This window comes from Ambystoma mexicanum, chromosome 4q (assembly GCF_040938575.1).
Source record: "Ambystoma mexicanum isolate Mex_15411 chromosome 4q, UKY_AmexF1_1, whole genome shotgun sequence".
In the NCBI taxonomy this organism is placed as follows: domain Eukaryota; kingdom Metazoa; phylum Chordata; class Amphibia; order Caudata; family Ambystomatidae; genus Ambystoma; species Ambystoma mexicanum.
The window spans coordinates 436806184-436950362 of record NC_090928.1 but is presented as its reverse complement, the minus strand read 5'-3'; the positions used below and the strand labels follow the sequence as shown (position 1 = coordinate 436950362).

The 144179-nt window shown below is 38.6% G+C and overlaps 26 non-coding genes across 26 annotated transcripts; all 26 read left to right on the top strand.

The window, feature by feature from the left end:
• The first annotated feature begins 36245 nt into the window (after positions 1-36245).
• On the top strand, positions 36246-36317 carry TRNAC-GCA (transfer RNA cysteine (anticodon GCA)). Its single transcript has one exon. It is a non-coding gene; the product is annotated as a tRNA-Cys (tRNA).
• Positions 36318-40049: 3732 nt separating this feature from the next.
• TRNAF-GAA (transfer RNA phenylalanine (anticodon GAA)) lies at positions 40050-40121 on the top strand. The gene has a single exon. It is a non-coding gene; the product is annotated as a tRNA-Phe (tRNA).
• Positions 40122-41001: 880 nt separating this feature from the next.
• On the top strand, positions 41002-41073 carry TRNAC-GCA (transfer RNA cysteine (anticodon GCA)). The gene has a single exon. It is a non-coding gene; the product is annotated as a tRNA-Cys (tRNA).
• Positions 41074-43455: 2382 nt separating this feature from the next.
• TRNAC-ACA (transfer RNA cysteine (anticodon ACA)) lies at positions 43456-43527 on the top strand. Its single transcript has one exon. It is a non-coding gene; the product is annotated as a tRNA-Cys (tRNA).
• Positions 43528-55344: 11817 nt separating this feature from the next.
• On the top strand, positions 55345-55416 carry TRNAW-CCA (transfer RNA tryptophan (anticodon CCA)). The gene has a single exon. It is a non-coding gene; the product is annotated as a tRNA-Trp (tRNA).
• A 9342-nt stretch (positions 55417-64758) lies between these two features.
• TRNAW-CCA (transfer RNA tryptophan (anticodon CCA)) lies at positions 64759-64830 on the top strand. Its single transcript has one exon. It is a non-coding gene; the product is annotated as a tRNA-Trp (tRNA).
• Positions 64831-74227: 9397 nt separating this feature from the next.
• On the top strand, positions 74228-74299 carry TRNAC-GCA (transfer RNA cysteine (anticodon GCA)). The gene has a single exon. It is a non-coding gene; the product is annotated as a tRNA-Cys (tRNA).
• Positions 74300-75176: 877 nt separating this feature from the next.
• TRNAC-GCA (transfer RNA cysteine (anticodon GCA)) lies at positions 75177-75248 on the top strand. Its single transcript has one exon. It is a non-coding gene; the product is annotated as a tRNA-Cys (tRNA).
• A 1828-nt stretch (positions 75249-77076) lies between these two features.
• TRNAC-GCA (transfer RNA cysteine (anticodon GCA)) lies at positions 77077-77148 on the top strand. The gene has a single exon. It is a non-coding gene; the product is annotated as a tRNA-Cys (tRNA).
• An 879-nt stretch (positions 77149-78027) lies between these two features.
• On the top strand, positions 78028-78099 carry TRNAF-GAA (transfer RNA phenylalanine (anticodon GAA)). Its single transcript has one exon. It is a non-coding gene; the product is annotated as a tRNA-Phe (tRNA).
• Positions 78100-78979: 880 nt separating this feature from the next.
• Positions 78980-79051, top strand: TRNAC-GCA (transfer RNA cysteine (anticodon GCA)). The gene has a single exon. It is a non-coding gene; the product is annotated as a tRNA-Cys (tRNA).
• A 2381-nt stretch (positions 79052-81432) lies between these two features.
• On the top strand, positions 81433-81504 carry TRNAC-ACA (transfer RNA cysteine (anticodon ACA)). Its single transcript has one exon. It is a non-coding gene; the product is annotated as a tRNA-Cys (tRNA).
• A 6158-nt stretch (positions 81505-87662) lies between these two features.
• Positions 87663-87734, top strand: TRNAC-GCA (transfer RNA cysteine (anticodon GCA)). The gene has a single exon. It is a non-coding gene; the product is annotated as a tRNA-Cys (tRNA).
• Positions 87735-95757: 8023 nt separating this feature from the next.
• TRNAC-GCA (transfer RNA cysteine (anticodon GCA)) lies at positions 95758-95829 on the top strand. The gene has a single exon. It is a non-coding gene; the product is annotated as a tRNA-Cys (tRNA).
• An 8023-nt stretch (positions 95830-103852) lies between these two features.
• On the top strand, positions 103853-103924 carry TRNAC-GCA (transfer RNA cysteine (anticodon GCA)). Its single transcript has one exon. It is a non-coding gene; the product is annotated as a tRNA-Cys (tRNA).
• Positions 103925-113324: 9400 nt separating this feature from the next.
• TRNAC-GCA (transfer RNA cysteine (anticodon GCA)) lies at positions 113325-113396 on the top strand. The gene has a single exon. It is a non-coding gene; the product is annotated as a tRNA-Cys (tRNA).
• Positions 113397-115225: 1829 nt separating this feature from the next.
• TRNAC-GCA (transfer RNA cysteine (anticodon GCA)) lies at positions 115226-115297 on the top strand. The gene has a single exon. It is a non-coding gene; the product is annotated as a tRNA-Cys (tRNA).
• Positions 115298-116174: 877 nt separating this feature from the next.
• Positions 116175-116246, top strand: TRNAC-GCA (transfer RNA cysteine (anticodon GCA)). The gene has a single exon. It is a non-coding gene; the product is annotated as a tRNA-Cys (tRNA).
• Positions 116247-117123: 877 nt separating this feature from the next.
• On the top strand, positions 117124-117195 carry TRNAC-GCA (transfer RNA cysteine (anticodon GCA)). Its single transcript has one exon. It is a non-coding gene; the product is annotated as a tRNA-Cys (tRNA).
• A 4672-nt stretch (positions 117196-121867) lies between these two features.
• Positions 121868-121939, top strand: TRNAC-GCA (transfer RNA cysteine (anticodon GCA)). Its single transcript has one exon. It is a non-coding gene; the product is annotated as a tRNA-Cys (tRNA).
• Positions 121940-129471: 7532 nt separating this feature from the next.
• On the top strand, positions 129472-129543 carry TRNAC-GCA (transfer RNA cysteine (anticodon GCA)). Its single transcript has one exon. It is a non-coding gene; the product is annotated as a tRNA-Cys (tRNA).
• Positions 129544-131372: 1829 nt separating this feature from the next.
• Positions 131373-131444, top strand: TRNAC-GCA (transfer RNA cysteine (anticodon GCA)). The gene has a single exon. It is a non-coding gene; the product is annotated as a tRNA-Cys (tRNA).
• An 877-nt stretch (positions 131445-132321) lies between these two features.
• On the top strand, positions 132322-132393 carry TRNAC-GCA (transfer RNA cysteine (anticodon GCA)). Its single transcript has one exon. It is a non-coding gene; the product is annotated as a tRNA-Cys (tRNA).
• Positions 132394-133270: 877 nt separating this feature from the next.
• Positions 133271-133342, top strand: TRNAC-GCA (transfer RNA cysteine (anticodon GCA)). Its single transcript has one exon. It is a non-coding gene; the product is annotated as a tRNA-Cys (tRNA).
• A 4672-nt stretch (positions 133343-138014) lies between these two features.
• On the top strand, positions 138015-138086 carry TRNAC-GCA (transfer RNA cysteine (anticodon GCA)). Its single transcript has one exon. It is a non-coding gene; the product is annotated as a tRNA-Cys (tRNA).
• Positions 138087-143714: 5628 nt separating this feature from the next.
• On the top strand, positions 143715-143786 carry TRNAC-GCA (transfer RNA cysteine (anticodon GCA)). The gene has a single exon. It is a non-coding gene; the product is annotated as a tRNA-Cys (tRNA).
• The last annotated feature ends 393 nt before the right edge of the window (positions 143787-144179 follow it).

The window sequence follows — 144179 nt, the reverse complement described above, 5'->3', positions numbered from 1 at the left end:
CGAATGAACCGAATAACATCGCTGGTCGGGACATACCAAAAGAGACAAAACAGAAGTTCCGGCATATGAAGTTTCACGTATTTATTATTTTAATTATTTATTTTAATTTGTTATATTAATTATTTGTTTTAGTTAGTTGTTTTATTTCGTTGTTTTTAATTGACTTGGAAAATTTAAACTTAAAGTAATGCCACTTCCACTGAGAAGACAAATGTGGAACATTTTATGAACTGATGAACTCAGATGAAATGTTGATTGCAAATTTTCATTGATGCACATGAATATTCATTTTGTTGGATTGCTATATTGTAAAAAAAAAAAAAAAGAACAAGTTGTTTTTAGGAATTGGCTTGGATTATAGCCAAGTTCTAAAAACAAAAGGAGGGTATATGTAAGAATATTTAGCAAACAGTACAGAGTACAGTACTACTGCACAAGTAGCACATTTTTTTTGCAGCACCACCACCACAAGGGTGCGGTGCATTGCTATATGGGTTACCAGATTAACAAGGAAAGACAGGCTATTCAGTCAAAAACGATTTTAACATATAAGATGCAAATCTATTTTTACAGTTAAAAGCACACGTGCTCATTTAAAAATGCACACTATTTTCACCTGAAATGCCTATGGTGCGAGAGACACATTTGAAAATTAACAGCTAACCTATTAACCATTAACCTGACTAATAAAACCTTATTTAACATAACCCACTAATAAAATGTGTTCTCCACTGCAGAATTAGGCATACTCTGAAAACCATTTAAATGTGTGTGCAGATTTTTTTTTCTTCTCTTCTCTGCCTGATTCTCCGTGTTTTTGTGCACAGTAACTGCAGGAAGAAGGAAGTCAGATTTGCAACAATTGCAAATGTATAAGCGAAGCTATTGTTGAGAGTAGGAGGATGAGAGATGATGGATTTCATTGGGACAGGTCATACAGAGGGCTGAGATGAAAGTTTTAGTGGGCAGTATCGGGGAAAAAGAGGGGAGACATTTTCTGCACTACTGGGGAGAAGACCTGGCTGTGGGGCTCCTGACTGAATGCAGATTCCTGTGTCCTGCTGCAGTCGAGATTGGGGAGAGCTGAAAGAAGGACCTTTCCACTGGCTGAGGCATTCCTATCTGCAAAAGCTGAGAATTCCAGGCAATGACCCCGGTTTGAGAAGGCAAGCGTTCCTTTTTGCTGGAGTTAATCCAAGGGAGCCACATTCACAAAGAGAACAGCCAAAGAGAACAACTAAAAAGATAAGGTAATGAGAAGTGTGGGAGCTGAGTGTGTACGGTAATATGCAGTCAGTGTAGGATTCCTGTGCGTGTTTTAATCAAGTGCTAATGTTGCAATTTGAGTTCTGTTCTCCGCCACTCTCTTTGCAGTGTGTCACAGACAATGCTTTGACTGTACCATTTTATTTCTGTAAAGAATGAGATCGTGTTTAAATACAACTTTTATAATACAGAAAAATATTTGAAAACAGACGGGTGATGTTTATTGTTTACCATTACAATGCTGATGATGTGGGGAGATTTTTAAACAGTGCAATGGTCATTTTAAGACAGATGTGTGCATGTCAGAATCAGTATGAATAATTGTGAGTGACTGTAGCATAGCTTGTTGGAGGTACATGAGCCAATGGGAAGAGAGACTCTCTGAACATAGCTCCCTACCGTATATAAGGTAGTGGAAATTACCACAAGACTACCACATATAGCTCTCTGTCGTAAATAAGTCAGTGAGTTCGCCCATGGTGGCACACCAACACTATCACTGGAAAATGTGGTATTCCTAGAATGCAGGTCTGAGGTCTCTCTAGTGATCACACGAAAAATCTAAGCAAAGATAAGGGATTCTGGACATTGGGGCCACAAATAAAACAAGGGAATTATGCTCACCAAAATACCACCAACCACGTATACCAAATATGCAGGTCTGGGTGCTGAAATAATGCATGTCCATTGTATTATTGTTGCACATGGCCAAATCTGAATACAAAGAGTGATTATTGCTAAGTTATTTTTCGGCGGTAATAAAATACCGTCAGGCCCCAAATCTCCACAAAATACCCTACAGTTCCTCGAGTGGTAGGGTTAGTATAGCATACGTATAAAGAACGCTGTTAGTGGTTAAGGGTTAGTCAGGTGTTATACTTGGGTTGTCCCTTCTATTGGATACTTGAAAATTGTTACACGAAGACCCCTAATGATTGGCTAATGTTAGTGGCGTCAGTGATGAGTGCCCCATGTTCTGATTAGTCCACTCGCGAGCCCCCCAGCCTGGGGCCATCGTTGTTCCCAGCTTGCGGTGTACCTGTCATTTGCAACAATATGTAACTATGTGTTCGTGCAGACAATGCGTGGATTTGCTCATATGCCTGAGAGCAGACCATTCCCATCGCTGTAGGTGTCCATTGGGTCATTTCATTGTTGCAACCTGTGTCCCAGACGTGGGACCCAGGCGACTTCTCCCTCGTGGGTCTGGCACCCTGTCAGGTTTGGCTTGGTCACGTGAGGAGAGACCGTGGCTGAGGCAGAATTCTGCACATTTAAAGTTGTATTTGCCTCTGCGTGTCTGGCTTTGCTTACAGGTGCGACCTTGGCGTCGGCTGGTAGCATACGAGTTGCAACATCGCTCCCTTGGCTATCAGTTCTCGCTGGGCTCGTTCTGCAGGGTCAGCAATTGTACTCTTGCTCACCCAGTGTTCATGGAGGCTCTTGCTTGCGGCCTACTAGGGCCTGGCGCATAGGTGGGAATGTTTAATGCACGGCACTTAAGTTGCGGTGTCACATTGCTTCACAGGCAGTATCATGTCTTCGTTGTATTTTCATTACAATGCAAGGGTCGGGAGAAGCGTCAGCAAGCATGTAAACGAGTGCTTTGTGCGTCTTGCGTTTCTGCATTTCGGAGAACCTATGTGAAAACTAATAAAGATGCGCGTCAGTGGGTGTGTCCGTCACCTACGTCATAGCACTGAGTATGTTCTTCATGTGGATTGGTGTGGGGGTGTCCAGTGTGCACGGTTGTACGGGTGGTCTTGACAGTTGGCTAGGTCATCATGGCATCTCTAACGATGTATTTCCTTATTGTTGAAGGGCTTAGTCGAGTTCATCCATGCCGCAGGTGTCGGCTTGAGCAGGGCAGGCTGGCAGGCAGGCTGGTGGGCACATCCGTATGTTCCTGTACCAAGGTATTTGGTCATCTGGTAGATAGGCAAATTCATCTTGTGGCAGGTGTCTGGGTCTCGATCCTCTAGGCCAGGGGCGCGAGGAGATTGGGGGGAGTTTTTTCTCCCATTCTCCCACTTCAGTCCCTTGAACATAAAAAGGTGAAGTGACTATGTCTAGTCAGGAGGCAGTGACAGAGAAGTTAAAAAAAAAAGATGGTTGAAATGGTACATTAACACTGGACATATTAACATATGTAAATATATATAAAGTATAATTAATATAAAAAGTAAATAAATAAAAACAAAATATATAATGGAAGCTCATGGTCGGTGTGCAGAATGAAAATGCATTAAATATTGAATTTTCTTTTATGTATGCTTGTTCTCTATAACCTGTGTTTAATTTCAGAAGGCGAAAGAAAAAAGGCGAAATATTTTAGAAGGCGTGTTTTATTTTGGCAAAAGGGTGAAATTGGTATTGTGCTATATACTTAATCTGTTTCTTTTCTATTTGATTTAGAATATTAACATATTTGTACCGGAGGTCACGGGAGACGTGGAGTCCTGGAGTCCCATGGATGAAGACCAAAAGATGCCTGCCTCCGGGTGGAGGTGAAGACAAAATAACTGGAATGCCAAAGAAAAGATGACTTCTATAGAAAAGGATCCAAGAGTACCAAGATGAAAGAGTACCCGCATGAACAAAAAGAGGCAGACAAGTGTCCTGGCATATGGATTTCCACGTATTTATTATTTTAATTAATTGTTTTAATCTGTTATGTTAATTATTTGTTTTAGTTAGTTGTTTTATTTTATTATTTTCAATTAACTTCAAGTATAAAATTGAAACATTGGACTATGGACACTTCCATTGGGAAGGCAAATGTAGAACATTTTATAAGAATTGATGAATTCAGATGAATTTTAATATTATGTTGATTGAACAGTGATTTTTCAATTTCATCTTCACAACAAGAATGTTAATTGTATTGGATTGTTACATTTTGAAAAGAAGAAAAGAAGCAGGTTGTTTTTTTAAAATTGGCTTGGATCATAGCCAAGTTCTAAAAAAAAAGGAGGGTATATGTAGGATTGTTTAGCGTGTTTTGGGAGCACAGAGCGCAGCACCACTGCACAGGATCAATGTATAGCATGTTTTTTGAAGTGCAGCGCCACTGCATGGGTTTGATGCATTGATATAATGTGGTACAGCAAGACATGTGTTATTGAGCATTTTTTTTATGCAGCACCACTGCATGGGTTTAATGCGATTGCTTCAAGCTATGTGTTGCCAGTGCAACATATGGATATGTAAATGAAGACAGGCTACACAGGTTAAAAACAAACCATTTTCTCATTTAAAAGCGCATTTTATTTTTCATATTCAAAATGCACACAATTTCTTTTTCTTTGCATCTGAAATGCCTATGTTGCAAGAGACACATTTGAAGATTAATGAACTAATATAATTAGCCGTACTAACATGATTCTAACTTCTTAATAATATAATGTGTTCTACACTGCAAAATGAGGCAGGCTGAAACTCATTTCAGACTGTGTGCAGATTTTTTTTTTTCTTCTGGTTTTTCTGTCCATAGTATTTGCAGGAAGCAAGGATTCGAATAGCAGGAAATCAGTTTTGTTACAGTTGCTTACTGTAAAAGATTTCTATTGTGTGCAGAGGGTGGGTAGTACATGATAGAATTTTATTGGTTAGGATCCTTTGGTAGGAGGTAACCAGAGTTTTCTTGTATAATCTCGGGGAAGAAGCTAGGGAGAGAACATCTTGACACAGCTCGGAGAAGGACTGGGTCGATAGCTGGGGATGCCTGATTCCTAAAGCAGATTCAATACTGCTACAGAGACTGGGATTTCCTGTCAACAAGCCCCAGTTTGAGCGACAGCAAATGCTTGTCCTTGCTGGGTGAACCCCTCCAGAAGGCAACCAGCCAAAGAAGTTACATGCTGAATAAGCCTGGTAATTATCTTGCTGAAGTGTGGGAGCTGTGCGTATGTGTGCGAAAATATTCAGTCAGAGTAGGAGAGGAGATTCCTGTGTTTTAACCACATGTTAATGTTGCAAATTGAATTCTTGTTCCTCGCCACTCTCCTTTCATTGGCCCTCATTACAACTGAGGTGCTAAGTGCACCAACTTTACCACCATGGTGTAAACTACGTTTACACCATGGTGGATGGCGGATTTACCGTCCCATTACAAGGTGAGTGGGGCGGTAAATCCCCATTTCCCATTTTCCCTTGCCCATTCCCATTTTTGCCCCATAGGGCATAATGGGAGTGGGGAAGGCGCTAATTACGGCACCGTAAATTACGGTGCCGTAATTAGCACCAAGGTGCCTTAGCACCATGGAACTTAACGCCTGCAAAAAGCAGGCGTTAAGGTGGGAATCAGGCGTTAAGGGTTAACGGTGGCGTTAACCCTTAACGCCTGAGTTGTAATGAGGGCCATTGTGTTACATATAATGTTGTTACTGTGAGCTTTCCATTTATTTCTGTAAAAAAAAGAGTAAGCCCGTGTTCAAATGCAAGTTTTATAACACAAAGAAATTATCTGAAAGCAGGCGGGAAGTGTGTTTCATTTTATCTTGTGCTTTGTGCATCTATCATTATAACACTGGTAATATGGGAAGATCTTTGCACAGTGCAATTGTCATTTTTAAAAGTTGCTATTAGAGAAGACATGGCAGTAGCTGTGTGCATGAATCCATTCAGTATATGAGTGTGTGTGTGTTTTCGGAATGGAACATAATAATGACAAGATGAAATAGCTGGCTGCCGAAGGTCTATGAGTCGGCAGGAAGAGAGGCCCTGGACATAGCTCACCAAACGTAAATAAGTTGGTGATAAATACCACATATAGCTTGCTGTCGTAGATAAGTCAGTGAGAACAGCCCATGGTGGCACTCCAATTGGAAATGTGGTGTTTCTGAAATGCAAGCCTGAGGTCTCTCTAGTGATCACACGAACAAACTAAACAAAAATAAGGGGTTCTGGATATTGTGGTCACATATATAAAACAAAGGATTTATGCTCACCCATAAATACTACCAATAACGCATACCAACATAATGTATACCACTAAATGTATAAGTGTACTGAAATAATGTATGTATACTATAGTACTATATACCAAATCTAATCTGAATGCAAAGAGTGATTATTACTGAATTATTTTCATTTTGGCGGAAAGAAAATACCGCTAGGCCCCAGATCTATACAAAATACCCTACAGGACGGTGTACATAGGCAGACGACATGGCCCCTTCCCAATAATGTGTCTGGGAATGTAGAAAGTGATACCCCACCAGGAGAACGTGAAAGCGCATCCACTTTACCATGAGTGAGAGCTGGCCTATGCTTCACAACAAAATCAAATGCAGCGAAGAATAAATGCCAACGCACCTGCCTGCCGTTCACACATTTCAGAGAGGCAAGATCCTGCAGGTTTTTATGATCCGTGTACACCACCGTTTGATGCTTTGCCCCCATGAGATGGTGACACCAGGTTTGAAGTGCATCCTTAATGGCTAATAGTTCCTTTTCTGTTACGGTAAAATGGGACTCGGCTGCCGAGAATTTCCGTGAATGATAAGCAATAGGATGCAAGAGCCCAGTAGCAGAACAAGGTTGAGAAAGTATAGCACCTAGCGCGAAAGAGGAGGCATCCACCTCTAAAACAAACAGGATTTCCGGGTCAGCGTGTTGTAGCACAGGGGCAGAAACAAACCTGGACTTGAGTGCCTTGAACGCCCTTTGATTTTCAGGCGTCCGGATGAAGGGGACATGAGGACTGGTGAGGGCGGTCAGGGGGGAAACGATGGCAGAAAAACCGGCGATGAATCGCCTGTAAAAGTTGGCAAAGCCGAGAAACGATTGGAGCTGTTTGAGGTTGACGGGGGTAGGCCACTCTGTGATTGCACGTACTTTCGTCTGATTCATGGACAACCCACCGGGTTTAATGTGAAAACCCAGGAACTCTACTTCTTGGGAATGAAACAAACACTTTTCGGGTTTGGCGAACAAGGCGTTTCTTTTGAGGCGAGAGAGGACTTCTCTTACATGCCCGATATGGTCTTCCAGAGAGGATGAGAAGATCAGGATGTCGTCTAAATAGACCATCACGAATACATCAAGGATGTCAGAGAATACATCATTGAAGCGTTTGAATGTTGCAGGAGCGTTACAGAGCCCAAAGGGCATAACAGTGTACTCAAATAACCCCTGTCGAGAACAAAAGGCCGTTTTCCACTCGTACCCACGCCGCATGCAGATCAGATTGTACGCCCCTCTCTGGTCCAACTTGGTGAAGATAGAGGCGCTTGATAACTTATCTAACAGCGTAGAGATGAGTGGAATAGGATACCTGTTCTTAATGGTGATGGCATTCAACCGTCTATAGTCCACTGTTCTGACTTGAGAGTCGTGTAGACCGATGAGACCTCCGTCCCCAAGTGACGCACAGGGGAACTAATAGAAACCCGCTGTGCGACCTTTGAGGCCACAGGTGAGAGATGTCTTCCCAGATCCAAGGAACCTCTGGAACACCGATGCTGCTGTCAAAAGGGAACGAGGTTAAGTACCAGGCAATTACAATACAATCAGGTAGACAATAGGATCTAAAGAGTCTTACCTATCTGGTGTTGGGGAAACCCAGGTAACCTAGTAGAGAGGTTTGAGACTCAGATGATGCGGCGGTCCCTGGAATAGTAGAACCGCAGGTGAGCGTGGATGTAGGGTTAGCCACCTGTAGGAGAGAGGGCTTGACTTGAATCCCAAGAAGGGAAATGGCGTAAAAGTTCAGCAAGGTATCAAGGGATGATCCAAAGACAAGTCGAGGTGAAGTCCAAAAATCCGGCAACAGGTAAACAGTTCCAAGCAAAGGTACAAAGGGGTGTCCGAAGGAGTCCGAGGTAGAGTTCCGTGATCAAAGTAACAAGGAGCAATTCGTAACGCCAAACAGGGTCTGAAGACAGCTGAGAAGCAATGATCATTCTGTCTCTCAGACCTTTATACTGTGTGTCTCTGGGTCATGTGACGTCCAGCAAGGTCACGTGAGGAACGCCAAACTGGATCACGTGAACGACGTGAAGACGTAACGCCGCCCCTTCTGCTATACGTTCTCCAAGGCAATTGCCAATGCAGAAATGGTTGCAATCGAGCCCGTACACCAAAGCTGGTACGGTGTTTTCGGTCCTTTGGGTTCACCGAATCACTTGAGCCTCGAACCGTGGGAGGAGATGTTGGGGGAATGTGCACAGTGTACTGATGTGGAGTGGACTGGTGTGCAGAGGATCACCTAACATAGCCCCCCCCCAACGGCCCACGACCCCATGGGCAGGACGGATGATCCTTATGGAAGCGGGCCACCAACCGAGGGGCGTTCAGATCCAAGGCGGAAACCCATGAACGCTCCTCCGGGCCGTAACCCTTCCAATCCACCAGATATTGGAGCCTACCCCTAAACCATCTGGACCCTAAAATGGCCGACACCTCAAAGACATCAGGAGAGGTCAGGGACACCGGCGCAACAGGGGCTCGAAGACGGATGGAATCAGGACAAGGTTTGAGGAGGGAGACATGGAACACAGGATGGATACGCCAAGAACTAGGAAGCACTAGACGAAAAGCCACCGGATTCACAACCTGAGAGATCACATACGGGCCGACAAAACGAGGTAGCAATTTCCGGCAACCCACTAGGCGAAGATGACGTGAAGACAACCAGACCCTAGAACCCACCACCAGAGGGGGAGCAGCTCGACGTTTGCCATCCACACGGGCCTTCATAGAAGCCTTTGCTTCAGTGAGATGAACCACAGTACTAGCATGTACAGCAGCTAGATCCCTAAGACATGTCGTGGCCGCAGGATTCGAAGAACTAGAAGCATCAGGGACTGGCAAGACCTTGGGATGTTGGCCGTAGAGGCCGTAAAAGGGGAATAACCAATAGCTGAATGAGCTGCATTATTGTACGCGAACTCAGCAAGCCGTAAAACGGCCAACCAGGAGGTCTGATGTTGCAATATAAGGCAGCGAAGGTACTGCTCCATAGATTGATTCGTCCTTTCGGTCTGCCCATCGGTCTCAGGATGATAGGCCGAAGAATACCTGGTATCAATGCCCAGTAATTTCGTCAACGACCTCCAGAACCGAGAGGTGAACTGTGATCCTCGATCGGATATAATGACCGAAGGAAGGCCGAATAACATGAACACATGTTCAAAAAACAAGTCCGCCAAGACCGGGGCCGAAGGAATGCCTTTACAAGGAACAAAACGAGCCATTTTTGTGAACGTATCCACCACTACCCAGATGGAATCAAAGCCTTTCAACTTGGGGAGATCAGTAACGAAATCCATAGTCAACGTATGCCAGGGCCTGGGAGGTACCGGAAGCGGAAGTAACAACCCAACCGGTCGACCCCTTCGATGTTTAGCCTGAGCACATACTGCGCACGAATTGACATAACATTCTACATCGCGCTTCACAGAGGGCCACCAACACCAGCGCTTGAGAAGATCTAAAGTGCGCTCTTGACCGGGATGGGCATTAAAGGGAGCATCATGAGACCACTCAAGGGGCAGATTACGAGTGTCAGGTGTGGGAAGGAACAGACGTTCATGTACGAAAGGTAATCCATCAGAATACACTGGGTCCCATTCTCGCAACTGATCGGAATGATTGCTAGTCCAGGATCGGACCGAGTCTAATAATGACAATGAGGGTGTACAAAGACAAATCACATGACTCTTTCCGAGAACAGTGTCAGGGAAGGTTGGCAACTCGACTCCCCCCGGGGAACGTGACAAGGCATCTGCTTTTCCATGGGAAGTGCCAGGACGATTCATAATATGAAAATCAAAAGAGGAAAAGAAAAGATGCCATCGGACCTGTCTGCTATTAATGCACTTCAATGAAGCCAGATCCTGTAAATTCCGATGATCTGAGTATACCGTGATGGGATGTTTGGCCCCCAGAAGATGATGGCGCCAAACACGAAAGGCATCCATGACAGCCAAGAGTTCCTTCTCCGTAACGGTGTAATGAGTCTCAGTACTGGAAAACTTACGGGAATATTATGCCACTGGGTGTAACTTGCCTGTTGTAGGACATGTTTGAGACAGTACCGCACCGAGAGCAAAAGAAGAGGCATCTGCCTCAACTATGAACGGAAGATCAGGATTGGGGTGCTGGAGTACCGGTGCGGTAGTAAAGGCGGTTTTCAAAGCCTCAAAAGCCTCCTGATGTTCTCTCTGCCACAGATAGGGTACCTGAGGACTGGTCAGAGCCGTGAGTGGGGCAACAATTGTGGAAAAGGAAGAAATGAAACGTCTATAAAAGTTGGCGAATCCCAAAAAGGCCTGCAAGGACTTGAGTGTTTGAGGTACTGGCCAATCTAATACTGCTTTGACCTTAGATTTGTTCATGGATAACGCCCCAGGGGTAATGTGGAAACCCAGAAACTCAACAGACGTTTTATGGAACTGACATTTCTCAGGTTTGGCGAATAAGGAATGTACTCTCAGACGGGATAGTACTTCTCGGACATGCTTTACATGGTCATCAAGACTACGAGAAAAGATTAAGATGTCGTCCAAGTACACAACCATGTATACATCCAGAATATCCCTGAATATGTCATTCATGAATCGTTGGAACGTGGCCGGGGCATTACATAGGCCGAAGGGCATGACTAGATATTCATACAAGCCGTAACGAGTACAGAAAGCAGTTTTCCACTCATCTCCCTCGCGAACGCGCACTAAATTGTATGCGCCGCGTAGGTCAAGCTTGGTGAAAATCAAAGCATGTGATAAGTGATCTAGAAGTGGTGTGATTAACGGGATTGGATATCTGTCCTTTTTTGTGATAGCGTTAAGACGCCGATAATCCACACAAGGACGTAAATCCCCCTCCTTCTTGGGTACAAAGAATATAGGGCTTGCCGCTGGTGAAGTAGAGGGGCGGATATGTCCTAAACGAAGGCCGTTCTGTACATACTCTTTCAACGCTTGTTCTTCCGAAGGGGACAAGGAATAGATCCTGCCCGAAGGAATAGTGGAATCAGGGAGTAGTTCGATTGGGCAGTCATATGGTCTATGTGGAGGAAGTACCTCGGAAGAGCCACGATCGAAAACTGATTCGAATGCTTTGTACTCAGGTGGAATCCCAGACACCAAGCCCCCAACAGTATGAGAATGCACAATCTCTGGATCATCAACAGTCAGCGTGAGTTGAGCTAAGGCTCCCAAGGCCCGAGAAGGTGTGTCAGTGGTTTGATGGACCGGGAGACAATAATTCTGACAGACCTCGGACTCAAAGAGCACAGTGCCTGACTGCCAATTGATCAGCGGATTGTGTTCACGTAACCATGGAATCCCTAATATGATACCGAATTGAGGTGTGGTAATCAAATCAAAACTTAAGGTCTCTGTGTGAATTTCTTGTATGTTCAACAAAAGAGGTGCAGTTTGGTGTCTAACAGGACCAGAAACTAACGCAGAGCCGTCTACGGCTTGGACATGTTCAGGTCGTGTTTTTACCACTAGAGGTAGGTTGAGGGAATGGGCCAAATCAATGTCTATGTAATTACCAGTAGCACCTGAATCAATGATGATATTGACTGCATGAAGAAGGCCTGTAGAGGGACATAGAGTAGCCTTTACAGAGATGGGTTGAACACGAGCAAAGGCAAGAGGGGTACCCGGAGATGATGACGGAACACTCGACCTGTTCTCCGGATCTAAGGTCGAGCTGTCCGAAAAACCTGGCTCTTCTTGGGACGTCGAGGACACTCTTTCACAAAATGTCCAGTGGTGCCACAATAAAAGCATGCATTATCCACCCTCCTACGTTCCCTCTCAGATGTTGTAAAGGGACTACGTAAACCTCCCACTTGCATAGGTTCTTCTGTACTGGGAGCAGGAGTACTAGCAAGAGTAGGATGGGAAGAGACCCCCAATTCGGCTCTACGCTCCGATCGCCGTGCATCTATCTGAAGGGCGAGATCAACCAATTCCTGATACTGAGTGGGCACAGAAGGGATCACTGCTAAAGCATCTTTCATGGTGTTACTCAACCCCCTATAAAAGACCACCGCCCGCTTGTTTTCTGGCCATGATGTTTCAGCAACTAGTTGATTGAACCGGGTGATGTAGTCTATCAAAGTCCTTCTACCCTGAGTTAATTCTAACAACTCCAAATCCCGAGACTGTGCCTTGTGTCGGGTATCGAATACTCGAGACATTTCCAGAACCAACAGATCAAAGTCATAAAGGACTGGGCTATTATTCTCCAGCAAGGGATTAGCCCAAGCGGCAGCTGTCCCGGCTAAATGGGAAAGGGCGAAAGCGGCTTTAGCAGTGGAAGTAGGAAAGGCCAAAGGTCTGCATAAGAAATGTAACTTGCACTGATTAACAAAGGTTCTGAATTTCTTGGGGTCACCTTGATAGCGTTCAGGAGCAGCCAGGGGGGAAGGGGTTGGGAGGACCACCGGAGTTGGGACTGTAGTAGTAGCCAAGGGAGGGGGTGTAGTTGAGGGGCTAGCATCTCCAAACTCAGGGTCTGCGGGAAGAGAATGCTGAACACTCTGTATGGAATCTAACCTTTGGTGGATCACCGTGTTCGTGGTGGCCATATCTGCCCTTAATATTGTAATTGCCTGGACTAAGGCAGCTATGGGTTCTTCCGTGGATCCCTGCATCGTCAAAACACGACTAAACGGCTTCTCAGTCTGTTCTGACTTGAGAGTCGTGTAGACCGATGAGACCTCCGTCCCCAAGTGACGCACAGGGGAACTAATAGAAACCCACTGTGCGACCTTTGAGGCCACAGGTGAGAGATGTCTTCCCAGATCCACGGAACCTCTGGAACACCGATGCTGCTGTCAAAAGGGAACGAGGTTAAGTACCAGGCAATTACAATACAATCAGGTAAACAATAGGATCTAAAGAGTCTTACCTATCTGGTGTTGGGGAAACCCAGGTAACCTAGTAGAGAGGTTCGAGACTCAGATGATGCGGCGGTCCCTGGAATAGTAGAACCGCAGGTGAGCGTGGATGTAGGGTTAGCCACCTGTAGGAGAGAGGGCTTGACTTGAATCCCAAGAAGGGAAATGGCGTAGAAGTTCAGCAAGGTATCAAGGGATGATCCAAAGACAAGTCGAGGTGAAGTCCAAAAATCCGGCAACAGGTAAACAGTTCCAAGCAAAGGTACAAAGGGGTGTCCGAAGGAGTCCGAGGTAGAGTTCCGTGATCAAAGTAACAAGGAGCAATTCGTAACGCCAAACAGGGTCTGAAGACAGCTGAGAAGCAATGATCATTCTGTCTCTCAGACCTTTATACTGTGTGTCACTGGGTCATGTGACGTCCACCAAGGTCACGTGAGGAACGCCAAACTGGATCACGTGACCGACGTGAAGACGTAACGCCGCCCCTTCTGCTATACGTTCTCCAAGGCAATTGCCAATGCAGAAAGGGTTGCAATCGAGCCCGTACATCAAAGCTGGTACGGTGTTTTCGGTCCTTTGGGTTCACCGAATCACTTGAGCCTCGAACCGTGGGAGGAGATGTTGGGGGAATGTGCGCAGTGTTCTGATGTGGAGTGGACTGGTGTGCAGAGGATCGCCTAACATCCACGCACGGGCGCAGATCGCCTTCCTTCTTTGGCACAAAGAATATAGGGCTAGCAGCCGGGGAACAGGAGGGACGGATATGACCTAGACGCAGAGCCTGCTGTATGTAATCCTTCAGGGCTTGTTCCTCGGAATGTGACAACGAGTAGATCCTACCCTTTGGTATGGGGGCATCCGGAATGAGATCAATAGGGCAATCGTAGGCCCTATGCGGAGGCAAACCCTCCGCGGATGCCTTATCGAAAACCATGTGGAAATCTTGGTACTCCACAGGGATGCTAACCGTGATGGCCCCTACGGTATATAGCGTGGCAGCCTCTGCTGTGTCATCAATGAGTCGAGAGGAGGCCATGGCGCCAAGAATTGTGGCAGGAGAGACAAGGGAGTCTGATTCTATCAGGCAATAATGTTGACATACCTCTGACTCAAACGATACTTGTCCTGTTCCCCAATTGATCAAAGGGTTATGTTGTCTCAACCAGGGAATACCCAGAATGATACCGAACTGCGGTGTGGTGATGAGATCGAATGACAGATCTCCTTATGTGTGCCTTGTATCACAACCTCAAGAGGGGCAGTTTGATGTTTGATCGGGCCAGAAGTCAGGGACGTGCCATCGACTGCTTGGACGGGCTCAGGATGTTCCTTTTTGATTAGCGGCAAGTTAAGACTATGGGCTAAAGCAATGTCCATGAAGCAGCCAGTGGCCCCTGAATCGATCACAGGATAGACAGTGTGTGTGATCTCCCTGGTTGGTTTTAATAAGGCCTGCACTACTATGGGTCTGATTGGACCAAAGGCGGGTTCAGCGGGGGTGAATGAAGGGCTCGCCGGTGCCCCCTCTCTCATGGGCGAGCCTTCTGAAAAAACAGAGTCTTGTTTCTGGGTTGTCGAGGGCATTCTTCTACGTAGTGCCCGTTGAGTCCGCAATAAAAGCAGGCGTTATCAGTCCTCCGATGTTCCCGTTCAGTCGGTGTTATTGGACTGCGGATCCCGCCTATTTGCATGGGTTCGGAACTGGTAGATGGAGGTGCCGGGGAAGAGTGACTAGTGAATGTCGTTTCTGCCTTCCGCTCGGATCTGCGGGCGTCCAACTGTAGTGTGAGATCAACTAGATCCGAAAAAACAGAAGGCAGAGCAGGAACCACCGACAGAGCGTCTTTCATGGCATTACACAAGCCTCGCTAGAAAACGATCGCCTTTTTCTCCTCTGGCCAGGAGGTTCTGCGGCCAATTGGTTGAAGCGGGTAATATATTCTATCAGTGTTTGCCTACCCTGTGCGAGGTCAAGTAATTCCAGGTCCCGTGACTGGGCTTTGTAACGGGTATTTAATACTTTTGCCATTTCTGCGACCAGCAGATCGAAATCATATAAGGCAAGGTGGTCGTTCTCCAATAATGGATTCGCCCAAGTGGCAGCTACCCCGGACAAATGAGACAGAAGGAAGGCGGCCTTAGTGACAGAGTCGGGAAAAGCCTGGGGTTTGCATAAAAAATGTAGTTTACACTGATTTATAAAGGTGCGATATTTCCGGGGTTCCCCCTGGAAGCGTTCTGGGGCAGCAAGAGGGGGAGTCATCGGGAGCAGTACCGGAGTAGGAATGGGGGCTGAAGTCGTGGCAGGCTGGGCTGGAGAGGCAGGACCGGTTTCGTCATCATCACTGGGCAAGGGAAAACATGTACTCTGGAGGGCATCAAGACGGTGGTGAATGGCGGTCGTGGCAGTGGCCATGTCGGTCCTAAGGGCCTCTAGGGCCTGCATTAACGCGGTCACTGGGTCCCCGGTGGAGGGATTCATAGTCTGGACGAACCGGGAAGGCTTCACAGTCTGTTACAAAGTTGCCGGTCGTGCAGATATGAATACCTCCGTCCCCAAGTACCACAGAGGCAATTTAGGAACACTGCCTGTGCAGTCCTTGAGGCCACAGGTGGGATAGTTCGTCGAGTCTGGAGTCAGGAACTGCCGGAAGGACCCTTTGAGAGCTGTAAGGCAAGGAGGGATTAAGTACAGGGCGAAATGCAATATTACAGGGTATACTAGGAATAGTAACTAAACGTTCTTACCTATGTCTACTGTAGGCCCACCCAGAAAGGAAGGAGAGTGGCTGGACCTGAGCCTGGGTTCAGATGGGCTTCCCACAAACTCTGGTATGGTGATGGTAAGCACTGGTGTTTAGAGTGCTTGACCAGGCGAACGCCTAGCAAGAGGTCGTGGGCCCAGGTGACAAGGAAAAAATCATGGTTCGTGGAGCAATCCATTAGTCAGGCCGTGGTCGAGTGACCAAATCCTGGTAAGTACAAAGCGTTGCAATGTCCGAGAGAAAAACCAGCTGTGAAGCAACGTTTCTGTGTTTCCGGATGCATTTGAACCCATGGAAAGTCACGTGATGTTCAACAGGGAAACGTTGAGGCATGGGGTCGTCACGTGATACCGATTGCGTTTGGTCTCCTCACGTGACGATCAGGTCCACACGAGCAACGGTGACTCCGGCCAAATGAGAACCTCCAATTACATTGCCAACGGAGAAAAGGGCGATAGACACCAAGCCTGCCATGGCACCCCCTGACATGACGGGCGCAATAGTGCCGCCTCGTCTGCATGCCCGGAGGTAAGCATCGGGAGCTACGTAATGTGGGAGTTGTAGGCGTGCGGAAACTTGCGCCTGTGGGAATCATAGTAGTTCGTAAGGTAGGGGACGTGGAAGATGTAACAGGGTATAGCTCAGTGGTAGAGCATTCATGAGGCCCCTAGTGCAAATCTGGGTGCCCCCTTGTCCAACTCTTTTACCTGTAGAAATATTTTTTAAATAAATACATTTAAGAAAACATTTACAATCTCAGCATTTCATGTAATAAGCAACACAATTCTACATTTGAAATGCTCCTGATCATCACCTGAAACATAGGGTAAACACAGTTAAGCTGTTTATGATTTCTTCGTATGATACACGCTGTGTTTTATATTCACCCGAGTTCTACTGGTGATATTATCAGTTTGAAATAGTCCATTGGAAGCTCATATGAATGTTATAAAACTTTGGCGGAAACCAATAATATGCCCTTAATGAAATGTATTAATTTGTTCAGCTGACCAGAAGTGTACTGATGTCATTAGTTCTACAAGTTCCATTCAGTCACCCACTCTATTACCCTTTTAAAAAAGGACAGTTTTCAGCATTCAAGGGTTTAACTCAGTGGCAGAGTGTTGGAGTGCAGTTCAAGAAGTCCCTGTTTCATATCCATATACCCTCTTGAATAGATCCTGTTAAATTGTTTTTGAATCCAATTCACTGTAAGAAACAATGGGATATATCATCATTTCATATACAAAACAATGAACCATTGGGTTTAACTATGCTCTTAGCACAAACACAACAAACTGCAGTAGAGAAGCAGTTACGTTCTGTAGGATTTGTGCATATCACAATTTTTTATTTCCATGTTCCAAGATCTACATGTGATACGAAATATATGAATTCTTGCAATGGAAACCTCACTGTGTGTTTTACCAAAGGCAGATAAAGGACATCTTTTGCACCCCATACAGTTATAAGGAGGGTTTGGTGGCTGAAAATGTATTGCTTTGATGGTGATTGCATGTTGCTTCCACTTTGTACATATTACTGAATTAATATGAGTGAATGTTTCTGAAATGGGGGTATAGCTCAGTGTAGAGCATTTAACTGCAGATCAAGAGGTTCCTAGTTCAAGTTTGGGTGCCCCCTTGTCCAACTGTTTTACCTGGAGAAATATTTGTTTAATTAAATAAATTAAAGAAAACATTTACAATCTCAGCATTTTATGTAACAAGCAACACGTTTCTACATTTGAAATGCTCATGACATCACCTGAAACATACGGTAAGCACCATTAAGCTGTTTAGGATTTCTTCGTATGATACAAGCCGTGTTTTACATTCACCCAAGTTCTACTGGTGATATTATCAGCTTGAAATAGTTCATTGGAAGCTCATATGAATGTTATAAAACTGTGGCAGAAACCGAAAATATGCCCTTAATGAAATGTATTAATTTGTTCAGCTGACCAGAAGTGCACTGATGCCATTAGTTCTACAAGATCCATGCAGTCACCCACTCTATCACCTTTTACAAAAAGGGTCGATTCAGCATTCAAGGGTTTAACTCAGTGGTAGTGTGTAGGAGTGCAGTTCAAGAAGTACCTGTTTCATATCGATGTACCCACTTCAATAGATCCTGTTAAAATGTTTTTGAACCCAATGCACTGTGAGAAACAATAGGATATATAATCATTTCATACACAAAAAAATGAACAATTGGGTTTAACTATGCTCTTAGCACAAAAACATCAAACTGCAGTAGAGAAGGAGTTACGTTTTGTAGGATTTTTGCATTTGACAAAAGTTGTTTTTCCATGTTCCAAGATATACATGTGATACGAAATGGATGAATTCTTGCAATGGAAACCTCACTGTATTTTACCAAGGCTGATAAAGGACATCTTTTGCACCCCATATAGTTATAAGGAGGGTTTGGTGGCTGAAAATGCATTGCTTTGATGGTGATTGCATGTTGCTTCCACTATGTACATATTACTGAATTAATATACGTGAACATTTCAGAACTGAGGGTATAGCTCAGTGGTAGAGCATTTGACTGCAGATCAATAGATCCCTAGTTCAAATCTGGGTGCCCCCCTTGTCCAACTGTTTTACCTGTTGAAATATTTTTCTAATTATATACATTGAAGAAAACCTCTACAATCTCAGCATTTTATGCAATAAGCACCACAGTTCTACATTTGAAATGCTCTTGATAATCACCAGAAACATAGGGTAAACACCATTAAACTGTTTACGATTTCTTCGTATGATACACGCTGAGTTTTACATTCACCCAAGTTCTACTGGTGATATTATCAGTTTGAAATAGTCCACTGGACGCTCATACGAATGTTATAAAACTGTGGTGGAAACCAATAATATGATCTTAATGAAATGTATTAATTTGTACAGCTGACCAGAAGTGCACTGATGTCATTAGTTCTACAAGTTCTATGCAGTCACCCACTCTATCACCTTTTTAAAAAAGGGCAGTTTTCAGCATTCAAGGTTTTAACTCAGTGGTAGAGCGTAGGAGTGCAGTTCAAGAAGTCCCTGTTTCATAACCATGTTTTAAAAATGTATTTTATCAGTTTTGTGGTAAGAATGCGACAATACAAGCTTACGAACAAAAACAAGAAAGAAAAAAAACAACAACAGTCTTCGTATAGTGTTACATGTAGGGTCCGAGATGGCTTGTTAAAACAGAGAACTGGTTTCTCAGGAAGTGAGGGAGAACAGTTTCAGGGAACGTCTTCTCCTTGTAGGTGCTAGGAAACTGTTACTACTGAGCATTATGGGTTCTCAGGGAGGCTTATGGTCTGCGTTGAAACTCATATCTCTCAAGGGGGCCTTCCAGGAGTCCAGAGTGCCGCTTGTGACATCCCCGCTGGACATGGTTCCGTCCTGCCAGACTCTGGTTTCGGCCACCGTCCATCTCGCCATTTCGTTTAACCATCGTTCATGCCTGGTTCCTGCAGGTGTCTTCCAGGCCATTGCTACGGTTCTTTTAAATAGTATGCATGAAATGTCCATCAACTTCACAATGTGTTTGAGTTTGCTTGGTCTGGGGTAAGTTCCTATTAGGCATTCTCCGGGTGTCCAGTCATACCTTTCCATTCCGGCGTCTGCGCAGGACTGTTTAGCTTTGGACCAGAGTGACATCACCTTAGCGCAGGTCCAAAACATGTGGAGCATGTCCGCTTTATCGTTCCCGCACCATGGGTACGCCGGTGAGACGTTCTCGTTGAATGAAGCAACCCTTTGGGGAGTCATATATGTCTGGTAAAGGACGTTCAACTGTATTTGACCAAATCTAGAGTTTCTCAACACTTTCATGGAGTATATTAATACCGACATTCCTTGTCGGTAAGTGGGGTTTCAAGATCTGCTTCCCATCTTGCCTTCAGCACCATTCCCTTGGGATTGGGTTTGTCGATTAGCTTGTTGTAGAGCCTGGAGACCGGTCGCCACCCATCCGAGGGGTCATGCATTTCCTGTAGTAGCGGGTCCGGGGTGGGTTCCTCTGGCCAGCTGTTCCATTGCTTCTTGGCGGTCTGTTTGAGCCTATGGTACCAGAGAAACTGGCCCTTGGGTAGTCCTTCATTGTGTTGCAGCGACTCGAAGTCCCTAAATTCCCCTTCTTCGAACAGGTCTCCCCACGTGTATATGCCTGCTTCCTCCCAACTCCTTGCAATGGGGAGCTCTGCCTTTGATTTACACACGTCCACCATTATAGGGTTATCAGGGGAGTACGGGTGTTTCACCTTCCGTATGTGGCAGGTCCTGGCCAATATCTGCCTGCCAAGCTCGACGACTAGAGGGGTGACCAGGGGCTGCCGGAGAGGGTACCATAGAGTTTCTTTGGGAATTAATGTGACATGAAATTGCTTCAGTAGCCCCAATTCGGCCGAAGGTTCATCTGACAACCACTTCGTGACGTGACTGAGTTGGGCAGCCAGGTAGTAGAGCTGGAGATCTGGGAGTTTTATTCCACCCTCTTTATGTGGCAGGGCTAACGTGGTCAGTGCTAGTTTGTGCCTATGGGGACCCCACAAAAAGTCCTTGATGATAGCTTCTAATTGCTTGAAGAAGGGCGGCCGAACGTAGTGGCAAATGTTCACAAAGAAGTAGAGGAATCGGGGGAGAATTATCATCTTAGCAATCGCCGCTCTTCCCACTATTGCCAGTGGGAGTTTGGACCAGAATTTTATGGATCGCCGAAGGTTGGTAACTGCAACTTCAGTGTTATGCTCATGTGTGAGCTGCGGAGTGTGGCCCACATTGATTCCTAAGTACCGGAACTTTTCGGGTTGCCACTTTATCCCAATAGGCGGGAGATCGTTTGCTGGAATGCCTCGCAGTCTGGCCAGGGGGAGTGCAGAAGATTTGTGTCTGCTAAATTGTCTTCCAGAGTATTTAGCATAGTTATCAAGCACCCCCAGTGCTGTCGGTGCATTGACCTCGGGGTTTTTCAAATAGAGAAGGACGCTGTCTGCATATAATGCTATTATATTATAGACATTGCCCACCTTGATACCAGCATCGAAGAGCTGATGACGAAAGTATATGGCAATCGGTTCTAGGCCCAGAATATACAACATGGGCATCCCTGTCTCGTGCCCCTCTGCATTTTCCAGGATTCCGAGACTATTCTGCCTGTCTTAACCCTAGCCATTGGAGAATTGTAGAGTACCTGGATCCATCTAATGAAGCCCTTTCCAAAGCCAAAACACCTCAATACCTCCACGAGCCACTCCCAATAGATGGAGTCGAAGGCCTTGATGGCGTCAAGTGACAATATCGCTAGGTCTTCCTCGGATTCGTAGGTTTCGGCCATGATGTGCTGAAGCCTCCTCAGGTTAACTGTGGTGTTGCGTCCTGGGACAAATCCGTTCTGGTCTTCATGAATTATGGACCTCATCACTCTGGCAAGTCTGCTGGCCAATATTGAGGTGAGAATCTTGCTGTCGTAATTTAGCATGGCCAGAGGTCGATAGGAGTCGCAGTCAGTGGGTGGTTTGCACGGTTTTAGCATGGGGATGATTACAGTCTCTTTCATAGTGTTGGGCAAAATTCCATTTGCGTAGGCCTCCTGGTAGACTTCGTGCAGAATGGGGGTGAGAATGGATTCATATGTTTTATAGAATTCCGGCAGGTGGGCGTCACTACCAGGGGCCTTGTTGGTGGCGAGCGACCTGATTGCCCCTCTCACATCTTCGGGAGTGATCTCCAACTCCAATTCGTCTCTCTGCTCGCTGGATATTTGGGGTAGGCCTATCTCCTCCAGGGTTTCTATTAATTCTGCAGTGGGAATCTGGGCTTCGTGGGCGTACAATTTAGAGTAGAATTTAGCGAATGCCTCGTTGATCCCCATTTCAGTCTTGTGGGCTACGCCTTCTTCGTCCCTTAACTCCGTTGGTAGGTGCTAGGGGTGTTCTCGCCTGCACAGCCAGGCCAGCAATCTTCCCGGCTTGTCTGACTCTTTGTGGGATCTAGTGATGTATGTTGAAAAGTCAAATTTCTCCAATCTGTCCCAAGACGACTGGCATCTTTCACGTACTGACTTCAGTTTCCTCTTGACCTCTGGAGAGATATCAGGGGTGGAATCCCGCCGTGTGATCTCTGATTCTTGATCCTCAAGTGTCGCCTTTAATTGTCTGCAGGTGCCGCCAGCTCTTGATTTGATTTCTCCTCTGGTGACCGCCTTCATGGCTTCCCAGAGTGTGTTCCAGGTGGACACCGATCCTTTGTTGATTTCGACGTATTCTTCTAGTCTCTCGGCGAGGCCCTCTCTGAACTCAGGGTCTTCTAGTTTTGCGGTGGGCATCCTCCACATGGGGATTGGGGGTTTGGGACCCCTTAGCTGCCATTGCATGCTCAGCGGTGAATGGTCAGAGATAGATCTTCCCAAGTACTCTGTGTCTACTGCCAGCGGAACCTGTTCCCTGACAATGAACAAGTAATCGATTCTTGTGTGGACGCTGTGTGGGGCTGAATAATGTGAGTAAATCCTGTCAGCTGGGTGTTGCACCCTCCAGATGTCCACCAGGTTAAGTTGGTCGAGTGTTTCCTTCAGGGTGCGAGTTACGGGATTGCTTGAATGGGGAGGAGAGAGTGATCTGTCCATAGCAGTGTCCATCACGCAGTTAAGGTCTCCCCCCCATATAAAAGTTCGTCCTCGATGTTGTGCCAGCTTGGCACTCAGAGCTCTGAGATGAGCTGGGATACCGTGCTGTGGAAAGTATGTGTTAGCCAGGCAAATGGGGGTCTGTTCTATGGTGCCCCAGATTGTTACGAATCTTCCTTCCTTGTCAGATTCGCACCCCTGTAACTGTAAGGGCACGTTCGGGTTTACCCATATTAGCACGCCTCTCGCATATTTGGAGTATGGGGATTCTCTCACAGTCCCTTCCCATCGGTCTGCTAGTTTGGACATGGCGTCCTCCGTGAGATGGGTCTCTTGTAGCATTGCAATCGAGACTTTCTTCCTCCTGAGATATGATTGTATGCGATTCCTTCTGAGGTACGAGCCCATTCCCCTCACGTTCCACGTCATCACGGTGAGTTGTGACGCCATTGGTTCAATGTTCCAGATTTGGCATGAGGTGCAATCCCTCTGGCCTGGTGTGACGTCAAGCCGAAGAAGGTGGGCTGTGGGCGGGAAGCCTCTGGTTCACGTTCTCCTGGGTCATTTCCTGCGTCCATCTCATATTTTTCCAGCATTAGTGAAACGAAGACTGTGAAACTAACGGAACTAACAACATAACTCAAACTGGTGCGCCCAGCGACTACAACACTGTCGCGGTACTCAGGCGCTCTCGAGCCGCCTGAACCCATCCGGGAATCAGGCGCGAGTTGGGTCAGGCAAAAACTGGCCCGCTTGGGTTTTTTTTCGCTGGGGGTAGGGCTAGTGTGAGGCGGCGAGGCCGAACGAGGGCCGTTTCCTTACGACAAACTGTTGATTGGATTACCTTCTTGAGTCCGGCAGTGTGCTTTACTTGTGCACTTTATGGCCACGTGGAGGCGGTGTGACAGGTCTCTGGGGATCAGTCATCCTTCCGTGGGGCGCCCTTGCCGTCAGCGAGGTTGTTATCTTCGAGCCACATGTTGGCTGCCTCCGGGTTGTCAAGGAATATCGCTCGCCCATTATGAATGACTCTTAGGCGGGACGGGTAAAGCAACCTGTATTTGAAGTTAAGTTGGCGAAGCCTTGCTTTAATCGGGACGAATGAATTCCTTCCCCTCTGCACTTTCTGGGTATAGTCAGGGTATATAGAAATCTTAGAGTCTCCCTGTTCGATAGGACCTGTTTCCCTGAAGTGTCTTAATATAGTTTCTCTGTCTTGAAAGTTTAGTATCTTAGCTATTATTGGCTGTGGGTACGAACCGGGGGGGTCGTCTCTGGAGGGACCTATGAGCCCTTTCGACCACTAACCCCTGTGATAGCTTACCGGCCCCAATCTCCTGTAGCAGTAGGGTTTCGACATAGGATGTGGTATTCGAGCCCTCGTTTCCCTCTGGGATTCCCAGGATCCTGATATTCCCCCATCTAGCCCGGCCTTCAGCCTCCTCAGCCCTTTCCTCAAGGAATGCGACCTTCCTCTTGAAGTCCGAGACTACGGACTGTAGGGCTGCGGTGGCCCCGGACGTTTCCTCTGTTGAGTTCTCTATAGTCGAGACCCTCTCCGCTAAGTTGCGAGCGTCCTGGCGAATAAGTTGAATGTCTATTTTGAACTCATCTATCTTGGAGTCTATGTGAGTTTTCAATGAGGCGATAGCGTCCAGTATTTGAGATAAATTGTCGTTGGCCTCCGCCTCATTCGGCCGGGTGTTTTCGGAGGGGCTAGTTCTGGCTTGGGTGGGGGTCTTTGCCCTAGTTGAAACAAAGGAGTTCATGGTGGCAGCTTTATTTTTGTTCTTGGCGGCGCTATTGGAAGAACAGTATCAATTGCGCTGGGGCTCGGGAGCTGGGTTACCGTTGGGGTAAAAGTTGCTTATATGGCGCAGGGTGGGGATCCCTAGTTGACTGTGCCCAGAGAGTTCGGTGACAGTAGTTGGGAGTAATCCGGGGTGCTGGACGATAGTGTTGTGTGTTCTCCGGGGCCTCCAAAAGATTCAGTCTCTCGCTGCAGCGCCTGCGCCCCGGCCTCAGGCACGCTAGTATTGGGACGCCCGAGTCCTAGCAATGGATTATGGGTGGGGGATGGAAGTCGTCGCCCCTTATCATGTGGGTTCAATAAGGTGCCCAAGGTGGTCCGGCCAAGGAGGTGATTGCGGGCGGTGACGAGGGGGTGCAGTAACAGGGGCCCCGCTTGCGGGTGTCTAGTGATCTCACGCACCTTGTCTGCCAGGCTCCTGCCGTCGGAGCGTTCTGTGTCTCCTCCGACCGTCTCGGCCAGGAACCGGTCCTTTGGGTGGGCCGGCGGATCAAAGTGTTCCGGCCGCTGCTCCTCCGCAGTCCCCGTTTTCAGAGGGCGGCTGCGTTGAAGTCAGACGTGGCACCTAGGATCCAAGGGCTGGTGATGTCGGCGTGTACTCTTAAGTGCACCCGCGTCCGCGGGATACGTGCTGTGTAGCCGTGGTGCGGGGCTTCGGAGATGCGGCGGCTCCCGCGTGTTGTATGTAGTGCCGGCGCATAGTACCAGCTGGAGCGATCCTTACGCTATGAAGGGTGAGTAGGGCGGGAGCCTGGTGCCGGGTACAGTCTGGAGTCGCATGGAGGTCCGCTCCGGTTCATAAAGCCTCCCCACCAAATCTCACTACTGCCAAGTCTCGGGGCTCACTGGCTTGGGTGCTTCGCACGGAGGCCCCGCTAATCTGTGCAGGGCGCCATCTTTGATCCAAGCTCGGCGGGGGAGGGAGTACGTTCCGGGGCCGCCGCTGCCCTCCAGGGGATCCGATGATCCGGCCCCTCGAGCGATTACTGAGCGGGACCGCTTCTCCCACCGCTGCGTGCTTCTCAGCGAGCTGCTTCTTCAAGTCTGCCGGAGAAAAAGGATCAGGAAACGGCATCTCGGCCGGAGCTCGGCGGATCAGCTTCTGCACGCCATCCGCTCCAGGCCCCAGGCCACGCCCCCCCTGTTTCATAACCATATACCCTCTTCAATAGGCTATATCATCATTTCATATACAAAACAATGAACAATTGGGTTTAACTATGCTGTTAGCACAAAATCAACAAAATGCAGTAGAGAAGCAGTTACGTTTTGCAGAATATGTGCATGTGATAAAGTTTATTTTCCATGGTCCAAGATCTACATGTGATACGAAATGTATGAATTCTTGCAATGGAAACCTCATTGTATTTTACCAAGGCAGATAAAGGACATCCTTCGCACCCCATATAGTTATAAGGAGGGTTTGGTGGCTGAAAATGCATTGCTTTGATGGTGATTGCATGTTGCTTCCACTTTGTACATATTACTGAATTAATATAGGTGAACTTTTTAGAACTGGGGGTATAACTCGGTGGTAGAGCATTTGACTGCACAGCTCCCTAGTTCAAATCTGGGTGACCCCTTGTCCAACTGTTTTACCTGTAGAAATATTTTTTTAATTAAATAAATTGAAGAAAACATTTACAATCTCAGCATTTTATGTAGTAAGCAACACAGTTCGACATTTGAAATGTTCCTGATAATCACCTGAAACATAGGGTGAACACCATTACACTGTTTAGGATTTCTTCGTATGATAGAAGCTGTGTTTTATATTCACCCAAGTTCTACTGGTGATATTATCAGTTTGAAATAGTCCATTGGAAACTCATATGAATGTTATAAAACTTTGGCGGAAACCAATAATATGCCCTTAATGAAATTTATAAATTTGTACAGCTGACCAGAACTGCACTGATGTCTTTAGTTCTACAAGTTCCATGAAGTCACCCACTCTATCACCTTTTTAAAAAAGGGCAGTTTTCAGCATTCAAGGTTTTAACTCAGTGGTAGAGCGTAGGAGTGCAGTTCAAGAAGTCCCTGTTTCATAACCATGTACCCTCTTCAATAGATCCTTTTAAAATGTTTTTGAACCCAATGCACTGTAAGAAACAATAGGATGTATCATCATTTCATATACAAAACAATGAACAATTTGGTTTAACTATGCTGTTAGCACAAAATCGACAAAATGCAGTAGAGAAGCAGTTACGTTTTGCAGAATATGTGGATGTGACAACGTTTTTTTTCCCATGTTCCAAGATCTACATGTGATACGAAATGTATGAATTCTTGCAATGGAAACCTCACTGTATTTTACCAAGGCAGATAAAGGACATCTTTTGCACCCCATATAGTTATAAGGAGGGTTTGGTGGCTGAAAATGCATTGCTTTGATGGTGATTGCATGTTGCTGCCACTTTGTACATATTACTGAATTAATATAGGTGAACATTTTAGAATTGGGGTATAGCTCAATGGTAGAGCATTTGACTGCAGATCAAGAGGTCACTAGTTCAAATCTGGGTGCCCCCGTGTCCAACTGTGTCACCTGTAGAAATCTTCTTTTAATTAAATAAATTGAAGACATAATTTACAATCTTAGCATTTTATGTAAAGAGCAACACATTTCTACATTTGAAATACTCCTGATCATCTCCTGAAACATAGGGTAAACACCATGAAGCTGTTTTGGATTTCTTCGTATGATACAAGGTGTGTTTTACATTCACCCAAGCTCTACTGGTGATATTATCAGTTTGAAATAGTCCATTGGAAGCTGATATAAATGTTATAAAACTGTGGTGGAAACCAATAATATGCCCTCAATGAAATGTATTAATTTGTACAGCTGACCAGAAGTGCACTGATGTCATTAGTTCTACAAGTTCCATAAAGTCACCCACTCTATCACCTTTTTAAAAAAGGGCAGTTTTCAGCATTCAAGGGTTTATGTCAGTGGTAGAGCGTAGGAGTGCAGTTCAAAAAGTCCCTGTTTCATAACCATATACCCTCTTCAATAGATCCTGTTAAAATGTTTTTCAACCCAATGCACTGTAAGAAACAATAAGATATATCATCATTTCATATACAAAACAATGAACAATTGGTTTTAACTATGCTCTTAGCACAAAATCAACAAACTGCAGTAGAGAAGCAGTTACATTGTGCAGAATTTGTGCATTTGACAAAAGTTTTTTTTCCGTGTTCCAAGATCTACATGTGATACGAAATTTATGAATTCTTGCAATTGAAACCTCACTGTGTTTTACCAAGGCAGATAAAGGACATCTTGTGTACCCCTTATAGTTATAAGGAGGGTTTGGTGGCTGAAAATGCATTGCTTTGATGGTGATTGCATGTTGCTGCCACTTTGTACATATTACTGAATTAATATAGGTGAACATTTTAGAATTGGGGTATAGCTCAATGGTAGAGCATTTGACTGCAGATCAAGCGGTTCCTAGTTCAAATCTGGGTGCCCCCTTGTTTACTGGTAGAAATATTGTTTTAAATAAATTGAAGAAAACATTTACAATCTTAGCATTTTATGTAATGAGCAGCACATTTCTACATTTGAAATACTCCTGATCATCTCCTGAAACATAGGGTAAACACCATGAAGCTGTTTAGGATTTCTTTGTATGATACAAGCTGTGTTTTACATTCACCCAAGTTCTACTGGTGATATTATCAGTTTGAAATAGTCCATTGGAAGCGCATATGAATGTTATAAAACTGTGGTGGAAACCAATAGTATGCCCTTAATGAAATGTATTAATTTGTACAGCTGACCAGAAGTGCACTGATGTCATTAGTTCTACAAGTTCCATACAGTCACCCACTCTATCACCTTTTTAAAAAAGGGCAGTTTTCAGCATTCAAGGGTTTATGTCAGTGGTAGAGCGTAGGAGTGCAGTTCAAAAAGTCCATGTTTCATAACCATATACCCTCTTCAATAGATCCTGTTAAAATGTTTTTCAACCCAATGCACTCTAAGAAACAATAAGATATATCATCATTTCATATACAAAACAATGAACAATTGGGTTTAACTATGCTCTTAGCACAAAATCAACAAACTGCAGTAGAGAAGCAGTTACATTTTGCAGAATTTGTGCATTTGACAAAAGTTTTTTTTCCATGTTCCAAGATCTACATGTGATACGAAATTTATGAAGTCTTGCAATTGAAACCTCTCTGTGTTTTACCAAGGCAGATAAAGGACATCTTGTGTACCCCTTATAGTTATAAGGAGGGTTTGGTGGCTGAAAATGCATTGCTTTGATGGTGATTGCATGTTGCTGCCACTTTGTACATATTACTGAATAAATATAGGTGAACATTTTAGAATTGGGGGTATAGCTCAATGGTAGAGCATTTGACTGCAGATCAGGAGGTCACTAGTTCAAATCTGGGTGCCCCCGTGTCCATCTGTTTTACCTGTAGAAATCTTTTTTTAATTAAATAAATTGAAGAAACATTTACAATCTTAGCATTTTATGTAAAGAGCAACACATTTCTACATTTGAAATACTCCTGATCATCTCCTGAAACATAGGATAAACACCATGAAGCTGTTTTGGATTTCTTCGTATGATACAAGGTGTGTTTTACATTCACCCAAGCTCTACTGGTGATATTATCAGTTTGAAATAGTCCATTGGAAGCTGATATGAATGTTGTAAAACTGTGGTGGAAACCAATAATATACCCTCAATGAAATGTATTAATTTGTACAGCTGACCAGAAGTGCACTGATGTCATTAGTTCTACAAGTTCCATACAGTCACCCACTCTATCACCTTTTTAAAAAAGGGCAGTTTTCAGTATTCAAGGGTTTATGTCAGTGGTAGAGCGTAGGAGTGCAGTTCAAGAAGTCCCTGTTTCCTAACGATATACCCTTTTCAATAGATCCTGTTAAAATGTTTTTCAACCCAATGCACTGTAAGAAACAATAAGATATATCATCATTTCATATACAAAACAATGAACAATTGGGTTTAACCATGCTCTTAGCACAAAATAAACAAACTGCAGTAGAGAAACAGTTACATTTTGCAGAATTTGTGCATTTGACAAAGGTTTTTTTTCCATGTTCCAAGATCTACATGTGATACGAAATTTATGAATTATTGCAATGGAAACCTCACTGTATTTTACCAAGGCAGATAACGGACATCTTGTGTACCCCTTATAGTTATAAGGAGGGTTTGGTGGCTGAAAATGCATTGCTTTGATGGTGATTGCATGTTGCTTCCACTTTGTACATATTACTGAATTTGTATAGGTGAACATTTCAGAATTGGGGGTATAGCTCAGTGGTAGAGCATTTGACTGCAGTTTAAGAGGTTCCTAGTTCAAATCTGGATGCCCCCTTTTTTTAAATAAATTGAATAAAACATTTACAATCTTAGCATTTTATGTAATGAGTAACACATTTCTACATTTGAAATACTCCTGATCATCTCCTGAAACATAGGGTAAACACCATGAAGCTGTTTAGGATTTCTTTGTATGATACAAGCTGTGTTTTACATTCACCCAAGTTCTACTGGTGATATTATTAGTTTGAAATAGTCCATTGGAAGCTCATATGAATGTTATAAAACTGTGGTGGAAACCAATAACATGCCCTTAATGAAATGGATTAATTTGTACAGCTGACCAGAAGTGCACTGATGTCATTAGTTCTACAAGTTCCATAAAGTCACCCACTCTATCACCTTTTTAAAAAAGGGCAGTTTTCAGCAGTCAAGGGTTTATGTCAGTGGTAGAGCGTAGGAGTGCAGTTCAAAAAGTCCCTGTTTCATAACCATATACCCTCTTCAATAGATCCTGTTAAAATGTTTTTCAACCCAATGCACTGTAAGAAACAATAAGATATATCATCATTTCATATACAAAACAATGAACAATTGGGTTTAACTATGCTCTTAGCACAAAATCAACAAACTGCAGTAGAGAAGCAGTTACATTGTGCAGAATTTGTGCATTTGACAAAAGTTTTTTTTCCGTGTTCCAAGATCTACATGTGATACGAAATGTATGAATTCTTGCAATTGAAACCTCACTGTGTTTTACCAAGGCAGATAAAGGACATCTTGTGTTCCCCTTATAGTTATAAGGAGGGTTTGGTGGCGGAAAATGCATTGCTTTGATGGTGATTGCATGTTGCTGCCACTTTGTACATATTACTGAATTAATATAGGTGAACATTTTAGAATTGGGGTATAGCTCAATGGTAGAGCATTTGACTGCAGATCAAGAGGTCACTAGTTCAAATCTGGCTGCCCCCGTGTCCAACTGTTTTACCTGTAGAAATCTTTTTTTAATTAAATAAATTGAAGACATAATTTACAATCTTAGCATTTTATGTAAAGAGAAACACATTTCTACATTTGAAATACTCCTGATCATCTCCTGAAACATAGGGTAAACACCATGAAGCTGTTTTGGATTTCTTCGTATGATACAAGGTGTGTTTTACATTCACCCAAGCTCTACTGGTGATATTATCAGTTTGAAATAGTCCATTGGAAGCTGATATGAATGTTATAAAACTGTGGTGGAAACCAATAATATGCCCTCAATGAAATGTATTAATTTGTACAGCTGACCAGAAGTGCACTGATGTCATTAGTTCTACAAGTTCCATAAAGTCACCCACTCTATCACCGTTTTAGAAAAGGGCAGTTTTCAGCATTCAAGGGTTTATGTCAGTGGTAGAGCGTAGGAGTGCAGTTCAAAAAGTCCCTGTTTCATAACCATATACCCTCTTCAATAGATCCTGTTAAAATGATTTTCAACCCAATGCACTGTAAGAAACAATAAGATATATCATCATTTCATATACAAAACAATGAACAATTGGTTTTACCTATGCTCTTAGCACAAAATCAACAAACTGCAGTAGAGAAGCAGTTACATTGTGCAGAATTTGTGCATTTGACAAGTTTTTTTTTTTTTTCGTGTTCCAAGATCTACATGTGATACGAAATTTATGAATTCTTGCAATTGAAACCTCACTGTGTTTTACCAAGGCAGATAAAGGACATCTTGTGTACCCCTTATAGTTATAAGGAGGGTTTGGTGGCTGAAAATGCATTGCTTTGATGGTGATTGCATGTTGCTGCCACTTTGTACATATTACTGAATTAATATAGGTGAACATTTTAGAATTGGCGTATAGCTCAATGGTAGAGCATTTGACTGCAGATCAAGAGGTCACTAGTTCAAATCTGGGTGCCCCCGTGTCCAACTGTTTTACCTGTAGAAATCTTTTTTTAATTAAATAAATTGAAGAAATAATTTACAATCTTAGCATTTTATGTAAAGAGCAACACATTTCTACATTTGAAATACTCCTGATCATCTCCTGAAACATAGGGTAAACACCATGAAGCTGTTTAGGATTTTGTCGTATGATACAAGCTGTGTTTTACATTCACCCAAGTTCTACTGGTGATATTATCAGTTTGAAATAGTCCATTGGAAGCTGATATGAATGTTATAAAACTGTGGTGGAAACCAATAATATGCCCTCAATGAAATGTATTAATTTGTACAGCTGACCAGAAGTGCACTGATGTCATTAGTTCTACAAGTTCCATACAGTCACCCACTCTATCACCTTTTTAAAAAAGGGCAGTTTTCAGTATTCAATGGTTTATGTCAGTGGTAGAGCGTAGGAGTGCAGTTCAAGAAGTCCCTGTTTCCAAACCATATACCCTTTTCAATAGGTCCTGTTAAAATGTTTTTCAACCCAATGCACTGTAAGAAACAATAAGATATATCATCATTTCATATACAAAACACTGAACAATTGGATTTAAACATGCTCTTAGCACAAAATGCACAAACTGCAGTAGAGAAACAGTTACATTTTGCAGAATTTGTGCATTTGACAAAGGTTTTTTTTCCATGTTCCAAGATCTACATGTGATACGAAATTTATGAATTATTGCAATGGAAACCTCACTGTATTTTACCAAGGCAGATAACGGGCATCTTGTGTACCCCTTATAGTTATAAGGAGGGTTTGGTGGCTGAAAATACATTGCTTTGATGGTGATTGCATGTTGCTTCCACTTTGTACATATTACTGAATTAGTATAGGTGAACATTTCAGAATTGGGGGTATAGCTCAGTGGTAGAGCATTTGACAGCAGATCAAGACGTCCCGAGTTCAAATCTGGGTGCCCCCTTGTCCGACTGTTTTACCTGTAGAAATATTTTTTTAATTAAATTGAAGAAGACATTTACAATCTTATCATTTTATGTAATGAGCAACACATTTCTACATTTGAAATACTCCTGATCATCACCTGAAAGCTGTTTAGGATTTCTTCGTATGATACAAGCTGTGTTTTACATTCACCCAAGTTCTACTGGTGATATTATCAGTTTGAAATAGTCCATTGGAAGCTCATATGAATGTTATAAAACTGTGGTGGAAACCAATAATATGCCCTTAATGAAATGTATTAATTTGTACAGCTGACCAGAAGTGCACTGATGTCATTAGTTCTACAAGTTCCATGCAGTCACCCACTCTATCACCTTTTCAAAAAAAGGGCAGATTGCAGCATTCAAGGGTTAACTCAGTGGTAGAGCGTAGGAGTGCAGTTCAAGAAGTCCCTGTTTCATAACCATATACCCTCTTCAATAGATCCTGTTAAAATGTTTTTCAACCCAATGCACTATAAGAAACAATAAGATATATCATCATTTCATATGAAAAACAATGAACAATTGGGTTTAACTATGTTCTTAGCACAAAATCAACAAACTGCTGTAGAGAAGCAGTTACGTTTTGCAGAATTTATGCATTTGACAAAAGTTTTTTTTCCATGTTCCAAGAGCTACATGTGATACGAAATTTATGAATTCTTGCAATGGAAACCTCACTGTGTTTTACCAAGGCAGATAAAGCACATCTTGTGTACCCCTTATAGTTATAAGGAGGGTTTGGTGGCTGAAAATGCATTGCTTTGATGGTGATTGCATGTTGCTTCCACTTTGTACATATTACTGAATTAATATAGGTGAACATTTTTGAATTGTGGGTATAGCTCAGTGGTAGAGCATTTGATTGCACATCAAGAGGTCCCTAGTTCAAATCTGGGTGCCCCCGTGTCCAACTGTTTTACCTCTAGAAATATTTTTTAAAATAAATTGAAGAAAACATTTACAATCTTAGCATTTTATGTAATGAGCAACACATTTCTACATTTGAAATACTCCTGATCATCTCCTGAAACATAGGGTAAACACCATGAAGCTGTTTTGGATTTCTTTGTATGATACAAGCTGTGTTTTACATTCACCCAAGTTCTACTGCTGATATTATCAGTTTGAAATAGTCCATTGGAAGCTGATATGAATGTTATAAAACTGTGGAGGAAACCAATAATATGCCCTCAATGAAATGTATTAATTTGTACAGCTGACCAGAAGTGCACTGATGTCATTAGTTCTACAAGTTCCATACAGTCACCCACTCTATCACCTTTTTAAAAAAGGGCAGTTTTCAGCATTCAAGGGTTTATGTCAGTGGTAGAGCGTAGGAGTGCAGTTCAAGAAGTCCCTGTTTCATAACCATATACCCTTTTCAATAGATCATGTTAAAATGTTTTTCAACCCAATGCACTGTAAGAAACAATAAGATATATCATCATTTCATATACAAAACAATGAACAATTGGTTTTAACTATGCTCTTAGCACAAAATCAACAAACTGCAGTAGAGAAGCAGTTACATTTTGCAGAATTTGTGCATTTGACAAAGGTTTTTTTTCCATGTTCCAAGATCTACATGTGATACGAAATTTATGAATTATTGCAATGGAAACCTCACTGTATTTTACCAGGGCAGATAAAGGACATCTTGTGTAACCCTTATAGTTATAAGGAGGGTTTGGTGGCTCAAAATGCATTGCTTTGATGGTGATTGCATGTTGCTTCCACTTTGTACATATTACTGAATTAATATAGGTGAACATTTTAGAATTGGGGGTATAGCTCAGTGGTAGAGCATTTGACTGCAGATCAAGAGGTTCCTACTTCAGATCTGGGTGCCCCCTTGTCCAACTTTTTTACCTGTAGAAATCTTTTTTTAATTAAATAAATTGAAGTAAACATTTACAATCTTAGCATTTTATGTAATGAGCAACACATTTCTACATTTGAAATACTCCTGATCATCACCTGAAACATAGGGTAAACACCATTAAGCTGTTTTTGATTTCTTCGTAGGATACAAGCTGTGTTTTACATTCACCCAAGTTCTACTGGTGATATTATCAGTTTGAAATAGTCCATTGGAAGCTCATATGAATGTTATAAAACTGTGGTGGAAACCAATATTATGCCCTTAATGAAATGTATTAATTTTTACAGCTGACCAGAAGTGCACTGATGTCATTAGTTCTACAAGTTCCATACAGTCACCCACTCTATCACCTTTTTAAAAAAGGGCAGTTTTCAGCATTCAAGGGTTCATGTCAGTGGTAGAGCGTAGGAGTGCAGTTCAAGAAGTCCCTGTTTCATAACCATATACCCTTTTCAATAGATCCTGTTAAAATGTTTTTCAACCCAATGCACTGTAACAAACAATAAGATATATCATCATTTCATATACAAAACAATGAACATTTGGGTTTAACTATGCTCTTAGCACAACATCAACAAACTGCTGTAGAGAAGCAGTTACGTTTTGCAGAATTTGTGCATTTGACAAAAGTTTTTTTCCATGTTCCAATATCTACATGTGATACGAAATGTATGAATTCTTGCAATGGAAACCTCACTTTATTTTACCAAGGCAGATAAAGGACATCTTGTGTACCCCTTATAGTTATAAGGAGGGTTTGGTGGCTGAAAATGCATTGCTTTGATGGTGATTGCATGTTGCTTCCACTTTGTACATATTACTGCATTAATTTAGGTGAACATTTCAGAATTGGGTGTATAGCTCAGTGGTAGAGCATTTGACTGCAGATCAAGAAGTCCCTAGTTCAAATCTGGGTGCCCCCTTGTCCAACTGTTTTACCTGTAGAAATATTTTTTTAAATAAATTGAAGAAAACATTTACAATCTTAGCATTTTATGTAATGAGCAACACATTTCTACATTTGAAATACTCCTGATCATCACCTGAAACATAGGGTAAACACCATTAAGCTGTTTAGGATTTTGTCGTATGATACAAGCTGTGTTTTACATTCACCCAAGTTCTACTGGTGATATTATCAGTTTGAAATAGTCCATTGGAAGCTGATATGAATGTTATAAAACTGTGGTGGAAACCAATAATATGCCCTCAATGAAATGTATTAATTTGTACAGCTGACCAGAAGTGCACTGATGTCATTAGTTCCACAAGTTCCATACAGTCACCCACTCTATCACCTTTTTAAAAAAGGGCAGTTTTCAGCATTCAAGGGTTTATACCATTGGTAGAGCGTAGGAGTGCAGTTCAAAAAGTCCCTGTTTCATAACCATATACCCCTTTCAATAGATCCTGTTAAAATGTTTTTCAACCCAATGCACTGTAAGAAACAATAAGATATATCATCATTTCATATACAAAACAATGAACATTTGGGTTTAACTATGCTCTTAGCACAACATCAACAAACTGCTGTAGAGAAGCAGTTACGTTTTGCAGAATTTGTGCATTTGACAAAAGTTTTTTTTCCATGTTCCAATATCTACATGTGATACGAAATGTATGAATTCTTGCAATGGAAACCTCACTGTATTTTACCAAGGCAGATAAAGGACATCTTGTGTACCCCTAATAGTTATAAGGAGGGTTTGGTGGCTGAAAATGCATTGCTTTGATGGTGATTGCATGTTGCTTCCACTTTGTACATATTACTGCATTAATTTAGGTGAACGTTTCAGGATTGGGGGTATAGCTCAGTGGTAGAGCATTTGACTGCAGATCAAGAAGTCCCTAGTTCAAATCTGGGTGCCCCCTTGTCCAACGGTTTTACCTGTAGAAATATTTTTTTAAATAAATTGAAGAAAACATTTACAATCTTAGCATTTTATGTAATGAGCAACACATTTCTACATTTGAAATACTCCTGATCATCACCTGAAACATAGGGTAAACACCATTAAGCTGTTTAGGATTTTGTCGTATGATACAAGCTGTGTTTTACATTCACCCAAGTTCTACTGGTGATATTATCAGTTTGAAATAGTCCATTGGAAGCTGATATGAATGTTATAAAACTGTGGTGGAAACCAATAATATGCCCTCAATGAAATGTATTAATTTGTACAGCTGACCAGAAGTGCACTGATGTCATTAGTTCTACAAGTTGCATACAGTCACCCACTCTATCACCTTTTTAAAAAAGGGCAGTTTTCAGCATTCAAGGGTTTATGTCAGTGGTAGAGCGTAGGAGTGCAGTTCAAGAAGTCCCTGTTTCATAACCATATACCATCTTCAATAGATCCTGTTAAAATGTTTTTCAACCCAATGCACTGTAAGAAACAATAAGATATATTATCATTTCATATACAAAACAATGAACAATTGGGTTTAACTAGGCTCTTAGCACAAAATCAACAAAATGCAGTAGAAAAGTAGTTACATTTTGCAGAATTTGTGCATTTGACAAAGGTTTTTTTTCAATGTTCCAAGATCTACATGTGATACGAAATGTATGAATTCTTGCAATGGAAACCTCACTGTATTTTACCAGGGCAGATAAAGGACATCTTGTGTAACCCTTATAGTTATAAGGAGGGTTTGGTGGCTCAAAATGCATTGCTTTGATGGTGATTGCATGTTGCTTCCACTTTGTACATATTACTGAATTAATATAGGTGAACATTTTAGAATTGGGGGTATGGCTCAGTGGTAGAGCATTTGACTGCAGATCAAGAGGTTCCTACTTCAGATCTGGGTGCCCCCTTGTCCAACTTTTTTACCTGTAGAAATCTTTTTTTAATTAAATAAATTGAAGTAAACCTTTACAATCTTAGCATTTTATGTAATGAGCAACACATTTCTACATTTGAAATACTCCTGATCATCACCTGAAACATAGGGTAAACACCATTAAGCTGTTTAGGATTTTGTCGTATGATACAAGCTGTGTTTTACATTCACCCAAGTTCTACTGGTGATATTATCAGTTTGAAATAGTCCATTGGAAGCTGATATGAATGTTATAAAACTGTGGTGGAAACCAATAATATGCCCTCAATGAAATGTATTAATTTGTACAGCTGACCAGAAGTGCACTGATGTCATTAGTTCTACAAGTTGCATACAGTCACCCACTCTATCACCTTTTTAAAAAAGGGCAGTTTTCAGCATTCAAGGGTTTATGTCAGTGGTAGAGCGTAGGAGTGCAGTTCAAGAAGTCCATGTTTCATAACCATATACCCTCTTCAATAGATCCTGTTAAAATGTTTTTCAACCCAATGCACTGTAAGAAACAATAAGATATATTATCATTTCATATACAAAACAATGAACAATTGGGTTTAACTATGCTCTTAGCACAACATCAACAAACTGCTGTAGAGAAGCAGTTACGTTTTTCAGAATTTGTGCATTTGACAAAGGTTTTTTCCATGTTCCAAGATCTACATGTGATATGAAATGTATGAATTCTTGCAATGGAAACCTCACTGTATTTTACCAAGGCAGATAAAGGACATCTTGTGTACCCCTTATAGTTATAAGGAGGGTTTGGTGGCTGAAAATGCATTGCTTTGATGGTGATTGCATGTTGCTTCCACTTTGTACATATTACTGAATTAATATAGATGAGCATTGCAGAATTGGGGGTGTTGCTCAGTGGTAGAGCATTTGACTGCAGATCAAGGGGTCCCTAGTTCAAATCTGGGTACCCCCGTGTCCAACTGTTTTACCTGTAGAAATATTGTTTTAAATAAATTGAAGAAAACATTTACAATCTTAGCATTTTATGTAATGAGCAACACATTTCTACATTTGAAATACTCCTGATCATCACCTGAAACATAGGGTAAACACCATTAAGCTGTTTAGGATTTTGTCGTATGATACAAGCTGTGTTTTACATTCACCCAAGTTCTACTGGTGATATTATCAGTTTGAAATAGTCCATTGGAAGCTGATATGAATGTTATAAAACTGTGGTGGAAACCAATAATATGCCCCCAATGAAATGTATTAATTTGTACAGCTGACCAGAAGTGCACCGATGTCATTAGTTCTACAAGTTCCATACAGTCACCCACTCTATCACCTTTTTAAAAAAGGGCAGTTTTCAGCATTCAAGGGTTTATGTCAGTGGTAGAGCATAGGAGTGCAGTTCAAGAAGTCCCTGTTTCATAACCATATACCCACTTCAATAGATCCTGTTAAAATGTTTTTCAAACCAATGCACTGTAAGAAACAATAAGATATATCATCATTTCATATACAAAACAATGAACAATTGGGTTTAACTATGCTCTTAGCACAAAATCAACAAACTGCAGTAGAGAAGCAGTTACATTTTGCAGAATTTGTGCATTTGAGAAAGGTTTTTTTTTTCATGTTCCGAGATCTACATGTGATACGAAATTTATGAATTCTTGCAATGGAAACCTCACTGTATTTTACCAAGGCAGATAAAGGACGTCTTGTGTACACCTTATAGTTATAAGGAGGGTTTGGTGGCTGAAAATGCATTGCTTTGATGGTGATTGCATGTTGTTTCCACTTTGTACATATTACTGAATTAATATTGGTAAACATTTTAGAATTGGGGGTATAGCTCGGTGGTAGAGCATTTGACTGCAGATCAAGAGGTGCCTAGTTCAAATATGTGTGCCCCCTTCTCCAACTGTTTTACCTGTAGAAATCTTTTTTTTTATTAAATAAATTGAAGTAAACATTTACAATCTTAGCATTTTATGTAATGAGCAACACATTTCTGCATTTGAAATACTCCTGATCATCACCTGAAACATAGGGTAAACACCATTAAGCTGTTTAGGATTTTGTCGTATGATACAAGCTGTGTTTTACATTCACCCAAGTTCTACTGGTGATATTATCAGTTTGAAATAGTCCATTGGAAGCTGATATGAATGTTATAAAACTGTGGTGGAAACCAATAATATGCCCTTAATGAAATGTATTAATTTGTATAGCTGATCAGAAGTGCACTGATGTCATTAGTTCTACAAGTTCTATACAGTCACCCACTCTATCACCTTTTTAAAAAAGGGCAGTTTTCAGCATTCAAGGGTTTATACCATTGGTAGAGCGTAGGAGTGCAGTTCAAAAAGTCCCTGTTTCATAACCATATACCCTCTTCAATAGATCCTGTTTAAATGTTTTTCAACCCAATGCACTGTAAGAAACAATAAGATATATCATCATTTCATATACAAAACAATGAATAATTGGGTTTAACTATGCTCTTAGCACAAAATCAACAAACTGCAGTAGAGAAGTAGTTACATTTTGCAGAATTTGTGCATTTGACAAAGGTTTTTTTTCCATGTTCCAAGATCTACATGTGATACGAAATTTATGAATTCTTGCAATGGAAACCTCACTGTGTTTTACCAAGGCAGATAAAGGACATCTCGTGTACCCCTTATAGTTATAAGGAGGGTTTGGTGGCTGAAAATGCATTGCTTTGATGGTGATTGCATGTTGCTTCCACTTTGTACATATTACAGAATTCATATAGGTGAATATTTTAGAATTGGGGGTATACCTCAGTGGTAGAGCATTCGACTGAAGATCAATAGGTCCCTAGTTCGAATCTGGGTGCCCCCTTGTCCAGCTGTTTTACCGGTAGAAATCTTTTTTTAATTAAATAAATTGAAGTAAACATTGACAATCTTAGCATTTTATGTAATGAGCAACACATTTCAACATTTGAAATACTCCTGATCATCACCTGAAACATAGGGTAAACACCATTAAGCTGTTTAGGATTTTGTCGTATGATACAAGCTGTGTTTTACATTCACCCAAGTTCTACTGGTGATATTATCAGTTTGAAATAGTCCATTGGAAGCTCATATGAATGTTATAAAACTGTGGTGGAAACCAATAATATGCCCTTAATGAAATGTATTAATTTGTACAGCTGACCAGAAGTGCACTGATGTCATTAGTTCTACAAGTTCCATACAGTCACCCACTCTATCACCTTTTTAAAAAAGGGCAGTTTTCAGCATTCAAGGGTTTATGTCAGTGGTAGAGCGTAGGAGTGCAGTTCAAGAAGTCCCTGTTTCATAACCATATACCCCTTCCAATAGATCCTGTTAAAAAGTGTTTCAACCCAATGCACTGTAAGAAACAATAAGATATATCATCATCTCATATACAAAACAATGAACAATTGGGTTTAACTATGCTCTTAGCACAACATCAACAAACTGCTGTAGAGAAGCAGTTACGTTTTGCAGAATTTGTGCATTTGACAAAAGTTTTTTTCCATGTTCCAATATCTACATGTGATACGAAATGTATGAATTCTTGCAATGGAAACCTCACTGTATTTTACCAAGGCAGATAAAGGATATCTTGTGTACACATTATAGTTATAAGGAGGGTTTGGTGGCTGAAAATGCATTGCTTTGATGGTGATTGCATGTTGCTTCCACTTTGTACATATTACTGAATTAATATAGATGAGCATTGAAGAATTGGGGGTGTAGCTCAGTGGTAGAGCATTTGACTGCAGATCAAGAGGTCCCTAGTTCAAATCTGGGTGCCCCCTTGTCCAACTGTTTTACCTGTAGAAATATTGTTTTAAATAAATTGAAGAAAACATTTACAATCTTAGCATTTTATGTAATGAGCAACACATTTCTACATTTGAAATACTCCTGATCATCACCTGAAACATAGGGTAAACACCATTAAGCTGTTTAGGATTTTGTCGTATGATACAAGCTGTGTTTTACATTCACCCAAGTTCTACTGGTGATATTATCAGTTTGAAATAGTCCATTGGAAGCTGATATGAATGTTATAAAACTGTGGTGGAAACCAATAATATGCCCCCAATGAAATGTATTAATTTGTACAGCTGACCAGAAGTGCACTGATGTCATTAGTTCTGCAAGTTCCATACAGTCACCCACTCTATCACCTTTTTAAAAAAGGGCAGTTTTCAGCATTCAAGGGTTTATGTCAGTGGTAGAGCATAGGAGTGCAGTTCAAGAAGTCCCTGTTTCATAACCATATACCCTCTTCAATAGATGCTGTTAAAATGTGTTTCAACCCAATGCACTGTAAGAAACAATAGGATATATCATCATTTTGAAGTGGGAGAATGGGAGAAAAAGCTCCCCCCAATCTCCTCGCGACCATGGCCCAGAGGATCGCGGCCTAGACACCTACCACGAGATGAATTCCTCTATCTACCAGACGACCAAATACCCTGGATCAAGAACATACCGATATGCGCACCAGCCTGCCCTACTCGAGCCGACACATGCGGCATGGATGAACTCAACTAAGACCTCGACAACAAGCACCCACATCGTTAGAGATGCCATGACGACCTAGCCAACTGCCAAGAACACACGTGCCACCATGCACACTGGACACTCACGCACCAACCCACACGAAGAATATATTCAGTGCTATGACGTAGGTGACGGATACACCCACTGACGCGCATCTTTATTATTTTTCACATAGGTTTTCCGTAATGCAGAAACGCAAGACGCATAAAGCACTCGCGTATACGCTTGCTGACGCTTCTCCCGCCCCTTGCATCGTGATGAGAATATAACGAAGATGTAATACTGCCTATGAAGCCATGTCGCACCACAACACAGGTGCCGTGCATTACACCTTCCCACCTATGAACCAGGCCCAAGTAGGCCGCAAGCAAGAGCCGCCATGAACACTGAATGTGCAAGAGTACAAGTGCTGATCACGCAGAACGAGCCCAGCGAGAGCTCACAGCCAAGGGAGCGATGTTGCAACTCGTATGCTACCAGCCGACGCCAAGGTCACACCTGTAAGCAAAGCCAAGCACGCAGAAGCAAAATACAACTTTAAATGTGCAGGATTCTGCCCCAGCCACGGTCTCCCCTTACGTGACCAAGCCAACCTGACAAGGTGCCAGACCCACGAGGGAGAAGTCGCCTGGGTCCCACGTCTGGGACACAGGCTGCAACAATGAAATGACCCAACGGACACCTACAGCGATGGGAATGGTCTGCTGTCAGGCCTATGCGCAAATCTGCGCATTGTCTGCACGAACACATAGTTACATATTGTTGCTAGTGACAGGTACACTGCGAGCTGGGAACAACGATGGTCCCAGGCTGGGGGGCTCGCGGGTGGACCAATCAGAACATGGGAGCACTCATCACTGACGTCACTAACATTAGCCAATCATTAGGGGTCTTCGTGTAACAATTTTCAAGTATCTAATAGAAGGGAAAACCCAAGTATACCACCTGACTCATCCTCAACCACTAATACTGTTCTCTATATGTATGCTATATTAACCCTACCACTCGAGGAACCAATCCAGAGTGGCGATTGGTTTTTCGCTAACTTTCCCAGGTGACGCAAGTAGCGCGTCATACTGAGGCAAAAAGGGCCTGCGAGCCCCACGAACTTTGAGAGTCTGGACGGACGCGTATGATCCTAGACCCATCCCTGCCGTTGTTTAATAAACAGCAGAACCACCTTGCTTCTTGCGTGTGTCTCATACTCAATTTTGGGGAACACGGGAGGAGTTGGGGCCTCCCAGCCCGGAGGCCCGCGGACGGACCAGGCGACCCCGGGACAATCACCCCGACAATTTCATGTACAAAACAATGAACAATTGGGTTTAACTATGCTCTTAGCACAAAATCAACAAACTGCAGTAGAGAAGCAGTTAGGTTTTGCAGAATTTGTGCATTTGACAAACGTTTTTTTCCATGTTCCAATATCTACATGTGATACGAGATGTATGAATTCTTGCAATGGAAACCTCACTGTATTGTACCAAAGCAGATAAAGGACATCGTGTGTACCCCTTATAGTTATAAGGAGGGTTTGGTGGCTGAAAATGCATTGCTTTGATGGCGATTGCATGTTGCTTCCACTTTGTACATATTACTGAATTAATATTGGTGAACATTTCATAATTGGGGGTATAGCTCAGTGGTAGAGCATTTGACTACAGATCAAGAGGTCCCTAGTTCAAATCTGGGTGCCCCCTTGTCCAACTGTTTTACCTGTAGAAATATATTTTTAAATAAATTGAAGAAAACATTTACAATCTTAGCATTTTATGTAATGAGCAACACATTTGTACATTTGAAATACTCCTGATCATCTCCTGAAACATAGGGTAAACACCATGAAGCTGTGTAGGATTTCTTTGTATGATACAAGCTGTGTTTTACATTTACCCAAGTTCTACTGGTGATATTATCAGTTTGAAATAGTCCATTGGAAGCTCATATGAATGTTATAAAACTGTGGTGGAAACCAATAATATGCCCTTAATGAAACGTATTAACTTGTACAGCTGATCAGAAGTGCACTGATGTCATTAGTTCTACAAGTTCTATACAGTCACCCACTATATCACCTTTTTAAAAAAGGTGAGTTTTCAGCATTCAAGGGTTTATACCATTGGTAGAGCGTAGGAGTGCAGTTCAAAAAGTCCCTGTTTCATAACCATATACCCTCTTCACTAGATCCTGTTAAAATGTTTTTCAACCCAATGCACTGTAAGACACAATAAGATATATCATCATTTCATATACAAAACAATGAACAATTGGGTTTAACTATGCTCTTAGCACAAAATCAACAAACTGCAGTAGAGAAGTAGTTACATTTTGCAGAATTTATGCATTTGACAAAGGTTTTTTTTCCATGTTCCAAGATCTACATGTGATACGAAATGTATGAATTCTTGCAATGGAAACCTCACTGTGTTTTACCAAGGCAGATAAAGGACATCTTGTGTACCCCTTATAGTTATAAGGAGGGTTTGGTGGCTGAAAATGCATTGCTTTGATGGTTTTTGCATGTTGCTTCCACTTTGTACATATTACTGAATTAATATAGGTGAACATTTTAGAATTGGGGTATAGCTCCATGGTATAGCATTTAACTGCAGATCAAGAGGTCCCTAGTTCAAATCTGGGTGCCCCCTTGTCCAACTGTTTTACCTGTAGAAATATTTTTTTAAATAAATTGAAGAAAACATTTACAATCTTAGCATTTTATGTAATGAGCAACACATTTCTACATTTGAAATACTCCTGATCATCACCTGAAACATAGGGTAAACACCATTAAGCTGTTTAGGATTTTGTCGTATGATACAAGCTGTGTTTTACATTCACCCAAGTTCTACTGGTGATATTATCAGTTTGAAATAGTCCATTGAAAGCTGATATGAATGTTATAAAACTGTGGTGGAAACCAATAATATGCCCTCAATGAAATGTATTAATTTGTACAGCTGACCAGAAGTGCACTGATGTCATTAGTTCTACAAGTTCCATACAGTCACCCACTCTATCACCTTTTTAAAAAAGGGCAGTTTTCAGCATTCAAGGGTTTATGTCAGTGGTAGAGCGTAGGAGTGCAGTTCAAGAAGTCCCTGTTTCATAACCATATACCCTTTTCAATAGATCATGTTGAAATGTTTTTCAACCCAAAGCACTGTAAGAAACAATAAGATATATCATCATTTCATATACAAAACAATGAACAATTGGGTTTAACCATGCTCTTAGCACAAAATCAACAAACTGCAGTAGAGAAGCAGTTACATTTTGCAGAATTTGTGCATTTGACAAAGGTTTTTTTTCCATGTTCCAAGATCTACATGTGATACGAAATGTATGAATTCTTGCAATGGAAACCTCACTGTATTTTACCAAGGCAGATAAAGGACATCTTGTGTACCTCTTATAGTTATAAGGAGGGTTTGGTGGCTGAAAATGCATTGCTTTGATGGTGATTGCATGTTGCTTCCACTTTGTACATATTGCTGAATTAATATAGATGAACATTGCAGAATTGGGGGTGTAGCTTAGTGGTAGAGCATTTGACTGCAGATCAAGAGGTCCCTAGTTCAAATTTGGGTGCTCCCTTGTCCAACTGTTTTACCTGTAGAAATATTGTTTTAAATAAATTGAAGAAAACATTTACAATCTTAGCATTTTATGTAATGAGCAACACATTTCTACATTTGAAATACTCCTGATCATCACCTGAAACATAGGGTAAACACCATTAAGCTGTTTAGGATTTTGTCGTATGATACAAGCTGTGTTTTACATTCACCCAAGTTCTACTGGTGATATTATCAGTTTGAAATAGTCCATTGGAAGCTGATATGAATGTTATAAAACTGTGGTGGAAACCAATAATATGCCCCCAATGAAATGTATTAATTTGTACAGCTGACCAGAAGTGCACTGATGTCATTAGTTCTACAAGTTCCATACAGTCACCCACTCTATCACCTTTTTAAAAAAGGGCAGTTTTCAGCATTCAAGGGTTTATGTCAGTGGTAGAGCGTAGGAGTGTAGTTCAAGAAGTCCCTGTTTCATAACCATATACCCTCTTCAATAGATGCTGTTAAAATGTGTTTCAACCCAATGCACTGTAAGAAACAATAGGATATATCATCATTTTGAAGTGGGAGAATGGGAGAAAAAGCTCCCCCCAATCTCCTCGCGACCATGGCCCAGAGGATCGCGGCCTAGACACCCACCACGAGATGAATTCCTCTATCTACCAGACGACCAAATACCCTGGATCAAGAACATACGGATATGCCCACCAGCCTGCCCTACTCGAGCCGACACCTGCGGCATGGATGAACTCAACTAAGACCTCGACAACAAGCACCCACATCGTTAGAGATGCCATGACGACCTAGCCAACTGCCAAGAACACACGTGCCACCATGCACACTGGACACTCACGCACCAACCCACACGAAGAATATATTCAGTGCTATGACGTAGGTGACGGATACACCCACTGACGCGCATCTTTATTATTTTTCACATAGGTTTTCCGTAATGCAGAAACGCAAGATGCATAAAGCACTTGCGTATACGCTTGCTGACGCTTCTCCCACCCCTTGCATCGTGATGAGAATATAACGAAGATGTAATACTGCCTATGAAGCCATGTCGCACCACAACACAGGTGCCGTGCATTACACCTTCCCACCTATGAACCAGGCCCAAGTAGGCCGCAAGCAAGAGCCGCCATGAACACTGAATGTGCAAGAGTACAAGTGCTGATCGCGCAGAACGAGCCCAGCGAGAGCTCACAGCCAAGGGAGCGATGTTGCAACTCGTATGCTACCAGCCGACGCCAAGGTCACACCTGTAAGCAAAGCCAAGCACGCAGAAGCAAAATACAACTTTAAATGTGCAGGATTCTGCCCCAGCCACGGTCTCCCCTTACGTGACCAAGCCAACCTGACAAGGTGCCAGACCCACGAGGGAGAAGTCGCCTGGGTCCCACGTCTGGGACACAGGCTGCAACAATGAAATGATCCAACGGACACCTACAGCGATGGGAATTGTCTGCTGTCAGGCCTATGCGCAAATCTGCGCATTGTCTGCACGAACACATAGTTACATATTGTTGCTAGTGACAGGTACACTGCGAGCTGGGAACAACGATGGTCCCAGGCTGGGGGGCTCGCGGGTGGACCAATCAGAACATGGGAGCACTCATCACTGACGCCACTAACATTAGCCAATCATTAGGGCTCTTTGTGTAACAATTTTCAAGTATCTAATAGAAGGGACAACCCAAGTATACCACCTGACTCATCCTCAACCACTAATACTGTTCTCTATATGTATGCTATATTAACCCTACCACTCGAGGAACCAATCCACAGTGGCGATTGGTTTTTCGCTAACTTTCCCAGGTGACGCAAGTAGCGCGTCATACTGAGGCAAAAAGGGCCTGCGAGCCCCACGAACTTTGAGATTCTGGACGGACGCGTATGATCCTAGACCCATCCCTGCCGTTGTTTAATAAACAGCAGAACCACCTTGCTTCTTGCGTGTGTCTCATACTCAATTTTGGGGAACACGGGAGGAGTTGGGGCCTCCCAGCCCGGAGGCCTGCGGACGGACCAGCCGACCCCGGGACAATCACCCCGACAATTTCATGTACAAAACAATGAACAATTGGGTTTAACTATGCTCTTAGCACAAAATCAACAAACTGCAGTAGAGACGCAGTTAGGTTTTGCAGAATTTGTGCATTTGACAAAAGTTTTTTTCCATGTTCCAATATCTACATGTGATACGAAATGTATGAATTCTTGCAATGGAAACCTCACTGTATTGTACCAAGGCAGATAAAGGACATCGTGTGTACCCCTTATAGTTATAAGGAGGGTTTGGTGGCTGAAAATGCATTGCTTTGATGGCGATTGCATGTTGCTTCCACTTTGTACATATTACTGAATTAATATAGATGAACATTGCAGAATTGGGGGTGTAGCTCAGTGGTAGAACATTTGACTGCAGATCAAGAGGTCCCTAGTTCAAATCTGGGTGCCCCCTTGTCCAACTGTTTTACCTGTAGAAATATTGTTTTAAATAAATTGAAGAAAACATTTACAATCTTAGCATTTTATGTAATGAGCAACACATTTCTACATATGAAATACTCCTGATCATCACCTGAAACATAGGGTAAACACCATTAAGCTGTTTAGGATTTTGTCGTATGATACAAGCTGTGTTTTACATTCACCCAAGTTCTACTGGTGATATTATCAGTTTGAAATAGTCCATTGGAAGCTGATATGAATGTTATAAAACTGTGGTGGAAACCAATAATATGCCCTCAATGAAATGTATTAATTTGTACAGCTGACCAGAAGTGCACTGATGTCATTAGTTCTACAAGTTCCATACAGTCACCCACTCTATCACCTTTTTAAAAAAGGGCAGTTTTCAGCATTCAAGGGTTTATGTCAGTGGTAGAGCGTAGGAGTGCAGTTCAAGAAGTCCCTGTTTCAGAACCATATACCCTTTTCAATAGATCCTGTTGAAATGTTTTTCAACCCAATGCACTGTAAGAAACAATAAGATATATCATCATTTCATATACAAAACAATGAACAATTGGGTTTAACCATGCTCTTAGCACAAAATCAACAAACTGCAGTAGAGAAGCAGTTACATTTTGCAGAATTTGTGCATTTGACAAAGGTTTTTTTTCCATGTTCCAAGATCTACATGTGATACGAAATGTATGAATTCTTGCAATGGAAACCTCACTGTATTTTACCAAGGCAGATAACGGACATCTTGTGTACCCCTTATAGTTATAAGGAGGGTTTGGTGGCTGAAAATGCATTGCTTTGATGGCGATTGCATGTTGCTTCCACTTTGTACATATTACTGAATTAATATAGATGAACATTGCAGAATTGGGGGTGTAGCTCAGTGGTAGAACATTTGACTGCAGATCAAGAGGTCCCTAGTTCAAATCTGGGTGCCCCCTTGTCCAACTGTTTTACCTGTAGAAATATTGTTTTAAATAAATTGAAGAAAACATTTACAATCTTAGCATTTTATGTAATGAGCAACACATTTCTACATATGAAATACTCCTGATCATCACCTGAAACATAGGGTAAACACCATTAAGCTGTTTAGGATTTTGTCGTATGATACAAGCTGTGTTTTACATTCACCCAAGTTCTACTGGTGATATTATCAGTTTGAAATAGTCCATTGGAAGCTGATATGAATGTTATAAAACTGTGGTGGAAACCAATAATATGCCCTCAATGAAATGTATTAATTTGTACAGCTGACCAGAAGTGCACTGATGTCATTAGTTCTACAAGTTCCATACAGTCACCCACTCTATCACCTTTTTAAAAAAGGGCAGTTTTCAGCATTCAAGGGTTTATGTCAGTGGTAGAGCGTAGGAGTGCAGTTCAAGAAGTCCCTGTTTCAGAACCATATACCCTTTTCAATAGATCCTGTTGAAATGTTTTTCAACCCAATGCACTGTAAGAAACAATAAGATATATCATCATTTCATATACAAAACAATGAACAATTGGGTTTAACCATGCTCTTAGCACAAAATCAACAAACTGCAGTAGAGAAGCAGTTACATTTTGCAGAATTTGTGCATTTGACAAAGGTTTTTTTTCCATGTTCCAAGATCTACATGTGATACGAAATGTATGAATTCTTGCAATGGAAACCTCACTGTATTTTACCAAGGCAGATAAAGGACATCTTGTGCACCCCTTATAGTTATAAGGAGGGTTTGGTGGCTGAAAATGCATTGCTTTGATGGTGATTGCATGTTGCTTCCACTTTGTACATATTACTGAATTAATATAGATGAACATTTCAGAATTGGGGGTATAGCTCAGTGGTAGAGCATTTGACTGCAGATCAAGAGGTTCCTAGTTCAAATCTGGATGCCCCCTTGTTTACCGGTAGAAATATTGTTTTAAATAAATTGAAGAAAACATTTACAATCTTAGCATTTTATGTAATGAGCAGCAACACGTTTCTACATTTGAAATACTCCTGATCATCTCCTGAAACATAGGGTAAACACCATGAAGCTGTTTAGGATTTCTTTGTATGATACAAGCTGTGTTTTTACATTCACCCAAGTTCTACTGGTGATATTATCAGTTTGAAATAGTCCATTGGAAGCGCATATGAATGTTATAAAACTGTGGTGGAAACCAATAGTATGCCCTTAATGAAATGTATTAATTTGTACAGCTGACCAGAAGTGCACTGATGTCATTAGTTCTACAAGTTCCATACAGTCACCCACTCTATCACCTTTTTAAAAAAGGGCAGTTTTCAGCATTCAAGGGTTTATGTCAGTGGTAGAGCGTAGGAGTGCAGTTCAAAAAGTCCCTGTTTCATCACCATATACCCTCTTCAATAGATCCTGTTAAAATGTTTTTCAACCCAATGCACTCTAAGAAACAATAAGATATATCATCATTTCATATACAAAACAATGAACAATTGGGTTTAACTATGCTCTTAGCACAAAATCAACAAACTGCAGTAGAGAAGCAGTTACATTTTGCAGAATTTGTGCATTTGACAAAAGTTTTTTTTCCATGTTCCAAGATCTACATGTGATACGAAATTTATGAATTCTTGCAATTGAAACCTCACTGTGTTTTACCAAGGCAGATAAAGGACATCTTGTGTACCCCTTATAGTTATAAGGAGGGTTTGGTGGCTGAAAATGTATTGCTTTGATGGTGATTGCATGTTGCTTCCACTTTGTACATATTACTGAATTAGTATAGATGAAGATTTCAGAATTGGGGGTATAGCTCAGTGGTAGAACATTTGACTGCAGTTTAAGAGGTTCCTAGTTCAAATCTGGATGCCCCCTTTTTTTAAATAAATTGAATAAAACATTTACAATCTTAGCATTTTATGTAATGAGCAACACATTTCTACATTTGAAATACTCCTGATCATCTCCTGAAACATAGGGTAAACACCATGAAGCTGTTTAGGATTTCTTTGTATGATACAAGCTGTGTTTTACATTCACCCAAGTTCTACTGGTGATATTATCAGTTTGAAATAGTCCATTGGAAGCTCATATGAATGTTATAAAACTGTGGTGGAAACCAATAACATGCCCTTAATGAAATGTACTAATTTGTACAGCTGACCAGAAGTGCACTGATGTCATTAGTTCTACAGGTTCCATAAAGTCACCCACTCTATCACCTTTTTAAAAAAGGGCAGTTTTCAGCATTCAAGGGTTTATGTCAGTGGTAGAGCGTAGGCGTGCAGTTCAAAAAGTCCCTGTTTCATAACCATATACCCTCTTCAATAGATCCTGTTAAAATGTTTTTCAACCCAATGCACTGTAAGAAACAATAAGATATATCATCATTTCATATACAAAACAATGAACAATTGGGTTTAACTATGCTCTTAGCACAAAATCAACAAACTGCAGTAGAGAAGCAGTTACATTGTGCAGAATTTGTGCATTTGACAAAAGTTTTTTTTCCGTGTTCCAAGATCTACATGTGATACGAAATTTATGAATTCTTGCAATTGAAACCTCACTGTGTTTTACCAAGGCAGATAAAGGACATCTTGTGTACCCCTGATAGTTATAAGGAGGGTTTGGTGGCTGAAAATGCATTGCTTTGATGGTGATTGCATGTTGCTGCCACTTTGTACATATTACTGAATTAATATAGGTGAACATTTTGGAATTGGGGTATAGCTCAATGGTAGAGCATTTGACTGCAGATCAAGAGGTCACTAGTTCAAATCTGGGTGCCCCCGTGTCCAACTGTTTCACCTGTAGAAATCTTCTTTTAATTAAATAAATTGAAGACATAATTTACAATCTTAGCATTTTATGTAAAGAGCAACACATTTCTACATTTGAAATACTCCTGATCATCTCCTGAAACATAGGGTAAACACCATGAAGCTGTTTTGGATTTCTTCGTATGATACAAGGTGTGTTTTACATTCACCCAAGCTCTACTGGTGATATTATCAGTTTGAAATAGTCCATTGGAAGCTGATATAAATGTTATAAAACTGTGGAGGAAACCAATAATATGCCCTCAATGAAATGTATTAATTTGTACAGCTGACCAGAAGTGCACTGATGTCATTAGTTCTACAAGTTCCATAAAGTCACCCACTCTATCACCTTTTTAAAAAAGGGCAGTTTTCAGCATTCAAGGGTTTATGTCAGTGGTAGAGCGAAGGAGTGCAGTTCAAAAAGTCCCTGTTTCATAACCATATACCCTCTTCAATAGATCCTGTTAAAATGTTTTTCAACCCAATGCACTGTAAGAAACAATAAGATATATCATCATTTCATATACAAAACAATGAACAATTGGTTTTAACTATGCTCTTAGCACAAAATCAACAAACTGCAGTAGAGAAACAGTTACATTGTGCAGAATTTGTGCATTTGACAAAAGATTTTTTTCCGTGTTCCAAGATCTACATGTGATACAAAATTTATGAATTCTTGCAATTGAAACCTCACTGTGTTTTACCAAGGCAGATAAAGGACATCTTGTGTACCCCTTATAGTTATAAGGAGGGTTTGGTGGCTGAAAATGCATTGCTTTGATGGTGATTGCATGTTGCTGCCACTTTGTACATATTACTGAATTAATAAAGGTGAACATTTTAGAATTGGGGTATAGCTCAATGGTAGAGCATTTGACTGCAGATCAGGAGGTCACTAGTTCAAATCTGGGTGCCCCCGTGTCCATCTGTTTTACCTGTAGAAATCTTTTTTTAATTAAATAAATTGAAGAAAACATTTACAATCTTAGCATTTTATGTAAAGAGCAACACATTTCTACATTTGAAATACTCCTGATCATCTCCTGAAACATAGCATAAACACCATGAAGCTGTTTTGGATTTCTTCATATGATACAAGGTGTGTTTTACATTCACCCAAGCTCTACTGGTGATATTATCAGTTTGAAATAGTCCATTGGAAGCTGATATGAATGTTGTAAAACTGTGGTGGAAACCAATAATATACCCTCAATGAAATGTATTAATTTGTACAGCTGACCAGAAGTGCACTGATGTCATTAGTTCTACAAGTTCCATACAGTCACCCACTCTATCACCTTTTTAAAAAAGGGCAGTTTTCAGTATTCAAGTGTTTATGTCAGTGGTAGAGCTTAGGAGTGCAGTGCAAGAAGTCCCTGTTTCCTAACGATATACCCTTTTCAATAGATCCTGTTAAAATGTTTTTCAACCCAATGCACTGTAAGAAACAATAAGATATATCATCATTTCATATACAAAACAATGAACAATTGGGTTTAACCATGCTCTTAGCAGAAAATAAACAAACTGCACTAGAGAAACAGTTACATTTTGCAGAATTTGTGCATTTGACAAAGGTTTTTTTTCCATGTTCCAAGATCTACATGTGATACGAAATTCATGAATTATTGCAATGGAAACCTCACTGTATTTTACCAAGGCAGATAACGGACATCTTGTGTACCCCTTATAGTTATAAGGAGGGTTTGGTGGCTGAAAATGCATTGCTTTGATGGTGATTGCATGTTGCTTCCACTTTGTACATATTACTGAATTAGTATAGGTGAACATTTCAGAATTGGGGGTATAGCTCAGTGGTAGAGCATTTGACTGCAGTTTAAGAGGTTCCTAGTTCAAATCTGGATGCCCCCTTTTTTTAAATAAATTGAATAAAACATTTACAATCTTAGCATTTTATGTAAAGAGCAACACATTTCTACATTTGAAATACTCCTGATCATCTCCTGAAACATAGGGTAAACACCATGAAGCTGTTTTGGATTTCTTCGTATGATACAAGGTGTGTTTTACATTCACCCAAGCTCTACTGGTGATATTATCAGTTTGAAATAGTCCATTGGAAGCTGATATGAATGTTATAAAACTGTGGTGGAAACCAATAATATGCCCTCAATGAAATGTATTAATTTGTACAGCTGACCAGAAGTGCACTGATGTCATTAGTTCTACAAGTTCCATAAAGTCACCCACTCTATCACCGTTTTAAAAAAGGGCAGTTTTCAGCATTCAAGGGTTTATGTCAGTGGTAGAGCGTAGGAGTGCAGTTCAAAAAGTCCCTGTTTCATAACCATATACCCTCTTCAATAGATCCTGTTAAAATGTTTTTCAACCCAATGCACTGTAAGAAACAATAAGATATATCATCATTTCATATACAAAACAATGAACAATTGGTTTTACCTATGCTCTTAGCACAAAATCAACAAACTGCAGTAGAGAAGCAGTTACATTGTGCAGAATTTGTGCATTTGACAAGTTTTTTTTTTTCGTGTTCCAAGATCTACATGTCATACGAAATTTATGAATTCTTGCAATTGAAACCTCACTGTGTTTTACCAAGGCAGATAAAGGACATCTTGTGTACCCCTGATAGTTATAAGGAGGGTTTGGTGGCTGAAAATGCATTGCTTTGATGGTGATTGCATGTTGCTGCCACTTTGTACATATTACTGAATTAATATAGGTGAACATTTTAGAATTGGGGTATAGCTCAATGGTAGAGCATTTGACTGCAGATCAAGAGGACACTAGTTCAAATCTGGGTGCCCCCGTGTCCAACTGTTTCACCTGTAGAAATCTTCTTTTAATTAAATAAATTGAAGACATAATTTACAATCTTAGCATTTTATGTAAAGAGCAACACATTTCTACATTTGAAATACTCCTGATCATCTCCTGAAACATAGGGTAAACACCATGAAGCTGTTTTGGATTTCTTCGTATGATACAAGGTGTGTTTTACATTCACCCAAGCTCTACTGGTGATATTATCAGTTTGAAATAGTCCATTGGAAGCTGATATAAATGTTATAAAACTGTGGTGGAAACCAATAATATGCCCTCAATGAAATGTATTAATTTGTACAGCTGACCAGAAGTGCACTGATGTCATTAGTTCTACAAGTTCCATAAAGTCACCCACTCTATCACCTTTTTAAAAAAGGGCAGTTTTCAGCATTCAAGGGTTTATGTCAGTGGTAGAGCGTAGGAGTGCAGTTCAAAAAGTCCCTGTTTCATAACCATATACCCTCTTCAATAGATCCTGTTAAAATGTTTTTCAACCCAATGCACTGTAAGAAACAATAAGATATATCATCATTTCATATACAAAACAATGAACAATTGGTTTTAACTATGCTCTTAGCACAAAATCAACAAACTGCAGTAGAGAAGCAGTTACATTGTGCAGAATTTGTGCATTTGACAAAAGTTTTTTTCCGTGTTCCAAGATCTACATGTGATACGAAATTTATGAATTCTTGCAATTGAAACCTCACTGTGTTTTACCAAGGCAGATAAAGGACATCTTGTGTACCCCTTATAGTTATAAGGAGGGTTTGGTGGCTGAAAATGCATTGCTTTGATGGTGATTGCATGTTGCTGCCACTTTGTACATATTACTGAATTAATATAAGTGAACATTTTAGAATTGGGGTATAGCTCAATGGTAGAGCATTTGACTCCAGATCAAGCGGTTCCTAGTTCAAATCTGGGTGCCCCCTTGTTTACCGGTAGAAATATTGTTTTAAATAAATTGAAGAAAACATTTACAATCTTAGCATTTTATGTAATGAGCAGCACATTTCTACATTTGAAATACTCCTGATCATCTCCTGAAACATAGGGTAAACACCATGAAGCTGTTTAGGATTTCTTTGTATGATACAAGCTGTGTTTTGCATTCACCCAAGTTCTACTGGTGATATTATCAGTTTGAAATAGTCCATTGGAAGCGCATATGAATGTTATAAAACTGTGGTGGAAACCAATAGTATGCCCTTAATGAAATGTATTAATTTGTACAGCTGACCAGAAGTGCACTGATGTCATTAGTTCTACAAGTTCCATACAGTCACCCACTCTATCACCTTTTTAAAAAAGGGCAGTTTTCAGCATTCAAGGGTTTATGTCAGTGGTAGAGCGTAGGAGTGCAGTTCAAAAAGTCCATGTTTCATAACCATATACCCTCTTCAATAGATCCTGTTAAAATGTTTTTCAACCCAATGCACTCTAAGAAACAATAAGATATATCATCATTTCATATACAAAACAATGAACAATTGGGTTTAACTATGCTCTTAGCACAAAATCAACAAACTGCAGTAGAGAAGCAGTTACATTTTGCAGAATTTGTGCATTTGACAAAAGTTTTTTTTCCATGTTCCAAGATCTACATGTGATACGAAATTTATGAAGTCTTGCAATTGAAACCTCTCTGTGTTTTACCAAGGCAGATAAAGGACATCTTGTGTACCCCTTATAGTTATAAGGAGGGTTTGGTGGCTGAAAATGCATTGCTTTGATGGTGATTGCATGTTGCTGCCACTTTGTACATATTACTGAATAAATATAGGTGAACATTTTAGAATTGGGGGTGTAGCTCAATGGTAGAGCATTTGACTGCAGATCAGGAGGTCACTAGTTCAAATCTGGGTGCCCCCGTGTCCATCTGTTTTACCTGTAGAAATCTTTTTTTAATTAAATAAATTGAAGAAAACATTTACAATCTTAGCATTTTATGTAAAGAGCAACACATTTCTACATTTGAAATACTCCTGATCATCTCCTGAAACATAGGATAAACACCATGAAGCTGTTTTGGATTTCTTCGTATGATACAAGGTGTGTTTTACATTCACCCAAGCTCTACTGGTGATATTATCAGTTTGAAATAGTCCATTGGAAGCTGATATGAATGTTGTAAAACTGTGGTGGAAACCAATAATATACCCTCAATGAAATGCATTAATTTGTACAGCTGACCAGAAATGCACTGATGTCATTAGTTCTACAAGTTCCATACAGTCACCCACTCTATCACCTTTTTAAAAAAGGGCAGTTTTCAGTATTCAAGGGTTTATGTCAGTGGTAGAGCGTAGGAGTGCAGTTCAAGAAGTCCCTGTTTCCTAACGATATACCCTTTTCAATAGATCCTGTTAAAATGTTTTTCAACCCAATGCACTGTAAGAAACAATAAGATATATCATCATTTCATATACAAAACAATGAACAATTGGGTTTAACCATGCTCTTAGCACAAAATAAACAAACTGCAGTAGAGAAACAGTTACATTTTGCAGAATTTGTGCATTTGACAAAGGTTTTTTTTCCATGTTCCAAGATCTACATGTGATACGAAATTTATGAATTATTGCAATGGAAACCTCACTGTATCAGATAACGGACATCTTGTGTACCCCTTATAGTTATAAGGAGGGTTTGGTGGCTGAAAATGCATTGCTTTGATGGTGATTGCATGTTGCTTCCACTTTGTACATATTACTGAATTAGTATAGGTGAACATTTCAGAATTGGGGGTATAGCTCAGTGGTAGAGCATTTGACTGCAGTTTAAGAGGTTCCTAGTTCAAATCTGGATGCCCCCTTTTTTTAAATAAATTGAATAAAACATTTACAATCTTAGCATTTTATGTAATGAGCAACACATTTCTACATTTGAAATACTCCTGATCATCTCCTGAAACATAGGGTAAACACCATGAAGCTGTTTAGGATTTCTTTGTATGATACAAGCTGTGTTTTACATTCACCCAAGTTCTACTGGTGATATTATTAGTTTGAAATAGTCCATTGGAAGCTCATATGAATGTTATAAAACTGTGGTGGAAACCAATAACATGCCCTTAATGAAATGTATTAATTTGTACAGCTGACCAGAAGTGCACTGATGTCATTAGTTCTACAAGTTCCATAAAGTCACCCACTCTATCACCTTTTTAAAAAAGGGCAGTTTTCAGCATTCAAGGGTTTATGTCAGTGGTAGAGCGTAGGAGTGCAGTTCAAAAAGTCCCTGTTTCATAACCATATACCCTCTTCAATAGATCCTGTTAAAATGTTTTCAACCCAATGCACTGTAAATGCACTGTAAGAAACAATAAGATATATCATCATTTCATATACAAAACAATGAACAATTGGGTTTAACTATGCTCTTAGCACAAAATCAACAAACTGCAGTAGAGAAGCAGTTACATTGTGCAGAATTTGTGCATTTGACAAAAGTTTTTTTTCCGTGTTCCAAGATCTACATGTGATACGAAATGTATGAATTCTTGCAATTGAAACCTCACTGTGTTTTACCAAGGCAGATAAAGGACATCTTGAGTACCCCTTATAGTTATAAGGAGGGTTTGGTGGCTGAAAATGCATTGCTTTGATGGTGATTGCATGTTGCTGCCACTTTGTACATATTACTGAATTAATATAGGTGAACATTTTAGAATTGGGGTATAGCTCAATGGTAGAGCATTTGACTGCAGATCAAGAGGTCACTAGTTCAAATCTGGGTGCCCCCGTGTCCAACAGTTTTACCTGTAGAAATCTTTTTTTAATTAAATAAATTGAAGACATAATTTACAATCTTAGCATTTTATGTAAAGAGCAACACATTTCTACATTTGAAATACTCCTGATCATCTCCTGAAACATAGGGTAAACACCATGAAGCTGTTTTGGATTTCTTCGTATGATACAAGGTGTGTTTTACATTCACCCAAGCTCTACTGGTGATATTATCAGTTTGAAATAGTCCATTGGAAGCTGATATGAATGTTATAAAACTGTGGTGGAAACCAATAATATGCCCTCAATGAAATGTATTAATTTGTACAGCTGACCAGAAGTGCACTGATGTCATTAGTTCTACAAGTTCCATAAAGACACCCACTCTATCACCGTTTTAAAAAAGGGCAGTTTTCAGCATTCAAGGGTTTATGTCAGTGGTAGAGCGTAGGAGTGCAGTTCAAAAAGTCCCTGTTTCATAACCATATACCCTCTTCAATAGATCCTGTTAAAATGTTTTTCAACCCAATGCACTGTAAGAAACAATAAGATATATCATCATTTCATATACAAAACAATGAACAATTGGGTTTAACTATGCTCTTAGCACAAAATCAACAAACTGCAGTAGAGAAGCAGTTACATTGTGCAGAATTTGTGCATTTGACAAAAGTTTTTTTTCCGTGTTCCAAGATCTACATGTGATACGAAATGTATGAATTCTTGCAATTGAAACCTCACTGTGTTTTACCAAGGCAGATAAAGGACATCTTGTGTACCCCTTATAGTTATAAGGAGGGTTTGGTGGCTGAAAATGCATTGCTTTGATGGTGATTGCATGTTGCTGCCACTTTGTACATATTACTGAATTAATATAGGTGAACATTTTAGAATTGGGGTATAGCTCAATGGTAGAGCATTTGACTGCAGATCAAGAGGTCACTAGTTCAAATCTGGGTGCCCCCGTGTCCAACTGTTTTACCTGTAGAAATCTTTTTTTAATCAAATAAATTGAAGAAATAATTTACAATCTTAGCATTTTATGTAAAGAGCAACACATTTCTACATTTGAAATACTCCTGATCATCTCCTGAAACATAGGGTAAACACCATGAAGCTGTTTTGGATTTCTTCGTATGATACAAGGTGTGTTTTACATTCACCCAAGCTCTACTGGTGATATTATCAGTTTGAAATAGTCCATTGCAAGCTGATATGAATGTTATAAAACTGTGGTGGAAATCAATAATATGCCCTCAATGAAATGTATTAATTTGTACAGCTGACCAGAAGTGCACTGATGTCATTAGTTCTACAAGTTCCATAAAGTCACCCACTCTATCACCGTTTTAAAAAAGGGCAGTTTTCAGCATTCAAGGGTTTATGTCAGTGGTAGAGCGTAGGAGTGCAGTTCAAAAAGTCCCTGTTTCATAACCATATACCCTCTTCAATAGATCCTGTTAAAATGTTTTTCAACCCAATGCACTGTAAGAAACAATAAGATATATCATCATTTCATATACAAAACAATGAACAATTGGTTTTACCTATGCTCTTAGCACAAAATCAACAAACTGCAGTAGAGAAGCAGTTACATTTTGCAGAATTTGTGCATTTGACAAAAGTTTTTTTTCCATGTTCCAAGATCTACATGTGATACGAAATTTATGAATTCTTGCAATTGAAACCTCACTGTGTTTTACCAAGGCAGATAAAGGACATCTTGTGTACCCCTTATAGTTATAAGGAGGGTTTGGTGGCTGAAAATGTATTGCTTTGATGGTGATTGCATGTTGCTTCCACTTTGTACATATTACTGAATTAGTATAGATGAAGATTTCAGAATTGGGGGTATAGCTCAGTGGTAGAACATTTGACTGCAGTTTAAGAGGTTCCTAGTTCAAATCTGGATGCCCCCTTTTTTTAAATAAATTGAATAAAACATTTACAATCTTAGCATTTTATGTAATGAGCAACACATTTCTACATTTGAAATACTCCTGATCATCTCCTGAAACATAGGGTAAACACCATGAAGCTGTTTAGGATTTCTTTGTATGATACAAGCTGTGTTTTACATTCACCCAAGTTCTACTGGTGATATTATCAGTTTGAAATAGTCCATTGGAAGCTCATATGAATGTTATAAAACTGTGGTGGAAACCAATAACATGCCCTTAATGAAATGTACTAATTTGTACAGCTGACCAGAAGTGCACTGATGTCATTAGTTCTACAGGTTCCATAAAGTCACCCACTCTATCACCTTTTTAAAAAAGGGCAGTTTTCAGCATTCAAGGGTTTATGTCAGTGGTAGAGCGTAGGCGTGCAGTTCAAAAAGTCCCTGTTTCATAACCATATACCCTCTTCAATAGATCCTGTTAAAATGTTTTTCAACCCAATGCACTGTAAGAAACAATAAGATATATCATCATTTCATATACAAAACAATGAACAATTGGGTTTAACTATGCTCTTAGCACAAAATCAACAAACTGCAGTAGAGAAGCAGTTACATTGTGCAGAATTTGTGCATTTGACAAAAGTTTTTTTTCCGTGTTCCAAGATCTACATGTGATACGAAATTTATGAATTCTTGCAATTGAAACCTCACTGTGTTTTACCAAGGCAGATAAAGGACATCTTGTGTACCCCTGATAGTTATAAGGAGGGTTTGGTGGCTGAAAATGCATTGCTTTGATGGTGATTGCATGTTGCTGCCACTTTGTACATATTACTGAATTAATATAGGTGAACATTTTGGAATTGGGGTATAGCTCAATGGTAGAGCATTTGACTGCAGATCAAGAGGTCACTAGTTCAAATCTGGGTGCCCCCGTGTCCAACTGTTTCACCTGTAGAAATCTTCTTTTAATTAAATAAATTGAAGACATAATTTACAATCTTAGCATTTTATGTAAAGAGCAACACATTTCTACATTTGAAATACTCCTGATCATCTCCTGAAACATAGGGTAAACACCATGAAGCTGTTTTGGATTTCTTCGTATGATACAAGGTGTGTTTTACATTCACCCAAGCTCTACTGGTGATATTATCAGTTTGAAATAGTCCATTGGAAGCTGATATAAATGTTATAAAACTGTGGAGGAAACCAATAATATGCCCTCAATGAAATGTATTAATTTGTACAGCTGACCAGAAGTGCACTGATGTCATTAGTTCTACAAGTTCCATAAAGTCACCCACTCTATCACCTTTTTAAAAAAGGGCAGTTTTCAGCATTCAAGGGTTTATGTCAGTGGTAGAGCGAAGGAGTGCAGTTCAAAAAGTCCCTGTTTCATAACCATATACCCTCTTCAATAGATCCTGTTAAAATGTTTTTCAACCCAATGCACTGTAAGAAACAATAAGATATATCATCATTTCATATACAAAACAATGAACAATTGGTTTTAACTATGCTCTTAGCACAAAATCAACAAACTGCAGTAGAGAAACAGTTACATTGTGCAGAATTTGTGCATTTGACAAAAGATTTTTTTCCGTGTTCCAAGATCTACATGTGATACAAAATTTATGAATTCTTGCAATTGAAACCTCACTGTGTTTTACCAAGGCAGATAAAGGACATCTTGTGTACCCCTTATAGTTATAAGGAGGGTTTGGTGGCTGAAAATGCATTGCTTTGATGGTGATTGCATGTTGCTGCCACTTTGTACATATTACTGAATTAATAAAGGTGAACATTTTAGAATTGGGGTATAGCTCAATGGTAGAGCATTTGACTGCAGATCAGGAGGTCACTAGTTCAAATCTGGGTGCCCCCGTGTCCATCTGTTTTACCTGTAGAAATCTTTTTTTAATTAAATAAATTGAAGAAAACATTTACAATCTTAGCATTTTATGTAAAGAGCAACACATTTCTACATTTGAAATACTCCTGATCATCTCCTGAAACATAGCATAAACACCATGAAGCTGTTTTGGATTTCTTCATATGATACAAGGTGTGTTTTACATTCACCCAAGCTCTACTGGTGATATTATCAGTTTGAAATAGTCCATTGGAAGCTGATATGAATGTTGTAAAACTGTGGTGGAAACCAATAATATACCCTCAATGAAATGTATTAATTTGTACAGCTGACCAGAAGTGCACTGATGTCATTAGTTCTACAAGTTCCATACAGTCACCCACTCTATCACCTTTTTAAAAAAGGGCAGTTTTCAGTATTCAAGTGTTTATGTCAGTGGTAGAGCTTAGGAGTGCAGTGCAAGAAGTCCCTGTTTCCTAACGATATACCCTTTTCAATAGATCCTGTTAAAATGTTTTTCAACCCAATGCACTGTAAGAAACAATAAGATATATCATCATTTCATATACAAAACAATGAACAATTGGGTTTAACCATGCTCTTAGCAGAAAATAAACAAACTGCACTAGAGAAACAGTTACATTTTGCAGAATTTGTGCATTTGACAAAGGTTTTTTTTCCATGTTCCAAGATCTACATGTGATACGAAATTCATGAATTATTGCAATGGAAACCTCACTGTATTTTACCAAGGCAGATAACGGACATCTTGTGTACCCCTTATAGTTATAAGGAGGGTTTGGTGGCTGAAAATGCATTGCTTTGATGGTGATTGCATGTTGCTTCCACTTTGTACATATTACTGAATTAGTATAGGTGAACATTTCAGAATTGGGGGTATAGCTCAGTGGTAGAGCATTTGACTGCAGTTTAAGAGGTTCCTAGTTCAAATCTGGATGCCCCCTTTTTTTAAATAAATTGAATAAAACATTTACAATCTTAGCATTTTATGTAAAGAGCAACACATTTCTACATTTGAAATACTCCTGATCATCTCCTGAAACATAGGGTAAACACCATGAAGCTGTTTTGGATTTCTTCGTATGATACAAGGTGTGTTTTACATTCACCCAAGCTCTACTGGTGATATTATCAGTTTGAAATAGTCCATTGGAAGCTGATATGAATGTTATAAAACTGTGGTGGAAACCAATAATATGCCCTCAATGAAATGTATTAATTTGTACAGCTGACCAGAAGTGCACTGATGTCATTAGTTCTACAAGTTCCATAAAGTCACCCACTCTATCACCGTTTTAAAAAAGGGCAGTTTTCAGCATTCAAGGGTTTATGTCAGTGGTAGAGCGTAGGAGTGCAGTTCAAAAAGTCCCTGTTTCATAACCATATACCCTCTTCAATAGATCCTGTTAAAATGTTTTTCAACCCAATGCACTGTAAGAAACAATAAGATATATCATCATTTCATATACAAAACAATGAACAATTGGTTTTACCTATGCTCTTAGCACAAAATCAACAAACTGCAGTAGAGAAGCAGTTACATTGTGCAGAATTTGTGCATTTGACAAGTTTTTTTTTTTCGTGTTCCAAGATCTACATGTCATACGAAATTTATGAATTCTTGCAATTGAAACCTCACTGTGTTTTACCAAGGCAGATAAAGGACATCTTGTGTACCCCTGATAGTTATAAGGAGGGTTTGGTGGCTGAAAATGCATTGCTTTGATGGTGATTGCATGTTGCTGCCACTTTGTACATATTACTGAATTAATATAGGTGAACATTTTAGAATTGGGGTATAGCTCAATGGTAGAGCATTTGACTGCAGATCAAGAGGACACTAGTTCAAATCTGGGTGCCCCCGTGTCCAACTGTTTCACCTGTAGAAATCTTCTTTTAATTAAATAAATTGAAGACATAATTTACAATCTTAGCATTTTATGTAAAGAGCAACACATTTCTACATTTGAAATACTCCTGATCATCTCCTGAAACATAGGGTAAACACCATGAAGCTGTTTTGGATTTCTTCGTATGATACAAGGTGTGTTTTACATTCACCCAAGCTCTACTGGTGATATTATCAGTTTGAAATAGTCCATTGGAAGCTGATATAAATGTTATAAAACTGTGGTGGAAACCAATAATATGCCCTCAATGAAATGTATTAATTTGTACAGCTGACCAGAAGTGCACTGATGTCATTAGTTCTACAAGTTCCATAAAGTCACCCACTCTATCACCTTTTTAAAAAAGGGCAGTTTTCAGCATTCAAGGGTTTATGTCAGTGGTAGAGCGTAGGAGTGCAGTTCAAAAAGTCCCTGTTTCATAACCATATACCCTCTTCAATAGATCCTGTTAAAATGTTTTTCAACCCAATGCACTGTAAGAAACAATAAGATATATCATCATTTCATATACAAAACAATGAACAATTGGTTTTAACTATGCTCTTAGCACAAAATCAACAAACTGCAGTAGAGAAGCAGTTACATTGTGCAGAATTTGTGCATTTGACAAAAGTTTTTTTCCGTGTTCCAAGATCTACATGTGATACGAAATTTATGAATTCTTGCAATTGAAACCTCACTGTGTTTTACCAAGGCAGATAAAGGACATCTTGTGTACCCCTTATAGTTATAAGGAGGGTTTGGTGGCTGAAAATGCATTGCTTTGATGGTGATTGCATGTTGCTGCCACTTTGTACATATTACTGAATTAATATAAGTGAACATTTTAGAATTGGGGTATAGCTCAATGGTAGAGCATTTGACTCCAGATCAAGCGGTTCCTAGTTCAAATCTGGGTGCCCCCTTGTTTACCGGTAGAAATATTGTTTTAAATAAATTGAAGAAAACATTTACAATCTTAGCATTTTATGTAATGAGCAGCACATTTCTACATTTGAAATACTCCTGATCATCTCCTGAAACATAGGGTAAACACCATGAAGCTGTTTAGGATTTCTTTGTATGATACAAGCTGTGTTTTGCATTCACCCAAGTTCTACTGGTGATATTATCAGTTTGAAATAGTCCATTGGAAGCGCATATGAATGTTATAAAACTGTGGTGGAAACCAATAGTATGCCCTTAATGAAATGTATTAATTTGTACAGCTGACCAGAAGTGCACTGATGTCATTAGTTCTACAAGTTCCATACAGTCACCCACTCTATCACCTTTTTAAAAAAGGGCAGTTTTCAGCATTCAAGGGTTTATGTCAGTGGTAGAGCGTAGGAGTGCAGTTCAAAAAGTCCATGTTTCATAACCATATACCCTCTTCAATAGATCCTGTTAAAATGTTTTTCAACCCAATGCACTCTAAGAAACAATAAGATATATCATCATTTCATATACAAAACAATGAACAATTGGGTTTAACTATGCTCTTAGCACAAAATCAACAAACTGCAGTAGAGAAGCAGTTACATTTTGCAGAATTTGTGCATTTGACAAAAGTTTTTTTTCCATGTTCCAAGATCTACATGTGATACGAAATTTATGAAGTCTTGCAATTGAAACCTCTCTGTGTTTTACCAAGGCAGATAAAGGACATCTTGTGTACCCCTTATAGTTATAAGGAGGGTTTGGTGGCTGAAAATGCATTGCTTTGATGGTGATTGCATGTTGCTGCCACTTTGTACATATTACTGAATAAATATAGGTGAACATTTTAGAATTGGGGGTGTAGCTCAATGGTAGAGCATTTGACTGCAGATCAGGAGGTCACTAGTTCAAATCTGGGTGCCCCCGTGTCCATCTGTTTTACCTGTAGAAATCTTTTTTTAATTAAATAAATTGAAGAAAACATTTACAATCTTAGCATTTTATGTAAAGAGCAACACATTTCTACATTTGAAATACTCCTGATCATCTCCTGAAACATAGGATAAACACCATGAAGCTGTTTTGGATTTCTTCGTATGATACAAGGTGTGTTTTACATTCACCCAAGCTCTACTGGTGATATTATCAGTTTGAAATAGTCCATTGGAAGCTGATATGAATGTTGTAAAACTGTGGTGGAAACCAATAATATACCCTCAATGAAATGCATTAATTTGTACAGCTGACCAGAAATGCACTGATGTCATTAGTTCTACAAGTTCCATACAGTCACCCACTCTATCACCTTTTTAAAAAAGGGCAGTTTTCAGTATTCAAGGGTTTATGTCAGTGGTAGAGCGTAGGAGTGCAGTTCAAGAAGTCCCTGTTTCCTAACGATATACCCTTTTCAATAGATCCTGTTAAAATGTTTTTCAACCCAATGCACTGTAAGAAACAATAAGATATATCATCATTTCATATACAAAACAATGAACAATTGGGTTTAACCATGCTCTTAGCACAAAATAAACAAACTGCAGTAGAGAAACAGTTACATTTTGCAGAATTTGTGCATTTGACAAAGGTTTTTTTTCCATGTTCCAAGATCTACATGTGATACGAAATTTATGAATTATTGCAATGGAAACCTCACTGTATCAGATAACGGACATCTTGTGTACCCCTTATAGTTATAAGGAGGGTTTGGTGGCTGAAAATGCATTGCTTTGATGGTGATTGCATGTTGCTTCCACTTTGTACATATTACTGAATTAGTATAGGTGAACATTTCAGAATTGGGGGTATAGCTCAGTGGTAGAGCATTTGACTGCAGTTTAAGAGGTTCCTAGTTCAAATCTGGATGCCCCCTTTTTTTAAATAAATTGAATAAAACATTTACAATCTTAGCATTTTATGTAATGAGCAACACATTTCTACATTTGAAATACTCCTGATCATCTCCTGAAACATAGGGTAAACACCATGAAGCTGTTTAGGATTTCTTTGTATGATACAAGCTGTGTTTTACATTCACCCAAGTTCTACTGGTGATATTATTAGTTTGAAATAGTCCATTGGAAGCTCATATGAATGTTATAAAACTGTGGTGGAAACCAATAACATGCCCTTAATGAAATGTATTAATTTGTACAGCTGACCAGAAGTGCACTGATGTCATTAGTTCTACAAGTTCCATAAAGTCACCCACTCTATCACCTTTTTAAAAAAGGGCAGTTTTCAGCATTCAAGGGTTTATGTCAGTGGTAGAGCGTAGGAGTGCAGTTCAAAAAGTCCCTGTTTCATAACCATATACCCTCTTCAATAGATCCTGTTAAAATGTTTTCAACCCAATGCACTGTAAATGCACTGTAAGAAACAATAAGATATATCATCATTTCATATACAAAACAATGAACAATTGGGTTTAACTATGCTCTTAGCACAAAATCAACAAACTGCAGTAGAGAAGCAGTTACATTGTGCAGAATTTGTGCATTTGACAAAAGTTTTTTTTCCGTGTTCCAAGATCTACATGTGATACGAAATGTATGAATTCTTGCAATTGAAACCTCACTGTGTTTTACCAAGGCAGATAAAGGACATCTTGAGTACCCCTTATAGTTATAAGGAGGGTTTGGTGGCTGAAAATGCATTGCTTTGATGGTGATTGCATGTTGCTGCCACTTTGTACATATTACTGAATTAATATAGGTGAACATTTTAGAATTGGGGTATAGCTCAATGGTAGAGCATTTGACTGCAGATCAAGAGGTCACTAGTTCAAATCTGGGTGCCCCCGTGTCCAACAGTTTTACCTGTAGAAATCTTTTTTTAATTAAATAAATTGAAGACATAATTTACAATCTTAGCATTTTATGTAAAGAGCAACACATTTCTACATTTGAAATACTCCTGATCATCTCCTGAAACATAGGGTAAACACCATGAAGCTGTTTTGGATTTCTTCGTATGATACAAGGTGTGTTTTACATTCACCCAAGCTCTACTGGTGATATTATCAGTTTGAAATAGTCCATTGGAAGCTGATATGAATGTTATAAAACTGTGGTGGAAACCAATAATATGCCCTCAATGAAATGTATTAATTTGTACAGCTGACCAGAAGTGCACTGATGTCATTAGTTCTACAAGTTCCATAAAGACACCCACTCTATCACCGTTTTAAAAAAGGGCAGTTTTCAGCATTCAAGGGTTTATGTCAGTGGTAGAGCGTAGGAGTGCAGTTCAAAAAGTCCCTGTTTCATAACCATATACCCTCTTCAATAGATCCTGTTAAAATGTTTTTCAACCCAATGCACTGTAAGAAACAATAAGATATATCATCATTTCATATACAAAACAATGAACAATTGGGTTTAACTATGCTCTTAGCACAAAATCAACAAACTGCAGTAGAGAAGCAGTTACATTGTGCAGAATTTGTGCATTTGACAAAAGTTTTTTTTCCGTGTTCCAAGATCTACATGTGATACGAAATGTATGAATTCTTGCAATTGAAACCTCACTGTGTTTTACCAAGGCAGATAAAGGACATCTTGTGTACCCCTTATAGTTATAAGGAGGGTTTGGTGGCTGAAAATGCATTGCTTTGATGGTGATTGCATGTTGCTGCCACTTTGTACATATTACTGAATTAATATAGGTGAACATTTTAGAATTGGGGTATAGCTCAATGGTAGAGCATTTGACTGCAGATCAAGAGGTCACTAGTTCAAATCTGGGTGCCCCCGTGTCCAACTGTTTTACCTGTAGAAATCTTTTTTTAATCAAATAAATTGAAGAAATAATTTACAATCTTAGCATTTTATGTAAAGAGCAACACATTTCTACATTTGAAATACTCCTGATCATCTCCTGAAACATAGGGTAAACACCATGAAGCTGTTTTGGATTTCTTCGTATGATACAAGGTGTGTTTTACATTCACCCAAGCTCTACTGGTGATATTATCAGTTTGAAATAGTCCATTGCAAGCTGATATGAATGTTATAAAACTGTGGTGGAAATCAATAATATGCCCTCAATGAAATGTATTAATTTGTACAGCTGACCAGAAGTGCACTGATGTCATTAGTTCTACAAGTTCCATAAAGTCACCCACTCTATCACCGTTTTAAAAAAGGGCAGTTTTCAGCATTCAAGGGTTTATGTCAGTGGTAGAGCGTAGGAGTGCAGTTCAAAAAGTCCCTGTTTCATAACCATATACCCTCTTCAATAGATCCTGTTAAAATGTTTTTCAACCCAATGCACTGTAAGAAACAATAAGATATATCATCATTTCATATACAAAACAATGAACAATTGGTTTTACCTATGCTCTTAGCACAAAATCAACAAACTGCAGTAGAGAAGCAGTTACATTGTGCAGAATTTGTGCATTTGACAAGTTTTTTTTTTTCGTGTTCCAAGATCTACATGTGATACGAAATTTATGAATTCTTGCAATTGAAACCTCACTGTGTTTTACCAAGGCAGATAAAGGACATCTTGTGTACCCCTTATAGTTATAAGGAGGGTTTGGTGGCTGAAAATGCATTGCTTTGATGGTGATTGCATGTTGCTGCCACTTTGTACATATTACTGAATTAATATAGGTGAACATTTTAGAATTGGCGTATAGCTCAATGGTAGAGCATTTGACTGCAGATCAAGAGGTCACTAGTTCAAATCTGGGTGCCCCCGTGTCCAACTGTTTTACCTGTAGAAATCTTTTTTTAATTAAATAAATTGAAGAAATAATTTACAATCTTAGCATTTTATGTAAAGAGCAACACATTTCTACATTTGAAATACTCCTGATCATCTCCTGAAACATAGGGTAAACACCATGAAGCTGTTTTGGATTTCTTCGTATGATACAAGGTGTGTTTTACATTCACCCAAGCTCTACTGGTGATATTATCAGTTTGAAATAGTCCATTGGAAGCTGATATGAATGTTATAAAACTGTGGTGGAAACCAATAATATGCCCTCAATGAAATGTATTAATTTGTACAGCTGACCAGAAGTGCACTGATGTCATTAGTTCTACAAGTTCCATACAGTCACCCACTCTATCACCTTTTTAAAAAAGGGCAGTTTTCAGTATTCAATGGTTTATGTCAGTGGTAGAGCGTAGGAGTGCAGTTCAAGAAGTCCCTGTTTCCAAACCATATACCCTTTTCAATAGGTCCTGTTAAAATGTTTTTCAACCCAATGCACTGTAAGAAACAATAAGATATATCATCATTTCATATACAAAACACTGAACAATTGGGTTTAAACATGCTCTTAGCACAAAATGCACAAACTGCAGTAGAGAAACAGTTACATTTTGCAGAATTTGTGCATTTGACAAAGGTTTTTTTTCCATGTTCCAAGATCTACATGTGATACGAAATTTATGAATTATTGCAATGGAAACCTCACTGTATTTTACCAAGGCAGATAACGGGCATCTTGTGTACCCCTTATAGTTATAAGGAGGGTTTGGTGGCTGAAAATACATTGCTTTGATGGTGATTGCATGTTGCTTCCACTTTGTACATATTACTGAATTAGTATAGGTGAACATTTCAGAATTGGGGGTATAGCTCAGTGGTAGAGCATTTGACAGCAGATCAAGACGTCCCGAGTTCAAATCTGGGTGCCCCCTTGTCCGACTGTTTTACCTGTAGAAATATTTTTTTAATTAAATTGAAGAAGACATTTACAATCTTAGCATTTTATGTAATGAGCAACACATTTCTACATTTGAAATACTCCTGATCATCACCTGAAACATAGGGTAAACACCAGGAAGCTGTTTAGGATTTCTTCGTATGATACAAGCTGTGTTTTACATTCACCCAAGTTCTACTGGTGATATTATCAGTTTGAAATAGTCCATTGGAAGCTCATATGAATGTTATAAAACTGTGGTGGAAACCAATAATATGCCCTTAATGAAATGTATTAATTTGTACAGCTGACCAGAAGTGCACTGATGTCATTAGTTCTACAAGTTCCATGCAGTCACCCACTCTATCACCTTTTCAAAAAAAGGGCAGATTCCAGCATTCAAGGGTTAACTCAGTGGTAGAGCGTAGGAGTGCAGTTCAAGAAGTCCCTGTTTCATAACCATATACCCTCTTCAATAGATCCTGTTAAAATGTTTTTCAACCCAATGCACTATAAGAAACAATAAGATATATCATCATTTCATATAAAAAACAATGAACAATTGGGTTTAACTATGTTCTTAGCACAAAATCAACAAACTGCTGTAGAGAAGCAGTTACGTTTTGCATAATTTATGCATTTGACAAAAGTTTTTTTTCCATGTTCCAAGAGCTACATGTGATACGAAATTTATGAATTCTTGCAATGGAAACCTCACTGTGTTTTACCAAGGCAGATAAAGCACCTCTTGTGTACCCCTTATAGTTATAAGGAGGGTTTGGTGGCTGAAAATGCATTGCTTTGATGGTGATTGCATGTTGCTTCCACTTTGTACATATTACTGAATTAATATAGGTGAACATTTTTGAATTGTGGGTATAGCTCAGTGGTAGAGCATTTGATTGCACATCAAGAGGTCCCTAGTTCAAATCTGGGTGCCCCCGTGTCCAACTGTTTTACCTGTAGAAATATTTTTTAAAATAAATTGAAGAAAACATTTACAATCTTAGCATTTTATGTAATGAGCAACACATTTCTACATTTGAAATACTCCTGATCATCTCCTGAAACATAGGGTAAACACCATGAAGCTGTTTTGGATTTCTTCGTATGATACAAGCTGTGTTTTACATTCACCCAAGTTCTACTGGTGATATTATCAGTTTGAAATAGTCCATTGGAAGCTGATATGAATGTTATAAAACTGTGGAGGAAACCAATAATATGCCCTCAATGAAATGTATTAATTTGTACAGCTGACCAGAAGTGCACTGATGTCATTAGTTCTACAAGTTCCATACAGTCACCCACTCTATCACCTTTTTAAAAAAGGGCAGTTTTCAGCATTCAAGGGTTTATGTCAGTGGTAGAGCGTAGGAGTGCAGTTCAAGAAGTCCCTGTTTCATAACCATATACCCTTTTCAATAGATCCTGTTAAAATGTTTTTCAACCCAATGCACTGTAAGAAACAATAAGATATATCATCATTTCATATACAAAACAATGAACAATTGGGTTTAACCATGCTCTTAGCACAAAATCAACAAACTGCAGTAGAGAAGCAGTTACATTTTGCAGAATTTGTGCATTTGACAAAGGTTTTTTTTCCATGTTCCAAGATCTACATGTGATACGAAATTTATGAATTATTGCAATGGAAACCTCACTGTATTTTACCAGGGCAGATAAAGGACATCTTGTGTAACCCTTATAGTTATAAGGAGGGTTTGGTGGCTCAAAATGCATTGCTTTGATGGTGATTGCATGTTGCTTCCACTTTGTACATATTACTGAATTAATATAGGGGAACATTTTAGAATTGGGGGTATAGCTCAGTGGTAGAGCATTTGACTGCAGATCAAGAGGTTCCTACTTCAGATCTGGGTGCCCCCTTGTCCAACTTTTTTACCTGTAGAAATCTTTTTTTAATTAAATAAATTGAAGTAAACATTTACAATCTTAGCATTTTATGTAATGAGCAACACATTTCTACATTTGAAATACTCCTGATCATCACCTGAAACATAGGGTAAACACCATTAAGCTGTTTAGGATTTCTTCGTATGATACAAGCTGTGTTTTACATTCACCCAAGTTCTACTGGTGATATTATCAGTTTGAAATAGTCCATTGGAAGCTCATATGAATGTTATAAAACTGTGGTGGAAACCAATATTATGCCCTTAATGAAATGTATTATTTTTTACAGCTGACCAGAAGTGCACTGATGTCATTAGTTCTACAAGTTCCATACAGTCACCCACTCTATCACCTTTTTAAAAAAGGGCAGTTTTCAGCATTCAAGGGTTCATGTCAGTGGTAGAGCGTAGGAGTGCAGTTCAAGAAGTCCCTGTTTCATAACCATATACCCTTTTCAATAGATCCTGTTAAAATGTTTTTCAACCCAATGCACTGTAACAAACAATAAGATATATCATCATTTCATATACAAATCAATGAACATTTGGGTTTAACTATGCTCTTAGCACAACATCAACAAACTGCTGTAGAGAAGCAGTTACGTTTTGCAGAATTTGTACATTTGACAAAAGTTTTTTTCCATGTTCCAATATCTACATGTGATACGAAATGTATGAATTCTTGCAATGGAAACCTCACTTTATTTTACCAAGGCAGATAAAGGACATCTTGTTTACCCCTTATAGTTATAAGGAGGGTTTGGTGGCTGAAAATGCATTGCTTTGATGGTGATTGCATGTTGCTTCCACTTTGTACATATTACTGCATTAATTTAGGTGAACATTTCAGAATTGGGTGTATAGCTCAGTGGTAGAGCATTTGACTGCAGATCAAGAAGTCCCTAGTTCAAATCTGGGTGCCCCCTTGTCCAACTGTTTTACCTGTAGAAATATTTTTTTAAATAAATTGAAGAAAACATTTACAATCTTAGCATTTTATGTAATGAGCAACACATTTCTACATTTGAAATACTCCTGATCATCACCTGAAACATAGGGTAAACACCATTAAGCTGTTTAGGATTTTGTCGTATGATACAAGCTGTGTTTTACATTCACCCAAGTTCTACTGGTGATATTATCAGTTTGAAATAGTCCATTGGAAGCTGATATGAATGTTATAAAACTGTGGTGGAAACCAATAATATGCCCTCAATGAAATGTATTAATTTGTACAGCTGACCAGAAGTGCACTGATGTCATTAGTTCTACAAGTTCCATACAGTCACCCACTCTATCACCTTTTTAAAAAAGGGCAGTTTTCAGCATTCAAGGGTTTATACCATTGGTAGAGCGTAGGAGTTCAGTTCAAAAAGTCCCTGTTTCATAACCATATACCCCTTTCAATAGATCCTGTTAAAATGTTTTTCAACCCAATGCACTGTAAGAAACAATAAGATATATCATCATTTCATATACAAAACAATGAACATTTGGGTTTAACTATGCTCTTAGCACAACATCAACAAACTGCTGTAGAGAAGCAGTTACGTTTTGCAGAATTTGTGCATTTGACAAAAGTTTTTTTTCCATGTTCCAATATCTACATGTGATACGAAATGTATGAATTCTTGCAATGGAAACCTCACTGTATTTTACCAAGGCAGATAAAGGACATCTTGTGTACCCCTTATAGTTATAAGGAGGGTTTGGTGGCTGAAAATGCATTGCTTTGATGGTGATTGCATGTTGCTTCCACTTTGTACATATTACTGCATTAATTTAGGTGAACATTTCAGAATTGGGGGTATAGCTCAGTGGTAGAGCATTTGACTGCAGATCAAGAAGTCCCTAGTTCAAATCTGGGTGCCCCCTTGTCCAACTGTTTTACCTGTAGAAATATTTTTTTAAATAAATTGAAGAAAACATTTACAATCTTAGCATTTTATGTAATGAGCAACACATTTCTACATTTGAAATACTCCTGATCATCACCTGAAACATAGGGTAAACACCATTAAGCTGTTTAGGATTTTGTCGTATGATACAAGCTGTGTTTTACATTCACCCAAGTTCTACTGGTGATATTATCAGTTTGAAATAGTCCATTGGAAGCTGATATGAATGTTATAAAACTGTGGTGGAAACCAATAATATGCCCTCAATGAAATGTATTAATTTGTACAGCTGACCAGAAGTGCACTGATGTCATTAGTTCTACAAGTTGCATACAGTCACCCACTCTATCACCTTTTTAAAAAAGGGCAGTTTTCAGCATTCAAGGGTTTATGTCAGTGGTAGAGCGTAGGAGTGCAGTTCAAGAAGTCCCTGTTTCATAACCATATACCCTCTTCAATAGATCCTGTTAAAATGTTTTTCAACCCAATGCACTGTAAGAAACAATAAGATATATTATCATTTCATATACAAAACAATGAACAATTGGGTTTAACTATGCTCTTAGCACAAAATCAACAAACTGCAGTAGAGAAGTAGTTACATTTTGCAGAATTTGTGCATTTGACAAAGGTTTTTTTTCAATGTTCCAAGATCTACATGTGATACGAAATGTATGAATTCTTGCAATGGAAACCTCACTGTATTTTACCAGGGCAGATAAAGGACATCTTGTGTAACCCTTATAGTTATAAGGAGGGTTTGGTGGCTCAAAATGCATTGCTTTGATGGTGATTGCATGTTGCTTCCACTTTGTACATATTACTGAATTAATATAGATGAGCATTGCAGAATTGGGGGTGTAGCTCAGTGGTAGAGCATTTGACTGCAGATCAAGAGGTCCCTAGTTCAAATCTGGGTACCCCCGTGTCCAACTGTTTTACCTGTAGAAATATTGTTTTAAATAAATTGAAGAAAACATTTACAATCTTAGCATTTTATGTAATGAGCAACACATTTCTACATTTGAAATACTCCTGATCATCACCTGAAACATAGGGTAAACAACATTAAGCTGTTTAGGATTTTGTCGTATGATACAAGCTGTGTTTTACATTCACCCAAGTTCTACTGGTGATATTATCAGTTTGAAATAGTCCATTGGAAGCTGATATGAATGTTATAAAACTGTGGTGGAAACCAATAATATGCCCCCAATGAAATGTATTAATTTGTACAGCTGACCAGAAGTGCACCGATGTCATTAGTTCTACAAGTTCCATACAGTCACCCACTCTATCACCTTTTTAAAAAAGGGCAGTTTTCAGCATTCAAGGGTTTATGTCAGTGGTAGAGCATAGGAGTGCAGTTCAAGAAGTCCCTGTTTCATAACCATATACCCACTTCAATAGATCCTGTTAAAATGTTTTTCAAACCAATGCACTGTAAGAAACAATAAGATATATCATCATTTCATATACAAAACAATGAACAATTGGGTTTAACTATGCTCTTAGCACAAAATCAACAAACTGCAGTAGAGAAGCAGTTACATTTTGCAGAATTTGTGCATTTGAGAAAGGTTTTTTTTTCATGTTCCGAGATCTACATGTGATACGAAATTTATGAATTCTTGCAATGGAAACCTCACTGTATTTTACCAAGGCAGATAAAGGACGTCTTGTGTACACCTTATAGTTATAAGGAGGGTTTGGTGGCTGAAAATGCATTGCTTTGATGGTGATTGCATGTTGCTTCCACTTTGTACATATTACTGAATTAATATTGGTAAACATTTTAGAATTGGGGGTATAGCTCAGTGGTAGAGCATTTGACTGCAGATCAAGAGGTGCCTAGTTCAAATCTGTGTGCCCCCTTCTCCAACTGTTTTACCTGTAGAAATCTTTTTTTTATTAAATAAATTGAAGTAAACATTTACAATCTTAGCATTTTATGTAATGAGCAACACATTTCTGCATTTGAAATACTCCTGATCATCACCTGAAACATAGGGTAAACACCATTAAGCTGTTTTGGATTTCTTCGTATGATACAAGGTGTGTTTTACATTCACCCAAGTTCTACTGGTGATATTATCAGTTTGAAATAGTCCATTGGAAGCTGATATGAATGTTATAAAACTGTGGTGGAAACCAATAATATGCCCTCAATGAAATGTATTAATTTGTACAGCTGACCAGAAGTGCACTGATGTCATTAGTTCTACAAGTTCCATACAGTCACCCACTCTATCACCTTTTTAAAAAAGGGCAGTTTTCAGCATTCAAGGGTTTATGTCAGTGGTAGAGCGTAGGAGTGCAGGTCAAGAAGTCCCTGTTTCATAACCATATACCCTTTTCAATAGATCCTGTTAAAATGTTTTTCAACCCAATGCACTGTAAGAAACAATAAGATATATCATCATTTCATATACAAAACAATGAACATTTGGGTTTAACTATGCTCTTAGCACAACATCAACAAACTGCTGTAGAGAAGCAGTTACGTTTTGCAGAATTTGTGCATTTGACAAAGGTTTTTTCCATGTTCCAAGATCTACATGTGATACGAAATGTATGAATTCTTGCAATGGAAACCTCACTGTATTTTACCAAGGCAGATAAAGGACATCTTGTGTACCCCTTATTGTTATAAGGAGGGTTTGGTGGCTGAAAATGCATTGCTTTGATGGTGATTGCATGTTGCTTCCACTTTGTACATATTACTGAATTAATATAGATGAACATTGCAGAATTGGGGGTGTAGCTCAGTGGTAGAGCATTTGACTGCAGATCAAGAGGTCCCTAGTTCAAATCTGGGTGCCCCCTTGTCCAACTTTTTTACCTGTAGAAATATTTTTTTAAATAAATTGAAGAAAACATTTACAATCTTAGCATTTTATGTAATGAGCAACACATTTCTACATTTGAAATACTCCTGATCATCTCCTGAAACCTAGGGTAAACACCATGAAGCTGTTTAGGATTTCTTCGTATGATACAAGCTGTGTTTTACATTTACCCAAGTTCTACTGGTGATATTATCAGTTTGAAATAGTCCATTGAAAGCTCATATGAATGTTATAAAACTGTGGTGGAAACCAATAATATGCCCTTAATGAAATGTATTAATTTGTATAGCTGATCAGAAGTGCACTGATGTCATTAGTTCTACAAGTTCTATACAGTCACCCACTCTATCACCTTTTTAAAAAAGGGCAGTTTTCAGCATTCAAGGGTTTATACCATTGGTAGAGCGTAGGAGTGCAGTTGAAAAAGTCCCTGTTTCATAACCATATACCCTCTTCAATAGATCCTGTTTAAATGTTTTTCAACCCAATGCACTGTAAGAAACAATAAGATATATCATCATTTCATATACAAAACAATGAATAATTGGGTTTAACTATGCTCTTAGCACAAAATCAACAAACTGCAGTAGAGAAGTAGTTACATTTTGCAGAATTTGTGCATTTGACAAAGGTTTTTTTTTTCCATGTTCCAAGATCTACATGTGATACGAAATTTATGAATTCTTGCAATGGAAACCTCACTGTGTTTTACCAAGGCAGATAAAGGACATCTTGTGTACCCCTTATAGTTATAAGGAGGGTTTGGTGGCTGAAAATGCATTGCTTTGATGGTGATTGCATGTTGCTTCCACTTTGTACATATTACAGAATTCATATAGGTGAATATTTTAGAATTGGGGGTATAGCTCAGTGGTAGAGCATTTGACTGAAGATCAAGAGGTCCCTAGTTCGAATCTGGGTGCCCCCTTGTCCAGCTGTTTTACCGGTAGAAATCTTTTTTTAATTAAATAAATTGAAGTAAACATTGACAATCTTAGCATTTTATGTAATGAGCAACACATTTCAACATTTGAAATACTCCTGATCATCACCTGAAACATAGGGTAAACACCATTAAGCTGTTTAGGATTTCTTTGTATGATACAAGCTGTGTTTTACATTCACCCAAGTTCTACTGGTGATATTATCAGTTTGAAATAGTCCATTGGAAGCTCATATGAATGTTATAAAACTGTGGTGGAAACCAATAAAATGCCCTTAATGAAATGTATTAATTTGTACAGCTGACCAGAAGTGCACTGATGTCATTAGTTCTACAAGTTCCATACAGTCACCCACTCTATCACCTTTTTAAAAAAGGGCAGTTTTCAGCATTCAAGGGTTTATGTCAGTGGTAGAGCGTAGGAGTGCAGTTCAAGAAGTCCCTGTTTCATAACCATATACCCCTTCCAATAGATCCTGTTAAAATGTTTTTCAACCCAATGCACTGTAAGAAACAATAAGATATATCATCATTTCATATACAAAACAATGAACATTTGGGTTTAACTATGCTCTTAGCACAACATCAACAAACTGCTGTAGAGAAGCAGTTACGTTTTGCAGAATTTGTGCATTTGACAAAAGTTTTTTTCCATGTTCCAATATCTACATGTGATACGAAATGTATGAATTCTTGAAATGGAAACCTCACTGTATTTTACCAAGGCAGATAAAGGATATCTTGTGTACACATTATAGTTATAAGGAGGGTTTGGTGGCTGAAAATGCATTGCTTTGATGGTGATTGCATGTTGCTTCCACTTTGTACATATTACTGAATTAATATAGATGAGCATTGCAGAATTGGGGGTGTAGCTCAGTGGTAGAGCATTTGACTGCAGATCAAGAGGTCCCTAGTTCAAATCTGGGTGCCCCCTTGTCCAACTGTTTTACCTGTAGAAATATTGTTTTAAATAAATTGAAGAAAACATTTACAATCTTAGCATTTTATGTAATGAGCAACACATTTCTACATTTGAAATACTCCTGATCATCACCTGAAACATACGGTAAACACCATTAAGCTGTTTAGGATTTTGTCGTATGATACAAGCTGTGTTTTACATTCACCCAAGTTCTACTGGTGATATTATCAGTTTGAAATAGTCCATTGGAAGCTGATATGAATGTTATAAAACTGTGGTGGAAACCAATAATATGCCCCCAATGAAATGTATTAATTTGTACAGCTGACCAGAAGTGCACTGATGTCATTAGTTCTGCAAGTTCCATACAGTCACCCACTCTATCACCTTTTTAAAAAAGGGCAGTTTTCAGCATTCAAGGGTTTATGTCAGTGGTAGAGCATAGGAGTGCAGTTCAAGAAGTCCCTGTTTCATAACCATATACCCTCTTCAATAGATGCTGTTAAAATGTGTTTCAACCCAATGCACTCTAAGAAACAATAGGATATATCATCATTTTGAAGTGGGAGAATGGGAGAAAAAGCTCCCCCCAATCTCCTCGCGACCATGGCCCAGAGGATCGCGGCCTAGCCACCTACCACGAGATGAATTCCTCTATCTACCAGACGACCAAATACCCTGGATCAAGAACATACCGATATGCCCACCAGCCTGCCCTACTCGAGCCGACACATGCGGCATGGATGAACTACACTAAGACCTCGACAACAAGCACCCACATCGTTAGAGATGCCATGACGACCTAGCCAACTGCCAAGAACACACGTGCCACCATGCACACTGGACACTCACGCACCAACCCACACGAAGAATATATTCAGTGCTATGACGTAGGTGACGGATACACCCACTGACGCGCATCTTTATTATTTTTCACATAGGTTTTCCGTAATGCAGAAACGCAAGACGCATAAAGCACTCGCGTATACGCTTGCTGACGCTTCTCCCACCCCTTGCATCGTGATGAGAATATAACGAAGATGTAATACTGCCTATGAAGCCATGTCGCACCACAACACAGGTGCCGTGCATTACACCTTCCCACCTATGAACCAGGCCCAAGTAGGCCGCAAGCAAGAGCCGCCATGAACACTGAATGTGCAAGAGTACAAGTGCTGATCACGCAGAACGAGCCCAGCGAGAGCTCACAGCCAAGGGAGCGATGTTGCAACTCGTATGCTACCAGCCGACGCCAAGGTCACACCTGTAAGCAAAGCCAAGCACGCAGAAGCAAAATACAACTTTAAATGTGCAGGATTCTGCCCCAGCCACGGTCTCCCCTTACGTGACCAAGCCAACCTGACAAGGTGCCAGACCCACGAGGGAGAAGTCGCCTGGGTCCCACGTCTGGGACACAGGCTGCAACAATGAAATGACCCAACGGACACCTACAGCGATGGGAATGGTCTGCTGTCAGGCCTATGCGCAAATCTGCGCATTGTCTGCACGAACACATAGTTACATATTGTTGCTAGTGACAGGTACACTGCGAGCTGGGAACAACGATGGTCCCAGGCTGGGGGGCTCGCGGGTGGACCAATCAGAACATGGGAGCACTCATCACTGACGCCACTAACATTAGCCAATCATTAGGGGTCTTCGTGTAACAATTTTCAAGTATCTAATAGAAGGGAAAACCCAAGTATACCACCTGACTCATCCTCAACCACTAATACTGTTCTCTATATGTATGCTATATTAACCCTACCACTCGAGGAACCAATCCAGAGTGGCGATTGGTTTTTCGCTAACTTTCCCAGGTGACGCAAGTAGCGCGTCATACTGAGGCAAAAAGGGCCTGCGAGCCCCACGAACTTTGAGAGTCTGGACGGACGCGTATGATCCTAGACCCATCCTGCCGTTGTTTAATAAACAGCAGAACCACCTTGCTTCTTGCGTGTGTCTCATACTCAATTTTGGGGAACACGGGAGGAGTTGGGGCCTCCCAGCCCGGAGGCCCGCGGACGGACCAGCCGACCCCGGGACAATCACCCCGACAATTTCATGTACAAAACAATGAACAATTGGGTTTAACTATGCTCTTAGCACAAAATCAACAAACTGCAGTAGAGAAGCAGTTAGGTTTTGCAGAATTTGTGCATTTGACAAACGTTTTTTTCCATGTTCCAATATCTACATGTGATACGAGATGTATGAATTCTTGCAATGGAAACCTCACTGTATTGTACCAAAGCAGATAAAGGACATCGTGTGTACCCCTTATAGTTATAAGGAGGGTTTGGTGGCTGAAAATGCATTGCTTTGATGGCGATTGCATGTTGCTTCCACTTTGTACATATTACTGAATTAATATTGGTGAATATTTCATAATTGGGGGTATAGCTCAGTGGTAGAGCATTTGACTACAGATCAAGAGGTCCCTAGTTCAAATCTGGGTGCCCCCTTGTCCAACTGTTTTACCTGTAGAAATATATTTTTAAATAAATTGAAGAAAACATTTACAATCTTAGCATTTTATGTAATGAGCAACACATTTGTACATTTGAAATACTCCTGATCATCTCCTGAAACATAGGGTAAACACCATGAAGCTGTGTAGGATTTCTTTGTATGATACAAGCTGTGTTTTACATTTACCCACGTTCTACTGGTGATATTATCAGTTTGAAATAGTTCATTGGAAGCTCATATGAATGTTATAAAACTGTGGTGGAAACCAATAATATGCCCTTAATGAAACGTATTAACTTGTACAGCTGATCCGAAGTGCACTGATGTCATTAGTTCTACAAGTTCTATACAGTCACCCACTATATCACCTTTTTAAAAAAGGTGAGTTTTCAGCATTCAAGGGTTTATAAAATTGGTAGAGCGTAGGAGTGCAGTTCAAAAAGTCCCTGTTTAATAACCATATACCCTCTTCACTAGATCCTGTTAAAATGTTTTTCAACCCAATGCACTGTAAGAAACAATAAGATATATCATCATTTCATATACAAAACAATGAATAATTGGGTTTAACTATGCTCTTAGCACAAAATCAACAAACTGCAGTAGAGAAGTAGTTAAATTTTGCAGAATTTGTGCATTTGACAAAGGTTTTTTTTTTCCATGTTCCAAGATCTACATGTGATACGAAATTTATGAATTCTTGCAATGGAAACCTCACTGTGTTTTACCAAGGCAGATAAAGGACATCTTGTGTACCCCTTATAGTTATAAGGAGGGTTTGGTGGCTGAAAATGCATTGCTTTGATGGTTTTTGCATGTTGCTTCCACTTTGTACATATTACTGAATTAATATAGGTGAACATTTTAGAATTGGGGTATAGCTCCATGGTATAGCATTTAACTGCAAATCAAGAGGTCCCTAGTTCAAATCTGGGTGCCCCTTGTCCAACTGTTTTACCTGTAGAAATATTTTTTTAAATAAATTGAAGAAAACATTTACAATCTTAGCATTTTATGTAATGAGCAACACATTTCTACATTTGAAATACTCCTGATCATCACCTGAAACATAGGGTAAACACCATTAAGCTGTTTAGGATTTTGTCGTATGATACAAGCTGTGTTTTACATTCACCCAAGTTCTACTGGTGATATTATCAGTTTGAAATAGTCCATTGAAAGCTGATATGAATGTTATAAAAGTGTGGTGGAAACCAATAATATGCCCTCAATGAAATGTATTAATTTGTACAGCTGACTAGAAGTGCACTGATGTCATTAGTTCTACAAGTTCCATACAGTCACCCACTCTATCACCTTTTTAAAAAAGGGCAGTTTTCAGCATTCAAGGGTTTATGTCAGTGGTAGAGCGTAGGAGTGCAGTTCAAGAAGTCCCTGTTTCATAACCATATACCCTTTTCAATAGATCATGTTGAAATGTTTTTCAACCCAAAGCACTGTAAGAAACAATAAGATATATCATCATTTCATATACAAAACAATGAACAATTGGGTTTAACTATGCTCTTAGCACAACATCAACAAACTGCAGTAGAGAAGCAGTTACGTTTTGCAGAATTTGTGCATTTGACAAAGGTTTTTTTTCCATGTTCCAAGATCTACATGTGATACGAAATGTATGAATTCTTGCAATGGAAACCTCACTGTATTTTACCAAGGCAGATAAAGGACATCTTGTGTACCTCTTATAGTTATAAGGAGGGTTTGGTGGCTGAAAATGCATTGCTTTGATGGTGATTGCATGTTGCTTCCACTTTGTACATATTACTGAATTAATATAGATGAACATTGCAGAATTGGGGGTGTAGCTTAGTGGTAGAGCATTTGACTGCAGAACAAGAGGTCCCTAGTTCAAATTTGGGTGCTCCCTTGTCCAACTGTTTTACCTGTAGAAATATTGTTTTAAATAAATTGAAGAAAACATTTACAATCTTAGCATTTTATGTAATGAGCAACACATTTCTACATTTGAAATACTCCTGAAACATAGGGTAAACACCATTAAGCTGTTTAGGATTTTGTCGTATGATACAAGCTGTGTTTTACATTCACCCAAGTTCTACTGGTGATATTATCAGTTTGAAATAGTCCATTGGAAGCTGATATGAATGTTATAAAACTGTGGTGGAAACCAATAATATGCCCCCAATGAAATGTATTAATTTGTACAGCTGACCAGAAGTGCACTGATGTCATTAGTTCTACAAGTTCCATACAGTCACCCACTCTATCACCTTTTTAAAAAAGGGCAGTTTTCAGCATTCAAGGGTTTATGTCAGTGGTAGAGCGTAGGAGTGTAGTTCAAGAAGTCCCTGTTTCATAACCATATACCCTCTTCAATAGATGCTGTTAAAATGTGTTTCAACCCAATGCACTGTAAGAAACAATAGGATATATCATCATTTTGAAGTGGGAGAATGGGAGAAAAAGCTCCCCCCAATCTCCTCGCGACCATGGCCCAGAGGATCGCGGCCTAGACACCCATCACGAGATGAATTCCTCTATCTACCAGACGACCAAATACCCTGGATCAAGAACATACGGATATGCCCACCAGCCTGCCCTACTCGAGCCGACACCTGCGGCATGGATGAACTCAACTAAGACCTCGACAACAAGCACCCACATCGTTAGAGATGCCATGACGACCTAGCCAACTGCCAAGAACACACGTGCCACCATGCACACTGGACACTCACGCACCAACCCACACGAAGAATATATTCAGTGCTATGACGTAGGTGACGGATACACCCACTGACGCGCATCTTTATTATTTTTCACATAGGTTTTCCGTAATGCAGAAACGCAAGACGCATAAAGCACTTGCGTATACGCTTGCTGACGCTTCTCCCACCCCTTGCATCGTGATGAGAATATAACGAAGATGTAATACTGCCTATGAAGCCATGTCGCACCACAACACAGGTGCCGTGCATTACACCTTCCCACCTATGAACCAGGCCCAAGTAGGCCGCAAGCAAGAGCCGCCATGAACACTGAATGTGCAAAAGTACAAGTGCTGATCGCGCAGAACGAGCCCAGCGAGAGCTCACAGCCAAGGGAGCGATGTTGCAACTCGTATGCTACCAGCCGACGCCAAGGTCACACCTGTAAGCAAAGCCAAGCACGCAGAAGCAAAATACAACTTTAAATGTGCAGGATTCTGCCCCAGCCACGGTCTCCCCTTACGTGACCAAGCCAACCTGACAAGGTGCCAGACCCACGAGGGAGAAGTCGCCTGGGTCCCACGTCTGGGACACAGGCTGCAACAATGAAATGACCCAACGGACACCTACAGCGATGGGAATGGTCTGCTGTCAGGCCTATGCGCAAATCTGCGCATTGTCTGCACGAACACATAGTTACATATTGTTGCTAGTGACAGGTACACTGCGAGCTGGGAACAACGATGGTCCCAGGCTGGGGGGCTCGCGGGTGGACCAATCAGAACATGGGAGCACTCATCACTGACGCCACTAACATTAGCCAATCATTAGGGCTCTTCGTGTAACAATTTTCAAGTATCTAATAGAAGGGACAACCCAAGTATACCACCTGACTCATCCTCAACCACTAATACTGTTCTCTATATGTATGCTATATTAACCCTACCACTCGAGGAACCAATCCACAGTGGCGATTGGTTTTTCGCTAACTTTCCCAGGAGACGCAAGTAGCGCGTCATACTGAGGCAAAAAGGGCCTGCGAGCCCCACGAACTTTGAGATTCTGGACGGACGCGTATGATCCTAGACCCATCCCTGCCGTTGTTTAATAAACAGCAGAACCACCTTGCTTCTTGCGTGTGTCTCATACTCAATTTTGGGGAACACGGGAGGAGTTGGGGCCTCCCAGCCCGGAGGCCTGCGGACGGACCAGCCGACCCCGGGACAATCACCCGGACAATTTCATGTACAAAACAATGAACAATTGGGTTTAACTATGCTCTTAGCACAAAATCAACAAACTGCAGTAGAGAAGCAGTTAGGTTTTGCAGAATTTGTGCATTTGACAAAAGTTTTTTTCCATGTTCCAATATCTACATGTGATACGAAATGTATGAATTCTTGCAATGGAAACCTCACTGTATTGTACCAAGGCAGATAAAGGACATCGTGTGTACCCCTTGTAGTTATAAGGAGGGTTTGGTGGCTGAAAATGCATTGCTTTGATGGCGATTGCATGTTGCTTCCACTTTGTACATATTACTGAATTAATATAGATGAACATTGCAGAATTGGGGGTGTAGCTCAGTGGTAGAACATTTGACTGCAGATCAAGAGGTCCCTAGTTCAAATCTGGGTGCCCCCTTGTCCAACTGTTTTACCTGTAGAAATATTGTTTTAAATAAATTGAAGAAAACATTTACAATCTTAGCATTTTATGTAATGAGCAACACATTTCTACATATGAAATACTCCTGATCATCACCTGAAACATAGGGTAAACACCATTAAGCTGTTTAGGATTTTGTCGTATGATACAAGCTGTGTTTTACATTCACCCAAGTTCTACTGGTGATATTATCAGTTTGAAATAGTCCATTGGAAGCTGATATGAATGTTATAAAACTGTGGTGGAAACCAATAATATGCCCTCAATGAAATGTATTAATTTGTACAGCTGCCCAGAAGTGCACTGATGTCATTAGTTCTACAAGTTCCATACAGTCACCCACTCTATCACCTTTTTAAAAAAGGGCAGTTTTCAGCATTCAAGGGTTTATGTCAGTGGTAGAGCGTAGGAGTGCTTTTCAAGAAGTCCCTGTTTCATAACCATATACCCTCTTCAATAGATCCTGTTAAAATGTTTTTCAACCCAATGCACTGTAAGAAACAATAAGATATATCATCATTTCATATACAAAACAATGAACAATTGGGTTTAACCATGCTCTTAGCACAAAATCAACAAACTGCAGTAGAGAAGCAGTTACATTTTGCAGAATTTGTGCATTTGACAAAGGTTTTTTTTCCATGTTCCAAGATCTACATGTGATACGAAATGTATGAATTCTTGCAATGGAAACCTCACTGTATTTTACCAAGGCAGATAAAGGACATCTTGTGCACCCCTTATAGTTATAAGGAGGGTTTGGTGGCTGAAAATGCATTGCTTTGATGGTGATTGCATGTTGCTTCCACTTTGTACATATTACTGAATTAATATAGATGAACATTTCAGAATTGGGGGTATAGCTCAGTGGTAGAGCATTTGACTGCAGATCAAGAGGTTCCTAGTTCAAATCTGGATGCCCCCTTGTTTACCGGTAGAAATATTGTTTTAAATAAATTGAAGAAAACATTTACAATCTTAGCATTTTATGTAATGAGCAGCACATTTCTACATTTGAAATACTCCTGATCATCTCCTGAAACATAGGGTAAACACCATGAAGCTGTTTAGGATTTCTTTGTATGATACAAGCTGTGTTTTACATTCACCCAAGTTCTACTGGTGATATTATCAGTTTGAAATAGTCCATTGGAAGCGCATATGAATGTTATAAAACTGTGGTGGAAACCAATAGTATGCCCTTAATGAAATGTATTAATTTGTACAGCTGACCAGAAGTGCACTGATGTCATTAGTTCTACAAGTTCCATACAGTCACCCACTCTATCACCTTTTTAAAAAAGGGCAGTTTTCAGCATTCAAGGGTTTATGTCAGTGGTAGAGCGTAGGAGTGCAGTTCAAAAAGTCCCTGTTTCATAACCATATACCCTCTTCAATAGATCCTGTTAAAATGTTTTTCAACCCAATGCACTCTAAGAAACAATAAGATATATCATCATTTCATATACAAAACAATGAACAATTGGGTTTAACTATGCTCTTAGCACAAAATCAACAAACTGCAGTAGAGAAGCAGTTACATTTTGCAGAATTTGTGCATTTGACAAAAGTTTTTTTTCCATGTTCCAAGATCTACATGTGATACGAAATTTATGAATTCTTGCAATTGAAACCTCACTGTGTTTTACCAAGGCAGATAAAGGACATCTTGTGTACCCCTTATAGTTATAAGGAGGGTTTGGTGGCTGAAAATGTATTGCTTTGATGGTGATTGCATGTTGCTTCCACTTTGTACATATTACTGAATTAGTATAGATGAAGATTTCAGAATTGGGGGTATAGCTCAGTGGTAGAGCATTTGACTGCAGTTTAAGAGGTTCCTAGTTCAAATCTGGGTGCCCCCGTGTCCAACTGTTTCACCTGTAGAAATCTTCTTTTAATTAAATAAATTGAAGACATAATTTACAATCTTAGCATTTTATGTAAAGAGCAACACATTTCTACATTTGAAATACTCCTGATCATCTCCTGAAACATAGGGTAAACACCATGAAGCTGTTTTGGATTTCTTCGTATGATACAAGGTGTGTTTTACATTCACCCAAGCTCTACTGTTGATATTATCAGTTTGAAATAGTCCATTGGAAGCTGATATAAATGTTATAAAACTGTGGTGGAAACCAATAATATGCCCTCAATGAAATGTATTAATTTGTACAGCTGACCAGAAGTGCACTGATGTCATTAGTTCTACAAGTTCCATAAAGTCACCCACTCTATCACCTTTTTAAAAAGGGCAGTTTTCAGCATTCAAGGGTTTATGTCAGTGGTAGAGCGTAGGAGTGCAGTTCAAAAAGTCCCTGTTTCATAACCATATACCCTCTTCAATAGATCCTGTTAAAATGTTTTTCAACCCAATGCACTGTAAGAAACAATAAGATATATCATCATTTCATATACAAAACAATGAACAATTGATTTTAACTATGCTCTTAGCACAAAATCAACAAACTGCAGTAGAGAAGCAGTTACATTGTGCAGAATTTGTGCATTTGACAAAAGTTTTTTTTCCGTGTTCCAAGATCTACATGTGATACGAAATTTATGAATTCTTGCAATTGAAACCTCACTGTGTTTTACCAAGGCAGATAAAGGACATCTTGTGTACCCCTTATAGTTATAAGGAGGGTTTGGTGGCTGAAAATGCATTGCTTTGATGGTGATTGCATGTTGCTGCCACTTTGTACATATTACTGAATTAATATAGGTGAACATTTTAGAATTGGTGTAGCTCAATGGTAGAGCATTTGACTGCAGATCAAGAGGTTCCTAGTTCAAATCTGGGTGCCCCCTTGTTTACCAGTAGAAATATTGTTTTAAATAAATTGAAGAAAACATTTACAATCTTAGCATTTTATGTAATGAGCAGCACATTTCTACATTTGAAATACTCCTGATCATCTCCTGAAACATACGGTAAACACCATGAAGCTGTTTAGGATTTCTTTGTATGATACAAGCTGTGTTTTACATTCACCCAAGTTCTACTGGTGATATTATCAGTTTGCAATAGTCCATTGGAAGCGCATATGAATGTTATAAAACTGTGGTGGAAACCAATAGTATGCCCTTAATTAAATGTATTAATTTGTACAGCTGACCAGAAGTGCACTGATGTCATTAGTTCTACAAGTTCCATACAGTCACCCACTCTATCACCTTTTTAAAAAAGGGCAGTTTTCAGCATTCAAGGGTTTATGTCAGTGGTAGAGCGTAGGAGTGCAGTTCAAAAAGTCCATGTTTCATAACCATATACCCTCTTCAATAGATCCTGTTAAAATGTTTTTCAACCCAATGCACTCTAAGAAACAATAAGATATATCATCATTTCATATACAAAACAATGAACAATTGGGTTTAACTATGCTCTTAGCACAAAATCAACAAACTGCAGTAGAGAAGCAGTTACATTTTGCAGAATTTGTGCATTTGACAAAAGTTTTTTTTCCATGTTCCAAGATCTACATGTGATACGAAATTTATGAAGTCTTGCAATTGAAACCTCTCTGTGTTTTACCAAGGCAGATAAAGGACATCTTGTGTACCCCTTATAGTTATAAGGAGGGTTTGGTGGCTGAAAATGCATTGCTTTGATGGTGATTGCATGTTGCTGCCACTTTGTACATATTACTGAATAAATATAGGTGAACATTTTAGAATTGGGGGTATAGCTCAATGGTAGAGCATTTGACTGCAGATCAGGAGGTCACTAGTTCAAATCTGGGTGCCCCCGTGTCCATCTGTTTTACCTGTAGAAATCTTTTTTTAATTAAATAAATTGAAGAAAACATTTACAATCTTAGCATTTTATGTAAAGAGCAACACATTTCTACATTTGAAATACTCCTGATCATCTCCTGAAACATAGGATAAACACCATGAAGCTGTTTTGGATTTCTTCGTATGATACAAGGTGTGTTTTACATTCACCCAAGCTCTACTGGTGATATTATCAGTTTGAAATAGTCCATTGGAAGCTGATATGAATGTTGTAAAACTGTGGTGGAAACCAATAATATACCCTCAATGAAATGTATTAATTTGTACAGCTGACCAGAAGTGCACTGATGTCATTAGTTCTACAAGTTCCCTACAGTCACCCACTCTATCACCTTTTTAAAAAAGGGCAGTTTTCAGTATTCAAGGGTTTATGTCAGTGGTAGAGCGTAGGAGTGCAGTTCAAGAAGTCCCTGTTTCCTAACGATATACCCTTTTCAATAGATCCTGTTAAAATGTTTTTCAACCCAATGCACTGTAAGAAACAATAAGATATATCATCATTTCATATACAAAACAATGAACAATTGGGTTTAACCATGCTCTTAGCACAAAATAAACAAACTGCAGTAGAGAAACAGTTACATTTTGCAGAATTTGTGCATTTGACAAAGGTTTTGTTTCCATGTTCCAAGATCTACATGTGATACGAAATTTATGAATTATTGCAATGCAAACCTCACTGTATTTTACCAAGGCAGATAACGGACATCTTGTGTACCCCTTATAGTTATAAGGAGGGTTTGGTGGCTGAAAATGCATTGCTTTGATGGTGATTGCATGTTGCTTCCACTTTGTACATATTACTGAATTAGTATAGGTGAACATTTCAGAATTGGGGATATAGCTCAGTGGTAGAGCATTTGACTGCAGTTTAAGAGGTTCATAGTTCAAATCTGGATGCCCCCTTTTTTTAAATAAATTGAATAAAACATTTACAATCTTAGCATTTTATGTAATGAGCAACACATTTCTACATTTGAAATACTCCTGATCATCTCCTGAAACATAGGGTAAACACCATGAAGCTGTTTAGGATTTCTTTGTATGATACAAGCTGTGTTTTACATTCACCCAAGTTCTACTGGTGATATTATCAGTTTGAAATAGTCCATTGGAAGCTCATATGAATGTTATAAAACTGTGGTGGAAACCAATAACATGCCCTTAATGAAATGTATTAATTTGTACAGCTGACCAGAAGTGCACTGATGTCATTAGTTCTACAAGTTCCATAAAGTCACCCACTCTATCACCTTTTTAAAAAAGGGCAGTTTTCAGCATTCAAGGGTTTATGTCAGTGGTAGAGCGTAGGAGTGCAGTTCAAAAAGTCCCTGTTTCATAACCATATACCCTCTTCAATAGATCCTGTTAAAATGTTTTTCAACCCAATGCACTGTAAGAAACAATACGATATATCATCATTTCATATACAAAACAATGAACAATTGGGTTTAACTATGCTCTTAGCACAAAATCAACAAACTGCAGTAGAGAAGCAGTTACGTTTTGCAGAATTTGTGCATTTGACAAAGGTTTTTTTTCCATGTTCCAAGATCTACATGTGATACGAAATGTATGAATTCTTGCAATGGAAACCTCACTGTATTTTACCAAGGCAGATAAAGGACATCTTGTGTACCTCTTATAGTTATAAGGAGGGTTTGGTGGCTGAAAATGCATTGCTTTGATGGTGATTGCATGTTGCTTCCACTTTGTACATATTACTGAATTAATATAGATGAACATTGTAGAATTGGGGGTGTAGCTTAGTGGTAGAGCATTTGACTGCAGAACAAGAGGTCCCTAGTTCAAATTTGGGTGCTCCCTTGTCCAACTGTTTTACCTGTAGAAATATTGTTTTAAATAAATTGAAGAAAACATTTACAATCTTAGCATTTTATGTAATGAGCAACACATTTCTACATTTGAAATACTCCTGAAACATAGGGTAAACACCATTAAGCTGTTTAGGATTTTGTCGTATGATACAAGCTGTGTTTTACATTCACCCAAGTTCTACTGGTGATATTATCAGTTTGAAATAGTCCATTGGAAGCTGATATGAATGTTATAAAACTGTGGTGGAAACCAATAATATGCCCCCAATGAAATGTATTAATTTGTACAGCTGACCAGAAGTGCACTGATGTCATTAGTTCTACAAGTTCCATACAGTCACCCACTCTATCACCTTTTTAAAAAAGGGCAGTTTTCAGCATTCAAGGGTTTATGTCAGTGGTAGAGCGTAGGAGTGTAGTTCAAGAAGTCCCTGTTTCATAACCATATACCCTCTTCAATAGATGCTGTTAAAATGTGTTTCAACCCAATGCACTGTAAGAAACAATAGGATATATCATCATTTTGAAGTGGGAGAATGGGAGAAAAAGCTCCCCCCAATCTCCTCGCGACCATGGCCCAGAGGATCGCGGCCTAGACACCCATCACGAGATGAATTCCTCTATCTACCAGACGACCAAATACCCTGGATCAAGAACATACGGATATGCCCACCAGCCTGCCCTACTCGAGCCGACACCTGCGGCATGGATGAACTCAACTAAGACCTCGACAACAAGCACCCACATCGTTAGAGATGCCATGACGACCTAGCCAACTGCCAAGAACACACGTGCCACCATGCACACTGGACACTCACGCACCAACCCACACGAAGAATATATTCAGTGCTATGACGTAGGTGACGGATACACCCACTGACGCGCATCTTTATTATTTTTCACATAGGTTTTCCGTAATGCAGAAACGCAAGACGCATAAAGCACTTGCGTATACGCTTGCTGACGCTTCTCCCACCCCTTGCATCGTGATGAGAATATAACGAAGATGTAATACTGCCTATGAAGCCATGTCGCACCACAACACAGGTGCCGTGCATTACACCTTCCCACCTATGAACCAGGCCCAAGTAGGCCGCAAGCAAGAGCCGCCATGAACACTGAATGTGCAAAAGTACAAGTGCTGATCGCGCAGAACGAGCCCAGCGAGAGCTCACAGCCAAGGGAGCGATGTTGCAACTCGTATGCTACCAGCCGACGCCAAGGTCACACCTGTAAGCAAAGCCAAGCACGCAGAAGCAAAATACAACTTTAAATGTGCAGGATTCTGCCCCAGCCACGGTCTCCCCTTACGTGACCAAGCCAACCTGACAAGGTGCCAGACCCACGAGGGAGAAGTCGCCTGGGTCCCACGTCTGGGACACAGGCTGCAACAATGAAATGACCCAACGGACACCTACAGCGATGGGAATGGTCTGCTGTCAGGCCTATGCGCAAATCTGCGCATTGTCTGCACGAACACATAGTTACATATTGTTGCTAGTGACAGGTACACTGCGAGCTGGGAACAACGATGGTCCCAGGCTGGGGGGCTCGCGGGTGGACCAATCAGAACATGGGAGCACTCATCACTGACGCCACTAACATTAGCCAATCATTAGGGCTCTTCGTGTAACAATTTTCAAGTATCTAATAGAAGGGACAACCCAAGTATACCACCTGACTCATCCTCAACCACTAATACTGTTCTCTATATGTATGCTATATTAACCCTACCACTCGAGGAACCAATCCACAGTGGCGATTGGTTTTTCGCTAACTTTCCCAGGAGACGCAAGTAGCGCGTCATACTGAGGCAAAAAGGGCCTGCGAGCCCCACGAACTTTGAGATTCTGGACGGACGCGTATGATCCTAGACCCATCCCTGCCGTTGTTTAATAAACAGCAGAACCACCTTGCTTCTTGCGTGTGTCTCATACTCAATTTTGGGGAACACGGGAGGAGTTGGGGCCTCCCAGCCCGGAGGCCTGCGGACGGACCAGCCGACCCCGGGACAATCACCCGGACAATTTCATGTACAAAACAATGAACAATTGGGTTTAACTATGCTCTTAGCACAAAATCAACAAACTGCAGTAGAGAAGCAGTTAGGTTTTGCAGAATTTGTGCATTTGACAAAAGTTTTTTTCCATGTTCCAATATCTACATGTGATACGAAATGTATGAATTCTTGCAATGGAAACCTCACTGTATTGTACCAAGGCAGATAAAGGACATCGTGTGTACCCCTTGTAGTTATAAGGAGGGTTTGGTGGCTGAAAATGCATTGCTTTGATGGCGATTGCATGTTGCTTCCACTTTGTACATATTACTGAATTAATATAGATGAACATTGCAGAATTGGGGGTGTAGCTCAGTGGTAGAACATTTGACTGCAGATCAAGAGGTCCCTAGTTCAAATCTGGGTGCCCCCTTGTCCAACTGTTTTACCTGTAGAAATATTGTTTTAAATAAATTGAAGAAAACATTTACAATCTTAGCATTTTATGTAATGAGCAACACATTTCTACATATGAAATACTCCTGATCATCACCTGAAACATAGGGTAAACACCATTAAGCTGTTTAGGATTTTGTCGTATGATACAAGCTGTGTTTTACATTCACCCAAGTTCTACTGGTGATATTATCAGTTTGAAATAGTCCATTGGAAGCTGATATGAATGTTATAAAACTGTGGTGGAAACCAATAATATGCCCTCAATGAAATGTATTAATTTGTACAGCTGCCCAGAAGTGCACTGATGTCATTAGTTCTACAAGTTCCATACAGTCACCCACTCTATCACCTTTTTAAAAAAGGGCAGTTTTCAGCATTCAAGGGTTTATGTCAGTGGTAGAGCGTAGGAGTGCTTTTCAAGAAGTCCCTGTTTCATAACCATATACCCTCTTCAATAGATCCTGTTAAAATGTTTTTCAACCCAATGCACTGTAAGAAACAATAAGATATATCATCATTTCATATACAAAACAATGAACAATTGGGTTTAACCATGCTCTTAGCACAAAATCAACAAACTGCAGTAGAGAAGCAGTTACATTTTGCAGAATTTGTGCATTTGACAAAGGTTTTTTTTCCATGTTCCAAGATCTACATGTGATACGAAATGTATGAATTCTTGCAATGGAAACCTCACTGTATTTTACCAAGGCAGATAAAGGACATCTTGTGCACCCCTTATAGTTATAAGGAGGGTTTGGTGGCTGAAAATGCATTGCTTTGATGGTGATTGCATGTTGCTTCCACTTTGTACATATTACTGAATTAATATAGATGAACATTTCAGAATTGGGGGTATAGCTCAGTGGTAGAGCATTTGACTGCAGATCAAGAGGTTCCTAGTTCAAATCTGGATGCCCCCTTGTTTACCGGTAGAAATATTGTTTTAAATAAATTGAAGAAAACATTTACAATCTTAGCATTTTATGTAATGAGCAGCACATTTCTACATTTGAAATACTCCTGATCATCTCCTGAAACATAGGGTAAACACCATGAAGCTGTTTAGGATTTCTTTGTATGATACAAGCTGTGTTTTACATTCACCCAAGTTCTACTGGTGATATTATCAGTTTGAAATAGTCCATTGGAAGCGCATATGAATGTTATAAAACTGTGGTGGAAACCAATAGTATGCCCTTAATGAAATGTATTAATTTGTACAGCTGACCAGAAGTGCACTGATGTCATTAGTTCTACAAGTTCCATACAGTCACCCACTCTATCACCTTTTTAAAAAAGGGCAGTTTTCAGCATTCAAGGGTTTATGTCAGTGGTAGAGCGTAGGAGTGCAGTTCAAAAAGTCCCTGTTTCATAACCATATACCCTCTTCAATAGATCCTGTTAAAATGTTTTTCAACCCAATGCACTCTAAGAAACAATAAGATATATCATCATTTCATATACAAAACAATGAACAATTGGGTTTAACTATGCTCTTAGCACAAAATCAACAAACTGCAGTAGAGAAGCAGTTACATTTTGCAGAATTTGTGCATTTGACAAAAGTTTTTTTTCCATGTTCCAAGATCTACATGTGATACGAAATTTATGAATTCTTGCAATTGAAACCTCACTGTGTTTTACCAAGGCAGATAAAGGACATCTTGTGTACCCCTTATAGTTATAAGGAGGGTTTGGTGGCTGAAAATGTATTGCTTTGATGGTGATTGCATGTTGCTTCCACTTTGTACATATTACTGAATTAGTATAGATGAAGATTTCAGAATTGGGGGTATAGCTCAGTGGTAGAGCATTTGACTGCAGTTTAAGAGGTTCCTAGTTCAAATCTGGGTGCCCCCGTGTCCAACTGTTTCACCTGTAGAAATCTTCTTTTAATTAAATAAATTGAAGACATAATTTACAATCTTAGCATTTTATGTAAAGAGCAACACATTTCTACATTTGAAATACTCCTGATCATCTCCTGAAACATAGGGTAAACACCATGAAGCTGTTTTGGATTTCTTCGTATGATACAAGGTGTGTTTTACATTCACCCAAGCTCTACTGTTGATATTATCAGTTTGAAATAGTCCATTGGAAGCTGATATAAATGTTATAAAACTGTGGTGGAAACCAATAATATGCCCTCAATGAAATGTATTAATTTGTACAGCTGACCAGAAGTGCACTGATGTCATTAGTTCTACAAGTTCCATAAAGTCACCCACTCTATCACCTTTTTAAAAAGGGCAGTTTTCAGCATTCAAGGGTTTATGTCAGTGGTAGAGCGTAGGAGTGCAGTTCAAAAAGTCCCTGTTTCATAACCATATACCCTCTTCAATAGATCCTGTTAAAATGTTTTTCAACCCAATGCACTGTAAGAAACAATAAGATATATCATCATTTCATATACAAAACAATGAACAATTGATTTTAACTATGCTCTTAGCACAAAATCAACAAACTGCAGTAGAGAAGCAGTTACATTGTGCAGAATTTGTGCATTTGACAAAAGTTTTTTTTCCGTGTTCCAAGATCTACATGTGATACGAAATTTATGAATTCTTGCAATTGAAACCTCACTGTGTTTTACCAAGGCAGATAAAGGACATCTTGTGTACCCCTTATAGTTATAAGGAGGGTTTGGTGGCTGAAAATGCATTGCTTTGATGGTGATTGCATGTTGCTGCCACTTTGTACATATTACTGAATTAATATAGGTGAACATTTTAGAATTGGTGTAGCTCAATGGTAGAGCATTTGACTGCAGATCAAGAGGTTCCTAGTTCAAATCTGGGTGCCCCCTTGTTTACCAGTAGAAATATTGTTTTAAATAAATTGAAGAAAACATTTACAATCTTAGCATTTTATGTAATGAGCAGCACATTTCTACATTTGAAATACTCCTGATCATCTCCTGAAACATACGGTAAACACCATGAAGCTGTTTAGGATTTCTTTGTATGATACAAGCTGTGTTTTACATTCACCCAAGTTCTACTGGTGATATTATCAGTTTGCAATAGTCCATTGGAAGCGCATATGAATGTTATAAAACTGTGGTGGAAACCAATAGTATGCCCTTAATTAAATGTATTAATTTGTACAGCTGACCAGAAGTGCACTGATGTCATTAGTTCTACAAGTTCCATACAGTCACCCACTCTATCACCTTTTTAAAAAAGGGCAGTTTTCAGCATTCAAGGGTTTATGTCAGTGGTAGAGCGTAGGAGTGCAGTTCAAAAAGTCCATGTTTCATAACCATATACCCTCTTCAATAGATCCTGTTAAAATGTTTTTCAACCCAATGCACTCTAAGAAACAATAAGATATATCATCATTTCATATACAAAACAATGAACAATTGGGTTTAACTATGCTCTTAGCACAAAATCAACAAACTGCAGTAGAGAAGCAGTTACATTTTGCAGAATTTGTGCATTTGACAAAAGTTTTTTTTCCATGTTCCAAGATCTACATGTGATACGAAATTTATGAAGTCTTGCAATTGAAACCTCTCTGTGTTTTACCAAGGCAGATAAAGGACATCTTGTGTACCCCTTATAGTTATAAGGAGGGTTTGGTGGCTGAAAATGCATTGCTTTGATGGTGATTGCATGTTGCTGCCACTTTGTACATATTACTGAATAAATATAGGTGAACATTTTAGAATTGGGGGTATAGCTCAATGGTAGAGCATTTGACTGCAGATCAGGAGGTCACTAGTTCAAATCTGGGTGCCCCCGTGTCCATCTGTTTTACCTGTAGAAATCTTTTTTTAATTAAATAAATTGAAGAAAACATTTACAATCTTAGCATTTTATGTAAAGAGCAACACATTTCTACATTTGAAATACTCCTGATCATCTCCTGAAACATAGGATAAACACCATGAAGCTGTTTTGGATTTCTTCGTATGATACAAGGTGTGTTTTACATTCACCCAAGCTCTACTGGTGATATTATCAGTTTGAAATAGTCCATTGGAAGCTGATATGAATGTTGTAAAACTGTGGTGGAAACCAATAATATACCCTCAATGAAATGTATTAATTTGTACAGCTGACCAGAAGTGCACTGATGTCATTAGTTCTACAAGTTCCCTACAGTCACCCACTCTATCACCTTTTTAAAAAAGGGCAGTTTTCAGTATTCAAGGGTTTATGTCAGTGGTAGAGCGTAGGAGTGCAGTTCAAGAAGTCCCTGTTTCCTAACGATATACCCTTTTCAATAGATCCTGTTAAAATGTTTTTCAACCCAATGCACTGTAAGAAACAATAAGATATATCATCATTTCATATACAAAACAATGAACAATTGGGTTTAACCATGCTCTTAGCACAAAATAAACAAACTGCAGTAGAGAAACAGTTACATTTTGCAGAATTTGTGCATTTGACAAAGGTTTTGTTTCCATGTTCCAAGATCTACATGTGATACGAAATTTATGAATTATTGCAATGCAAACCTCACTGTATTTTACCAAGGCAGATAACGGACATCTTGTGTACCCCTTATAGTTATAAGGAGGGTTTGGTGGCTGAAAATGCATTGCTTTGATGGTGATTGCATGTTGCTTCCACTTTGTACATATTACTGAATTAGTATAGGTGAACATTTCAGAATTGGGGATATAGCTCAGTGGTAGAGCATTTGACTGCAGTTTAAGAGGTTCATAGTTCAAATCTGGATGCCCCCTTTTTTTAAATAAATTGAATAAAACATTTACAATCTTAGCATTTTATGTAATGAGCAACACATTTCTACATTTGAAATACTCCTGATCATCTCCTGAAACATAGGGTAAACACCATGAAGCTGTTTAGGATTTCTTTGTATGATACAAGCTGTGTTTTACATTCACCCAAGTTCTACTGGTGATATTATCAGTTTGAAATAGTCCATTGGAAGCTCATATGAATGTTATAAAACTGTGGTGGAAACCAATAACATGCCCTTAATGAAATGTATTAATTTGTACAGCTGACCAGAAGTGCACTGATGTCATTAGTTCTACAAGTTCCATAAAGTCACCCACTCTATCACCTTTTTAAAAAAGGGCAGTTTTCAGCATTCAAGGGTTTATGTCAGTGGTAGAGCGTAGGAGTGCAGTTCAAAAAGTCCCTGTTTCATAACCATATACCCTCTTCAATAGATCCTGTTAAAATGTTTTTCAACCCAATGCACTGTAAGAAACAATACGATATATCATCATTTCATATACAAAACAATGAACAATTGGGTTTAACTATGCTCTTAGCACAAAATCAACAAACTGCAGTAGAGAAGCAGTTACGTTTTGCAGAATTTGTGCATTTGACAAAGGTTTTTTTTCCATGTTCCAAGATCTACATGTGATACGAAATGTATGAATTCTTGCAATGGAAACCTCACTGTATTTTACCAAGGCAGATAAAGGACATCTTGTGTACCTCTTATAGTTATAAGGAGGGTTTGGTGGCTGAAAATGCATTGCTTTGATGGTGATTGCATGTTGCTTCCACTTTGTACATATTACTGAATTAATATAGATGAACATTGTAGAATTGGGGGTGTAGCTTAGTGGTAGAGCATTTGACTGCAGAACAAGAGGTCCCTAGTTCAAATTTGGGTGCTCCCTTGTCCAACTGTTTTACCTGTAGAAATATTGTTTTAAATAAATTGAAGAAAACATTTACAATCTTAGCATTTTATGTAATGAGCAACACATTTCTACATTTGAAATACTCCTGAAACATAGGGTAAACACCATTAAGCTGTTTAGGATTTTGTCGTATGATACAAGCTGTGTTTTACATTCACCCAAGTTCTACTGGTGATATTATCAGTTTGAAATAGTCCATTGGAAGCTGATATGAATGTTATAAAACTGTGGTGGAAACCAATAATATGCCCCCAATGAAATGTATTAATTTGTACAGCTGACCAGAAGTGCACTGATGTCATTAGTTCTACAAGTTCCATACAGTCACCCACTCTATCACCTTTTTAAAAAAGGGCAGTTTTCAGCATTCAAGGGTTTATGTCAGTGGTAGAGCGTAGGAGTGTAGTTCAAGAAGTCCCTGTTTCATAACCATATACCCTCTTCAATAGATGCTGTTAAAATGTGTTTCAACCCAATGCACTGTAAGAAACAATAGGATATATCATCATTTTGAAGTGGGAGAATGGGAGAAAAAGCTCCCCCCAATCTCCTCGCGACCATGGCCCAGAGGATCGCGGCCTAGACACCCATCACGAGATGAATTCCTCTATCTACCAGACGACCAAATACCCTGGATCAAGAACATACGGATATGCCCACCAGCCTGCCCTACTCGAGCCGACACCTGCGGCATGGATGAACTCAACTAAGACCTCGACAACAAGCACCCACATCGTTAGAGATGCCATGACGACCTAGCCAACTGCCAAGAACACACGTGCCACCATGCACACTGGACACTCACGCACCAACCCACACGAAGAATATATTCAGTGCTATGACGTAGGTGACGGATACACCCACTGACGCGCATCTTTATTATTTTTCACATAGGTTTTCCGTAATGCAGAAACGCAAGACGCATAAAGCACTTGCGTATACGCTTGCTGACGCTTCTCCCACCCCTTGCATCGTGATGAGAATATAACGAAGATGTAATACTGCCTATGAAGCCATGTCGCACCACAACACAGGTGCCGTGCATTACACCTTCCCACCTATGAACCAGGCCCAAGTAGGCCGCAAGCAAGAGCCGCCATGAACACTGAATGTGCAAAAGTACAAGTGCTGATCGCGCAGAACGAGCCCAGCGAGAGCTCACAGCCAAGGGAGCGATGTTGCAACTCGTATGCTACCAGCCGACGCCAAGGTCACACCTGTAAGCAAAGCCAAGCACGCAGAAGCAAAATACAACTTTAAATGTGCAGGATTCTGCCCCAGCCACGGTCTCCCCTTACGTGACCAAGCCAACCTGACAAGGTGCCAGACCCACGAGGGAGAAGTCGCCTGGGTCCCACGTCTGGGACACAGGCTGCAACAATGAAATGACCCAACGGACACCTACAGCGATGGGAATGGTCTGCTGTCAGGCCTATGCGCAAATCTGCGCATTGTCTGCACGAACACATAGTTACATATTGTTGCTAGTGACAGGTACACTGCGAGCTGGGAACAACGATGGTCCCAGGCTGGGGGGCTCGCGGGTGGACCAATCAGAACATGGGAGCACTCATCACTGACGCCACTAACATTAGCCAATCATTAGGGCTCTTCGTGTAACAATTTTCAAGTATCTAATAGAAGGGACAACCCAAGTATACCACCTGACTCATCCTCAACCACTAATACTGTTCTCTATATGTATGCTATATTAACCCTACCACTCGAGGAACCAATCCACAGTGGCGATTGGTTTTTCGCTAACTTTCCCAGGAGACGCAAGTAGCGCGTCATACTGAGGCAAAAAGGGCCTGCGAGCCCCACGAACTTTGAGATTTTGGACGGACGCGTATGATCCTAGACCCATCCCTGCCGTTGTTTAATAAACAGCAGAACCACCTTGCTTCTTGCGTGTGTCTCATACTCAATTTTGGGGAACACGGGAGGAGTTGGGGCCTCCCAGCCCGGAGGCCTGCGGACGGACCAGCCGACCCCGGGACAATCACCCGGACAATTTCATGTACAAAACAATGAACAATTGGGTTTAACTATGCTCTTAGCACAAAATCAACAAACTGCAGTAGAGAAGCAGTTAGGTTTTGCAGAATTTGTGCATTTGACAAAAGTTTTTTTCCATGTTCCAATATCTACATGTGATACGAAATGTATGAATTCTTGCAATGGAAACCTCACTGTATTGTACCAAGGCAGATAAAGGACATCGTGTGTACCCCTTGTAGTTATAAGGAGGGTTTGGTGGCTGAAAATGCATTGCTTTGATGGCGATTGCATGTTGCTTCCACTTTGTACATATTACTGAATTAATATAGATGAACATTGCAGAATTGGGGGTGTAGCTCAGTGGTAGAACATTTGACTGCAGATCAAGAGGTCCCTAGTTCAAATCTGGGTGCCCCCTTGTCCAACTGTTTTACCTGTAGAAATATTGTTTTAAATAAATTGAAGAAAACATTTACAATCTTAGCATTTTATGTAATGAGCAACACATTTCTACATATGAAATACTCCTGATCATCACCTGAAACATAGGGTAAACACCATTAAGCTGTTTAGGATTTTGTCGTATGATACAAGCTGTGTTTTACATTCACCCAAGTTCTACTGGTGATATTATCAGTTTGAAATAGTCCATTGGAAGCTGATATGAATGTTATAAAACTGTGGTGGAAACCAATAATATGCCCTCAATGAAATGTATTAATTTGTACAGCTGCCCAGAAGTGCACTGATGTCATTAGTTCTACAAGTTCCATACAGTCACCCACTCTATCACCTTTTTAAAAAAGGGCAGTTTTCAGCATTCAAGGGTTTATGTCAGTGGTAGAGCGTAGGAGTGCTTTTCAAGAAGTCCCTGTTTCATAACCATATACCCTCTTCAATAGATCCTGTTAAAATGTTTTTCAACCCAATGCACTGTAAGAAACAATAAGATATATCATCATTTCATATACAAAACAATGAACAATTGGGTTTAACCATGCTCTTAGCACAAAATCAACAAACTGCAGTAGAGAAGCAGTTACATTTTGCAGAATTTGTGCATTTGACAAAGGTTTTTTTTCCATGTTCCAAGATCTACATGTGATACGAAATGTATGAATTCTTGCAATGGAAACCTCACTGTATTTTACCAAGGCAGATAAAGGACATCTTGTGCACCCCTTATAGTTATAAGGAGGGTTTGGTGGCTGAAAATGCATTGCTTTGATGGTGATTGCATGTTGCTTCCACTTTGTACATATTACTGAATTAATATAGATGAACATTTCAGAATTGGGGGTATAGCTCAGTGGTAGAGCATTTGACTGCAGATCAAGAGGTTCCTAGTTCAAATCTGGATGCCCCCTTGTTTACCGGTAGAAATATTGTTTTAAATAAATTGAAGAAAACATTTACAATCTTAGCATTTTATGTAATGAGCAGCACATTTCTACATTTGAAATACTCCTGATCATCTCCTGAAACATAGGGTAAACACCATGAAGCTGTTTAGGATTTCTTTGTATGATACAAGCTGTGTTTTACATTCACCCAAGTTCTACTGGTGATATTATCAGTTTGAAATAGTCCATTGGAAGCGCATATGAATGTTATAAAACTGTGGTGGAAACCAATAGTATGCCCTTAATGAAATGTATTAATTTGTACAGCTGACCAGAAGTGCACTGATGTCATTAGTTCTACAAGTTCCATACAGTCACCCACTCTATCACCTTTTTAAAAAAGGGCAGTTTTCAGCATTCAAGGGTTTATGTCAGTGGTAGAGCGTAGGAGTGCAGTTCAAAAAGTCCCTGTTTCATAACCATATACCCTCTTCAATAGATCCTGTTAAAATGTTTTTCAACCCAATGCACTCTAAGAAACAATAAGATATATCATCATTTCATATACAAAACAATGAACAATTGGGTTTAACTATGCTCTTAGCACAAAATCAACAAACTGCAGTAGAGAAGCAGTTACATTTTGCAGAATTTGTGCATTTGACAAAAGTTTTTTTTCCATGTTCCAAGATCTACATGTGATACGAAATTTATGAATTCTTGCAATTGAAACCTCACTGTGTTTTACCAAGGCAGATAAAGGACATCTTGTGTACCCCTTATAGTTATAAGGAGGGTTTGGTGGCTGAAAATGTATTGCTTTGATGGTGATTGCATGTTGCTTCCACTTTGTACATATTACTGAATTAGTATAGATGAAGATTTCAGAATTGGGGGTATAGCTCAGTGGTAGAGCATTTGACTGCAGTTTAAGAGGTTCCTAGTTCAAATCTGGGTGCCCCCGTGTCCAACTGTTTCACCTGTAGAAATCTTCTTTTAATTAAATAAATTGAAGACATAATTTACAATCTTAGCATTTTATGTAAAGAGCAACACATTTCTACATTTGAAATACTCCTGATCATCTCCTGAAACATAGGGTAAACACCATGAAGCTGTTTTGGATTTCTTCGTATGATACAAGGTGTGTTTTACATTCACCCAAGCTCTACTGTTGATATTATCAGTTTGAAATAGTCCATTGGAAGCTGATATAAATGTTATAAAACTGTGGTGGAAACCAATAATATGCCCTCAATGAAATGTATTAATTTGTACAGCTGACCAGAAGTGCACTGATGTCATTAGTTCTACAAGTTCCATAAAGTCACCCACTCTATCACCTTTTTAAAAAGGGCAGTTTTCAGCATTCAAGGGTTTATGTCAGTGGTAGAGCGTAGGAGTGCAGTTCAAAAAGTCCCTGTTTCATAACCATATACCCTCTTCAATAGATCCTGTTAAAATGTTTTTCAACCCAATGCACTGTAAGAAACAATAAGATATATCATCATTTCATATACAAAACAATGAACAATTGATTTTAACTATGCTCTTAGCACAAAATCAACAAACTGCAGTAGAGAAGCAGTTACATTGTGCAGAATTTGTGCATTTGACAAAAGTTTTTTTTCCGTGTTCCAAGATCTACATGTGATACGAAATTTATGAATTCTTGCAATTGAAACCTCACTGTGTTTTACCAAGGCAGATAAAGGACATCTTGTGTACCCCTTATAGTTATAAGGAGGGTTTGGTGGCTGAAAATGCATTGCTTTGATGGTGATTGCATGTTGCTGCCACTTTGTACATATTACTGAATTAATATAGGTGAACATTTTAGAATTGGTGTAGCTCAATGGTAGAGCATTTGACTGCAGATCAAGAGGTTCCTAGTTCAAATCTGGGTGCCCCCTTGTTTACCAGTAGAAATATTGTTTTAAATAAATTGAAGAAAACATTTACAATCTTAGCATTTTATGTAATGAGCAGCACATTTCTACATTTGAAATACTCCTGATCATCTCCTGAAACATACGGTAAACACCATGAAGCTGTTTAGGATTTCTTTGTATGATACAAGCTGTGTTTTACATTCACCCAAGTTCTACTGGTGATATTATCAGTTTGCAATAGTCCATTGGAAGCGCATATGAATGTTATAAAACTGTGGTGGAAACCAATAGTATGCCCTTAATTAAATGTATTAATTTGTACAGCTGACCAGAAGTGCACTGATGTCATTAGTTCTACAAGTTCCATACAGTCACCCACTCTATCACCTTTTTAAAAAAGGGCAGTTTTCAGCATTCAAGGGTTTATGTCAGTGGTAGAGCGTAGGAGTGCAGTTCAAAAAGTCCATGTTTCATAACCATATACCCTCTTCAATAGATCCTGTTAAAATGTTTTTCAACCCAATGCACTCTAAGAAACAATAAGATATATCATCATTTCATATACAAAACAATGAACAATTGGGTTTAACTATGCTCTTAGCACAAAATCAACAAACTGCAGTAGAGAAGCAGTTACATTTTGCAGAATTTGTGCATTTGACAAAAGTTTTTTTTCCATGTTCCAAGATCTACATGTGATACGAAATTTATGAAGTCTTGAAATTCAAACCTCTCTGTGTTTTACCAAGGCAGATAAAGGACATCTTGTGTACCCCTTATAGTTATAAGGAGGGTTTGGTGGCTGAAAATGCATTGCTTTGATGGTGATTGCATGTTGCTGCCACTTTGTACATATTACTGAATAAATATAGGTAAACATTTTAGAATTGGGGGTATAGCTCAATGGTAGAGCATTTGACTGCAGATCAGGAGGTCACTAGTTCAAATCTGGGTGCCCCCGTGTCCATCTGTTTTACCTGTAGAAATCTTTTTTTAATTAAATAAATTGAAGAAAACATTTACAATCTTAGCATTTTATGTAAAGAGCAACACATTTCTACATTTGAAATACTCCTGATCATCTCCTGAAACATAGGATAAACACCATGAAGCTGTTTTGGATTTCTTCGTATGATACAAGGTGTGTTTTACATTCACCCAAGCTCTACTGGTGATATTATCAGTTTGAAATAGTCCATTGGAAGCTGATATGAATGTTGTAAAACTGTGGTGGAAACCAATAATATACCCTCAATGAAATGTATTAATTTGTACAGCTGACCAGAAGTGCACTGATGTCATTAGTTCTACAAGTTCCCTACAGTCACCCACTCTATCACCTTTTTAAAAAAGGGCAGTTTTCAGTATTCAAGGGTTTATGTCAGTGGTAGAGCGTAGGAGTGCAGTTCAAGAAGTCCCTGTTTCCTAACGATATACCCTTTTCAATAGATCCTGTTAAAATGTTTTTCAACCCAATGCACTGTAAGAAACAATAAGATATATCATCATTTCATATACAAAACAATGAACAATTGGGTTTAACCATGCTCTTAGCACAAAATAAACAAACTGCAGTAGAGAAACAGTTACATTTTGCAGAATTTGTGCATTTGACAAAGGTTTTGTTTCCATGTTCCAAGATCTACATGTGATACGAAATTTATGAATTATTGCAATGGAAACCTCACTGTATTTTACCAAGGCAGATAACGGACATCTTGTGTACCCCTTATAGTTATAAGGAGGGTTTGGTGGCTGAAAATGCATTGCTTTGATGGTGATTGCATGTTGCTTCCACTTTGTACATATTACTGAATTAGTATAGGTGAACATTTCAGAATTGGGGATATAGCTCAGTGGTAGAGCATTTGACTGCAGTTTAAGAGGTTCATAGTTCAAATCTGGATGCCCCCTTTTTTTAAATAAATTGAATAAAACATTTACAATCTTAGCATTTTATGTAATGAGCAACACATTTCTACATTTGAAATACTCCTGATCATCTCCTGAAACATAGGGTAAACACCATGAAGCTGTTTAGGATTTCTTTGTATGATACAAGCTGTGTTTTACATTCACCCAAGTTCTACTGGTGATATTATCAGTTTGAAATAGTCCATTGGAAGCTCATATGAATGTTATAAAACTGTGGTGGAAACCAATAACATGCCCTTAATGAAATGTATTAATTTGTACAGCTGACCAGAAGTGCACTGATGTCATTAGTTCTACAAGTTCCATAAAGTCACCCACTCTATCACCTTTTTAAAAAAGGGCAGTTTTCAGCATTCAAGGGTTTATGTCAGTGGTAGAGCGTAGGAGTGCAGTTCAAAAAGTCCCTGTTTCATAACCATATACCCTCTTCAATAGATCCTGTTAAAATGTTTTTCAACCCAATGCACTGTAAGAAACAATACGATATATCATCATTTCATATACAAAACAATGAACAATTGGGTTTAACTATGCTCTTAGCACAAAATCAACAAACTGCAGTAGAGAAGCAGTTACATTGTGCAGAATTTGTGCATTTGACAAAAGTTTTTTTTCCGTGTTCCAAGATCTACATGTGATACGAAATGTATGAATTCTTGCAATTGAAACCTCACTGTGTTTTACCAAGGCAGATAAAGGACATCTTGTGTACCCCTTATAGTTATAAGGAGGGTTTGGTGCCTGAAAATGCATTGCTTTGATGGCGATTGCATGTTGCTGCCACTTTGTACATATTACTGAATTAATATAGATGAACATTTTAGAATTGGGGTATAGCTCAATGGTAGAGCATTTGACTGCAGATCAAGAGGTCACTAGTTCAAATCTGGGTGCCCCCGTGTCCAACTGTTTTACCTGTAGAAATCTTTTTTTAATTAAATAAGATGAAGACATAATTTACAATCTTAGCATTTTATGTAAAGGGCAACACATTTCTGCATTTGAAATACTCCTGATCATCTCCTGAAACATAGGGTAAACACCATGAAGCTGTTTTGGATTTCTTCGTATGATACAAGGTGTGTTTTACATTCACCCAAGCTCTACTGGTGATATTATCAGTTTGAAATAGTCCATTGGAAGCTGATATGAATGTTATAAAACTGTGGTGGAAACCAATAATATGCCCTCAATGAAATGTATTAATTTGTACAGCTGACCAGAAGTGCACTGATGTCATTAGTTCTACAAGTTCCATAAAGTCACCCACTCTATCACCGTTTTAAAAAAGGGCAGTTTTCAGCATTCAAGGGTTTATGTCAGTGGTAGAGCGTAGGAGTGCAGTTCAAAAAGTCCCTGTTTCATAACCATATACCCTCTTCAATAGATCCTGTTAAAATGTTTTTCAACCCAATGCACTGTAAGAAACAATAAGATATATCATCATTTCATATGCAAAACAATGAACAATTGGTTTTACCTATGCTCTTAGCACAAAATCAACAAACTGCAGTAGAGAAGCAGTTACATTGTGCAGAATTTGTGCATTTGACAAGTTTTTTTTCTGTGTTCCAAGATCTACATGTGATACGAAATTTATGAATTCTTGCAATTGAAACCTCACTGTGTTTTACCAAGGCAGATAAAGGACATCTTGTGTACCCCTTATAGTTATAAGGAGGGTTTGGTGGCTGAAAATGCATTGCTTTGATGGTGATTGCATGTTGCTGCCACTTTGTACATATTACTGAATTAATATAGGTGAACATTTTAGAATTGGGGTATAGCTCAATGGTAGAGCATTTGACTGCAGATCAAGAGGTCACTAGTTCAAATCTGGGTGCCCCCGTGTCCAACTGTTTTACCTGTAGAAATCTTTTTTTAATCAAATAAATTGAAGAAATAATTTACAATCTTAGCATTTTATGTAAAGAGCAACACATTTCTACATTTGAAATACTCCTGATCATCTCCTGAAACATAGGGTAAACACCATGAAGCTGTTTTGGATTTCTTCGTATGATACAAGGTGTGTTTTACATTCACCCAAGCTCTACTGGTGATATTATCAGTTTGAAATAGTCCATTGGAAGCTGATATGAATGTTATAAAACTGTGGTGGAAACCAATAATATGCCCTCAATGAAATGTATTAATTTGTACAGCTGACCAGAAGTGCACTGATGTCATTAGTTCTACAAGTTCCATACAGTCACCCACTCTATCACCTTTTTAAAAAAGGGCAGTTTTCAGTATTCAATGGTTTATGTCAGTGGTAGAGCGTAGGAGTGCAGTTCAAGAAGTCCCTGTTTCCAAACCATATACCCTTTTCAATAGGTCCTGTTAAAATGTTTTTCAACCCAATGCACTGTAAGAAACAATAAGATATATCATCATTTCATATACAAAACACTGAACAATTGGGTTTAAACATGCTCTTAGCACAAAATGCACAAACTGCAGTAGAGAAACAGTTACATTTTGCAGAATTTGTGCATTTGACAAAGGTTTTTTTTCCATGTTCCAAGATCTACATGTGATACGAAATTTATGAATTATTGCAATGGAAACCTCACTGTATTTTACCAAGGCAGATAACGGGCATCTTGTGTACCCCTTATAGTTATAAGGAGGGTTTGGTGGCTGAAAATACATTGCTTTGATGGTGATTGCATGTTGCTTCCACTTTGTACATATTACTGAATTAGTATAGGTGAACATTTCAGAATTGGGGGTATAGCTCAGTGGTAGAGCATTTGACAGCAGATCAAGACGTCCCGAGTTCAAATCTGGGTGCCCCCTTGTCCGACTGTTTTACCTGTAGAAATATTTTTTTAATTAAATTGAAGAAGACATTTACAATCTTAGCATTTTATGTAATGAGCAACACATTTCTACATTTGAAATACTCCTGATCATCACCTGAAACATAGGGTAAACACCAGGAAGCTGTTTAGGATTTCTTCGTATGATACAAGCTGTGTTTTACATTCACCCAAGTTCCACTGGTGATATTATCAGTTTGAAATAGTCCATTGGAAGCTCATATGAATGTTATAAAACTGTGGTGGAAACCAATAATATGCCCTTAATGAAATGTATTAATTTGTACAGCTGACCAGAAGTGCACTGATGTCATTAGTTCTACAAGTTCCATGCAGTCACCCACTCTATCACCTTTTCAAAAAAAGGGCAGATTCCAGCATTCAAGGGTTAACTCAGTGGTAGAGCGTAGGAGTGCAGTTCAAGAAGTCCCTGTTTCATAACCATATACCCTCTTCAATAGATCCTGTTAAAATGTTTTTCAACCCAATGCACTATAAGAAACAATAAGATATATCATCATTTCATATAAAAAACAATGAACAATTGGGTTTAACTATGTTCTTAGCACAAAATCAACAAACTGCTGTAGAGAAGCAGTTACGTGTTGCAGAATTTATGCATTTGACAAAAGTTTTTTTTCCATGTTCCAAGAGCTACATGTGATACGAAATTTATGAATTCTTGCAATGGAAACCTCACTGTGTTTTACCAAGGCAGATAAAGCACATCTTGTGTACCCCTTATAGTTATAAGGAGGGTTTGGTGGCTGAAAATGCATTGCTTTGATGGTGATTGCATGTTGCTTCCACTTTGTACATATTACTGAATTAATATAGGTGAACATTTTTCAATTGTGGGTAAAGCTCAGTGGTAGAGCATTTGATTGCACATCAAGAGGTCCCTAGTTCAAATATGGGTGCCCCCGTGTCCAACTGTTTTACCTCTAGAAATATTTTTTAAAATAAATTGAAGAAAACATTTACAATCTTAGCATTTTATGTAATGAGCAACACATTTCTACATTTGAAATACTCCTGATCATCTCCTGAAACATAGGGTAAACACCATGAAGCTGTTTTGGATTTCTTCGTATGATACAAGCTGTGTTTTACATTCACCCAAGTTCTACTGGTGATATTATCAGTTTGAAATAGTCCATTGGAAGCTGATATGAATGTTATAAAACTGTGGAGGAAACCAATAATATGCCCTCAATGAAATGTATTAATTTGTACAGCTGACCAGAAGTGCACTGATGTCATTAGTTCTACAAGTTCCATACAGTCACCCACTCTATCACCTTTTTAAAAAAGGGCAGTTTTCAGCATTCAAGGGTTTATGTCAGTGATAGAGCGTAGGAGTGCAGTTCAAGAAGTCTCTGTTTCATAACCATATACCCTTTTCAATAGATCCTGTTAAAATGTTTTTCAACCCAATGCACTGTAAGAAACAATAAGATATATCATCATTTCATATACAAAACAATGAACAATTGGGTTTAACCATGCTCTTAGCACAAAATCAACAAACTGCAGTCTAGAAGCAGTTACATTTTGCAGAATTTGTGCATTTGACAAAGGTTTTTTTTCCATGTTCCAAGATCTACATGTGATACGAAATGTATGAATTATTGCAATGGAAACCTCACTGTATTTTACCAGGGCAGATAAAGGACATCTTGTGTAACCCTTATAGTTATAAGGAGGGTTTGGTGGCTCAAAATGCATTGCTTTGATGGTGATTGCATGTTGCTTCCACTTTGTACATATTACTGAATTAATATAGGTGAACATTTTAGAATTGGGGGTATAGCTCAGTGGTAGAGCATTTGACTGCAGATCAAGAGGTTCCTACTTCAGATCTGGGTGCCCCCTTGTCCAACTTTTTTACCTGTAGAAATCTTTTTTTAATTAAATAAATTGAAGTAAACATTTACAATCTTAGCATTTTATGTAATGAGCAACACATTTCTACATTTGAAATACTCCTGATCATCACCTGAAACATAGGGTAAACACCATTAAGCTGTTTAGGATTTCTTCGTATGATACAAGCTGTGTTTTACATTCACCCAAGTTCTACTGGTGATATTATCAGTTTGAAATAGTCCATTGGAAGCTCATATGAATGTTATAAAACTGTGGTGGAAACCAATATTATGCCCTTAATGAAATGTATTAATTTTTACAGCTGACCAGAAGTGCACTGATGTCATTAGTTCTACAAGTTCCATACAGTCACCCACTCTATCACCTTTTTAAAAAAGGGCAGTTTTCAGCATTCAAGGGTTCATGTCAGTGGTAGAGCGTAGGAGTGCAGTTCAAGAAGTCCCTGTTTCATAACCATATACCCTTTTCAATAGATCCTGTTAAAATGTTTTTCAACCCAATGCACTGTAAGAAACAATAAGATATATCATCATTTCATATACAAAACAATGAACATTTGGGTTTAACTATGCTCTTAGCACAACATCAACAAACTGCTGTAGAGAAGCAGTTACGCAGTTACGTTTTGCAGAATTTGTGCATTTGACAAAAGTTTTTTTCCATGTTCCAATATCTACATGTGATACGAAATGTATGAATTCTTGCAATGGAAACCTCACTTTATTTTACCAAGGCAGATAAAGGACATCTTGTGTACCCCTTATAGTTATAAGGAGGGTTTGGTGGCTGAAAATGCATTGCTTTGATGGTGATTGCATGTTGCTTCCACTTTGTACATATTACTGCATTAATTTAGGTGAACATTTCAGAATTGGGTGTATAGCTCAGTGGTAGAGCATTTGACTGCAGATCAAGAAGTCCCTAGTTCAAATCTGGGTGCCCCCTTGTCCAACTGTTTTACCTGTAGAAATATTTTTTTAAATAAATTGAAGAAAACATTTACAATCTTAGCATTTTATGTAATGAGCAACACATTTCTACATTTGAAATACTCCTGATCATCACCTGAAACATAGGGTAAACACCATTAAGCTGTTTAGGATTTTGTCGTATGATACAAGCTGTGTTTTACATTCACCCAAGTTCTACTGGTGATATTATCAGTTTGAAATAGTCCATTGGAAGCTGATATGAATGTTATAAAACTGTGGTGGAAACCAATAATATGCCCTCAATGAAATGTATTAATTTGTACAGCTGACCAGAAGTGCACTGATGTCATTAGTTCTACAAGTTCCATACAGTCACCCACTCTATCACCTTTTTAAAAAGGGGCAGTTTTCAGCATTCAAGGGTTTATGTCAGTGGTAGAGCGTAGGAGTGCAGTTCAAGAAGTCCCTGTTTCATAACCATATACCCTCTTCAATAGATCCTGTTAAAATGTTTTTCAACCCAATGCACTGTAAGAAACAATAAGATATATCATCATTTCATATACAAAACAATGAACAATTGGGTTTAACTATGCTCTTAGCACAAAATCAACAAACTGCAGTAGAGAAGTAGTTCCATTTTGCAGAATTTGTGCATTTGACAAAGGTTTTTTTTCAATGTTCCAAGATCTACATGTGATACGAAATGTATGAATTCTTGCAATGGAAACCTCACTGTATTTTACCAGGGCAGATAAAGGACATCATGTGTAACCCTTATAGTTATAAGGATTGTTTGGTGGCTCAAAATGCATTGCTTTGATGGTGATTGCATGTTGCTTCCACTTTGTACATATTACTGAATTAATATAGATGAACATTGCAGAATTGGGGGTGTAGCTCAGTGGTAGAGCATTTGACTGCAGATCAAGAGGTCCCTAGTTCAAATCTGGGTGCCCCCTTGTCCAACTGTTTTACCTGTAGAAATATTGTTTTAAATAAATTGAAGAAAACATTTACAATCTTAGCATTTTATGTAATGAGCAACACATTTCTACATTTGAAATACTCCTGATCATCACCTGAAACATAGGGTAAACACCATTAAGCTGTTTAGGATTTTGTCGTATGATACAAGCTGTGTTTTACATTCACCCAGGTTCTACTGGTGATATTATTAGTTTGAAATAGTCCATTGAAAGCTCATATGAATGTTATAAGACTGTGGTGGAAACCAATAATATGCCCTCAATGAAATGTATTAATTTGTACAGCTGACCAGAAGTGCACTGATGTCATTAGTTCTACAAGTTGCATACAGTCACCCACTCTATCACCTTTTTAAAAAAGGGCAGTTTTCATCATTCAAGGGTTCATGTCAGTGGTAGAGCGTAGGAGTGCAGTTCAAGAAGTCCCTGTTTCATAACCATATACCCTCTTCAATAGATCCTGTTAAAATGTTTTTCAACCCAATGCACTGTAAGAAACAATAAGATATATCATCATTTCATATACAAAACAATGAACAATTGGGTTTAACTATGCTCCTAGCACAAAATCAACAAACTGCAGTAGAGAAGTAGTTACATTTTGCAGAATTTGTGCATTTGACAAAGGTTTTTTTTCAATGTTCCAAGATCTACATGTGATACGAAATGTATGAAATCTTGCAATGGAAACCTCACTGTATTTTACCAGGGCAGATAAAGGACATCTTGTGTAACCCTTATAGTTATAAGGAGGGTTTGGTGGCTCAAAATGCATTGCTTTGATGGTGATTGCATGTTGCTTCCACTTTGTACATATTACTGAATTAATATAGGTGAACATTTTAGAATTGGGGGTATGGCTCAGTGGTAGAGCATTTGAATGCAGATCAAGAGGTTCCTACTTCAGATCTGGGTGCCCCCTTGTCCAACTTTTTTACCTGTAGAAATCTTTTTTTAATTAAATAAATTGAAGTAAACCTTTACAATCTTAGCATTTTATGTAATGAGCAACACATTTCTACATTTGAAATACTCCTGATCATCACCTGAAACATAGGGTAAACACCATTAAGCTGTTTAGGATTTCTTCGTATGATACAAGCTGTGTTTTACATTCACCCAAGTTCTACTGGTGATATTATCAGTTTGAAATAGTCCATTGGTAGCTCATATGAATGTTGTAAAACTGTGGTGGAAACCAATAATATCCCCTTAATGAAATGTATTAATTTGTACAGCTGACCAGAAGTGCACTGATGCCATTAGTTCTACAAGTTCCATACAGTCACCCACTCTATCACCTTTTTAAAAAAGGGCAGTTTTCAGCATTCAAGGGTTTATGTCAGTGGTAGAGCGTAGGAGTGCAGTTCAAGAAGTCCCTGTTTCATAACCATATACCCTCTTCAATAGATCCTGTTAAAATGTTTTTCAACCCAATGCACTGTAAGAAACAATAAGATATATCATCATTTCATATACAAAACAATGAACATTTGGGTTTAACTATGCTCTTAGCACAACATCAACAAACTGCTGTAGAGAAGCAGTTACGTTTTGCAGAATTTGTGCATTTGACAAAAGTTTTTTTCCATGTTCCAAGATCTACATGTGATACGAAATGTATGAATTCTTGCAATGGAAACCTCACTGTATTTTACCAAGGCAGATAAAGGACATCTTGTGTACCCCTTATAGTTATAAGGAGGGTTTGGTGGCTGAAAATGCATTGCTTTGATGGTGATTGCATGTTGCTTCCACTTTGTACATATTACTGAATTAATATAGATGAACATTGCAGAATTGGGGGTGTAGCTCAGTGGTAGAGCATTTGACTGCAGATCAAGAGGTCCCTAGTTCAAATCTGGGTGCCCCCTTGTCCAACTGTTTTACCTGTAGAAATATTGTTTTAAATAAATTGAAGAAAACATTTACAATCTTAGCATTTTATGTAATGAGCAACACATTTCTACATTTGAAATACTCCTGATCATCACCTGAAACATAGGGTAAACACCATTAAGCTGTTTAGGATTTTGTCGTATGATACAAGCTGTTTTTTACATTCACCCAAGTTCTACTGGTGATATTATCAGTTTGAAATAGTCCATTGAAAGCTCATATGAATGTTATAAGACTGTGGTGGAAACCAATAATATGCCCTTTATGAAATGTATTAATTTGTATAGCTGATCAGAAGTGCACTGATGTCATTAGTTCTACAAGTTCTATACAGTCACCCACTCTATCACCTTTTTAAAAAAGGGCAGTTTTCAGCATTCAAGGGTTTATACCATTGGTAGAGCGTAGGAGTGCAGTTCAAAAAGTCCCTGTTTCATAACCATATACCCCTTTCAATAGATCCTGTTAAAATGTTTTTCAACCCAATGCACTGTAAGAAACAATAAGATATATCATCATTTCATATACAAAACAATGAACATTTGGGTTTAACTATGCTCTTAGCACAACATCAACAAACTGCTGTAGAGAAGCAGTTACGTTTTGCAGAATTTGTGCATTTGACAAAAGTTTTTTTTCCATGTTCCAATATCTACATGTGATACGAAATGTATGAATTCTTGCAATGGAAACCTCACTGTATTTTACCAAGGCAGATAAAGGACATCTTGTGTACCCCTTATAGTTATAAGGAGGGTTTGGTGGCTGAAAATGCATTGCTTTGATGGTGATTGCATGTTGCTTCCACTTTGTACATATTACTGCATTAATTTAGGTGAACATTTCAGAATTGGGGGTATAGCTCAGTGGTAGAGCATTTGACTGCAGATCAAGAAGTCCCTAGTTCAAATCTGGGTGCCCCCTTGTCCAACTGTTTTACCTGTAGAAATATTTTTTTAAATAAATTGAAGAAAACATTTACAATCTTAGCATTTTATGTAATGAGCAACACATTTCTACATTTGAAATACTCCTGATCATCACCTGAAACATAGGGTAAACATCATTAAGCTGTTTAGGATTTTGTCGTATGATACAAGCTGTGTTTTACATTCACCCAAGTTCTACTGGTGATATTATCAGTTTGAAATAGTCCATTGGAAGCTGATATGAATGTTATAAAACTGTGGTGGAAACCAATAATATGCCCTCAATGAAATGTATTAATTTGTACAGCTGACCAGAAGTGCACTGATGTCATTAGTTCTACAAGTTGCATACAGTCACCCACTCTGTCACCTTTTTAAAAAAGGGCAGTTTTCAGCATTCAAGGGTTTATGTCAGTGGTAGAGCGTAGGAGTGCAGTTCAAGAAGTCCCTGTTTCATAACCATATACCCTCTTCAATAGATCCTGTTAAAATGTTTTTCAACCCAATGCACTGTAAGAAACAATAAGATATATCATCATTTCATATACAAAACAATGAACAATTGGGTTTAACTATGCTCTTAGCACAACATCAACAAACTGCAGTAGAGAAGCAGTTCCATTTTGCAGAATTTGTGCATTTGAGAAAGTTTTTTTTTCCATGTTCCAAGATCTACATGTGATACGAAATGTATGAATTCTTGCAATGGAAACCTCACTGTATTTTACCAAGGCAGATAAAGGACATCTTGTGTACCCCTTATAGTTATAAGGAGGGTTTGGTGGCTGAAAATGCATAGCTTTGATGGTGATTGCATGTTGCTTCCACTTTGTACATATTACTGAATTAATATAGATGAACATTGCAGAATCGGGGGTGTAGCTCAGTGGTAGAGCATTTGACTGCAGATCAAGAGGTCCCTAGTTCAAATCTGGGTGCCCCCTTGTCCAACTTTTTTACCTGTAGAAATATTTGTTTAAATAAATTGAAGAAAACATTTACAATCTTAGCATTTTATGTAATGAGCAACACATTTCTACATTTGAAATACTCCTGATCATCTCCTGAAACCTAGGGTAAACACCATTTAGCTGTTTAGGATTTCTTCGTATGATACAAGCTGTGTTTTACATTTACCCAAGTTCTACTGGTGATATTATCAGTTTGAAATAGTCCATTGAAAGCTCATATGAATGTTATAAAACTGTGGTGGAAACCAATAATATGCCCTTAATGAAATGTATTAATTTGTATAGCTGATCAGAAGTGCACTGATGTCATTAGTTCTACAAGTTCTATACAGTCAACCACTCTATCACCTTTTTAAAAAAAGGGCAGTTTTCAGCATTCAAGGGTTTATACCATTGGTAGAGCGTAGGAGTGCAGTTCAAAAAGTCCCTGTTTCATAACCATATACCCTCATCAATAGATCCTGTTAAAATGTTTTTCAACCCAATGCACTGTAAGAAACAATAAGATATATCATCATTTCATATACAAAACAATGAATAATTGGGTTTAACTATGCTCTTAGCACAAAATCAACAAACTGCAGTAGAGAAGTAGTTACATTTTGCAGAATTTGTGCATTTGACAAAGGTTTTTTTTCCATGTTCCAAGATTTACATGTGATACGAAATTTATGAATTCTTGCAATGGAAACCTCACTGTGTTTTACCAAGGCAGATAAAGGACATCTTGTGTACCCCTTATAGTTATAAGGAGGGTTTGGTGGCTGAAAATGCATTGCTTTGATGGTGATTGCATGTTGCTTCCACTTTGTACATATTACAGAATTCATATAGGTGAATATTTTAGAATTGGGGGTATAGCTCAGTGGTAGAGCATTTGACTGCAGATCAAGAGGTTCCTACTTCAGATCTGGGTGCCCCCTTGTCCAACTTTTTTACCTGTAGAAATCTTTTTTTAATTAAATAAATTGAAGTAAACCTTTACAATCTTAGCATTTTATGTAATGAGCAACACATTTCTACATTTGAAATACTCCTGATCATCACCTGAAACATAGGGTAAACACCATTAAGCTGTTTAGGATTTCTTCGTATGATACAAGTTGTGTTTTACATTCACCCAAGTTCTACTGGTGATATTATCAGTTTGAAATAGTCCATTGGAAGCTCATATGAATGTTATAAAACTGTGGTGGAAACCAATAATATGCCCTCAATGAAATGTATTAATTTGTACAGCTGACCAGAAGTGCACTGATGTCATTAGTTCTACAAGTTCCATACAGTCACCCACTCTATCACCTTTTTAAAAAAGGGCAGTTTTCAGCATTCAAGGGTTTATGTCAGTGGTAGAGCGTAGGAGTGCAGTTCAAGAAGTCCCTGTTTCATAACCATATACCCTTTTCAATAGATTATGTTCAAATGTTTTTCAACCCAATGCACTGTAAGAAACAATAAGATATATCATCATTTCATATACAAAACAATGAACAATTGGGTTTAACTATGCTCTTAGCACAAAATCAACAAACTGCAGTAGAGAAGCAGATACATTTTGCAGAATTTGTGCATTTGACAAAAGTTTTTTTCCATGTTCCAAGATCTACATGTGATACGAAATGTATGAATTCTTGCAATGGAAACCTCACTGTATTTTACCAAGGCAGATAAAGGACATCTTGTGTACCCCTTATAGTTATAAGGAGGGTTTGGTGGCTGAAAATGCATTGCTTTGATGGTGATTGCATGTTGCTTCCACTTTGTACATATTACTGAATTAATATAGATGAATATTGCAGAATTGGGGTTATAGCTCAGTGGTAGAGCATTTGACTGCAGATCAAGAGGTTCCTACTTCAGATCTGGGTGCCCCCTTGTCCAACTTTTTTACCAGTAGAAATCTTTTTTTAATTAAATAAATTGAAGTAAACATTTACAATTTTAGCATTTTATGTAATGAGCAACACATTTCTACATTTGAAAAACTCCTGATCATCACCTGAAACATAGGGTAAACACCATTAAGATGTTTAGGATTTCTTCGTATGATACAAGCTGTGTTTTACATTCACCCAAGTTCTACGGGTGATATTATCAGTTTGAAATAGTCCATTGGAAGCTCATATGAATGTTATAAAACTGTGGTGGAAACCAATAATATGCCCTTAATGAAATGTATTAATTTGTGCAGCTGACCAGAAGTGCACTGATGTCATTAGTTCTACAAGTTCCATACAGTCACCCACTCTATCACCTTTTTAAAAAAGGGCAGTTTTCAGCATTCAAGGGTTTATACCATTGGTAGAGCGTAGGAGTGCAGTTCAAAAAGTCCCTGTTTCATAACCATATACCCTCTTCAATAGATCCTGTTAAAATGTTTTTCAACCCAATGCACTGTATGAAACAATAAGATATATCATCATTTCATATACAAAACAATGAATAATTGGGTTTAACTATGCTCTTAGCACAAAATCAACAAACTGCAGTAGAGAAGTAGTTACATTTTGCAGAATTTGTGCATTTGACAAAGGTTTTTTTTCCATGTTCCAATATCTACATGTGATACGAAATGTATGAATTCTTGCAATGGAAACCTCACTGTATTTTACCAAGGCAGATAAAGGACATCTTGTGTACACATTATAGTTATAAGGAGGGTTTGGTGGCTGAAAATGCATTGCTTTGATGGTGATTGCATGTTGCTTCCACTTTGTACATATTACTGAATTAATAAAGGTGAACATTTCAGTATTGGGGGTATAGCTCAGTGGTAGAGCATTTGACTGCAGATCAATAAGTCCCTAGTTCAAATCTGGGTGCCCCCTTGTCCAATTGTTTTACCTGTAGAAATATTTTTTTAAATAAATTGAAGAAAACATTTACAATCTTAGCATTTTATGTAATGAGCAACACATTTCTACATTTGAAATACTCCTGATCATCACCTGAAACATAGGGTAAACACCATTAAGCTGTTTAGGATTTTGTCGTATGATACAAGCTGTGTTTTACATTCACCCAAGTTCTACTGGTGATATTATCAGTTTGAAATAGTCCATTGGAAGCTGATATGAATGTTATAAAACTGTGGTGGAAACCAATAATATGCCCTCAATGAAATGTATTAATTTGTACAGCTGACCAGAAGTGCACTGATGTCATTAGTTCTACAAGTTCCATACAGTCACCCACTCTATCACCTTTTTAAAAAAGGGCAGTTTTCAGCATTCAAGGGTTTATGTCAGTGGTAGAGCGTAGGAGTGCAGTTCAAGAAGTCCCTGTTTCATAACCATATACCCTTTTCAATAGATCCTGTTGAAATGTTTTTCAACCCAATGCACTGTAAGAAACAATAAGATATATCATCATTTCATATACAAAACAATGAACAATTGGGTTTAACCATGCTCTTAGCACAAAATCAACAAACTGCAGTAGAGAAGCAGTTACATTTTGCAGAATTTGTGCATTTGACAAAGGTTTTTTTTCCATGTTCCAAGATCTACATGTGATACGAAATGTATGAATTCTTGCAATGGAAACCTCACTGTATTTTACCAAGGCAGATAAAGGACATCTTGTGCACCCCTTATAGTTATAAGGAGGGTTTGGTGGCTGAAAATGCATTGCTTTGATGGTGATTGCATGTTGCTTCCACTTTGTACATATTACTGAATTAATATAGATGAACATTTCAGAATTGGGGGTATAGCTCAGTGGTAGAGCATTTGACTGCAGATCAAGAGGTTCCTAGTTCAAATCTGGGTGCCCCGTTGTTTACCGGTAGAAATATTGTTTTAAATAAATTGAAGAAAACATTTACAATCTTAGCATTTTATGTAATGAGCAGCACATTTCTACATTTGAAATACTCCTGATCATCTCCTGAAACATAGGGTAAACACCATGAAGCTGTTTAGGATTTCTTTGTATGATACAAGCTGTGTTTTACATTCACCCAAGTTCTACTGGTGATATTATCAGTTTGAAATAGTCCATTGGAAGCGCATATGAATGTTATAAAACTGTGGTGGAAACCAATGGTATGCCCTTAATGAAATGTATTAATTTGTACAGCTGACCAGAAGTGCACTGATGTCATTAGTTCTACAAGTTCCATACAGTCACCCACTCTATCACCTTTTTAAAAAAGGGCAGTTTTCAGCATTCAAGGGTTTATGTCAGTGGTAGAGCGTAGGAGTGCAGTTCAAGAAGTCCCTGTTTCATAACCATATACCCTTTTCAATAGATCCTGTTGAAATGTTTTTCAACCCAATGCACTGTAAGAAACAATAAGATATATCATCATTTCATATACAAAACAATGAACAATTGGGTTTAACCATGCTCTTAGCACAAAATCAACAAACTGCAGTAGAGAAGCAGTTACATTTTGCAGAATTTGTGCATTTGACAAAGGTTTTTTTTCCATGTTCCAAGATCTACATGTGATACGAAATGTATGAATTCTTGCAATGGAAACCTCACTGTATTTTACCAAGGCAGATAAAGGACATCTTGTGCACCCCTTATAGTTATAAGGAGGGTTTGGTGGCTGAAAATGCATTGCTTTGATGGTGATTGCATGTTGCTTCCACTTTGTACATATTACTGAATTAATATAGATGAACATTTCAGAATTGGGGGTATAGCTCAGTGGTAGAGCATTTGACTGCAGATCAAGAGGTTCCTAGTTCAAATCTGGGTGCCCCCTTGTTTACCGGTAGAAATATTGTTTTAAATAAATTGAAGAAAACATTTACAATCTTAGCATTTTATGTAATGAGCAGCACATTTCTACATTTGAAATACTCCTGATCATCTCCTGAAACATAGGGTAAACACCATGAAGCTGTTTAGGATTTCTTTGTATGATACAAGCTGTGTTTTACATTCACCCAAGTTCTACTGGTGATATTATCAGTTTGAAATAGTCCATTGGAAGCGCATATGAATGTTATAAAACTGTGGTGGAAACCAATAGTATGCCCTTAATGAAATGTATTAATTTGTACAGCTGACCAGAAGTGCACTGATGTCATTAGTTCTACAAGTTCCATACAGTCACCCACTCTATCACCTTTTTAAAAAAGGGCAGTTTTCAGCATTCAAGGGTTTATGTCAGTGGTAGAGCGTAGGAGTGCAGTTCAAAAAGTCCCTGTTTCATAACCATATACCCTTTTCAATAGATTATGTTCAAATGTTTTTCAACCCAATGCACTGTAAGAAACAATAAGATATATCATCATTTCATATACAAAACAATGAACAATTGGGTTTAACTATGCTCTTAGCACAAAATCAACAAACTGCAGTAGAGAAGCAGATACATTTTGCAGAATTTGTGCATTTGACAAAAGTTTTTTTCCATGTTCCAAGATCTACATGTGATACGAAATGTATGAATTCTTGCAATGGAAACCTCACTGTATTTTACCAAGCCAGATAAAGGACATCTTGTGTACCCCTTATAGTTATAAGGAGGGTTTGGTGGCTGAAAATGCATTGCTTTGATGGGGTTTGCATGTTGCTTCCACTTTGTACATATTACTGAATTAATATAGATGAACATTGCAGAATTCGGGTTATAGCTCAGTGGTAGAGCATTTGACTACAGATCAAGAGGTCTCTAGATCAAATCTGGGTGCCCCCTTGTCCAACTGTTATACCAGTAGAAATCTTTTTTTAATTAAATAAATTGAAGTAAACATTTACAATTTTAGCATTTTATGTAATGAGCAACACATTTCTACATTTGAAAAACTCCTGATCATCACCTGAAACATAGGGTAAACACCATTAAGATGTTTAGGATTTCTTCGTATGATACAAGCTGTGTTTTACATTCACCCAAGTTCTACGGGTGATATTATCAGTTTGAAATAGTCCATTGGAAGCTCATATGAATGTTATAAAACTGTGGTGGAAACCAATAATATGCCCTTAATGAAATGTATTAATTTGTGCAGCTGACCAGAAGTGCACTGATGTCATTAGTTCTACAAGTTCCATACAGTCACCCACTCTATCACCTTTTTAAAAAAGGGCAGTTTTCAGCATTCAAGGGTTTATGTCAGTGGTAGAGCGTAGGAGTGCAGTTCAAGAAGTCCCTGTTTCATAACCATATACCCTTTTCAATAGATCCTGTTAAAATGTTTTTCAACCCAATGCACTGTAAGAAACAATAAGATATATCATCATTTCATATACAAAACAATGAACATTTGGGTTTAACTATGCTCTTAGCACAACATCAACAAACTGCTGTAGAGAAGCAGTTACGTTTTGCAGAATTTGTGCATTTGACAAAAGTTTTTTTCCATGTTCCAAGATCTACATGTGATACGAAATTTATGAATTCTTGCAATGGAAACCTCACTGTATTTTACCAAGGCAGATAAAGGACGTCTTGTGTACACCTTATAGTTATAAGGAGGGTTTGGTGGCTGAAAATGCATTGCTTTGATGGTGATTGCATGTTGCTTCCACTTTGTACATATTACTGAATTAATATTGGTGAACATTTTCGAATTGGGGATATAGCTCAGTGGTAGAGCATTTGACTGCAGATCAAGAGGTCCGAAGTTCAAATCTGTGTGCCCCCTTATCCAACTGTTTTACCTGTAGAAATCTTTTTTTTATTAAATAAATTGAAGTAAACATTTACAATCTTAGCATTTTATGTAATGAGCAACACATTTCTACATTTGAAAAACTCCTGATCATCACCTGAAACATAGGGTAAACACCATTAAGATGTTTAGGATTTCTTCGTATGATACAAGCTGTGTTTTACATTCACCCAAGTTCTACGGGTGATATTATCAGTTTGAAATAGTCCATTGGAAGCTCATATGAATGTTATAAAACTGTGGTGGAAACCAATAATATGCCCTTAATGAAATGTATTAATTTGTGCAGCTGACCAGAAGTGCACTGATGTCATTAGTTCTACAAGTTCCATACAGTCACCCACTCTATCACCTTTTTAAAAAAGGGCAGTTTTCAGCATTCAAGGGTTTATGTCAGTGGTAGAGCGTAGGAGTGCAGTTCAAGAAGTCCCTGTTTCATAACCATATATCCTTTTCAATAGATCCTGTTAAAATGTTTTTCAACCCAATGCACTGTAAGAAACAATAAGATATATCATCATTTCATATACAAAACAATGAACAATTGGGTTTAACTATGCTCTTAGCACAAAATCAACAAACTGCAGTAGAGAAGCAGTTCCATTTTGCAGAATTTGTGCATTTGAGAAAGTTTTTTTTTCCATGTTCCAAGATCTACATGTGATACGAAATGTATGAATTCTTGCAATGGAAACCTCACTGTATTTTACCAAGGCAGATAAAGGACGTCTTGTGTACACCTTATAGTTATAAGGAGGGTTTGGTGGCTGAAAATGCATTGCTTTGATGGTGATTGCATGTTGCTTCCACTTTGTACATATTACTGAATTAATATTGGTGAACATTTTAGAATTGGGGGTATAGCTCAGTGGTAGAGCATTTGACTGCAGATCAAGAGGTTCCTATTTCAAATCTGTGTGCCCCCTTATCCAACTGTTTTACCTGTAGAAATCTTTTTTTTATTAAATAAATTGAAGTAAACATTTACAATCTTAGCATTTTATGTAATGAGCAGCACATTTCTACATTTGAAATACTCCTGATCATCTCCTGAAACATAGGGTAAACACCATGAAGCTGTTTAGGATTTCTTTGTATGATACAAGCTGTGTTTTACATTCACCCAAGTTCTACTGGTGATATTATCAGTTTGAAATAGTCCATTGGTAGCTCATATGAATGTTGTAAAACTGTGGTGGAAACCAATAATATCCCCTTAATGAAATGTATTAATTTGTACAGCTGACCAGAAGTGCACTGATGTCATTAGTTCTACAAGTTCCATACAGTCACCCACTCTATCACCTTTTTAAAAAAGGGCAGTTTTCAGTATTCAATGGTTTATGTCAGTGGTAGAGCGTAGGAGTGCAGTTCAAGAAGTCCCTGTTTCCAAACCATATACCCTTTTCAATAGGTCCTGTTAAAATGTTTTTCAACCCAATGCACTGTAAGAAACAATAAGATATATCATCATTTCATATACAAAACACTGAACAATTGGGTTTAAACATGCTCTTAGCACAAAATGCACAAACTGCAGTAGAGAAACAGTTACATTTTGCAGAATTTGTGCATTTGACAAAGGTTTTTTTTCCATGTTCCAAGATCTACATGTGATACGAAATTTATGAATTATTGCAATGGAAACCTCACTGTATTTTACCAAGGCAGATAACGGGCATCTTGTGTACCCCTTATAGTTATAAGGAGGGTTTGGTGGCTGAAAATACATTGCTTTGATGGTGATTGCATGTTGCTTCCACTTTGTACATATTACTGAATTAGTATAGGTGAACATTTCAGAATTGGGGGTATAGCTCAGTGGTAGAGCATTTGACAGCAGATCAAGACGTCCCGAGTTCAAATCTGGGTGCCCCCTTGTCCGACTGTTTTACCTGTAGAAATATTTTTTTAATTAAATTGAAGAAGACATTTACAATCTTAGCATTTTATGTAATGAGCAACACATTTCTACATTTGAAATACTCCTGATCATCACCTGAAACATAGGGTAAACACCAGGAAGCTGTTTAGGATTTCTTCGTATGATACAAGCTGTGTTTTACATTCACCCAAGTTCCACTGGTGATATTATCAGTTTGAAATAGTCCATTGGAAGCTCATATGAATGTTATAAAACTGTGGTGGAAACCAATAATATGCCCTTAATGAAATGTATTAATTTGTACAGCTGACCAGAAGTGCACTGATGTCATTAGTTCTACAAGTTCCATGCAGTCACCCACTCTATCACCTTTTCAAAAAAAGGGCAGATTCCAGCATTCAAGGGTTAACTCAGTGGTAGAGCGTAGGAGTGCAGTTCAAGAAGTCCCTGTTTCATAACCATATACCCTCTTCAATAGATCCTGTTAAAATGTTTTTCAACCCAATGCACTATAAGAAACAATAAGATATATCATCATTTCATATAAAAAACAATGAACAATTGGGTTTAACTATGTTCTTAGCACAAAATCAACAAACTGCTGTAGAGAAGCAGTTACGTGTTGCAGAATTTATGCATTTGACAAAAGTTTTTTTTCCATGTTCCAAGAGCTACATGTGATACGAAATTTATGAATTCTTGCAATGGAAACCTCACTGTGTTTTACCAAGGCAGATAAAGCACATCTTGTGTACCCCTTATAGTTATAAGGAGGGTTTGGTGGCTGAAAATGCATTGCTTTGATGGTGATTGCATGTTGCTTCCACTTTGTACATATTACTGAATTAATATAGGTGAACATTTTTCAATTGTGGGTAAAGCTCAGTGGTAGAGCATTTGATTGCACATCAAGAGGTCCCTAGTTCAAATATGGGTGCCCCCGTGTCCAACTGTTTTACCTCTAGAAATATTTTTTAAAATAAATTGAAGAAAACATTTACAATCTTAGCATTTTATGTAATGAGCAACACATTTCTACATTTGAAATACTCCTGATCATCTCCTGAAACATAGGGTAAACACCATGAAGCTGTTTTGGATTTCTTCGTATGATACAAGCTGTGTTTTACATTCACCCAAGTTCTACTGGTGATATTATCAGTTTGAAATAGTCCATTGGAAGCTGATATGAATGTTATAAAACTGTGGAGGAAACCAATAATATGCCCTCAATGAAATGTATTAATTTGTACAGCTGACCAGAAGTGCACTGATGTCATTAGTTCTACAAGTTCCATACAGTCACCCACTCTATCACCTTTTTAAAAAAGGGCAGTTTTCAGCATTCAAGGGTTTATGTCAGTGATAGAGCGTAGGAGTGCAGTTCAAGAAGTCTCTGTTTCATAACCATATACCCTTTTCAATAGATCCTGTTAAAATGTTTTTCAACCCAATGCACTGTAAGAAACAATAAGATATATCATCATTTCATATACAAAACAATGAACAATTGGGTTTAACCATGCTCTTAGCACAAAATCAACAAACTGCAGTCTAGAAGCAGTTACATTTTGCAGAATTTGTGCATTTGACAAAGGTTTTTTTTCCATGTTCCAAGATCTACATGTGATACGAAATGTATGAATTATTGCAATGGAAACCTCACTGTATTTTACCAGGGCAGATAAAGGACATCTTGTGTAACCCTTATAGTTATAAGGAGGGTTTGGTGGCTCAAAATGCATTGCTTTGATGGTGATTGCATGTTGCTTCCACTTTGTACATATTACTGAATTAATATAGGTGAACATTTTAGAATTGGGGGTATAGCTCAGTGGTAGAGCATTTGACTGCAGATCAAGAGGTTCCTACTTCAGATCTGGGTGCCCCCTTGTCCAACTTTTTTACCTGTAGAAATCTTTTTTTAATTAAATAAATTGAAGTAAACATTTACAATCTTAGCATTTTATGTAATGAGCAACACATTTCTACATTTGAAATACTCCTGATCATCACCTGAAACATAGGGTAAACACCATTAAGCTGTTTAGGATTTCTTCGTATGATACAAGCTGTGTTTTACATTCACCCAAGTTCTACTGGTGATATTATCAGTTTGAAATAGTCCATTGGAAGCTCATATGAATGTTATAAAACTGTGGTGGAAACCAATATTATGCCCTTAATGAAATGTATTAATTTTTACAGCTGACCAGAAGTGCACTGATGTCATTAGTTCTACAAGTTCCATACAGTCACCCACTCTATCACCTTTTTAAAAAAGGGCAGTTTTCAGCATTCAAGGGTTCATGTCAGTGGTAGAGCGTAGGAGTGCAGTTCAAGAAGTCCCTGTTTCATAACCATATACCCTTTTCAATAGATCCTGTTAAAATGTTTTTCAACCCAATGCACTGTAAGAAACAATAAGATATATCATCATTTCATATACAAAACAATGAACATTTGGGTTTAACTATGCTCTTAGCACAACATCAACAAACTGCTGTAGAGAAGCAGTTACGCAGTTACGTTTTGCAGAATTTGTGCATTTGACAAAAGTTTTTTTCCATGTTCCAATATCTACATGTGATACGAAATGTATGAATTCTTGCAATGGAAACCTCACTTTATTTTACCAAGGCAGATAAAGGACATCTTGTGTACCCCTTATAGTTATAAGGAGGGTTTGGTGGCTGAAAATGCATTGCTTTGATGGTGATTGCATGTTGCTTCCACTTTGTACATATTACTGCATTAATTTAGGTGAACATTTCAGAATTGGGTGTATAGCTCAGTGGTAGAGCATTTGACTGCAGATCAAGAAGTCCCTAGTTCAAATCTGGGTGCCCCCTTGTCCAACTGTTTTACCTGTAGAAATATTTTTTTAAATAAATTGAAGAAAACATTTACAATCTTAGCATTTTATGTAATGAGCAACACATTTCTACATTTGAAATACTCCTGATCATCACCTGAAACATAGGGTAAACACCATTAAGCTGTTTAGGATTTTGTCGTATGATACAAGCTGTGTTTTACATTCACCCAAGTTCTACTGGTGATATTATCAGTTTGAAATAGTCCATTGGAAGCTGATATGAATGTTATAAAACTGTGGTGGAAACCAATAATATGCCCTCAATGAAATGTATTAATTTGTACAGCTGACCAGAAGTGCACTGATGTCATTAGTTCTACAAGTTCCATACAGTCACCCACTCTATCACCTTTTTAAAAAGGGGCAGTTTTCAGCATTCAAGGGTTTATGTCAGTGGTAGAGCGTAGGAGTGCAGTTCAAGAAGTCCCTGTTTCATAACCATATACCCTCTTCAATAGATCCTGTTAAAATGTTTTTCAACCCAATGCACTGTAAGAAACAATAAGATATATCATCATTTCATATACAAAACAATGAACAATTGGGTTTAACTATGCTCTTAGCACAAAATCAACAAACTGCAGTAGAGAAGTAGTTCCATTTTGCAGAATTTGTGCATTTGACAAAGGTTTTTTTTCAATGTTCCAAGATCTACATGTGATACGAAATGTATGAATTCTTGCAATGGAAACCTCACTGTATTTTACCAGGGCAGATAAAGGACATCATGTGTAACCCTTATAGTTATAAGGATTGTTTGGTGGCTCAAAATGCATTGCTTTGATGGTGATTGCATGTTGCTTCCACTTTGTACATATTACTGAATTAATATAGATGAACATTGCAGAATTGGGGGTGTAGCTCAGTGGTAGAGCATTTGACTGCAGATCAAGAGGTCCCTAGTTCAAATCTGGGTGCCCCCTTGTCCAACTGTTTTACCTGTAGAAATATTGTTTTAAATAAATTGAAGAAAACATTTACAATCTTAGCATTTTATGTAATGAGCAACACATTTCTACATTTGAAATACTCCTGATCATCACCTGAAACATAGGGTAAACACCATTAAGCTGTTTAGGATTTTGTCGTATGATACAAGCTGTGTTTTACATTCACCCAGGTTCTACTGGTGATATTATTAGTTTGAAATAGTCCATTGAAAGCTCATATGAATGTTATAAGACTGTGGTGGAAACCAATAATATGCCCTCAATGAAATGTATTAATTTGTACAGCTGACCAGAAGTGCACTGATGTCATTAGTTCTACAAGTTGCATACAGTCACCCACTCTATCACCTTTTTAAAAAAGGGCAGTTTTCATCATTCAAGGGTTCATGTCAGTGGTAGAGCGTAGGAGTGCAGTTCAAGAAGTCCCTGTTTCATAACCATATACCCTCTTCAATAGATCCTGTTAAAATGTTTTTCAACCCAATGCACTGTAAGAAACAATAAGATATATCATCATTTCATATACAAAACAATGAACAATTGGGTTTAACTATGCTCCTAGCACAAAATCAACAAACTGCAGTAGAGAAGTAGTTACATTTTGCAGAATTTGTGCATTTGACAAAGGTTTTTTTTCAATGTTCCAAGATCTACATGTGATACGAAATGTATGAAATCTTGCAATGGAAACCTCACTGTATTTTACCAGGGCAGATAAAGGACATCTTGTGTAACCCTTATAGTTATAAGGAGGGTTTGGTGGCTCAAAATGCATTGCTTTGATGGTGATTGCATGTTGCTTCCACTTTGTACATATTACTGAATTAATATAGGTGAACATTTTAGAATTGGGGGTATGGCTCAGTGGTAGAGCATTTGAATGCAGATCAAGAGGTTCCTACTTCAGATCTGGGTGCCCCCTTGTCCAACTTTTTTACCTGTAGAAATCTTTTTTTAATTAAATAAATTGAAGTAAACCTTTACAATCTTAGCATTTTATGTAATGAGCAACACATTTCTACATTTGAAATACTCCTGATCATCACCTGAAACATAGGGTAAACACCATTAAGCTGTTTAGGATTTCTTCGTATGATACAAGCTGTGTTTTACATTCACCCAAGTTCTACTGGTGATATTATCAGTTTGAAATAGTCCATTGGTAGCTCATATGAATGTTGTAAAACTGTGGTGGAAACCAATAATATCCCCTTAATGAAATGTATTAATTTGTACAGCTGACCAGAAGTGCACTGATGCCATTAGTTCTACAAGTTCCATACAGTCACCCACTCTATCACCTTTTTAAAAAAGGGCAGTTTTCAGCATTCAAGGGTTTATGTCAGTGGTAGAGCGTAGGAGTGCAGTTCAAGAAGTCCCTGTTTCATAACCATATACCCTCTTCAATAGATCCTGTTAAAATGTTTTTCAACCCAATGCACTGTAAGAAACAATAAGATATATCATCATTTCATATACAAAACAATGAACATTTGGGTTTAACTATGCTCTTAGCACAACATCAACAAACTGCTGTAGAGAAGCAGTTACGTTTTGCAGAATTTGTGCATTTGACAAAAGTTTTTTTCCATGTTCCAAGATCTACATGTGATACGAAATGTATGAATTCTTGCAATGGAAACCTCACTGTATTTTACCAAGGCAGATAAAGGACATCTTGTGTACCCCTTATAGTTATAAGGAGGGTTTGGTGGCTGAAAATGCATTGCTTTGATGGTGATTGCATGTTGCTTCCACTTTGTACATATTACTGAATTAATATAGATGAACATTGCAGAATTGGGGGTGTAGCTCAGTGGTAGAGCATTTGACTGCAGATCAAGAGGTCCCTAGTTCAAATCTGGGTGCCCCCTTGTCCAACTGTTTTACCTGTAGAAATATTGTTTTAAATAAATTGAAGAAAACATTTACAATCTTAGCATTTTATGTAATGAGCAACACATTTCTACATTTGAAATACTCCTGATCATCACCTGAAACATAGGGTAAACACCATTAAGCTGTTTAGGATTTTGTCGTATGATACAAGCTGTTTTTTACATTCACCCAAGTTCTACTGGTGATATTATCAGTTTGAAATAGTCCATTGAAAGCTCATATGAATGTTATAAGACTGTGGTGGAAACCAATAATATGCCCTTTATGAAATGTATTAATTTGTATAGCTGATCAGAAGTGCACTGATGTCATTAGTTCTACAAGTTCTATACAGTCACCCACTCTATCACCTTTTTAAAAAAGGGCAGTTTTCAGCATTCAAGGGTTTATACCATTGGTAGAGCGTAGGAGTGCAGTTCAAAAAGTCCCTGTTTCATAACCATATACCCCTTTCAATAGATCCTGTTAAAATGTTTTTCAACCCAATGCACTGTAAGAAACAATAAGATATATCATCATTTCATATACAAAACAATGAACATTTGGGTTTAACTATGCTCTTAGCACAACATCAACAAACTGCTGTAGAGAAGCAGTTACGTTTTGCAGAATTTGTGCATTTGACAAAAGTTTTTTTTCCATGTTCCAATATCTACATGTGATACGAAATGTATGAATTCTTGCAATGGAAACCTCACTGTATTTTACCAAGGCAGATAAAGGACATCTTGTGTACCCCTTATAGTTATAAGGAGGGTTTGGTGGCTGAAAATGCATTGCTTTGATGGTGATTGCATGTTGCTTCCACTTTGTACATATTACTGCATTAATTTAGGTGAACATTTCAGAATTGGGGGTATAGCTCAGTGGTAGAGCATTTGACTGCAGATCAAGAAGTCCCTAGTTCAAATCTGGGTGCCCCCTTGTCCAACTGTTTTACCTGTAGAAATATTTTTTTAAATAAATTGAAGAAAACATTTACAATCTTAGCATTTTATGTAATGAGCAACACATTTCTACATTTGAAATACTCCTGATCATCACCTGAAACATAGGGTAAACATCATTAAGCTGTTTAGGATTTTGTCGTATGATACAAGCTGTGTTTTACATTCACCCAAGTTCTACTGGTGATATTATCAGTTTGAAATAGTCCATTGGAAGCTGATATGAATGTTATAAAACTGTGGTGGAAACCAATAATATGCCCTCAATGAAATGTATTAATTTGTACAGCTGACCAGAAGTGCACTGATGTCATTAGTTCTACAAGTTGCATACAGTCACCCACTCTGTCACCTTTTTAAAAAAGGGCAGTTTTCAGCATTCAAGGGTTTATGTCAGTGGTAGAGCGTAGGAGTGCAGTTCAAGAAGTCCCTGTTTCATAACCATATACCCTCTTCAATAGATCCTGTTAAAATGTTTTTCAACCCAATGCACTGTAAGAAACAATAAGATATATCATCATTTCATATACAAAACAATGAACAATTGGGTTTAACTATGCTCTTAGCACAACATCAACAAACTGCAGTAGAGAAGCAGTTCCATTTTGCAGAATTTGTGCATTTGAGAAAGTTTTTTTTTCCATGTTCCAAGATCTACATGTGATACGAAATGTATGAATTCTTGCAATGGAAACCTCACTGTATTTTACCAAGGCAGATAAAGGACATCTTGTGTACCCCTTATAGTTATAAGGAGGGTTTGGTGGCTGAAAATGCATAGCTTTGATGGTGATTGCATGTTGCTTCCACTTTGTACATATTACTGAATTAATATAGATGAACATTGCAGAATCGGGGGTGTAGCTCAGTGGTAGAGCATTTGACTGCAGATCAAGAGGTCCCTAGTTCAAATCTGGGTGCCCCCTTGTCCAACTTTTTTACCTGTAGAAATATTTGTTTAAATAAATTGAAGAAAACATTTACAATCTTAGCATTTTATGTAATGAGCAACACATTTCTACATTTGAAATACTCCTGATCATCTCCTGAAACCTAGGGTAAACACCATTTAGCTGTTTAGGATTTCTTCGTATGATACAAGCTGTGTTTTACATTTACCCAAGTTCTACTGGTGATATTATCAGTTTGAAATAGTCCATTGAAAGCTCATATGAATGTTATAAAACTGTGGTGGAAACCAATAATATGCCCTTAATGAAATGTATTAATTTGTATAGCTGATCAGAAGTGCACTGATGTCATTAGTTCTACAAGTTCTATACAGTCAACCACTCTATCACCTTTTTAAAAAAAGGGCAGTTTTCAGCATTCAAGGGTTTATACCATTGGTAGAGCGTAGGAGTGCAGTTCAAAAAGTCCCTGTTTCATAACCATATACCCTCATCAATAGATCCTGTTAAAATGTTTTTCAACCCAATGCACTGTAAGAAACAATAAGATATATCATCATTTCATATACAAAACAATGAATAATTGGGTTTAACTATGCTCTTAGCACAAAATCAACAAACTGCAGTAGAGAAGTAGTTACATTTTGCAGAATTTGTGCATTTGACAAAGGTTTTTTTTCCATGTTCCAAGATTTACATGTGATACGAAATTTATGAATTCTTGCAATGGAAACCTCACTGTGTTTTACCAAGGCAGATAAAGGACATCTTGTGTACCCCTTATAGTTATAAGGAGGGTTTGGTGGCTGAAAATGCATTGCTTTGATGGTGATTGCATGTTGCTTCCACTTTGTACATATTACAGAATTCATATAGGTGAATATTTTAGAATTGGGGGTATAGCTCAGTGGTAGAGCATTTGACTGCAGATCAAGAGGTTCCTACTTCAGATCTGGGTGCCCCCTTGTCCAACTTTTTTACCTGTAGAAATCTTTTTTTAATTAAATAAATTGAAGTAAACCTTTACAATCTTAGCATTTTATGTAATGAGCAACACATTTCTACATTTGAAATACTCCTGATCATCACCTGAAACATAGGGTAAACACCATTAAGCTGTTTAGGATTTCTTCGTATGATACAAGTTGTGTTTTACATTCACCCAAGTTCTACTGGTGATATTATCAGTTTGAAATAGTCCATTGGAAGCTCATATGAATGTTATAAAACTGTGGTGGAAACCAATAATATGCCCTCAATGAAATGTATTAATTTGTACAGCTGACCAGAAGTGCACTGATGTCATTAGTTCTACAAGTTCCATACAGTCACCCACTCTATCACCTTTTTAAAAAAGGGCAGTTTTCAGCATTCAAGGGTTTATGTCAGTGGTAGAGCGTAGGAGTGCAGTTCAAGAAGTCCCTGTTTCATAACCATATACCCTTTTCAATAGATTATGTTCAAATGTTTTTCAACCCAATGCACTGTAAGAAACAATAAGATATATCATCATTTCATATACAAAACAATGAACAATTGGGTTTAACTATGCTCTTAGCACAAAATCAACAAACTGCAGTAGAGAAGCAGATACATTTTGCAGAATTTGTGCATTTGACAAAAGTTTTTTTCCATGTTCCAAGATCTACATGTGATACGAAATGTATGAATTCTTGCAATGGAAACCTCACTGTATTTTACCAAGGCAGATAAAGGACATCTTGTGTACCCCTTATAGTTATAAGGAGGGTTTGGTGGCTGAAAATGCATTGCTTTGATGGTGATTGCATGTTGCTTCCACTTTGTACATATTACTGAATTAATATAGATGAATATTGCAGAATTGGGGTTATAGCTCAGTGGTAGAGCATTTGACTGCAGATCAAGAGGTTCCTACTTCAGATCTGGGTGCCCCCTTGTCCAACTTTTTTACCAGTAGAAATCTTTTTTTAATTAAATAAATTGAAGTAAACATTTACAATTTTAGCATTTTATGTAATGAGCAACACATTTCTACATTTGAAAAACTCCTGATCATCACCTGAAACATAGGGTAAACACCATTAAGATGTTTAGGATTTCTTCGTATGATACAAGCTGTGTTTTACATTCACCCAAGTTCTACGGGTGATATTATCAGTTTGAAATAGTCCATTGGAAGCTCATATGAATGTTATAAAACTGTGGTGGAAACCAATAATATGCCCTTAATGAAATGTATTAATTTGTGCAGCTGACCAGAAGTGCACTGATGTCATTAGTTCTACAAGTTCCATACAGTCACCCACTCTATCACCTTTTTAAAAAAGGGCAGTTTTCAGCATTCAAGGGTTTATACCATTGGTAGAGCGTAGGAGTGCAGTTCAAAAAGTCCCTGTTTCATAACCATATACCCTCTTCAATAGATCCTGTTAAAATGTTTTTCAACCCAATGCACTGTATGAAACAATAAGATATATCATCATTTCATATACAAAACAATGAATAATTGGGTTTAACTATGCTCTTAGCACAAAATCAACAAACTGCAGTAGAGAAGTAGTTACATTTTGCAGAATTTGTGCATTTGACAAAGGTTTTTTTTCCATGTTCCAATATCTACATGTGATACGAAATGTATGAATTCTTGCAATGGAAACCTCACTGTATTTTACCAAGGCAGATAAAGGACATCTTGTGTACACATTATAGTTATAAGGAGGGTTTGGTGGCTGAAAATGCATTGCTTTGATGGTGATTGCATGTTGCTTCCACTTTGTACATATTACTGAATTAATAAAGGTGAACATTTCAGTATTGGGGGTATAGCTCAGTGGTAGAGCATTTGACTGCAGATCAATAAGTCCCTAGTTCAAATCTGGGTGCCCCCTTGTCCAATTGTTTTACCTGTAGAAATATTTTTTTAAATAAATTGAAGAAAACATTTACAATCTTAGCATTTTCTGTAATGAGCAACACATTTCTACATTTGAAATACTCCTGATCATCACCTGAAACATAGGGTAAACACCATTAAGCTGTTTAGGATTTTGTCGTATGATACAAGCTGTGTTTTACATTCACCCAAGTTCTACTGGTGATATTATCAGTTTGAAATAGTCCATTGGAAGCTGATATGAATGTTATAAAACTGTGGTGGAAACCAATAATATGCCCTCAATGAAATGTATTAATTTGTACAGCTGACCAGAAGTGCACTGATGTCATTAGTTCTACAAGTTCCATACAGTCACCCACTCTATCACCTTTTTAAAAAAGGGCAGTTTTCAGCATTCAAGGGTTTATGTCAGTGGTAGAGCGTAGGAGTGCAGTTCAAGAAGTCCCTGTTTCATAACCATATACCCTTTTCAATAGATCCTGTTGAAATGTTTTTCAACCCAATGCACTGTAAGAAACAATAAGATATATCATCATTTCATATACAAAACAATGAACAATTGGGTTTAACCATGCTCTTAGCACAAAATCAACAAACTGCAGTAGAGAAGCAGTTACATTTTGCAGAATTTGTGCATTTGACAAAGGTTTTTTTTCCATGTTCCAAGATCTACATGTGATACGAAATGTATGAATTCTTGCAATGGAAACCTCACTGTATTTTACCAAGGCAGATAAAGGACATCTTGTGCACCCCTTATAGTTATAAGGAGGGTTTGGTGGCTGAAAATGCATTGCTTTGATGGTGATTGCATGTTGCTTCCACTTTGTACATATTACTGAATTAATATAGATGAACATTTCAGAATTGGGGGTATAGCTCAGTGGTAGAGCATTTGACTGCAGATCAAGAGGTTCCTAGTTCAAATCTGGGTGCCCCGTTGTTTACCGGTAGAAATATTGTTTTAAATAAATTGAAGAAAACATTTACAATCTTAGCATTTTATGTAATGAGCAGCACATTTCTACATTTGAAATACTCCTGATCATCTCCTGAAACATAGGGTAAACACCATGAAGCTGTTTAGGATTTCTTTGTATGATACAAGCTGTGTTTTACATTCACCCAAGTTCTACTGGTGATATTATCAGTTTGAAATAGTCCATTGGAAGCGCATATGAATGTTATAAAACTGTGGTGGAAACCAATGGTATGCCCTTAATGAAATGTATTAATTTGTACAGCTGACCAGAAGTGCACTGATGTCATTAGTTCTACAAGTTCCATACAGTCACCCACTCTATCACCTTTTTAAAAAAGGGCAGTTTTCAGCATTCAAGGGTTTATGTCAGTGGTAGAGCGTAGGAGTGCAGTTCAAGAAGTCCCTGTTTCATAACCATATACCCTTTTCAATAGATCCTGTTGAAATGTTTTTCAACCCAATGCACTGTAAGAAACAATAAGATATATCATCATTTCATATACAAAACAATGAACAATTGGGTTTAACCATGCTCTTAGCACAAAATCAACAAACTGCAGTAGAGAAGCAGTTACATTTTGCAGAATTTGTGCATTTGACAAAGGTTTTTTTTCCATGTTCCAAGATCTACATGTGATACGAAATGTATGAATTCTTGCAATGGAAACCTCACTGTATTTTACCAAGGCAGATAAAGGACATCTTGTGCACCCCTTATAGTTATAAGGAGGGTTTGGTGGCTGAAAATGCATTGCTTTGATGGTGATTGCATGTTGCTTCCACTTTGTACATATTACTGAATTAATATAGATGAACATTTCAGAATTGGGGGTATAGCTCAGTGGTAGAGCATTTGACTGCAGATCAAGAGGTTCCTAGTTCAAATCTGGGTGCCCCCTTGTTTACCGGTAGAAATATTGTTTTAAATAAATTGAAGAAAACATTTACAATCTTAGCATTTTATGTAATGAGCAGCACATTTCTACATTTGAAATACTCCTGATCATCTCCTGAAACATAGGGTAAACACCATGAAGCTGTTTAGGATTTCTTTGTATGATACAAGCTGTGTTTTACATTCACCCAAGTTCTACTGGTGATATTATCAGTTTGAAATAGTCCATTGGAAGCGCATATGAATGTTATAAAACTGTGGTGGAAACCAATAGTATGCCCTTAATGAAATGTATTAATTTGTACAGCTGACCAGAAGTGCACTGATGTCATTAGTTCTACAAGTTCCATACAGTCACCCACTCTATCACCTTTTTAAAAAAGGGCAGTTTTCAGCATTCAAGGGTTTATGTCAGTGGTAGAGCGTAGGAGTGCAGTTCAAAAAGTCCCTGTTTCATAACCATATACCCTTTTCAATAGATTATGTTCAAATGTTTTTCAACCCAATGCACTGTAAGAAACAATAAGATATATCATCATTTCATATACAAAACAATGAACAATTGGGTTTAACTATGCTCTTAGCACAAAATCAACAAACTGCAGTAGAGAAGCAGATACATTTTGCAGAATTTGTGCATTTGACAAAAGTTTTTTTCCATGTTCCAAGATCTACATGTGATACGAAATGTATGAATTCTTGCAATGGAAACCTCACTGTATTTTACCAAGCCAGATAAAGGACATCTTGTGTACCCCTTATAGTTATAAGGAGGGTTTGGTGGCTGAAAATGCATTGCTTTGATGGGGTTTGCATGTTGCTTCCACTTTGTACATATTACTGAATTAATATAGATGAACATTGCAGAATTCGGGTTATAGCTCAGTGGTAGAGCATTTGACTACAGATCAAGAGGTCTCTAGATCAAATCTGGGTGCCCCCTTGTCCAACTGTTATACCAGTAGAAATCTTTTTTTAATTAAATAAATTGAAGTAAACATTTACAATTTTAGCATTTTATGTAATGAGCAACACATTTCTACATTTGAAAAACTCCTGATCATCACCTGAAACATAGGGTAAACACCATTAAGATGTTTAGGATTTCTTCGTATGATACAAGCTGTGTTTTACATTCACCCAAGTTCTACGGGTGATATTATCAGTTTGAAATAGTCCATTGGAAGCTCATATGAATGTTATAAAACTGTGGTGGAAACCAATAATATGCCCTTAATGAAATGTATTAATTTGTGCAGCTGACCAGAAGTGCACTGATGTCATTAGTTCTACAAGTTCCATACAGTCACCCACTCTATCACCTTTTTAAAAAAGGGCAGTTTTCAGCATTCAAGGGTTTATGTCAGTGGTAGAGCGTAGGAGTGCAGTTCAAGAAGTCCCTGTTTCATAACCATATACCCTTTTCAATAGATCCTGTTAAAATGTTTTTCAACCCAATGCACTGTAAGAAACAATAAGATATATCATCATTTCATATACAAAACAATGAACATTTGGGTTTAACTATGCTCTTAGCACAACATCAACAAACTGCTGTAGAGAAGCAGTTACGTTTTGCAGAATTTGTGCATTTGACAAAAGTTTTTTTCCATGTTCCAAGATCTACATGTGATACGAAATTTATGAATTCTTGCAATGGAAACCTCACTGTATTTTACCAAGGCAGATAAAGGACGTCTTGTGTACACCTTATAGTTATAAGGAGGGTTTGGTGGCTGAAAATGCATTGCTTTGATGGTGATTGCATGTTGCTTCCACTTTGTACATATTACTGAATTAATATTGGTGAACATTTTCGAATTGGGGATATAGCTCAGTGGTAGAGCATTTGACTGCAGATCAAGAGGTCCGAAGTTCAAATCTGTGTGCCCCCTTATCCAACTGTTTTACCTGTAGAAATCTTTTTTTTATTAAATAAATTGAAGTAAACATTTACAATCTTAGCATTTTATGTAATGAGCAACACATTTCTACATTTGAAAAACTCCTGATCATCACCTGAAACATAGGGTAAACACCATTAAGATGTTTAGGATTTCTTCGTATGATACAAGCTGTGTTTTACATTCACCCAAGTTCTACGGGTGATATTATCAGTTTGAAATAGTCCATTGGAAGCTCATATGAATGTTATAAAACTGTGGTGGAAACCAATAATATGCCCTTAATGAAATGTATTAATTTGTGCAGCTGACCAGAAGTGCACTGATGTCATTAGTTCTACAAGTTCCATACAGTCACCCACTCTATCACCTTTTTAAAAAAGGGCAGTTTTCAGCATTCAAGGGTTTATGTCAGTGGTAGAGCGTAGGAGTGCAGTTCAAGAAGTCCCTGTTTCATAACCATATATCCTTTTCAATAGATCCTGTTAAAATGTTTTTCAACCCAATGCACTGTAAGAAACAATAAGATATATCATCATTTCATATACAAAACAATGAACAATTGGGTTTAACTATGCTCTTAGCACAAAATCAACAAACTGCAGTAGAGAAGCAGTTCCATTTTTCAGAATTTGTGCATTTGAGAAAGTTTTTTTTTCCATGTTCCAAGATCTACATGTGATACGAAATGTATGAATTCTTGCAATGGAAACCTCACTGTATTTTACCAAGGCAGATAAAGGACGTCTTGTGTACACCTTATAGTTATAAGGAGGGTTTGGTGGCTGAAAATGCATTGCTTTGATGGTGATTGCATGTTGCTTCCACTTTGTACATATTACTGAATTAATATTGGTGAACATTTTAGAATTGGGGGTATAGCTCAGTGGTAGAGCATTTGACTGCAGATCAAGAGGTTCCTATTTCAAATCTGTGTGCCCCCTTATCCAACTGTTTTACCTGTAGAAATCTTTTTTTTATTAAATAAATTGAAGTAAACATTTACAATCTTAGCATTTTATGTAATGAGCAGCACATTTCTACATTTGAAATACTCCTGATCATCTCCTGAAACATAGGGTAAACACCATGAAGCTGTTTAGGATTTCTTTGTATGATACAAGCTGTGTTTTACATTCACCCAAGTTCTACTGGTGATATTATCAGTTTGAAATAGTCCATTGGTAGCTCATATGAATGTTGTAAAACTGTGGTGGAAACCAATAATATCCCCTTAATGAAATGTATTAATTTGTACAGCTGACCAGAAGTGCACTGATGTCATTAGTTCTACAAGTTCCATACAGACACCCACTCTATCACCTTTTTAAAAAAGGGCAGTTTTCAGCATTGAAGGGTTTATGTCAGTGGTAGAGCGTAGGAGTGCAGTTCAAGAAATCCCTGTTTCATAACCATATACCCTTTTCAATAGATTATGTTCAAATGTTTTTCAACCCAATGCACTGTAAGAAACAATAAGATATATCATCATTTCATATACAAAACAATGAACAATTGGGTTTAACTATGCTCTTAGCACAAAATCAACAAACTGCAGTAGAGAAGCAGATACATTTTGCAGAATTTGTGCATTTGACAAAAGTTTTTTTCCATGTTCCAAGATCTACATGTGATACGAAATGTATGAATTCTTGCAATGGAAACGTCACTGTATTTTACCAAGGCAGATAAAGGACATCTTGTGTACCCCTTATAGTTATAAGGAGGGTTTGGTGGCTGAAAATGCATTGCTTTGATGGTGATTGCATGTTGCTTCCACTTTGTACATATTACTGAATTAATATAGATGAACATTGCAGAATTGGGGTTATAGCTCAGTGGTAGAGCATTTGACTGCAGATCAAGAGGTTCCTACTTCAGATCTGGGTGCCCCCTTGTCCAACTTTTTTACCAGTAGAAATCTTTTTTTAATTAAATAAATTGAAGTAAACATTTACAATTTTAGCATTTTATGTAATGAGCAACACATTTCTACATTTGAAAAACTCCTGATCATCACCTGAAACATAGGGTAAACACCATTAAGATGTTTAGGATTTCTTCGTATGATACAAGCTGTGTTTTACATTCACCCAAGTTCTATGGGTGATATTATCAGTTTGAAATAGTCCATTGGAAGCTCATATGAATGTTATAAAACTGTGGTGGAAACCAATAATATGCCCTTAATGAAATGTATTAATTTGTGCAGCTGACCAGAAGTGCACTGATGTCATTAGTTCTACAAGTTCCATACAGTCACCCACTCTATCACCTTTTTAAAAAAGGGCAGTTTTCAGCATTCAAGGGTTTATGTCAGTGGTAGAGCGTAGGAGTGCAGTTCAAGAAGTCCCTGTTTCATAACCATATACCCTTTTCAATAGATCCTGTTAAAATGTTTTTCAACCCAATGCACTGTAAGAAACAATAAGATATATCATCATTTCATATACAAAACAATGAACATTTGGGTTTAACTATGCTCTTAGCACAACATCAACAAACTGCTGTAGAGAAGCAGTTACGTTTTGCAGAATTTGTGCATTTGACAAAAGTTTTTTTCCATGTTCCAAGATCTACATGTGATACGAAATTTATGAATTCTTGCAATGGAAACCTCACTGTATTTTACCAAGGCAGATAAAGGACGTCTTGTGTACACCTTATAGTTATAAGGAGGGTTTGGTGGCTGAAAATGCATTGCTTTGATGGTGATTGCATGTTGCTTCCACTTTGTACATATTACTGAATTAATATTGGTGAACATTTTCGAATTGGGGATATAGCTCAGTGGTAGAGCATTTGACTGCAGATCAAGAGGTCCGTAGTTCAAATCTGTGTGCCCCCTTATCCAACTGTTTTACCTGTAGAAATCTTTTTTTTATTAAATAAATTGAAGTAAACATTTACAATCTTAGCATTTTATGTAATGAGCAACACATTTCTACATTTGAAATACTCCTGATCATCACCTGAAACATAGGGTAAACACCATTAAGCTGTTTAGGATTTTGTCGTATGATACAAGCTGTGTTTTACATTCACCCAAGTTCTACTGGTGATATTATCAGTTTGAAATAGTCCATTGGAAGCTGATATGAATGTTATAAAACTGTGGTGGAAACCAATAATATGCCCTCAATGAAATGTATTAATTTGTACAGCTGACCAGAAGTGCACTGATGTCATTAGTTCTACAAGTTCCATACAGTCACCCACTCTATCACCTTTTTAAAAAAGGGCAGTTTTCAGCATTCAAGGGTTTATGTCAGTGGTAGAGCGTAGGAGTGCAGTTCAAGAAGTCCCTGTTTCATAACCATATAGCCTTTTCAATAGATCCTGTTAAAATGTTTTTCAACCCAATGCACTGTAAGAAACAATAAGATATATCATCATTTCATATACAAAACAATGAACATTTGGGTTTAACTATGCTCTTAGCACAACATCAACAAACTGCTGTAGAGAAGCAGTTACGTTTTGCAGAATTTGTGCATTTGACAAAGGTTTTTTTCCATGTTCCAAGATCTACATGTGATACGAAATGTATGAATTCTTGCAATGGAAACCTCACTGTATTTTACCAAGGCAGATAAAGGACATCTTGTGTACCCCTTATAGTTATAAGGAGGGTTTGGTGGCTGAAAATGCATAGCTTTGATGGTGATTGCATGTTGCTTCCACTTTGTACATATTACTGAATTAATATAGATGAACATTGCAGAATTGGGGGTGTAGCTCAGTGGTAGAGCATTTGACTGCAGATCAAGAGGTCCCTAGTTCAAATCTGGGTGCCCCCTTGTCCAACTTTTTTACCTGTAGAAATATTTGTTTAAATAAATTGAAGAAAACATTTACAATCTTAGCATTTTATGTAATGAGCAACACATTTCTACATTTGAAATACTCCTGATCATCTCCTGAAACCTAGGGTAAACACCATTTAGCTGTTCAGGATTTCTTCGTATGATACAAGCTGTGTTTTACATTTACCCAAGTTCTACTGGTGATATTATCAGTTTGAAATAGTCCATTGAAAGCTCATATGAATGTTATAAAACTGTGGTGGAAACCAATAATATGCCCTTAATGAAATGTATTAATTTGTATAGCTGATCAGAAGTGCACTGATGTCATTAGTTCTACAAGTTCTATACAGTCAACCACTCTATCACCTTTTTAAAAAAGGGCAG